The 138508-nt window shown below is 54.1% G+C and overlaps 6 protein-coding genes and 1 long non-coding RNA gene across 7 annotated transcripts in view; 3 read left to right on the top strand and 4 right to left on the bottom strand.

Annotated features, from left to right (window-relative positions):
• Nucleotides 1-4994, top strand: part of NAT16 (N-acetyltransferase 16 (putative)) — a 6571-nt gene extending 1577 nt beyond the window's left edge. Inside the window, 5 exon segments of the mRNA XM_060172298.1 lie at nucleotides 1372-1591; nucleotides 1593-1667; nucleotides 2139-2370; nucleotides 3267-3669; nucleotides 3672-4994. Of these exon segments, the coding sequence (XP_060028281.1) occupies nucleotides 1372-1591; nucleotides 1593-1667; nucleotides 2139-2370; nucleotides 3267-3669; nucleotides 3672-3838 (1097 nt within the window). The 3' untranslated portion in view covers nucleotides 3839-4994.
• A 4636-nt stretch (nucleotides 4995-9630) lies between these two features.
• Nucleotides 9631-12321, top strand: VGF (VGF nerve growth factor inducible). Its single transcript, XM_007517981.3, has 2 exons — nucleotides 9631-9810; nucleotides 10306-12321. Exon 2 carries the CDS (start codon nucleotides 10328-10330, stop codon nucleotides 12137-12139), a length of 1812 nt encoding a protein of 603 aa, XP_007518043.2. The 5' UTR covers nucleotides 9631-9810; nucleotides 10306-10327; the 3' UTR covers nucleotides 12140-12321.
• Nucleotides 12322-13741: 1420 nt separating this feature from the next.
• AP1S1 (adaptor related protein complex 1 subunit sigma 1) lies at nucleotides 13742-22227 on the bottom strand. Its single transcript, XM_007517926.3, has 5 exons — nucleotides 22137-22227; nucleotides 19750-19928; nucleotides 19177-19285; nucleotides 15275-15412; nucleotides 13742-14423 (listed from the first exon to the last, which is right to left on the bottom strand). The coding sequence occupies exons 1-5, from the start codon at nucleotides 22137-22139 to the stop codon at nucleotides 14376-14378; spliced, it is 477 nt and encodes a 158-aa protein (XP_007517988.1). The 5' UTR covers nucleotides 22140-22227; the 3' UTR covers nucleotides 13742-14375.
• Nucleotides 22228-39608: 17381 nt separating this feature from the next.
• SERPINE1 (serpin family E member 1) lies at nucleotides 39609-48956 on the bottom strand. The gene is made up of 9 exons (XM_007517925.3): nucleotides 48814-48956; nucleotides 47958-48226; nucleotides 46452-46685; nucleotides 44848-45042; nucleotides 43559-43757; nucleotides 41457-41557; nucleotides 41288-41374; nucleotides 40882-40965; nucleotides 39609-40189 (listed from the first exon to the last, which is right to left on the bottom strand). Exons 2-9 carry the CDS (start codon nucleotides 48223-48225, stop codon nucleotides 40152-40154), a joined length of 1206 nt encoding a protein of 401 aa, XP_007517987.1. The 5' UTR covers nucleotide 48226; nucleotides 48814-48956; the 3' UTR covers nucleotides 39609-40151.
• Nucleotides 40182-40870, top strand: LOC132533141 (uncharacterized). Its single transcript, XR_009545027.1, has 3 exons — nucleotides 40182-40243; nucleotides 40670-40732; nucleotides 40766-40870. It is a non-coding gene; the product is annotated as an uncharacterized LOC132533141 (long non-coding RNA).
• A 28516-nt stretch (nucleotides 48957-77472) lies between the features above and the next one.
• TRIM56 (tripartite motif containing 56) lies at nucleotides 77473-86381 on the bottom strand. The gene is made up of 3 exons (XM_016185944.2): nucleotides 86241-86381; nucleotides 84619-84741; nucleotides 77473-84532 (listed from the first exon to the last, which is right to left on the bottom strand). Exons 2-3 carry the CDS (start codon nucleotides 84717-84719, stop codon nucleotides 82288-82290), a joined length of 2346 nt encoding a protein of 781 aa, XP_016041430.2. The 5' UTR covers nucleotides 84720-84741; nucleotides 86241-86381; the 3' UTR covers nucleotides 77473-82287.
• A 10614-nt stretch (nucleotides 86382-96995) lies between these two features.
• Nucleotides 96996-113909, bottom strand: LOC103108977 (mucin-17; the record flags this gene model as incomplete). The annotated part of the gene is made up of 13 exons (XM_060172322.1): nucleotides 96996-97471; nucleotides 98160-98239; nucleotides 99398-99495; nucleotides 99581-99742; nucleotides 100795-100960; nucleotides 101044-101115; nucleotides 102918-103060; nucleotides 103770-103828; nucleotides 104357-104487; nucleotides 105363-105557; nucleotides 107780-107995; nucleotides 110681-110896; nucleotides 113390-113909. Coding segments are annotated over 13 exons (2103 nt in total), but the record flags the coding sequence as incomplete, so codon positions are not given.
• Between the last annotated feature and the right edge of the window lie 24599 nt (nucleotides 113910-138508).

The raw sequence follows: 138508 nt of genomic DNA, 5'->3' as shown, positions 1-138508 counted from the left end.
CGACTTCCCATTTAAAAAAAATATTTATTTATTTATTTTCCCTTTTGTTGCCCTTGTTTTTTATTGTTGTAGTTATTATTATTGTTGTTGGATAAGACAGAGAGAAATGGAGAGGGGAGGGGAAGACAGAGTGGGGGAGAGAAAGACAGACACCTGCAGACCTGCTTCACCACCTGTGAAGCGACTCCCCTGCAGGTGGGGAGCCAGGGGCTCAAACTGGGATACTTATGCCGGTCCTTGTGCTTAGCGCCATGTGCGCTTAACCCACTGTGCCACTGCCCAGCTCCCCCATTTTTTAAAAAGACCTTTTAAAAATATTTATTTATTCATTTTCCCTTTTTGTTGCCCTTGTTTTTTTTATTGTTGTAATTATTATTGTTGTTGTTATTGATGTCTTCGTTGTTGGATAGGACAGAGAGAAATGGAGAGAGGAGGGGAAGACAGAGAGAGATAGAGAAAGATAGACACCTGCAGACCTGCTTCACTGCTTGAGAAGCGACACCCCTGCAGGTGGGGAGCTGGGGGCTTGAACTGGGATGCTTACACCGGTCCTTGCGCTTTGCACCACCTGTGCGTACATTATTATTTTTTTTAACCAGAGCACTGTTCAGCTCTGGCTGATGGTGGTGCGGGGGATTGATCCTGGGACTTGATGAAGCCTCAGGCATGACAGTCTGTTTGCATAGACATTATGCTATCTACCCCCGCCCCAAAAAATATTTAACAAGACACACACACACACACACACACACACACACACACACACACGACTCAGTGGTTTGGGACGAGGTGCAGTGGATAAAGCCTTAACCTCTTAAGCATGAGGACCTGAGTTCAATCCCTGGCAGCACAGGTACCAGAGTGATGTCTGGTTCTTTTTCTCCTATCTTTCTTATTAGTAAATAAATAAAATCTTTAAAAAAACATTTTAGTGTATTTATTGGATAGAGACAGCCAGAAATTGAGAGGGAAAGGGAAGAAAGAGAGGAAGAGAGACAGAGAGACACCCACAACACTGTTTCACCACTTGTGAAGCTTTCCCCCTGTGGGTGGGCTCAAACCTGGGTCCTTGGGCATTGTGACATGTGTGCTCAAGCAGGTGCACCACCACCCAGACTCAATAAATAAAACCGGGAGAGAGAGAGAATCAGAGCATCATTCTGTAACATGCAATTCCAGGGACTGAACTCAGAACCTCACCTCACGCTTGTAAGTCCAATGCAGAAGCCACCGTGCTCCTCCCTAGAGGTGAGGGGCCTGGAGCCCTACTGTGCTGTGTGCGTGTGGGGGGTTCAGAAGTGGGGATGGGGGCGCTGACCTTGGTGCTGGCTCCTCTCCTCCGCAGGACAATGAATCTGGAGACCGCGATAGCGCCCCCGGAGCTTCCCAAGCCTGACCAGGAGGCCGAGCTGGACACGAAGCCCCGTGCTGAGAGCTGGGTTTAGGAGGCAGGCGCCGAGCCCTGGCCCGCGTTGTCGCTTGGGGCCAAGACCCAGCACCCCGGGGCCGCGTCCCTGGGGGCCGAGCCCGAGCTGGACTTCGTGGTAGCCACGGAGCAGGAGTTTGAGGAGGTGCTGGACATCTCTGGGGGTAAACTACCTGCCCAGCCGCTATCACATCTGGCTGCGGGACCCCGAGCGCATGGTGGTGCTGGCCAAACGCGGGGGGCGCGGTGGTGAGAGCCGGGCTCAGGGGTGCGGCTGCAGGGGGTAGGGTGTGGGCCCAAGGCGGGGAGAGGAAGCCAACCTCCTGAAGCCGAGGGAGAGAGAGAAAAAAAGTCCTCTTTGCACGCACCGAGCAGGGCGCAGAGGCAGCGGCCTAGCCCCCACCTGGGTGAAAGAGGCGAGGCTGGAGAGAGGGACCCCCTCCTCCACACCCGAATAGCTGCAGCTCTCGCCCCAGCAGGACCAGGATGCACAGCGCGCTGCAGGTCCAGCTCGGGGAGGAGACGTGCCCAGCGTCTGGGAGCGTGGCCAAGGGAAGGGGCGTGGCGTGCACTTAGGGGGACCCCCCCCCACTCTTCCCCTGCTGGAGTTTAGCTAAAGGCAGGAGGGGGAGCCCCGTGCGCGCTCCGGGCCCGAGTGCTGAGCGGACAGTTCCTGGGGGTGCAGGAGGCGGGGCGCCCCCTAACGGCCGAGTCCGCAGGTGGCGCTGGAGTCGGTGCGAGTGATTGACTCCGGCGAGACGGCGCTGGTGGAGGGGCTGAGGGTGGCGCCCTGGGAGCGCGGCAAGGGCGTGACGGGCCGGCTGCAGCGCTTCTGCTCCCGGCTGGCGCGGCGGCAGCACCCGGGGCTCAGGGTAGTCCCCCTGCTCCGAGACGACCGGCTGGGCCCCCGGGAGCTGGAGAAATACCGCCTCATCACCACGCAGGTGAGAAGCGCTAGTTCCACCGAGTGGAGGCGCCCCTGAGCCCAGCCCCCGGGATTCCCAGGTCCCGCAGCCCCCGCACAGTGAGTGTGTGTGTGTGGCGCCCATTGGGGAGGGGGTGCGGCCGCCCTGCTCCAGGCTTCCTGCCCCTCCTAGACAACCCCCCCCCCTGACCCTGGGCCCACCTTCATTGCTTTGGGGTGCTGTTTTGATCTCTACCCGCTGGGGGAGCCCGTGGAGGTCAGGCGCTTTCCCCCAGACTCAGGGGCCATCCCCCCCGACCCAGGACCCACTACTGTTGCCCTGGTGTATCGCTGTGACCCCCTCCGCTGGGAGAGCCAGTGGGGGGCCCGGGGGGCCCTCTACCCCAGACTCAGGACCCATCCCTGCTTCTTTGGGGTATCGCTGTGACCCTCATTTCTGCTGAGGGAGCATGTGGGGTTCGAGACCCCAACCCCAGACCTAAGTTCCACCCCTGCTGCCTTCGGGTGCGGATGTGACTGCGCCCGCATTAGGGGATCCCTTGGGGGGCCCGACAGCCCCTCAACCCCCAGAGACCCAGGTCCCACCCCTGCTGTCTTGGGGTGCCGTTGTGACCCCTGATTCTGCTGGGGGAGCCGTGGGGTCCAGGACTTCCACCCCAGACTCAGGGCCCGCCCTTGCTGCCTTGGGGTGCTGTTGTGACTGCCCCCCACTTAGGAGAGCCCGTGGAGGCCTGGGACCCCTTCGCACCCCCTCCAGAGACCCAGGTCCCACCCTGCTGCTTTGGGGTGCCGCTTTGACCCCCCCACGTGTGCTGGGGAGCCCCACCCCAGACTCAGGACCCACCCCCGCTGCCTTGGGGTGCCTATGTGGGGCCCGGCACCCCCAAGCCCCGCGCTCACCCATGCCCCCCGCAGGGCATCCTCTCGCTCCGCTTGGACGCGTCAAGGCTGCTGGAGGGGCTGGGCGCGCGGCTGGGGGCGCTGCGGGCCTCCGGCACTTTCTCGCAGCTACCCACTGAGGCCTTGTTGGAGGCGGCGGGCGAGGTGGCGCGCCTGCTGCTGTCGCCGTCGGTGCAGCGCAACGTGCTGTAGGACAGGATCATCATCCAGGACTGACACCCTTACCAACCGAGCGAGAGCAACCTGCAGCTGCTGGCGGCGCGGGGCCTGGAGTGGCGCGTGGACAGCCGCGAGCGCCCCCGGGTGCTGTCGGTGTGCACGCGCCCCTTCCCCATCCCGCATGGCGGTGATGGCTCCTGGCGCTGCCTCTGCATCGACGCCTTCGGCCTTGACAGCGAGCAGGTGCTGAGCCAGCTGTGTGTCACCTGCAGCGCCAGGCCCCGGGCCTCGCCGGCCTCAACGTAGTGTGCCAGCTCTTCCTGGCGCCCAAGCTGTGGGCACAGCTGTCCAACTTCTGCCAGGCCGGCCTGGGGCTCGAGCTGGTCAAGGCGTACACTGAGCAGCTCCTTCTGGAGACCGACATCTGACATCTCTTCTGGGGGCGGGGGTGGAGCTTCATTTTAGACCTGCCCCCACCCCAGCTCCAGGAGCCCCGCCCACATACAAACCATGCCCCTTAACACTAAGCTGCAAGCTCCGCCCGAGGGCTCGGCCTCCTCTTCCCACCCTCACTGGTCTGCACCCCCTGCCTATAGCGCCCCCTGCATCGGAGCCCAGCTTTAGGGGCGCCCTCTTGCGCGCCTGCTGTTTGCTGCGCCCTATTCCTGGCAAAGAACAGGGTTCCCTTACTTCAGGGGCCCCAGGGCCCTCCCCTTCCCCCCCCAACCCAGGGCCGTGGCTCTGGCCTGGGGTGGGGGTGGGGGGGTGGCAGACTGTCCTTTTTTCTGCTTCTCGAAGCTGCCTGCTCGCAGGCAGACACGAGGTGCCCCAAACTGACCTTTTCCCTGCCCTGGACTGAGCTCACTTGTGCCTCTAGATCAATGTCCTTTCCTCTCTACCCCACCATCCTCCTGTTTCACGCCAACACCTAGGACTCTGCATAACCTCCCCACCCCCTGCGTGCAACAAGGAGAGAGTCTGTGATGCCTCCCACTGCCCCCCTCTATTGATGCCACCCCCTCCAACCAGACCACGGACCCTAGAGTCCGAGAAAGTTCCAGTAGAGAGTTGAGAAAAGTAGAGAGCTGCTCCCTCAGCCGGGTGTGAGGGTGACTTCTGGTTCTAAGTAGGGCGCCTTCGGGAGAGACTGGAAGTCTGGGACCCCCTCCCCCAGATATTTCTGGACTGCCCTCCCCACAGTCGTTGGCCCCAGGCTTCTTGGAGTCTGGCCAGTCTTCTGCTTTGCTGCTATCAGATACCAGCTGCACCTGCCCGGTCCCCGCTCTGCCAGGCTGGGGGGACGCGCAGCCTTAGATAGGACTGAGTGGCTTCCAGGCCACTCTCTGTTGCAGGGACCCGGCAGCCGCCATAAGCCGGGTACCGGGAACCCATGGTTTTCCTAGGAAAGGACCTCGCGGTGACCATGGCAACCTGGACTGGCTGGGCCTCGTGGACTGTCAGTGGGGGTTGGCCTGGGTGGGAGAGGTGGGCAGAGGAGGGCGCCAGGAGCTGGGAGAAGGTGGGCGGAACACACCCTTGCCCCCTCCCCCAGCCCCTCCTGCTGCTGCTGTGCTGTCTTAGTGTCCCGCCCCCCAGTTGCTGGGCCCCAATAAAAAGGTCCCCCCCACCCTGAATGTGTGTGTGTCACTTCTCAGTGGGGAGGGAGAGCTGAATGTCCCCCCCCACACCTCTAGCAGCCAGTATTCGGGGGATCTCCAAGTCTGGTGGCGGTGGGTTAGTGACTTCCTGGGGGTGGGGGGCGACTGGGGAGGGGCAGTGGCTCCGAGTCCAGGCGGCTGCTGCGCTGCGCCCTGGCTGGTCTCCGGGAGGAGGCCGCCACTCCCAGTTCTCCAGATTCCCTAGACTCTTTGCCCAAGTTCCCCTCCCGCCCGGCGCTGGCTCTCGGGCTTCTTGGGTGGGCACCTCGCGGAGCCAGGGGGCTGGGGGAGCCCCGGCACCGCCCCCTTCCATACCCCTCGGGGGCCACAGAGCTCAGGAGCGCCGGGGGCTGCGATCCCAGAACGCGCCGCGCGGGGGCGCCAAGACGAGCCCGGTGCAAGGTGGTTTCCAGCCGGTGTGAGTGCGCCCATGGGCGTCTTTGTGTGTCTGCTTTTTTGTCCGGGTGCGCGCCAGTGGGGGCTGGGGTGTGTGTGTGTGCCCGGAGAGGGGGATGCATTGCGGACAGACTGCCTGGGGCACCCCCAGAAGCAGGCCCTCCGATGACTTACTGATTGATTGGTGCTCCAGGTGTTACTCTGGGGATGGGTGGGGAGGCGCCCCCCCAGGACGCGCTAGTCACGTGTTTCGGGCGCAGCCCCCGAGTCCCCTTCCCGGGAAGTCTGACCCCCGCCCCCTCCCCAGGGAGCGACCCCCTTGCCTGTCGCCACTGTCCTGGCCACATCTGCAGCGCTGCCAGGGGAGTGGGTGGTCCCGCCAAGCTAGGGGGAACCCTGTGCGCCCCACCCCCGGGCGTGTCGCGGCGGATCGGTGGGACCCAGCTCCGTGCGACAGGTGGGTGCTGGGGGGAAGGCTCAGGAAGATGGAAGGACCCCTTCCCCCCAGGTTTCTTCCCCAGTGACTTCCGTGGGTGCCACCTCCCTGGAGCGTGGGCGTCTGTCCCTGTCTTTCCATCAGCTGTCTCTGTGTCTCTCCTCATCTCTGTCTCTTTCTTTCTCTCTCTTTCTAGGTGACTCATCTCTGCGGCTTTGCCCTCCCCCGACACGCTGGGTCTCCCCTCCTCCACTCCGGAGTGGGTGGGTGGGGGTATGAGGGAATAGGATCCCTGGGGCTGAAAATCAGAGTGAGCCCCCTACCCCACCTTTCACCACCCTCAGACTCATCAGTACTCGCCCACCCACTCCCAGTCCCCTTCCTAAGACTTGCCACCCTCCTGAGCTCGGGAGGGCAGTAATGGGGCAGTGGTGCCCTCTAATGGGTTGTTTCCAGGAGAACCAGTCCCCTTCTTTCAGCCCCACATGGAGACCCCCCGCCCTTCTCATTGAGTGCCCCCCTCCTGCCCATCCCCCCACCGCTGACGCAGCGAAGGGCTGCAGAGGTGAGTCACCAGGGTGTGTGTATGTGGGGGGAGTCTGAGGAGGATGGGGAGCTGCAGGGCCCCCAAGCCCCTGCTCCCGTTTCCTCTCCTGAACCTCCTGGGAAGAAGACCCCATTGCCATACCCTCCACCCACATATCTAAATCTTCAGCTTGGACTCCCCTCAACTGGACCCCCAACCCCATTTCCCTCATCTTTCCCTCCTGGACAGTAAGGAAACAAAGGCAGAGAGGCGGGTGGGTGTGTGCAGAGGGTTCAGAGCCAATACCAGCCCCCCCCCAGGCTCTGAAGCCTCCCCTCCCAGCTTAACCTTTTCCTTCTGGGCCTTTCCCCTTCTCCTCAGGACCCTGCCGCTGTCCCCCAGCCCAGCTCTTTGCCAGAAGCACCTAGAAGGAACTGGGTAGGAAGCACGTAGCCCATGTCTAAGAGGCTGAGTGTGGGGGACCTGGCAGGACAGAGGCCGAAAGGGACCCCAAGATCAACAGAGTGGGCCTCTCTACCCACCAGCCACCCCATCTTCCATGCCAGGTGGCAGGGACCCTGGGGACATGCGCTTCTGTGAAGCTCCCTCAGGCTTGAACTGAGGAAGGAAGGGGGCAGGGAGTTGGGGGGATGCTCAGAAAACAGGGGAGTTGGGGGGGTCAGGCTTGGAGGCTGAGGCTTGGCTTCACTGGAAGGGGTGGGGGGAGGGGTAGGCAAGCTCAGAGCCGCAGTGGAGACCACCAGCCCACCCACGTCCATCCCCAGCACAGAGGGCACCCAGGGAGTGCACAGGCTTACAGAGGACACACACACCTCCTAATGACACCCCAAGCCAGCACGCTTCTCAGTCACAAGCAGGTGCCCGGGTCCCAGGCAGGCAGAGACTTCCGGTCACACAGGTGTACGTGCGACCTTCCAGAGGACCACAAGACAGACAGACAGACAGCAGTTACACTACGTGCCCACCTGCCAGCCCAATTAAAGACACAGGAGCTCCCCCCCACTTTCCTTTGCTTTCTCCATCAGCCTCAGTCACACACACACACACACACACACACACACACACACACACACACACACACCTGTGTGCACACGGGGAACACAGCCTCCTGGCTCTGCTCACATTCGGTCCCTTACCCCTCCTGCCCCCTCCCTCTCCTCGCTCTGGTGGTGTCCCCTCCCCCCTCCAGATGTCTGAGCCATCTCTCTCTCTGATTCATCTTCCAGAAGGTAACGTGACCCCCTCCCTATTCTTTCAGTAATGGGGTGGAGGGAGGCTTGGGGAAAAGAGGAATGAGGGGAGAATGCAAGGTTGGTGGGTGGTCCCGGGCACTGGGGGGGGGGGTGAAAGCCCCTAGGGGTCTCCTCCCGTCGCTTGGTCCTCTCCCCCCCCCCCCCGTCGCTTTGGCACTGGCACCTCTGGGGAACCTGTATCCTCTTGTACTTTCTACCTGTTCTAGCTTCATTTTTCCCCTTCTACCATCCCTCTCCTGCCCCCATCTCTTCTTCCTCTCCCTTTCTCTCTCATCTTCGTCTCTCTTCTCTCTCTCTTTCTCCCCACCTCTTTCCCTGCAGAGCTGATGGGTTTTCTTCTGGGAAAGTCAAGCCATTGATGAAACAGAGAAGTCATTGCTGGGGAGAGAGAAAGAACGTGAGTGTGTGTGTGTGTGTGGGGCACTGGAGCTGAGTGGACATGAGGAGGGGGCTGAGGACTGGCTCTGAAAGGGTATCGGAACACCCCCCCCCCCGTGTCCCTGATGGAGGTGCTCGGGACCTAGTGGTGTGGGTGCCCTGCGTGTGTCCGCAGTTCTTGTGTGTCTGGCGTGTGTCATTGTCGCCCCCCTTCCCTGGCCTCCGCCCCCGCACGGCTCTCTGCCCGCACTGCAGCCCCCTTCGTCGGCCGCCCTCCCCTTCATTCCTGCAGTGGCTGCTCCCCTCAACCCGGCCCCCCGCCCCATTTCCGTCCCCCCCCCCCCCCCCGCCCACGGCTGGTCTCTCTTCACTGGACGCGCGAGCTGATGGGTTCTCTCTGCGCAATTTGTGCGTCACCGTCCCCCCTCCCGGAACCGAGCCCCCAGCCTCAGCCCCTCTGGCAGGAGACACGGAAGAGGGGTCTGGTGGCAAAGAGGGGGCGCTCTCTGACGTGGCCTGCCCCCCCCGCCAGGTTCAACCCTTTCCTTTCAGCAAGGGGGGGCGGTGTTGAGTCACCCCCACCTGCGCACCCCCTCCCCACCTGGTCTGCTGTCGCCCTCCAAACGTCCTTTGGAGGGAAGCAGTGGAGGGGCAGGACAAGGGGGGCGGGGAGAGGTGGGCAGAAGAGGGGGAGCCCCCGCCGGCGGCCCGACAGGACTAACACACCCAATCACACACACACACACACACACACACACACACACACACACACACACACACACACACACTTCTTTCTGCAGATACACACCCTCAATCTCTCTCTTCCCCCTTGGCTCTTCCGGCTCGGACCCTTGCCAGCGGGTTCACCCCAATCTCAGGCTCCCCTTCAGCCCCGGCCTGGGAGCCGCACCCTGCGCCGCAGACCCGCAGAAAGCTCCCTGCTCTCGGGTTCACGCCGTCCTTGGGCGTCTTCCCCCAGGACCTCGCGGTCTGGGCTCTGGGAGCCGGCCGTCCCCCTCCTGGGAAGGGTAGATGCCCCCACGCCCCCGTCACGCCCCCCAACCCCGTCGCGACCCCAGTATGGATCTGGCCTCTGACCCCCGTGGCCGCTGGGAGTGGCCCACCCATCCTCTCGGCGCCCTCCGCGGGCTTAGCGCTGCAAAGGCTGGGGCGCCCACCCCGCCGCATCCCCGCCTCCACCCTCCCCATTCATTCACGCATCCTCCCATTCATTCATTCATCCTTTTCTGCTCGTCCCTCCTTCATGCATTCATAGCCCCCTTCCCCGCCCGCCCCGACATTTCATTCATTCATTCGTTCATTCATTCATTCATTCATTCATCTATCTCCCCGCTGCTCCGCCAGCACACGCCTCTCCAGCCCGGGCCCCCAGCGCGCAGGCGCGGGCCGGGAGCGTCGTGGTTCAGCCAATCACGGCGCGTTTTCCCGCCTCGCGGCGCCTGCCCGCTTCCCCATGAATGAACACTGACGTCAATGGGGCGGGGCCATCCCACGTGACCTCGCGCGCTCCCTTTTATAAGGCGGCCTCGGGGCGGGCGCTGCCCAGCGTGCTGAAGCCGGAGTGAGCGAGCAGTCCCAAGCCGCAGACTCAGCGGAGCCCAGCCCTCTGAACTCCGGACCGCTACCGCCGCTCGGAGCCCCAGGCGGGCGCGTCCAGAGCTCCCGACCCGCCCCGCTCCTCTCTCTGCCTCTCGCGTCGTGACACCAGCCGGTAACTACTCCGCATCCCTGTCCGCAAACCCTCGCCAGCTGGGGCGAGCGTGCGGAGGGTGCTCGCTCCCCTCCAGGACTGGACTAGGGTGCGGGAAGCCCAGCGGGGAGCCCCCTGGCGAGGGTCCCTGGAAAATGGGGGTGTCGCCGCTTTGCTCTAGCTGTTGAGGTCGCCCACGCACCATCTGGGGAGTCCTGCGCGGGGGCAGCCGAGAATCCCCCTCATCTTGGCCGTTCAGGACGTGGGCGCTGGCAAGGCGCAGGGAAAGAAGGGGGGGAGGGCTGCGTGCGGGCGTTCTCCCCTCTACACGACCCCGGGAGATTGGCTCAGCACCGTCCTCCCTTGCTCCCAAGCGCCCCACTTTGGGTAATGTTAGCGGGGGAGGGAAGCCCCTGTTCTCTTGTTGCAAGATGGGGGGTGGTGGTGCGGGCCCAGAGACCCAGAGAGCGGAAAATCCTCAGACACCCTCTTTCCTTGACCCCTTCTCTTTTGCAGTGTCCGGCAGCCCTCTCCAGTCATGAGCTCGCCCAGCCTGCGGGCTTCTGCCCTCTTCTGCTTCCTTCTGCTGATGGAGGGCCTGGGGGCAGTTCCCCCGGGGTACCCCGAGACGCAGCAGCCCCTCCTCGGCTCTGAGCATAAAGAGCCGGCGGCCGGGGACTCCGAGCCCGGGCCCGGGCCCAAAGATGCCCTGGAGGTCCGAGCCGCTCGCAACTCGGAGCAGCCGGGCGAGGGCGAGCTGTTCCAGGGCGTGGACCCGCGGGCGCTGGCCGCGGTGCTGCTGCAGGCGCTCGACCGGCCAGCCTCGCCCCCCGCGCCTGGAGCCCCCCAGCAGGGCCCCGGGGAGGAAGCGGCTGAGGCCCTGCTGACCGAGACAGTGCGCAGCCAGACACACAGCCTTCCGGCGCCGGAGAGCCAGGCGCCCGCGCTGCAGACCCCGGAGGGCGACCCTGCGGAAGAGCTGGAGACGCTGGCCGCCTTGCTCCAACAGCTGCGCGACTTCAGCCCGAGCAGCGCCAAGCGCCAGCAGGAGACCGCGGCTGCTGAAACAGAGACCCGCACCCACACGCTGACCCGCGTCAACCTGGAGAGCCCGGGCCCCGAGCGCGTGTGGCGCGCCTCCTGGGGCGAGTTCCAGGCGCGCGTCCCGGAGCGCGCGCCCCTGCCTGCCCCAGCGGGCCCCCAGTTCCCGGCACCCGGCCCCGGGGCCCGCCCGCTCGGAGAAGGCGAGTCGGTGCCGCCCGCGCCGCTGGGCGGGGCGCTGGCCCCCCTGACTCCCCTGGCCCCGGGATACGCGGGCCTGGGCGCCGCCTTCCCCCAGGGCGCGCTGTTGGGCGGCTCGGAGGCGGGGAGACGCGTGCTGCAGCAGGGCCTGGCGCAGGTGGAGGCCGGGCGGCGGCAGGCCGAGGCCACCCGGCAGGCGGCAGCGCAGGAGGAGCGACTAGCCGATCTGGCCTCCGACCTGCTGCTGCAGTACCTGCTGCACGGCGGGGCCGGGCTGCGCGGCCTGGGGGGCCGGGGGCTGCAGGGCGGAGAGGCTGGGCAGGAGCGGCGCGGAGGGGCGGGGCGGGCGGAGGCGGCCGAGGAGGAGCGAGAGCGGGAGCAGGCGGAGCAGGAGGAGGACGAGGAGGCGGCTGAGGCCGAGGCGCAGGCGGAGGAGGCGGAGCGGGCGCGGCAGACCTCGCTGCTGTTCGCTGAGGATGAGGATGGCGAGGCGGGAGCAGAGGACAAGCGCTCCCAGGAGGAGGCGCCCGGGCACCGGCGCAAAGCGGCCGAGGGGGCAGCGGAGGGCGGGGAGGAGCAGGACGCCGCCGCTGCCACCGACGACGACGACGACGAGATGGACCCGCAGGCCATCGATAGCCTGATCGAACTGTCCACGCGGCTGCACCTGCCGGCCGACGACGTGGTCAGCATCATCGAGGAGGTGGAGGAGAAGCGGAAGCGGAAGAAGAACGCGCCCCCCGAGCCCGTGGCGCCCCCGCGGGCCGCCCCCCGCGTGCGCTCCCCGCCGCCCCCCGTGCCCGTCCCCGCCGAGCTTCCCGACTGGAACGACGTGCTCCCGCCCTGGGACCGGGAGGAGGGCGACGCGTTCCCCGCGGGCCCCTACCACCCCCTGCCCAACTACATCCGGCCGCGGACACTGCCGGGCCCCGCCACCGCGCGCCGCCGCCACCTGCACCGCGCGCTGGCGCCCCCGCCCGGCCACCGGCCAGACCCCGAGGCTCCCGCGCGGCGCGCGCAGGCGGCGGCGGAGGCGGAGGAGCGCCGGCTGCAGGAGCAGGAGGAGCTGGGCAACTACATCGAGCACGTGCTGCTGCACCGCCCGTGACCGCGCCCCCCTCCGTGCCCCGCCCCCACCCCGCATGCGCCCGCCCCCGCCGTGAGTCCTGTGAAGCGTGCCCGCCTCCGGCCCCCCCCACCCCCCAGCACCGTCTCTCGCGCCCTGTCTCTTGTAAATACCCCTCACGGAGGAAATAGTTTTGCTAAGAAATAAAAGTGACTATTTTATTAGGACTTTGCTCACGGTTATTCACCCGGCCTCTTGGGCCCTGCGAGGGCTTTGCCAAGGGGCGGTGAGAGAAGCGGCGGCTGGGACCCCTCCTCCCGAACCGAGGGCCACACTTTCTTAAAAAGTACGGTGGCTGGGAAGAGACTGCGTCTTTATGCAAAAGGTCTTCGTGCCTGAGGCTCTGAGGTCCCACGTTTAGCCCACAGCACCGCCACAAGCCAAAGCTGATGAGGACTCTGGGGTGGGTGGCACTAAATACATGTAGGAGCCCGCATCTGTTAAGAAACCCTAAAGTCCTGGATTTGAGTGGTGGCAAGGCTCCCGTTAAGAAGATAAAAAACTCGAATCTGGGGGTCGGGCGGTAGCGCAGTGGGTTAAGCGCACCTGGCATCAAGCGCAAGGACCAGAGTAAGGATCCAGGTTCGAGCCTCCAGCTCCGCACTTGCAGGGGAGTCGCTTCACAAGCGGTGAGGCAGATCTGCAGGTGTCTTTCTCTCCCCCTCTCCTGTCTCCCCTTCCTCTCTCCATTTCTCTCTGTCCTATCCAACAACGATGACATCAATAACAACATCAACAATAACTACAGCAATAAAATAAGGGCAACCAAACGGAAAAAAAGTAAAAAACAAACAAAAAACTCGAATCCCCAGGACTTGGGGGACACTGGGTATATCAAAATGTTGGCTCTGGGCCATTTGAGCAGGGCGGGCCCCCGCTGCTTCTCTTTGTGATCGGCTTCCCCAAGTCCCCTGGTCCTCCCAGGGGTGGGGAGAGCTGGCTGATGCTGCAGTCCTGCCCGCAGCAGGGCAGGTGGGTCAGAACCTTGTACTGCCTTCAGGCTCCATGTACATGGAGTCTCCCATCAAGTAAACCAAAGGCAGGACTCACTCTTCCCTGGCTGAAGGCAGCACCTGGAGGCACCCCAGAAGACACAGGACCCAGGGGTTGGCTCACCCAGCAGAGCCTGAGCAAGCACGGGGTTTAAGCCCTCAGCAAGGGGTGTGTGTGTGGGGGGCAGGGTTCACAAATGATGAAGCCTTGCTGCAAGTCTCGCCTCCTCCTCTCTCTCCCTATATATTCTATACATTAAAAAAAAAAAAGCCACTGGGAACAGTGCATTTTTACAGCTTCAGGGATTAATGCTAGTGGCAAAAGAAAAAAAAATCAATGCATGAAATAAACACAGGACCTCCAGTTCAAACTGTATTTCAGATAAATGATGGCTGTCTTTGTATAGGACATTTTTAATAAAAGAAAAAAAGGTTCAAATTGAACTCAGGTTATCTTTTACCCCCTCCCACCCCCTCTGCCCCAGGCAGCCCTGGTCCCTGCAGAGGGGGCTGAGGGCATCAATCCCTAATCTCTCCTGGTCGTCCCCCCAGCCGCCCCCCCCCCCCCGAACCCAAGCAGCCAGAGTCCAGAAATGCTTTTCCTTTTATTTCAGAAGAAAGGAAATCAAGTCCCACCCCCACCCCCAGCCTCACCCAGAAAATGGGGTGCAGGAGGCACAGGGCCAATCCCCGTCCCTCCCCAGACCTGCTCTGTCTATACTGCGTGAAGTGGCAAGGTTAGAAAAAGATAGGTTCTGGCTCCTCCTGGCACTGGGGCTCCCCTGGCAGGCCACAGAGGCGCCCCCCTCCCTGAGGCAGAGTCGGGGGGGGGGTTTGAAGGGTGGAAGTAGGTCGAGGGGCAGGGGAAGAGTTGCCCTGGAAACCGGTTCCCTTAAACCTGACATATTTATATATTTACAGTTAGATGGGAGGGGAGGACACGAGGGTCATGTGAGCTCCTCAAAGGCAGGGGTGGGGGGTTAAGCCAAACAGCTCCCCGCCTTGGTCACTGTTACCCCTCCTATAAGCTTAGGTGTGGGTCGAGCTATGAGGGAACAGGAGGAGGTGGGTGGGTGGGGACATGTGAGGGTCCTGGGCCCCCGGCTGACTCCAAAAGAAGGTGAAGCAGTGGAGGAGTGGGGGGGGGGAGCCCACTGGGGGGGGGGCAGCCCAATCCTGCAGGGCCTCTCCATAGCTCTCCACTTCTCTGCCAGGCCAGGCGGGGGCTAGGCCAAGCCCATCTCCTCCAGCACACTGCGTGGCGACTCATCCTCCTGTGGGGATGGATGGGGACCAGGTGATACGGTGCCACCAGGGGAAGGGGGGGGCGTGGGGTGCAGGGAGGATAGAGGGAAGCTGCCATGAGTCCAAGGTTGGGACACCTGGGAACCACCCCTCTGGGTCACCCTGGGGCAGTGGAGGGGCTCCTGGCAGCACCTCCAGATCCTGCTGCTCAGGTGGAGACCCTACCATCCAGAGACCCTAATGAATATTGGGGTTCAGTCTGGGTACCCGGGGTGGGGGCAGGAGACCGGGGCTGGCAGGAGCTGGACTTTCTCGGGGGGGGGGGGCTGCAGAGGCTGGCACCAGACCCCCGCGAGGTGAGCCAGCCTGCAGGGATGAGTCACTCGGGTCGGGAGCCTGGCACTCAGAATATGGGTGGGCGTGCGCGAGCATGCGTGTGCGCATGCGCATGATGAGGAGGGGCCGGGTAAGGGGCGGGGGGTCAGTCCCCAGCTTCTCTGCAGCCCTGCACCCCCTCACTCCCCCCACCCCCAGGGTGCTGCCGGCTGTCACTGCAGATTCCGGTGACTCATCCCCCTGCGCCAGGCTCAGCGTGGCTCAGCAGAGGGGGGGTGGCTATACCCGGAGGCTGGCAGCCAGGGCCCTCCAGCCCCCCATCCCCCCAGCGCCCTGGCTGCTCAGAACCAGAGGTTGAAACCTGTCAAAAAAAAAAGGGTGGTGGTGGTGGTGGAGATTCCAGGGAAGAAGGAAAGAATCCTGCATGTTCTCCTGCGTCCTGAATGAAGGGAACACGCAGGGGAGAAGGGGGAGGGGCTGCCCCCCCAGGGCTTGAGGGTGTGGCTGTGCAGGCTGGGGCGTCCTGGGGTCTCCCAGCCCCTACCTCCTGCAGCAGGTCGGCCTGCTCAATGGCCTTGAGCACGCTCTTTTTGGAAGTGTCCTGCACGTCGCCCCCCATCAGGAACTCGTCCAGGATGAAGTAGGCCTTCTCGAAGTTGAAGATGATGTCCAACTCACATACCTGGGGGCGGGGGACACGGCAGAGTCGGGGTTCACTCAACCACTCACCCCACGTCTTACTCTCTCTTTTTCAGTAAAGGACAGGGAGAAAGATCACAGCAGCAAAGCTTCCCCCAGTGTGGCGAGGGCTGGGATTGAACCCGGAATCCGAGTCACATACACGGCAAAGCAGCTGCCCTACCCGGCGAACAATCTCCCCATCATCTCTCCAACTGGCCATCCACATGGGGTTCTTGCCCCGGACCTTGGTATTTGGCTTTTGACCTTTCCTACCTTCTATCACCTCTTTCTCTCTCACCATGAATTTATCTGCTGCGTTAACCTGGCTTCTGTTGCCTCAACTAGACCAGTGAGTGAAAGATTTGAGCTCTAGGCAGGGCTCTGCCTTGAGCCAGATTTTCTTGAGTCTCAGGTGTTTTTTTTTTCTTTTTTCTTTTCCCTTTTGTTGCCCTTGTTTTTATATTGTTGTTGTATTTTTTCTTTTTTTTAAAAAAATATTTTATTTCCTTTTGTTGCCCTTGTTTTATTGTTGTAGTTATTGTTATCTTTGTTGTATAGGACAGAGAGAAATGGAGAGAGGAGGGAAAGACAGAGATGGAGAGAGAAAGACAGACACCTGCAAACCTGCTTCACAAGCGGTGAAGCGACTCCCCTGCAGGTGGGGAGCCGGGGGCTCAAACAGGGATCCTAACAGCAGTCCTAACAGCTTTGCACCACCTGTGCTTAACCCGCTGTGCTACCGCCCAACTCCCTTTTTTTTTTTTTGAGTCTCAGCTTGTTTTCTTTCTTCTTTTATCTCTCTCTTAGATTTTATTTATTCATTCATGAAGAAGACAGGAGAGAAAGAAAGAAAAAGACATCATTCTGATACATGTGCTGCCGGGGATCGAACTCAGAACCCCATGCTCGAGAGTCGAAGGCTTTATCCACTGTACTATCTCCTGGACCTCTCTTTCTTCTTTTCTTTATTGACGTGATGAATAGTTAAGCCTTTATGTCTTTATCTTTAAAAATATTATTGATTATTAGATAGAGACAGATATTGAGATGGGAGGAGAAGACAGTGAGGGAGAGACGCCTGCAGCCCTCGTGGAGCCCCCCCGCGATCCCTCAGGGGCTCGAGCCTGGGTCTTTTCGCACTGTAATGTGAGTGCTTAACTAGGTACACCACTGCCTGGCCCCTCTCTCTCCCTGTCTCCCCTGCCCCCCTTTCAGTTTCTCTCTGTCTCTATCCAAGAATAAATTACAAAAGAAACCAATAAATAAAATAGGGGAGAAAGGCACCTGTAATACTTATTTCACCCCTTGTGAGGCTTCCCCACTGCAGATGGGGAGCAATGGCTCAAACCTGGGTCCTAGTGCATGGTAATGAGTGTGCTTAACCAAGTGCACCACCGTAGGGCCCCAGCCTCAGTCTTAGAGACACTTGACAGGACACCTGCTCAAGGTCGCGCTGAGGGGCAGACAAGGGACCCCAGATCCCTCTGTGCATACAGATGATGCACCTGGCCCCACCCTCACCGTGAGCTGACTGACTAGCCAGTGCTCGGGCTCTGTACCAGGCCCTGCATTACAGAGGGAGGTGACGCAGTGGATAAAGCCTTGGATTCTCAAGCACAAGTTCCCGAGTTCAACCCCCTGGAAACACAAGTGTCAGTGTGATGGTCTGGTCTCTCTCCTATCTTTTTAAATAATAAATCAATTGTTTTCTTTTTTAATTTTAATCTTCCAGAGCCCTGCTCAGCTCTGGCCGATAGTGGTGCTGGGGTTGGAAGCTGGGATCTTAGAGCCTCCGGCAGGAAAGTCTTCTGCAGAGCCACTGAACTCTCTCTACGGCACGACCTGGTTAATAAACGTGCCAGGAACCTGTGTGCCAACTTTGTGGAGGTGCCATGCTGATCTTCTCTCCCAATGCTGGTCTCTGCGCTGCCAAAGCCGACACTGCTAACTAAAAACCTTAGGAAGACCTCCCTGCAGGGGAGTCGCTTCCCAGACGGTGAAGCAGGTCTGCAGGTGTCTGTCTTTCTCTCGCCCTCTCTGTCTTCCCCTCCTCTCTCCATTTCGCTCTGTCCTATCAAAGACGACATCAATAACAACAATAACTACAACAACAATAAAAAACAAGGACAACAAAAGGGAATACATATATATATATATATATATATATATATATATATATATATAGCACAAAATCTTAAGAAGAATTGTGCTGCATTATTTGGAACAGAAAGAAAAGCTCTCCAGAAGTTTCCAGAGCTGGAGAGATAGCTCACAGGGTAGGACCCAGGTCTTCAGCCCAGGTTGGAACCCCAGCACCACATGGGAGCACCATACCACCAGGGGAAACTCCGGAGCTGTAGTGTCTCTCCCTTTCTTGATCTAAATGATGAAGAGGTCTGGGAAGAGTGAGCCTGTGGGAGCAGTGAAACTGTGCTAGTGCCAGGCCCCAGCTCTGCCCCTCACCCCTCACCCCTCAAAAAAAGTTTCAATATAAAATCAAGGTTAGCAACTCCCTATAAAAGCTCCACTTGGCCTCAGCCTTTTTTGTTTAAGATTATTTCTTGGGTGGGGGTAGATAGCATCATGGTTCTGCAAAGAGACTCTCATGCCTGAGGCTCCAAAGTCCCAGGTTCAATGCCCCCACACCACCATAAGCTAGAGATAAGCAGTGCTCTGGTAAAAAAAAAAAAATTATTTGTTTACTGACACATCAGAAAGAGAGAACCAGAGTATCACTCTAACATTCAAGGGTGGTGATTGAACCTGGAACCTCAAGCAGTTAAGTCTGATCCCTTATCTGCAGTGAACTTCCTGGGCCTTCTTTCCTTCTTTCCCTCAATCCCTCTTTGATTGCCACAAGAGTGCTGCAAAAAAAAAAATCCACCAATCCTGGCTCCATTCTTCTTCTCTCTTCTTTTCTTTTATAGAGATAGAAATTGAGAGCTGGGAGCCGGGCAGTAGCACACCTGGTTAAGTGCACATAGTACTAAGCACAAGGACTCGTGCAAAGATCTGGGTTCAAGCTCCAGCTCCCCAACTGTAGGAGGGACACTTCATGAGTGGAGAAGCAGGTGTGCAGGTGTCTCTCTTTCTCTCTCCCTCCTTTTTCAATTTCCCTCTGTCCCATCGAATAAAATGGGAAAAAAATGGCCACCAGGAACAGTGGATTCATAGCGCAGGACCGAGCCCCAGTGATAATCCTGGGGGGAAAAAAAAAAGAAATTGAAAGGCAAAGGGGAGATAGAGACACATGTGCCACATTGTTTCACCACTTGTGAAGCTTCCCTCATGGTAGGGAGAGGGGACTTGAACATGGTGTGTGCTCAACTGAGTGTGTCACTGCACGACGCCAGCTGCTTCCTTTTTAAAGATTTACTTATATATTATAAAATGGAGGGGGGGCAGAGGAGGGAAAGATCAGAGTAGTGTTCACTTCTGGCACAAGGTGAGATAGGGTTTGAACCCACAGCCTCTGGGGCCTCAGGGGTGCAAGCCTGTGCTCTCCCAGTTCTGGCCTCAGCTGAGCTGGGAAGCCAAGCTGGGCTGACCCAGAGGCAGAGCCTGGTCCCTGTAGCCCTCCCCATGGGCTGATTAAGGCACATGGCTAAGAGGCTTAAGGCCTTAAATGGAGATTAATTACCATTCTCCCTGCTCCGACTTCACCTCTGCCCCCTGGCCTTGCAGGGCAGCGCCTGGCAGGGGCCCCAGAGCTGGGAGGAGGAGAGGATGGCTGGGGGTGGTAGCCCAGGTGGGCAGGGGACTCACGCTGCCGAAGTATTTGTCCAGGAGCTCCACGTAGCGGTGGATCAGCTCCAGCGTGATGAGCTCATTGTCCTGGCCCTCGATGGCGCAGCAGAAGTACAGGCTGGCGTATCTGGGGGCAGAGGTGCAGGTGGGAGAGCTCAACCCTACAGCCCTAATACCCCCACTGTCAGGGTCTGTGTCCCTCTAGAACCCAGGTGGTGTGGCCCCTGGAGTCTGCAAACAGCAGCTGACACCCGCAGGCACAGGCAGAGTCGAGGCCCCTTTCTCTCCTGCCCTCTAGCCCGGGAACCTGAGCCAACCAGTTCCCCTGTGGGAGAAGAAGACGGAGGAGGGCATGTGCCCAAGTGGTGCAGGAGCCAGGCCTGCAGAAGGCCAGCAGCGGCGACACGGGGAAGGACAAGGGGCAAGACGAGCCTTCGGGCCAGAGAGACCAGCAGGAAGCAGTGAGGGGCTTGGGCCAGATCACATGGGACAGAGGGGCAAGGATTCCTCCCCTGGCTGGGCTGGGGAAATCCAGGAAACCAGGAAACGGGGTTCCCACAGCTGTTCCCGAGGGGCAGGGGGAGGAGTCACCTCTTATAGACCACTTTGAGGTCTCTCCACTCCAGGAAGCTGCACATCTTGGGCTTGCGTGCCAGCACCACCTGCATCAACTCACGGACCATCTTCTTCCGCTCCTTGTCAGAGGTGGCCAAGTACCATTTCTGCAGCCTCAGTTTCCCCTGCCGGCTGAACAGCAGCATGAATCGCATCTGTGTGGGGCGGAGGGGAGAGAAGAGAGGAGGAGGCTGAGCTGAGGTTCAGAGTTCTGGTTCTAGAAGCTTCTTCCATCTGCCAGTGCAGCTCCCCCAGCTCAGGTCACTGAGCATGTGACTCGTTGTTGTTGCCCCCCCCCCCCCGCCTGTTGTCAACTATGGGTGGGTGCCCCCTTTCCACTGACTGACCCCTCCAGGATTCCATCAGAGCCCTGGAGTCACTCATTGGGTTCAGACCCTGTCTCCACCCGTGGAGTACCTCCAGGATTTAGATCTGCTGGATTATAAATTAAAGACACCTTTTTCTTTCTCTTTATTTCTTTCCCTTTTTTTCTTTTCTTTCTTGCTTCTTATTCTTCTTTTTAAATTTTGATAGTGCAGAGAGAAATTGAAAGGTGGGGGACAGGCGGTGACAAACCTGGTTAGGCACACACATTAGTGTACAAAGATCCAGGTTCAAGCCCTTGGTCCCACCTGCAAGGGAAAGCTTCACAAGTGGTGAAGCAGGGCTGCAGGTGTCTCTCTGTCTCTTTCCCTCTCTACCTCCTCCTCCCCTCTCAGTTTCTCTCCGTCTCTATCCAATAATAAATCAGAAATAATAAAAAATGCACATAAAGAAATAAAGAAAAGAAACTGAGAGGCGAGTGGGGAAAGAGGGAGAAAGACAGAGACACCTGCAACCCTGCTTCACCACTCGTGAAGCCTTTCCCCTGAAGGTGTGTGTGGGGGTTCCTTTCTTTATGACTGAGGGCACAAGACAAGAAAAATGGAGAGTGACAGAAACAGACACCTGCAGCTCATGAAGCTTTCCTCCTGCTGGTGGGGACCGGGCCCTTGTTCATGGATGTGGCGTAAGTGCTCTACCTGGGGCTGTGTTGTGTGGCCCTGAGCAAGGCCACTTTTGAGAGTAGGGATTAAGGAGGTGGGAAGCATTGCGACACACCATCATGCCCTGACCTCCTCTTCCAAAGGGTGTGACAAGTGGCATGTGTGCAGTGACAAGCAGCAGGGAGCGGGTGGCAAAGACACACCTGCCTCCTTCCGGCACTGCCAGCTGCAGAGACCTGGCATTTTGTCCCTGGGGGAGAGACTCCATTCCACCCCCTCCCTCCTCCCTAGTTCTGGGCTCCTGAGCTCAACCCTACCACCCTCGGCTACAGCCTTCCTGCCTCCTTTTCTCCCTTTTGGGGCGCCCACTTGTCCCCAGATCTGCTGCCAGTTCCCATTCGATGGTGCTAAGAGCAGGGCGGCTCCCCTAGGGAGTGTTTGTGGAACAAAGTGCAAGCTTGGAGTGGGGGTTGTGGGGTGCAGAGAGCTCACTGGGCGTGGGGCCCAGCTTTCCAGTTTTTTTGGGGAGGCCCAGTCCCTTCCTGGAGCCACCTCCTGCACCCCACTGGACCCTCCTGTCCGGACAAGGGCAGAGCCGGGAGCTCTGCACATTGGAGCTCCTAGTTGAGCAGGCAGAAAATTCGAATTCCAGAGAAACTGGGTTTGGGGGGTCCCGTGTGGAAGGCTGCAGAGAAGCACCTCTGGGCTATGCTGGGGGCGGGGTGAGGGGGCGGGGAAGGAGGAAGACGGAAGAGTTGGGTTCCGGAAAGAGAATGGGGCGGGTTGGGGAGTCAGGGACCCCCAAAACCTGGGTCCCGAGAGCAAAACCTCGAGTCCACCCGCTCTCCCAGTCTCCAGGCGGGCAGGGGGGTAAACTGAGGCAGGACCTGCCCCCCCCCTGCCCCGGGAACTGTCTCCTCCCACACACCGCCTCCACGAGGTCCGACGCTCGTTCCTGGGGTGACCCCGGACTGAGGGTGTGGGTGGGCTGGAGGCCCCGCGCCCCCAGATCCCTCTAGCTGGGGACCCCACCCCCCAGCGCTCCGATTCCTGGGGCGACCTCCCGGCGGCAGCGGCCCGGACCCCCGAGAGCTGACCCACGTGCCCCGTCTGGTTCGGGGCCCCCCTCCCTGTCCAGCCCCACCCCGCCGCCAGGTCAGCCCCCCAAGGCCCTCCCTGGAACCTCCTCCCCAGCCCTGCACCCCCAAGCCGCTGCCAGCTGTGCTCCCCCAGGCCGGCCCGCCCGGCCCGAGGAGCCGGGATTCCGGGGACCCGGGGCCGCCCGAGCGGCCAGAGCGGAGCGCAGCCCCCGAGGACCCCCGCAGGTGCAGCTCACGCCCCTCGGTTCCCCCTCCCCTCGCTCTTCTCACAGCCTACCATCCTGCAGCCTCCGGCTCGGCGTGTCCCTCTTCGGCCACCGTAGGCGCCAGCCCGCTCCCTTCTCCTCCCTCCCTCCCTCCCTCCCTTCCTCGGACCTCTAAGCCCCGCCCCACCCCGGTTCGGCCGGTCGCGGGCTCCACTGCGCAGGCGCGGAAAACCCAGGCAGCGCGGGAGGGGCTGGAGGCGGAGAAGCGGGAGCCATGGCAACCAGGTCCTTGACTTTGGCTTCCAGGAGCCCGTCGCCATGGCAACCAGGCTGCCTGGTGGGCTGCTGGGAGGATGGGCGAGGGGGACAGTGAGGGCCTCGCGCTTCAGAACCTTGGAAAGAAAAAGGCGGGAAAAAGGGTGGGAGGAGGCCGGGCCCGCGCTGGGGTCTGGGAGGACAGAGGGAAGGAGAGGACAGATGGGGAGGGATGAAAGGAGGGAGAATAGTCCAGGCTGACAAAGGGGGGGGGGGCGCAGGGAAGAGCGTGTGGCAAGCTCAAAATAGATATTTACTGAGAGATGCTGGATACTTCAGCTTTAGAGTAAGAGAAATATGGAGGTAATGAGGAAATAGGAAGTGAGAGCAATGAGGAGGGATGAGAGAGAGAGAGATAAGGAAAAGAGAAGGATGAGTTAAAATCTAAGAAGGAAGAAAGAGAACCTTCAAAGGCAGTGTGGGTCCAAATGAAAAAGGGCCAAAGGAACAGGAATCCAGTCCTTTGGTTATGCAAAGGACTTTTTAAAAATTAACTTTTATTTTATTTATTTATTGGATGGAGACAGAAATTGATAGAAAGGGGAAATAGAGAGAGAGAGAAAGAGAGCCACTTGCAACACTCATAAAGCTCCCCCTTGCAGATTAGGATTGGGGTTTGAACCCAGGTCCTTGCTTATTGTATCCTGTGCATTTTACCAGGTGCACAATTGCCAGTCCCTACAAAGGACTGTCAGGCCTGATGCTCTGAGGTCCTAGGTTCAGTCTCAGCATCACCATCAGCCAGAGCTGAGGTCTGGCGCTCTCTCTCTCTCTCTCTCTCTGTGTGTGTGTGTCTCTGTATCTATCTCTCTTAAACTAAAATAAATTATTTTTTAAAAAAAGCATCAGATATAACCCTCACTTGTGTAAATACCAGTGAGGACGTGTGACTCACACCATGAGTTTTTTGCCTGAGGGTGTGTGATGTATGTGTGTCCACGTGAAAGAGACTTGCATGTAAGAATGAGAGAATGTTTGAAATTGCTCTGAAGACTTCGTGGCTATTTCTAGGTAATTGTTGATAATTAACACATAGCGTTATTATTTTTGAGTAGCTCTGGAAGCAATTGTTGGCAAGGTTTCTGTGCTCCTGTATATGTACATGTTGTTACTCTTTTTTTAAACATTTATTTATTCATTCCCTTTTGTTGCCTTTGTTTTATTGTTGTAGTTATTGTTGTTGTTGTTATTGATGTCGTTGTTGGATAGGACAGAAAGAAATCTGAGAGAGGAGCAGAAGACAGAGAAGAGGAGAGAAAGATAGACACCTGCAGACCTGCTTCACCTCTTGTGAATCCACTCCCCTGCAGGTGGGGAGCCGGGGCTCGTGTTGGGATTCTTCGTGTTGGTTTGGCCCCCTCCCCCCTACCTCTGAGAGAAATGGTTTGGCCCTTGCGAGTTTCCTGCCCCTCTATCTCCCCTGCTAAGGACGTGCAGAGTCCCAGCAGCACTGGTGGAAGGAGAAACACGAGGAAGCGCATGGTGTGGTGATCTGCCCGCTCGTGAATAAAGATACACAGCTTCTCAGCCCAGCCGTGTGTCCCCGAGTCTGTCTCTGTCTACCACCACGAAGCTAGCCCGGCCAGCTGGCGCCCCCGAAACATTAACAACAAGCTCACACTGGGATCCTTGCACCAGTCGTTGCACTTTGTGCCATGTGCTACCTACCGCCCAACTTCCATATTTTTACTTTTTAAAAAAATTATTATTTTTTTTCTCTTTTTTTTAAATTGAGGAATTAATGTTTTACATTCAACAGCAAGTACAATAGTTTATACATGCATAACATTCCTCAATCCTTCTTGGACCTGTATTCTCCCCACCAACCCACCCCAGAGTCTTTTACTTTGGTGAGATACGCCAATTCCATTTCAGGTTCTACTTGTGTTTTCTTTTCTGATCTTGTTTTTCAACTTTGGCCTGAGAGTGAGATCATCCCATATTCATCCTTCTGTTTCTGACTTATTTCACTCAACATGATTTTTTCAAGGTCCATCCAAGATCGGCTGAAAACAGTGAAGTCACAATTTTTAATAGCTGAGTAGTAGTCCATTGTGTATATATATCACAACTTGCTCAGCCACTCATCTGTTGTTGGACACCTGGGTTGCTTCCAGGTTTTGGCTATTACAAATTGTGCTGCCAAGAACATATATGTACAAAGATCTTTTTGGATGGATATGTTGGGTTCCTTAGGCTATATCCCCAGGAGGGGAATTGCAGGGTCATAGGGTAGGTCCATTTCTAGCCTTCTGAGAGTTCTCCAGACTGTTCTCCACAGAGGTTGGACCAATTGACATTCCCACCAGCAGTGTAGGAGGGTTCCTTTGACCCCACACCCTCTCCAGCATTTGCTGCTGCTACCTTTTCTGATGTATGACATTCTCACAGGAGTGAAGTGGTATCTCCTTGTTGTCTTTATTTGCATTTCTCTGACAATCAGAGACTTGGAGCATTTTCTCATGTGTTTCTCAGCCTTTTGGATGTCTTCTGTGGTGAATATTCTGTCCATGTCCTCCCCCCATTTTTGGATGGGGTTATTTGTTGTCTTGTTGTTGAGTTTGGCAAGCTCTTTACATATGTTGGTTATTAAACTCTTGTCTGATGTATGGCATGTAAAGATCTCCCATTCTGTGAGGGGTCTCTTGGTTTGGGTAGTGGTTTCTTTTGCTGTGAAGAAGCTTTTTAATTTGATGTAGTCCCATAGGTTTATACTTGCCTTATTCTTCTTTGTAATTGGATTCGTTTCATTGAAGATGTCTTTAAAATGTATGCGGAAAAGAGTTCTGCCAATATTTTCTTCTAAGTATCTGGTAGTTTGTGGTCTAACATCCAAGTCCTTGATCCACTTGGAATTTACTTTTGTATTTGGTGAAATACAGTGGTTCAGTTTCATTCTTCTGCTTGTTTCAACCCATTGTTTCCAACACCAAAAATTATTTTTCAATAAAGGTAAAGAGTCATAGTGAAAGCGATCAGGGAAGACTTTTTCAATATTTATTTATTTTCCCTTTTATTGCCCTTGTTGTATTTTATTGTTGTTGTAATTTATGTTGTTGTTAGATAGGACAGAGAAAAATGGAGAGAGGAGGGGAAGACAAAGAGGGAGAGAGAAAGATAGACACCTGCAGACCTGCTTCACCACCTGTGAAGCGACTCCAGGGAAGACTTTTAAAAATAATATTAAAATTTATTTATTTATTTATTTATTTATTTATTTATTTATATATTATTGGATAGAAATAGAAGTTAAGAGGGGAGGAGGAAGTAGACAGGGAAAGAAACAGAGAGACACCTGCAGCCCTACTTCACCACTTATGAAGCTTTCTTCTTCGCAGGTGTGGATCAAGGGCTTGAACCTGGGTCCTTGTGTACTGTAATATGTGTGCCTAATGAGGTGTGCCCCTGCCTGGCCCTGTGGGGGCCAGACTTGAACCTGGATTGAACAATGGCGATGCAGTGCACTATCCAAACGAGCTATTTACTTTTCCAGCTCCTGACTCTGTGTTTTTTGGAAGTCATGTGCTCTAGTGGGATCTGGTCTCAGCTTTACTTGATATAAAGCTCCGGGAGTGGGGGAAGGGTAACGAGCCCTCCACTTTCTCAGTTTTTTCCCCCACTTCTTTATTAAACAAAACAAACCAACCTCCTGCGCTTAACCTGCCTGATTCTCAATAAAATATTTTTTTAAAAGGGGAAGACAAAGAGGGGAAGAGAAAGATAGACACCTGCAGACCTGCTTCACCGCCTGTGAAGCGACTCCCTGAAGGTGGGGAGCCGGGGGCTCAAACTGGGATTCTTATGCCAGTCCTTGCTCTTTGCGCCACCTGCACTTAACCTGCCTGATTCCCAATAAAATGTATATATTTTTTAATATTTATTTAATTTATTTATTCCCTTTTGTTGCCCTTGTTGTTTTATTGTTGTAGTTATTATTGTTGTTGTTGGATAGGACAGAGAGAAATGGAGAGAGGAGGGGAAGACAGAGAGGAGGATAGAAAGATAGACACCTGCAGATCTGCTTCACCGCCTATGAAGTGACTCCCCTGCAGGTGGGGAGCCGGGGTTCGAACCGGGATCCTTATGCCAGTCCTTGCGCTTTGCGCCACCTGCGCTTAACCTGTTGCGCTACAGCCCAACTCCCGATAAAATATTTTTAAAAAAGTCTCTGGTCCACAGTAAAGGATCCTGGGGGTGGTGGTGGTGACAGTGTTCAGGTCCTGGAACATGATGGTGGAAGAAGACCTAGGCGGGGGAGGATGGGGGTTAAAGTGTTAAGTGGAAAACTGAGCAATGCTACATATGTACAACTACTGTAATCCCCAATAAAGAAAAAAGAAGTCTTGGGGCCAGGTAGTGGCATACCTGGTGGAGCATACACATATTATAGTGCACACGACCGGGGTTCAATCCCCTGTCCCCCACAGGAAGGGAGAAGAAACTTCATGATTGGTGAAGGAGGGCAAGAGTGTCTGTTTCTCTCTCTAGCTCCTCCTTTCCTCTCAACTCTCTCTGTTGCTATAAAAAAGTAGATCTTTAAAAGAATAAATAAATTGGGAGTCGGGTGGCAGCACAGCGGGTTAAGTGCACATGGCACAAAGCACAAGGACCAGCGTAAGGATCCCAGTTTGAGCCCCTGGTTCCCCACCTGCAGGGGAGTTGCTTCATAGGCGGTCTGCAGGTCTGCAGGTCTTTCTCTCCCCCTCTCTGTCTTCCCCTCCTCTCTCCATTTCTCTCTGTCCTATCCAACAACGACAACATCAACAACAACAACAATAACTACAACAGTAGGGAGTTGGGTGGTATGGCAGCGGGTTAAGCACACCTGGCAGAAAGCGAAAAGACCAGCATAAGGATCTCGGTTGGAGCCCCCGGCTCCCCACCTGCAGGGGAGTCACTTCACAGGCGGTGAAGCAGGTCTGCAGGTGTCTGTCTTTCTCTCCCCGTCTCTGTCTTCCCCTCCTCTCTCCTTTCTCCTTTCTCTCTGTCCTATCTAACAATGACATCAGTTACAACAACAATAAAAAAGTAACTACAGGGGAGTCGGGCTGTAGTGCAGTGGGTTAAGCGCAGGTGGCGCAAAGCACAAGGACCGGCATAAGGATCCCGGTTTGAACCCCGGCTCCCCACCTGCAGGGGAGTCGCTTCACAGGCGGTGAAGCAGGTCTGCAGGTGTCTATCTTTCTCTCCTCCTCTCTGTCTTCTCCTCCTCTCTCCATTTCTCTCTGTCCTATCTGACAACGACAACAACAATAATAACTACAACAATAAAACAACAAGGGCAACAAAAGGGAATAAAAAATAAATATTAAAAAAAAAAAAACAAAAAACAAACAAACAAACAAAAAAGTAACTACAACAATAAAACAAGGGCAACAAAAGGGAATAAATAAATAAATAAATATTAAAAAAGAACAAATAAATTAGGGTAAGGGAGACAGCATCATGGTTCTGTAAAAAAGATTCTCCTGGGGTCAGGTGGTGGTGCACCTGATTGAGTGTACCTGTTACGTTGCGCAAGGACCCGGGTTCGAGCCCCTGGTTCCCACTTGCAGGGGTAAAGCTTCAGGAGCAGTGAAGCAGGGCTGTAGGTGTCTGTCTGTCTGTCTCTCTCTCTCCCTCCCTCTCTCCCCCTTCCCTTTCCATTTCTGGCTGTCTCTATCCAATAAAGATAATAAATAAATAAATCTCTCCTGCCTGAGGCTCTGAGGTCCAGGGTTCAATCCCTAGCACCACCATCGGCCAGAGCTGAGGAGGGCTCTGTTTTCTCTCTGTCTCTGTCTCTCTCTATGCATTTCTCACTAAGATAAAAGAAATAGTTCATTTCCCAGATCCCAGCTCAGCTCCGGCTTACGGTGGTGCTGGGGACTGAACCTGGGATCTGGGAGGCTCAGGCAGGAGAGTCTTTTGCACTCCCACTGTGCTGTCTCCCTCTCTTTTTTTCCAGCTGCCCCCAGAGCCCTGATGACTGGAATGTCTCAGGACACGGCTGTGCTCTTCTTGTTCCCCTCTCAGGCTGTAGCCCCCCTCCCAGGAGCTTGGGGATCCCCCGCCATGTGTCTAGATGGAGACAGAACCTGCCTGTGTAGTGAGGGTGGAAATTTCCAGGTTCTAGCCGCCTTCCCCAGGAAACAGCTGTGAGTAAGCTAATCTCCTGGTAATGAGCAGCAAGGTTAGTTAGACAGCTGGGCGGGCAGGAGGCTGGGAATCATCATAGGGGAGGTGTCTTCTGGGGATCAGGGTCCCTGGGCCAGCCCTAGGGGTGCCACCTGTGGCCATGCCCGGTGTCCAGTAAGGGTGGTCGCGAGACCGGGACACAGATGCTGGGGCCCTGGGGTGGGAGCTGACTCCCTTCTTGTCTCTGATGTGTTTCGGCTGGGCTGGCAGGAGCTGGGTCTGCTCCCAGGTGAGCTGAGAGTTTCCTGTGGGCCAAGTGTGCTGTGGGTCAGGAGCTTCTCTCAGGGTGGGTCTTGTTCACCCATTTTTTAAAAAGTATTTATTCATGAGAGAGATAGGAGGAGAGAGAGAACCAGACATCATTCTGGTACATGTGCTGCTGGGGATCAAACTCGGGACCTCATGGTTGAGAGTCCAATGCTTTATCCACTGCGCCACCTCCCAGACCACTCCATTTTTTTTCTTTTTTCAGTTGTGATCTGGGAGTGTGGTTCTCAGAGGCACCAACTGAAACCTATTTATTTTGCTGGAAATGGGGGCTTTGTGTCAGTCTGTTCAACTCCACCACTCTACACACCTTTCCCCCCCCCGTTCAGTAAAAGAGGGGGGTGACTGGGGAGATGCCACAGCACCAGAGCTTCCTCTATCGCCAGCTGCACCTCCCATTTGGTGCCAGGGCTCAGATCTGGGCTGTGTGTGCGGCAAGGCAGCGCCCAGCCCAGTGAGCTGGCCCAACACTTCTATTTAAATCTTCAAACAATTATTTAAATTTATTCATTTAGTCAATTCAATTAATTTTGGATAGAGATAGAACAGCTGAGAGAGAAAGGGGGAGAGAGATAGAAAGAGAGAGAGAGAGAGAGAGATAGCTGCAGACTTGCTTCACTGCTTGTGAAGCAGCTGGGAACTGGGGACTTGAACCTGGGTCCTTGTGCACTGTAACCTGTGCGCTCTGCTGGGTGTGCCATTGCCCTGCTCCTCTAGTTAAATCTTCTTAGCCAGGGCCTGGGAGGTGATCCAGAGGGTGGAGTGCCCCCTTGCCATGTGTGAAGCCCTGGCAGCACATTGAACACCATGGATAGCCCCAGGGGAGGTGCTCCGTGTGGGTGGTGTAGCGGTGTCTCTGTCTCTCTCATCTCTGTCCCTCTCTTTCTTCCTACCGTAAAACATGAGACCGTTTCGATGTGAGCAGCCGTGCCACTCGTTATAAAGGAAGCATGAGGCCCCGAGTTCATTCCCTGGTCACACGTGAAACAGATAAGCTCTCTCAGCTGCGTGGGAGGTGGTGCCATGGGAAGGGCTCCGGACTTGCAACGGTGAGGGCCCAGGTTTGGTCTCTAACATCGAACATGCTCTGGTCTCTCTCTCTTTTTCTCTCCCTCTCTCTCTCTCTTTCTCTCCCTCTCTCTCTCTCTCATCAGTCAATCAGTCAATCAATCTTTAAAACTATTCACACTGGAAGAAAATTCTACAGTGATAAACTCAGCAATTGGGAGCTGGTGTTTGCACTTCATACATCCGACTAGAGATAGGTATCAAACAGCTATAAAAGAACCATACAACTTAACAGCAGATAACCCAATTAAAAAGACTGCAAGGGACTTGAAGGGTTCCTGTCTAACGGAGATACACAGATAGCCCTCAGGTGCATGGAGAAACACTTCACTCCTCTATCCAGGACAGAGATGCTAGTTAAAACCACAGTGGGATAGCACCTCTTACCTGTGACAGTGGCCCACATCAACAAGACAGGAAACGACAGGTGTTGGCCAGGTTGTGGAGAAAAAGAAAGCTCTCTCAAGGGCCAGGCAGTGGTGCACCTGGTTAAGTGCTCACATTACAGTGTGCAAGGACCCAGGTTCAAGCTCCTGGACCCCACCTGCAGGGGGGGAGCTTCATGAGTGGTGAAACAGGACTGCAATGTCTCTCCCTTTCTATCTCCCCCTCTCCTCTCAATTTCCCTCTGTCTCTATCCAATAATAAACAAATAAAATGAAATAAATGAAAAAGGGAACTCTGTTACACTGCTGGTGGGAATGCAAACCGGTTCAGCCCTTTTGGAAGACTGTGTGGAGAATCCTTAAGCAAATAAAAATGGAATTACTTTGTAATTCAGCAATACCACTCCTAGACACATATCCAAAGGACAACAAAACACTGATTCAAAGGGTCATGTGCATGTCTATGTTTACAATAGCCAAGGAGTCAAAGCCTAAATGCCCACCAGCAGATGGCTGGATAAAGAAGTTATGGGTTACCACTCATAAGGCCCCAGGTTCAAGCCCCTGGTCCCCACCTGCAGAGGAAGCTTCACAAGCAGTAAAGCAGGTCAGCAGGTATTTTTTTTTCTCTCTCTCCTTTATCTCCTCTCTCATATCAATTTCTCTCTATCCTATAAGATAAAGTAGAATGAAAAGAAAAAAAATGGCTGCAGGGAGCTGTGGATTCATCAAACCCCAGTGATAACCCTGGTGGAAAAAAGCTATGGGATGTATACTTCATGGAATACTACTCTACAATAAAAAGATGATATTGTGTCCTCTGGGACAAAATGGATGGAACTGGAGGTGATGATGCTTAGCGAAATAAATGAAATAAAGACAACTACTAGATAGTTTTGCTCATGTGGGGAATCTAGAGAATTGAAACCTATGACCTAGCAAACAAAACAACAACAACAAAAGAGCGACCATACTTACTCTTTTTATCTTTATCTTATTAGATAGAAACAGCCAGAAATCAAGAGGGATGGGGAGAAAGAGAAGGAAAGAGAGGGGGTTGAGCAGTAGTGCAGTGGGTTGACTGCACATGGCGTGAAATTGGAGGACCTGTGTAAAGATCCTGGTTTGAGCCCCTGGCTCCCCACCTGCAGGGGAGTCGCTTCACAGGTGGTGAAGCAGGTCTTCAGGTGTCTATCTTTCTCTTCCCCTCTCTGTCTTACCTTCCTCTCTCCATTTCTTGCTGTCCTACCCAACAACAATGACATCAATAACAATAATAACAATAACCACAACAATGATAAAACAATAATGGCAACAAAAGGGGGAAAATGGCCTCCAGGAGCAGTGGATTTGTGGTGCAGGCATCGAGCCCCAGTAATAACCCTGTAAGCAAAAAGAGAGAGAGAGAGACACCTGCAGCCCTGCTTCACCACTTAAAAAGCTTCCCCCCCTTACAGGTGAGGACGGGGGAATTGAACCCTGGTCCTTGAACATTATGACATGTGTGCCACTGCCCGGCTCCATGAACAAAATTTCTCTAAGACTTTGTTTTAACTGTGGTGGCTATTGTTGGGTGGGTGCATAACTTTGGTGGTGGGTGTGGTGTGGAGCTATATATTGTAATATATATATATATATATATATATATATATATATATATATATATATATATATATATATATATACTTTTTTGTGGGGGGAGAGATAGACCCATATCTGGGTGTCTGGTCACACTGGGCGTAAGAGGGAGAGGCTGCTGACTGGCGTTTCCGTGAAACAAGCCTTGCTGTCACCCCTCCTTTTGCCTTCACCCACACTCTGTGCTTTATTTTTTTCCTGGCTGCCAGCAGCCCCCGGCCCTTGGCCCCCCTCATCCATGCTGTAACATGCGTCACCTAACAACAGGACAGCCCTGCTCTGAGCGGTGCGTCACCAGGCCTAGCGTCACCAGGCTGTATGGAGGGGCCTGGTGACATGTGACTGTGACCATTGCCTGGACAAGCCCTCTCCTTCCAGTCCCAACCCCCTGGCCCCCTTCCTGCCACCTCGCCGGTGACTGCTCTCCTGGGGCCAAACTTGGGGAGCAAGACTTGCTTCTTGCAGCTCAGAAAGTTAAAAGACTTTGAAGATTTTAGTTTTCTTTAGGGAGAGATCATGCGACTGGAGCACAAGCGACACCTGGTGGCCAGAGAGGAGAATATCAGCCGTCAGTGGGTTCAGGCTGGAGAGACAAGAGACCGCTCCCCCATTCTCGCCGCCCCCGCCCCATTTCATCTGAGATGCCGCTGAAGGGGTCAGGAGGCAGCCGACCCAGTTGAGTGCAATTACCCGGGTTCAAGCCCCTGCTCCCACCTGCTGGGGGGAAACTTCATGAGCAGTGGAGCAGGGCTGCCTGTAAACAGTCAGTCTCTTTGTCTCTCATCCTCTAAAATTTTTTTTTTAATTTATTTATTGGAGGATTAATGGTTTACAGTCAACAGTAAAATACAGTAGCTTGTACATGCGTAACATTTCTCAGTTTTCCACATAACAATTCAACCCCCACTAGGTCCTCCTCCGCCATCATGTTCCAGGATCTGAACCCTCCCTCCCACTTCAGAGTCTTTGACTTTGGTGCAATACAATATCTAAAAAAAAAATTTTTTTAAGGCAGCTGAGGGAAATGGCCCAACTGGTAGAGAGTCAGACTCCCATGTCTGCGGTTCCCTGTTCCATCTCTGGCATTGCAGAGACCAGAATGGTCCTCTGGTCAGCCTCTCTCTCTGCTTCATGTGAAAAATCTCCCTTATGGGGGTCGGGTGGTGGCACAGTGGGTTGGGTGCATGTGGAGCAAAGCGCAGGGACCGCCGTGGGGGTCCCGGTTCGAGCCCCCTGGCTCCCCACCTGCAGGGTAGTCGCTTCACAGGCGGTGGAGCAGGTCTGTAGGTGTCTTTCTCTCCCCTTCTCTGTCTTCCCCTCCTCTCTCCATTTCTCTCTGTCCTGTCCAACAACGAACGACATCAACAATGGCAATGATGATAACCACAATGAGGCTACAACAACAAGGGCAACAAAAGGGGAAAAAAAAAAGGCCTCCAGGAGCGGTGGATTCATGGTGCAGGCACCGAGCCCAGCAATAACCCTGGAGGGGAAAAAAAAAAAGAAAAATCTCCCTTATATGTGATCAATACAGATAAATCTAAAGCCTTTTTATTTTTAAAGCCAGCCACGGAGTTCCTGTGGCAACCTTGGTGACAAAAACAAACCTAAAAAAAAATAGCCTCTATAAAATAAGAATGAATAGGGGCTGGGCAATGGAGCACCTGATTGAGGGCACCTGTCACCATGCCCAAGGGCATGGGTTTGAGCCCCCTGTCTCCAGCTGTGCTGTGTGTGGGGAGCTTCATGAGCGCTGAAGCAGCATGAGCGCTGAAGCAGAACTGTATCTCTCTTTTTCTTTCCCTCTCTATTTCCTCTTCCCCTTCACAATTTTTCCCTGTCTTATCAAAGAAAATTAAAAGCAAACAGCATAATAATAATAATGATAATAAACAACATTTTCTTTTAACTTCCTCATCCTCACATAAGAGTCTGATACTGTGAGCACACAGACCTGCTCATGGAAGCCCCTAAAAACAGCTGGGAAAGCATCTGGCATCTGCCCGAACAAGTCTCACCCCAAAGGACTATTTATATCCCCACAGCAGGCTTGCAGAATCCATCCCCAACAGAGAGGTGAATAAAGCTCTGTGTGAGGTCCGCACAAGCGGCCTTCATAATGGCTGAGGGCAGGACTGGCTGGAGGCTCATGTTGAAGGAGGCTGGGGGGCGGGAGAAAGACAGGAACGGATGGGCGAGGAGGGGCCAGGGTGAGCCTGCGGGCAACTCACTGGGGGTTCGTGTCCTGAAAAATATCTGATCAGAGCTGAGGGCATGATAAATGGGGCACGTCCTGGGGCCACCCCCTGTGGGTACCTCCTTTCTTCTGAGTCTTGCCAGCATGGGTGGAGGGGTTCTGAAAGGCAGATGGTGTGTGTGTGTGTGTGTGTGTGTGTGTGTGTGTGTGTGTGTGTGTGTGTGTGCCTTTTGTGGACAAAGGAGGCCCCTTTTGATTTTGGAGGAGCTGTTTGTGATTTTTAGAGTGTAAGGAGGGTGAGGGGTGGGTCCTGGTGACCTCGAATCTGGGACTATTGCATCCCTGATTTTGCCTGCCCTGTGACAAGTCCCAGTAGAGTTACCCCACCCCATTGTTTCTATTGATTTGCCTTCTTCTCCTCCTTCTTCTTAATTTTTAATTTATTTTACTTTATTTTATTTTTAAAATTATATATATATATTTCCTTTTTTGCCCTTTTTTATTGTTGTTGTAGCTATTGTTGTGGTTATTGATGTTGTCATTGTTAGATAGGACAGAGAGAAATGGAGAGAGGAGGGGAAGACAGAGAGGGGGAGAGAAAGCTAGACACCTGCAGACCTGCTTCACTGGCTGTGAGGGGACTCCCCTGCAGGTGGGGAGCCGGGGACTCGAACTGGCATCCTTACGCCAATCCTTGTGCTTTGCGTCACATGCGCTTAACCCGCTGCACTACTGCCTAATTCCCTTTATTTTAATTTTTAAAAATCATTTTTATTTATTTATTGGCTGGAGACAGCCAGAAATTAGAGAGGGAGGAGGAGATAAGGAGGGAGAAAGATAGACAGATACCAGCAACCCTACCTCACCACTCATAAAGCTTTCCCTCTGCAGGTGGGGACTGGGAGGGCTCAAACCAGGGTCCTTATGCATTGTAACATGTGTGCTAGCTAAACCAGGCGTGCTACCACCTGGCTCCCCTCTCTCTTTTTTTAAACAATGTTTTTAACAAATTATTTGCTAGGACAGAGAGAAATTGAGATGGGGTGGGGGAGACAGAGAGGGAAAGAGAGGGAGACACCTGCAGTCCTGCTTCACCTCTTGTGAAATTTTCCCCCTGCAGGTGGGAACAAGAGCCTTGAACCCAGGTCCTTGTGCTTGGTAATGTGTGTACTTAACCAGGTGTGCTACTTGTGGCCTTTCTTTTCCGGTTCTGTGGCTAGAACCACGTCTCTGTCCTGCCAAGCTTGCCAGCTATACTCGAGAACAGGAGAAGGAAGCTCTTTGAGGGTAAGAAGGAGGGGAGGGGTGTCTAGAGTGTAGAACTTTTATGCCTGAGACCCTGGGCTCCATCCCTGGGGCCAGATTTTCCAGAACTGTGTGGCTCTCTTGTGAAATAAAACTTTCAGAAATAAAACCTAGGTCTTCACCTGTAGGGGGGAAGCTTCTCAAGCAGTGAAGTGGGGCTGCAGGTGTCTGTCTGTCTATCTATCTATCTATCTATCTATCTATCTATCTATCTATCTATCATCTATCTATCTAATCTATCTATCTTCTCTTCCCCTTCTCTGACCTATGGAATTAAAGAAAGAAAGAAAGAAAGAAAGAAAGAAAGAAAGAAAGAAAGAAAGAAAGAAAGCAAGCAAGCCTAGGAGCTGGGTGGTGGTGCAACTGGCTGAGTGCACATGTTACTACATACGTTACAGTGTGCAAGGACCCTGGTTCAAGCCCCCAGTCCTCACCTGCAGGGGGGAAGCTTCACGAGTGGTGAAGCAGGGCTGCAGGCATCTCTCTGTCTCTCTCTCTCTATCTCCCCCTCCCTCTCTCAATCTATCCTATCAAATAAAAAATTAAATATTAAAAATTAAAGCAAAGAACACTCCCTTAAACCAGTGATCTTTTCATTTCTGCTTTCATTTTTCCAAACTGTTTGAATGTCTAATATCTTAGAATGAATATGTAGTTTTTTTTTGTTTTTGTTTTTTTTGCCATCAGAGCCCTGCTTTCAGCTCTGGCTGATCATGTTGCTGGGGTTTGAACTCAGGACCTCAGAACCTCAACAGGAAAACCCTTTTGTGTGTGTGTTTTTAAAAAATATTTATTTATTTATTCCCTTTTGTAGCCCTTGTTGTTTTATTGTTGTAGTTATTATTGTTATTATTGATGTCATCATTGTGGAATAGGACAGAGAAATGGAGAGAGGAACTTAAGACAGAGAGGGGGAGAGAAAGATAGACACCTGCCGACCTGCTTCACTGCCTGTGAAGTGACCCCCCCCCTGCAGGTGGGGAGCTGGGGACTCGAACCGGGATCCTTATGCTGATCCTTGTGCTTTGTGCCACCTGCGCTCTTAACCCGCTGCGCTACTGCACGATTCCCAGCCCTTTTGTTTTTGTCCTCACTGGGGCTTCACCAGTCTAGGATGACTTTTTCAGATAGAGACAGATACTAGGGGGCTGGGCGGTAGTGCAGTGGGTTAAGTGCAGGTGGTGTGAAGCACAAGGACCAGCGTGAGGATCCTGGTTCAAGCCCCCAGCTCTCCACCTGCGGGGGGATCACTTCACAGGCGGTGAAGCAGGTCTGCAGGTGTCTTTCTCTCCCCCTCTGTCTTCCCCTCCTCTCTCCACTTCTCTCTGTCCTATCCAACAACAGCAGCAATAACAACAACAACAAGGACAACAAAATGGAAAAATGGCCTCCAGGAGCAATGGATTCGTAGTGTAGTCACTGAGCCCCAGCAATAATCCTGGAGGCAAAAGAGACAGAGAGAGGGAGAGAGAGAGAGAGAGAGGCAGAGAGTGAGAGAGACCACAGCCCTGAAGCTTCCTTCAATGCAGTGGGGGACTGGGCTCAAACCTGGGTTTCATCCATGGCAAAGCAGTGCGCTATCTAGGGGAGCTATTTCACTAGCTCCAGATCATGTCTTCACCAAAACCCCCGCACCCCCATGATGCCCTCCCAAGACAAGACATGGTAGTGGTGGGGGGTGGTGGCACACCTGGTTAAGCGCTCATAGTACAGTGTGCAAGGACTTAGGTTCAGTTCCTGCTCCCTACCTGCATGGAGAAAGATTCCCAGGAGTGGTGAAGCAATGTTATAGTTCCCTCTCTCTCTGTCTCCCTTGCCCCTCTCAAGTTCTCTCTGCCCTATTAAAAAAGGCAAAAGATTTATTAATTTTTAAATATTTAAAAAATTTTTTTAAATATTTATTTTATTTATTCCCTTTTGTTGCCCTTGTTGTTTTATTGTTGTAGTTATTATTGTTGTTGTCGTTGTTGGATAGGACAGAGAGAAATGGAGAGAGGAGGGGAAGACAGAGAGGAGGAGAGAAAGATAGACACCTGCAGACCTGCTTCACCACCTGTGAAGCGACTCCCCTGCAGGTGGGGAGCCGGGGTTCGAACCGGGATCCTTATGCCGGTCCTTGTTCTTTGCGCCACCTGCGCTTAGCCCGCTGCACTACAGCCCGACTCCCTAATTTTTAAATATTTATTTACTCCCTTTTGTTGCTTTTATTGTTGTAGTTATTATTGCTGCTGTTATTGATGTCGTTGTTGTTGGATAGGACAGAGAGAAATGGAGAGAGGAGGGGAAGACAGAGAGGGGGAGAGAAAGATAGACACCTGCAGACCCGCTTCACCATTTGTGAAGTGACTCCCCTGCAGGTGGGGAGCCGGGGGCTTGAACCTGGATCCTTATGCTGGTCATTGTGCTTTGTGCCACCTGCGCTTAACCCACTGCGCCACCACTGGACTCCCCACAAAAGATTTACTAAAAAAAAAAAAGACATGGATGATAGGGGGCTGGGCCAGTTCCCTTGGGAGGAGGGTGTCTGAGCTTCTGTGGTGTGGCAGGTCCTGCTAAAATTATATATTTTATTATCTTTACTTATAGGATAGAGACAGTCAGAAATCAAGAGCAAAAGGGGAGATAGAAAAAGAGAGAGACAGAGAGACACCTGCAGCTCTGCTTTACCACTTGCAAACCTTTTCCCCTGCAGGTGGGGACGGGGGGCTCAAACCTGAGTCCTTCTGTGCGCTCAACCAGGTGCGCCGCCCCCCGGCCCCAGGTCCTCTGTTTCTTTCCCCTCTTGAGAGTGTGAGGGTGTGTGTCCAGCAAGAGCCTTCAGGTGCTGGAGGGACAGAAAAAAAGGGCTTTCCAGGGGCACCGTCTTTGGGAGGGCTTGAAGGTTCTGTGCAAGGTTCTATTCCAAGGCACCTTCCACAGACAGACAGACAGAGGCTAGGGAGGTAGGGCTGCAGGTGCCTCTGTCCTACCAGGAAGTCACAGCAACTGATGACCGTGTGTGCATGTGTGTGTGTGTGTGTGTGTGTGCGCGCGCGCATTGGTTCAGATTTGTGGGGAACACCAGGTGAAGGAGACTGCCTCGGGCTGGGCTTGCAGAAATAGGGTGCGGGCTGTATGGGGAGGGAATGTCACAGATGTGGGGTGAACATTTCCCACCCCCAGTCACAGCCAAGGGATAGAAAATCTTTGAGGTCCTTTTTTAATTTTAATTTTTTTAATTTTTCTTTATTTATTGGATAGAGACAGCCAGAAATTAAGAGGGTGATAGAGAGAGAGAGAGAGATACCTGCAGCACTGCTTCACCATTCGTAAAGCTTTCTCCCTGCAGATGGGAACCAGGGGCTTGAACCTGGGTCCCTGCGCATTGTAATACGTGAACTCAACCAGGTGTGCCACCACCCGGCCCCTGGGGGTCTTTCTTTTTTTGAGATTGACTCAGGTTTCAACAGATACCCTACAGGCCTCGCGGCCAGTCCTGAGTGTGTATATGTGTGTGTGTGGTGTGACTCAGTGACAGGGTCCCTGCCCGGACATTTCATAACCTCCTCACCTCCCCCAGGGGTGTCTGAAACAACAGGATTTGGCAAAGCCAAGCCAGGGACGACCTCCTTTTTGTATTCATTCATTCATTTATTATTATTATTTTAAAGAACAAAAGTATCAAAAGTAAAAAGGCATTGGTAAGTCAACAGGGCTTCAAGAGTTGAGGTGGGGACACCCCCACATTGGGGGCCCCCTGGGGTTAGGGGGTGCATGGCTGTCCCTATGCAGTGCAGGTCAGAACAGAGGAACGAAGGTCGTCCCCCCTGAGGGGCTCAGTGGGTGGTCAGGATTAAGGTTACATTCTTAAGGGTGGGGGGTTGTGGGGGGAATGTCAGGTTATCTGACTGAGCCTGAATTGCTGTGTCTCTCATTCTCTCTCTCTCTCTCTCTCACATACACACGCACACACACATCCTCGGCACTCACCCAGCAGCCGGAAATGACACATCGGTGACTCACGGGGCTGTGAGTCACGGCGCATTCAGGGATTTGTGCCCCGTTCCCCCGCAGCCCGTGCCCCCTGCCCTGAGTGCCACTGGAAAATTTTGAAGCTGCTCCTGCCTCGCTCCTGGCCCCCACGTTTCCTGTCGGAACCCAGGAGTGGGGACGGAGCTGAGGAGCCTGGTGGTGATGGGGTCCAGTTCCTGGGACCCCCGGGGGTGAGGCCAGGCTGGGCACTGCAGCCACCAGGTGGCAGCGTGGGGCCCAAGACGTGCCCCCCCTCGTTGGGGGTCTGGAGGCCCTGTGAGCCCCCACCCTGGAGATGCAAGCTTAAATAACACCCTCCCCCCACACAGAGATCCCATCTCTCTGCAAACACACAATACCCAGATAAATAGTCACACATAACCACCGCTTTGCAGTTGTGGAGAGCAAAACTGCTTCCCTGAGTAAACAAATTCCTGCTCAGCATCTTCCCCGATCCCCAGGGGCCGGCTGACGGGACTGGGGGTGGGGACCCCATCAACTGGGAGCCCTCATCACCAGTGTGTGTGGGGTCCTCCAGGGTGGTGCTCCTGGGGGGGGGTCCCCTAACTCCCCAGGCCTGCGGGCAGCAGGCAGAGTGACTGTGATGCAGCATGGGCCTGTCCTTCTGGGACCAAGAGCAAGCAGACGGTGGTGCTCCCCACAGTCCTCCTCTGCCCACCTCGCTTCAGCTCTGTCCCAGGTGGGGGCAGCCGGTCCTCCACTCAAGGCTCCATCACCTGGCCCACAAAGAGCACGGCTTCTGAGGGTGAGAGAATTGGAAGGTGAGGAGGGTGAGGCTGGTGGAATCAGGGAGGTGAGAAGGGGTGAGGCTGGGGGGAATCAGGGAGGTGAGAAGGGGTGAGGCTGGGGGGAATCAGGTGAGAAGGAGTGAGGCTGGGGGAATTAGGGAGGTGTGGAGGGGTGAGGCTGGGGGAATCAGGGAGGTGAGAAGGGGTGAGGCTGGGGGGAATCAGGGAGGTGAGAAGGGGTGAGGCTGGGGGGAATCAGGTGAGAAGGGGTGAGGCTGGGGGAATTAGGGAGGTGTGGAGGGGTGAGGCTGGGGGGAATCAGGGAGGTGAGAAGGGGTGAGGCTGGGGGGAATCAGGGAGGTGAGAAGGGGTGAGGCTGGGGGGAATCAGGTGAGAAGGGGTGAGGCTGGGGGAATTAGGGAGGTGTGGAGGGGTGAGGCTGGGGGGAATCAGGGAGGTGAGAAGGGGTGAGGCTGGGGGGAATCAGGGAGGTGAGAAGGGGTGAGGCTGGGGGGAATCAGGTGAGAAGGGGTGAGGCTGGGGGAATTAGGGAGGTGTGGAGGGGTGAGGCTGGGGGAATCAGGGAGGTGTGTTGCCCTGCAGCTCCCCAGCAGATGGGCTGTGTGCAGGAAGTGGGTTTCTGGGGGTCCCTGGGGCCTTCTGGCTGGGTGGGGCAGTGGGGAGGGGACGGCTGGAGGCTGACCTGTGGGTTTGTGCTGCACCACGAAGAGGAAGGGCCTGTCCACCACCATCTCCTGGGGGGCCATGCGGGCGGTGAAGATGACCCCTGGGGGAGAAGGACAGAAGACGTGGGCCCGGCCCCCCAACAGCGACTCCAGGCACTGGGCGCCCCAGAGCACATGGCGCCGGGCGAGCCCCATGCAGGCAAGACCAGCGCTCTTCCTTGCTGAACTGTCTCCCCAGCTGCTCTTCACTGACACTTTGTGCTCATCTCTTTCTTTATGAACACAGAGCCTGGAACATGCGGCCTCCCGGGCCCCAGGTTTTCATGTGGAAAGAGATGAGAGACACCACAGCACCACTCCACCATGCAAAGAGCTCCCCCTGGTGCTGTCTAAGGCGGTCCTCCCATGGGGTGCCCGGCTCACCTGTGGCAGAGGAGGCCACTGTGCCGCTCTCATTCACCTGCACCTTCACCTTCTGCAGTGCCTGTGACACGGACAGCTGCTCTTGAACTGCAAGGGAGGTGAGAGCAGAGGTGAGGCAGGACTTGGGGGAGGGGGGTCCCCAGACCTGGAGGGTGGGGCCGGCTCTCACCTGAGAGTCTGCTGAAGTCTGCCCGGCTGGGCCTGAACATGTTGGTCACCCCCAGGCGCTCCAGTGGCTGCCGCAGGTCAGCATGGCTCTCCAGGGAAAACCTGTGGACAGGACTCCTGAGCGTCCCCTGCTGGGACCCCCACCCCTGCACCTGGAGGGGCCCTGGGGGCCTTTCCCTCCCCCTTCCCTTCTCCATTCTTGTCTTCCTTCTTTTTCTATTTTTACTTGCTATTGTATATACTTTTAAAATAGTAAAAAGACAGAGTTCCTAATTTTTGTATTATTTTAATGAGACAGAGAATGAGTCAGACCAGAGGCCAAGTGGTGGTGCATCTGGTTGAGCACGCATATTATAGTGTCCAAGGACCTGGGTTCAAGTCCCCGGTCCCCACCTGCAGGGGGAAAGCTTCACAGTGGTGAAGCAGGGCTGCAGATGTCTCTCTGTCTCTCTCCCTCTCTCTCTCATTTTCTGGCTCTCTTTATCTAATAAGTAAATACAGGTTAATATTTTTTCTTTTTTTTTTAATGAAAAGCGAGAAAGAGAGACACAAGAGCCCTGCTCAGCTCTGGCTGATGATGGTACTGAGGATTGAACCTGGGACCTCAGAGCCTCAGACATGAGACTCTCTTTGCTGTCTCCCCAGCCCTTTTATTATTTTTTACTTTTAAAAAATGTTATTTATTTATTTATTTATTTATTATTGGATAGAGACAGAGAAATTGAGAGGAGGAGATAGAGAGGTAGAGAGACAGAGAGACACCTGCAGCCCTGTTCCACCACACATAAAGCTTTCACCCTGCAGGTGGGGACCAGGGGCTTGAACCTAGGTCCTTGTGCACTGTAATGTGTACACTTAGCCAGGTGCAGCACTGCCTAGCCCCTCCCCAGCCCTTTTTGACCTTCCCTTCCCTTCCCTTCTCTTTTCTTGTCTGTCTGCGAGGTCTCCCTCCTCCCTGGAGGAGGTTTTAATCCTAAGAGTAACCCCCCCACACTGTGACTAATTTCTGTCCTCAGTTAAGCGTCCTTTCTGTGCACTGTGAGTCAGCCTGGTGTCTGTGGCCCATTATCCTCCCGGGCTATTTGCAGGCAAATCTAGTCTCTGAGAGCTGAGCCCACAGCCCACTAGGGGGAGCTGTGGGTAAAGTGCTGGACTCTGAGGCCTGAGGTCCCCAGTTCAATCCCCAGCCTCACGTGTGCCAGAGTGACGCTCTGGTCCTCTCCCCCCATCTTCCTCTCCCTCTTCTCTCATATAAATGACCAAGTAAATCAATAAATAGCCCTCTCAGTGCCCATCTTTTCAGAGTTTGATAAAAATTGACCCAGGAAGGGCCCCTGGAGGTGAAGCACTGGACCTTCAAGCACGAGGTCCTGAGTTTGATCCCCGGCATCAGAGTCACGCTCCGGTTTTCCCTTTTCCTTTCTCCATTCCTTCTCATGAATAAATACACAAATATCTATTTTTTTTTTAATTGAGCTGTGGGCAGGGGTAGATAGCATAGTGGTTCTGCAAAGAGATTCTCCTGCCTGAGGCTCCAAAGTCCCAGGTTCAATCCCATGCACCACCGTAAGCCAGAGCTGAGCAGGGCTCTGATTGAAAACAAACAAACAAAAAAACAAAAACTGAGCTGCTGGAGGGGGAGACACTCAGTGGATAAAGTGGGCTCTCAAGCACGAGGTCCTGAGTTTGAGCCCTGGCAATGCACGTGCCAGAAGGAGGCTGTCTGGCTCTCTCCTCCTCCTCTCTCATTAGCAAATAAATAAAATATTTAAAAACATTTTTAAACAAATCTTCACAAACAAAGTTATGTTTGGCTGCTCTGCCTCACAGAAGTCATTGCTTGAGTCCCTGGTGTGTGTGTGTGTGGGGGTGTTTACAGACAGAGAGGAGGGAGCAGGAGAAGCAGGGGCCTCCCCCGACCATTCTTGTCCCTGGGTTGTGAGTGGGGGTGGGAGTCCATCCCCTGTGGGAAAGTCTTCCCTGGCAGAAGCAGGGGAGGGAGGAGAAGACTCCTCTGGCAGACAGTGGCCTCCACACCCATCAGCTTTGGGAAATGCCGTGTGTGGGTGGGGGGGGGGGCGCTGGGGGCATCAAGTGACTTACTTGGGCAGAACCAGGAGGCGGGGGACACGGGCCATGTTGCCCTTCCAGTGGCGAAGGAGCTGGGTGTCCAGGAGGCGGGTGAGGGTGGACAGCGGGACTTCCTTCTCCAAGGGTGCCGCCACGAACATGCTGATGGTGTCCCCATGGTAGGGGAGCTCCACGATGTCATAGTAGTGGCCATCAGGGGTGACAAACTCAGCTGGGGAGACACACGGTGACACCTCCATGGGGGTTCTGGCACTGGCCCTGCCTCTGCTGGAACTCTCCAGCCTGGTTCCAGGTTCTCTCTGCCCCCCCAGTCCCCTCCCAGTTCATGTCTTTCAAAAGATATATTTATTTGAGTTATTTTAACATTTATTATATATACATATTTTTATTGGCCACCAGGGTTATCACTGGGGCTCAGTGATTGTACCATGAATCCACTGCTCCTGGGGGCTATTTTCTTCCATTTTTTTTGCTGTTGGATAGGACAGAGAGAAATGGAGAGAGGAGGGGAAGACAGAGAGGGGGAGAGAAAGATAGACACCTGCAGACCTGCTTCACCACAGGTGAAGTGACCCCCCCCCCCGGCAGGTGGGGAGCCGGGGGCTCGAACCGGGATCCTTGTGCCATTTACTCTTTCTTTCTTCCTTCCTTCCTTTCTTTTTTTTTTGTTATTTGATAGGACAGAGAGACATTGAAAGGGGAGGGGAGAGACAAAGAGACACCTGCTTCACCACTCTTAAAGCTTTCTCCTGCAGGCAGTGAGTGGGGCTTGAACCCAGGTCCTGGAGCACAGTAAGTTGTATGTTCAACCTGGCATGCTTCAGCTCAGCCCCCTATTGTTATTATTTTTACCAGGCCCTTGCCCAACTCTGGTGGTACTGGAGAGTGAACCTGGAATTTTAAAGTCTTGGGCATAAGAGTCTTTTTTTTTTAATACGTATTTATTTATTTTCCCTTTTGTTGCCCTTGTTTTTCATTGTTGTTGTAGTTATTGATGTCGTTGTTGTTGGATAGGACAGAGAGAAACTGACTGGGAAGGGGAAGAGAGAGGGGGGAGAGAGACTCTTGTAGCCCTCCTCACTGCTTATGAAGCTTCCCCCCTGCAGATGGGGGCTGGGGGCTCGAACAAGGTCCTTGTAACATGTGCATTCCACCAGGTGCATCACCACCCAGCCTCTAGGAGAGGGGGAGGGGGTGAGGTAGGAGGTAGGGGAGGCATCTCACTCCCCCTGGGTTTCCTGGGGCGTTCTAGGCCCTTCTTGGCTCTGGGCTTTCCCCACACCCCCGGATGTCACACTCACTGTAGTTGAAGAAGTTGGTCTGGGCCATCATGGTGGCGTCCACAGTGCTGCCATCTGGCTTGTAGAAGAGGCGGTGGTGGGTGCCCCTCTGGGGGAAGGGCAGCTTCCACTGGCCCTTGAAGTAGAGAGCGTTCACCAGCACCAAGCGCGTCAGCTGGTTCAGGGCGCCTTCACCCAGGAGCTCTGTGATCATGCCTGCGGGAAGCGGGGGCAGGGGAAGCTCCAGTATTGGCTATGGCTGGTGCTGGGGTTCCTCCCACATGTATGCCTTCTGTGCTATGGCAGTGTCATCTCTTCAGCTAGGCCTTTCTTTCTTTCTTTTTTTGCCTTCAGGCTTATTGCTGGGGCTTAGTGCCTACACTACGAATCCACTGCTCCTGGAGGCCATTTTCCCCATTTTTTTGTTGCCCTTGTTGTTGCTATTATTATTGTTGCTATTGTTGGATAGAACAGAGAGAAATGGAGAGGAGGGGAAGATAGAGAGGGGGAGAGAAAGACAGACACCTGCAGACCTGCTTCACTGCTTGTGAAGTGACTCCCCTGCAGGTGGGGAGCCGGGGGCTCGAACCGGGATCCTTATGTCAGTCCTTGTGCCTTGCACCACATGAGCTTAACCTGCTGCGCTACCTCCCGGCCTCTCAGCTAGGCCTTCCTTCCTTCCTTCCTTCCTTCCTTCCTTCCTTCCTTCCTTCCTTCCTTCCTTCCTTCCTTTCTCTTTCTCTGTTATTTTATTTTATTTATTATTTGATAGAGTCAGTGAGAAATTGAAGAGAGGGGGGAGACAGAGAGGGAGAGAGACAGAGAGACACTTGCAGTCCTGCTTCACTACTCACGAAGCTTTCCCCCTTCAGGTGGGGACTAGGGGCTTGAACCTGGGTCTTTGTGCACTGTAATGTGACAGCTTAATCAGATGTGCCACAGCCTGGCCTTTCTTTCTTTCTTTTTAATATTTTCATTGTATTTTTTATTAGATAGAGACAGAGAGAAATTGAGAGGGAGAGAGAAAGAGAGAGACCTGCAGACCTACTCTGTCACTTCCCTATTCCCTCAGCCCCCTGCCCACTGCCCTCAGCAGGTGGGGACCAGGGACTCTACCGAGTACACCACCACCTGGCCTCTCTTTATTATTTTTAATGAAAAAGAGCTACAGAGAGAAAGATACAGACAGGGAAAACAGAATTCTGCTCAGCTCTGACTGACTGCAGTGCTGGGGACTGAACTTGGGACCTCAGGGCTTCAGGAATCTTTTTGCATTACTGCTGTGCTGCCTCCTTGTCCCTCCTTGCATTTCTTTTACATTTGGATGGGTGGGGACAGACGCTTCAGCACCAGATTCTCCCCTGGTGCCTTGGTGCTCTGGTGTGGGGCCAGGGCAGGACCCCAGGCCCTGCTGGGTGAGCTATCTGCCAGCCCCAGGGGTGGCATCTTCCCCGACTCTGCTCCCTCAGCCCAGGTCAGAGGGCTTCTGCTGGCTCCCCACCTGGCTATTTCTATTCTTGGAAAGAGCTACAGGCTTTTCATGCAAAGGGCTGATTGTGCGAACTGGGTCGCTCTGATCCTGGCAGCGCCAGCCTCGTCTCACCGCAGGGCTCCCCACCCCTCACCTTTGGTGTGCTTCTGCACCCAGTCGTTGATGATGAACCGGGCCCTCTCCACCTCTGAGAAGTCCACCTGCTTGACGGCCGTCCGGAAGAACTGGTAGAAGCGCGGCATGAAGCCGGGCACCAGTTCCAGGTCCCGCTGCACGAAGATGGCGTCTGCTGTGCTCACCTCATCCTTGTTCCAGGCGCCCAGGAGCGCGGCCCGGAGCTGGTGGAGGGCGGGGGCCAGGCCTGGCTCTGGGGGGTCAGGGAGGCACTGAGTGAGTGAGGGGGGCAGCCTGTGGGGGTCTGCAGCCCCGGCTCCCTCTTAACCTTTTCTTTGTGCTAGATTATTATTTCTGCTTATTTTATTATTTATTTTAATCTAAGAGAAAGATAGAAGAGCCCTGCTCAGCTCTAGCTGATGGTGGTCTTGGGGATTGAACCTGGCACCTCAGAGCCTGAGGCAGGGGAGTCTTGCCTCACCACTGTGCTATCTCCTCAGCCCTTTCCCCACCCCTACCCACCCCCACTTTTATAAACGTTCCCGTCTTCCTTCCTCCCTCCCTCCCTTCCTTCGTTCCTTTCCCTTTCTTTTTCTTTCTTTCTCTCTTTCTTTTAAAAAAATATTTATTTATTTACTTACTCCCTTTTGTTGCCCTTGTTTTATTGTTGTAGCTATTATTGTTGTCGTTGTTGTTGGATAGGACAGAGAGAAATGGAGAGAGGAGGGAAAGACAGAGAGGGGGAGAGAAAGATAGACACCTGCAGACCTGCTTCACCGCCTGTGAAGCGACTCCCCTGCAGGTGGGGAGCCGGGGTTCGAACCGGGATCCTTACGCCGGTCCTTGCGCTTTGCGCCACCTGCGCTTAACCCGACTCCTTCTTCCTTCCTTCCTTCCTTCCTTCCTTCCTTCCTTCCACCCTTTCTTTCTTTCTTTCTCTGCCTTTCTTTATTCTCTACTTTCTTCCTCTTTCCTTTTTTCAAAATTAATTTAATTTTTTTTTTTCCAGAGCCCTGCTCAGCTCTGGCTGATAGTGGTGCTACGGATTGAACCTGGGACCTCAGAGTCTCAGGTATGAGAGTCTGCATAACCACTATGCCATCACTCCAGCTCTCTCTCTCTCTCTTAATAAGACTTTTATTTATTGCTTATGAGAGAGTGAGCGAGCACAAGAGAGGCCTGAGCACTATGTTAGTCTCTGCATTGTTTAGGAATCAAACCGGGACCCTCAGGCATAATAACCCAAAGCTCTTCCCCTGGCCACATCCTCCCTCCCTCCCTCCTTCTTTCTACCTGTGAGAGAGAGGGTGAGAGGGAGGGGGCAGCACATAAGGTTGCCCAGTGTCCACAGGACTGGAACCCGGGGCCCCAGGCCTGCAAGTCCTGTGCTCCGTCACTGAGCTTCTCCTTCCCCAGCTCCCAAGTGACAGCGAGGCCACTGTTGGGGAGTCAGGGTCCTTGCAGACGGGGCCAGGCTTTCACCTGCCTAGGGGCTGCCCCCCCGCCTCTGGTTCCCAACTCTCACCATCAGTCCGGAAGCCCATGGCCTCCTGGATCTGGCGCTGGGTGTCCCCGGCTGCGGTCAGCTGCAGCATGGCCAGCACGGAGGCCACCCCGTATGGGGAGAAGGCCACATTGCTGTCCCCGGCAGCCTCGGCCACCTTCTGGAACACTTTCACCCCGAAGTCCGTGGTCAGCTGGGCTACCCTGCCTGGGCTGTGTGTTGAGGGGCTCCTGCCGGACACGAGGGCCAGGCCCAGGACCAGAGCGGCGAGGACCAGCGATGGCCGCATTCTGTAGGGAACAGTCTGTGAGCTTGCGGGGGGGGCAGCCATAGTGACCCCAGGACTAGGCACACCAGCTCTGACAGCGGCAGGAATGAACTAGGGGCAGATTCAGCCCCAAACCACATGGATTTGGAGCCTGAAACCTCTCCCCTGGGTCTGGGGGAGCCTGAATTCTCACCCCGAAGACTGGGGGGGCCTGAGTCTTTCCCTCTAGGACAAGAGGAGCCTGAGTTTTGGGGTGACTTCTTCCTGGACACCAGACCCTGCCCCCTTGCTCTCTCCAACATGCTCCATGCTTTTAACGGTCCTGTTAAAATATTCTCTCATTCCCATTAGCTTTCTCAGACAACCCCTCCTCCCCTAAGTGGGCAAAGGGGTGTGTCTGTTGCCCCCCGTTTCTGGATAATGGGGTTCACCCCAGCTTCCCTGCAGATTCCAGGCGGGGTCACCTCCAGGCTGCCAACAGGACAGAGCCAGAAGATAAGTGAGCCCACCCCCACCCCCAACACTTGAAGGAAGGGAGTCCCAGTATGGGGTGGCCATGCCTTGCACTGACCTGGGCAGGAGGTGCCAAGAGCTGGCTTTCTCTCTTACCTGATGCTCTTGAGGTGCCTGGTGTTGGGGACCTGTCCTGCTGTCTATCCTTGCAGAGCTGATGGCAGGTAGGGAAGAATCTGAGGCTATGTCCCAGGGCTGCCAGCTGCCTCCTTTTATAGCCGCCCTGCAGGAAGCAGATGAACTCATGCCTGGGCCCCACCCCCTTTCCTGGACCGCCGGGAGGGGGCTCCCCGGCACCGCCCCCTTCCCCTGGGGACTTGTCACAGCGAGTGTGTGGACGTGCGCTGAGTGCTGAGCAAACCTCCCCCCCACCCCACCCCCTGCGTCTGAGCTGGGCGCCACCGCCTGTCCTGTCGCCAGCCACGTGGAGGCCATGCCCGCTTGACCCCTGGCAGTGCCAGCTGGCCCTAGCTGCCTGGCGTTTGCTGGTGACCTTCCCCAGCACCCAGGAAAAACACACACACACACACACACACACACACACACACACACACACCAGCCTTCCACTTCTGCCTCAGAGGCACTGTGCCCACCCGCCCCGCGTGTGCCAGCCCAGGCACACCCTCTTCTCCCTGGCGGGCACAGCGGCTCCCCATGTCTCCCAGTTGTGATGATGCTGGGCTGAGTCCCCTGAGGCACCCCGGGGGCTTCCCCAGGTCTGGGGTGAGGTGTGCCAGGTAGGGTGGTACAGGCACAGAGGGTCCTAGGGTTCAGGGTGAAGCTCTGTCTGAGGGGGGGAAGAGAGGGAGAGAAAGAGGGAGAGAGACAGGGAGAAAAAGAGAGAGGGAGGGAGAAAGAGAGAGAGAGAGGGAGAGAAAGAGAGACCTCGCCTCCAGACCAGACACTCCGGTGGCTCTCGGCAGGGACATGACAGAGCAGTGGGATTGGAGGTTGGGGGCCGATTCCAGACTGGTTTTGGGGGGTGTGCCTTGTGGGCTCTGGAGTTGGGGTGTTGGGGGTTCCTCTGGAGGGTGGTGCCTGGCAAGAGGTGGGGGAGCTGTCTGGAGCTCTGTGTCTGGGGACTTGGAAGTGCCGCTCTTCACCCTGGGTGGGGGTCCCCCAGTCTATCCCACTTTGGGTGGGAGGTGGTGCTCAGCAGGGTGTCACCATGGCAATGGGGAATGGGGAGGGGAGTGGGTGGGAGGCCTCACTGTTTGTGTTTTGATAAACAGATGTCCAGGCAACCACATCTGGACAGCTGAGGGGTCGGACTTCTTTTTTTGGCCATGGGGTGGGCACTGGGAGTTGGGTGGGTGGCAGGGAGGGGAGCGGGAAAGAGGGGGTGTCCCGCCTTGGAAAGTTGGGCTCACAGGATGGGTGCTGGATGGGGACCCGCCCTCACGTTGGCGTCCTCAGCCTCCTCGCTGAGCTGTGGTCTGGCCTGTGGTCCCTGAGCTCGTGGTCTGGGAGGGAACAGTGACCTCTCCTGGGTGTGGGGGACAGAAGTTCAGCCCCCCAAAGCTCCTGCTGCCTCAGAAACGTCCCTGCACCTCGTCCTTCATCCCTGGGGGCCAGTGGGGGACTGGACCCGGGCAAGCCAGGAGCCAGGAGGCACTGGAAGCAGAGCCTCTGTTGTTCTCTCCTCCTGGGATCTGAGGGCCCTGACCCCTCTGTGGTTTCTTTTGGGGAGCCCAGGCCCTGCCGGGGAGCTCAGCAAGTGAATGGCATTCTAGAAACAGCCTTCCCTCCATCACAGGGGGCCTGGGAGACATGGTATGTGTGCCTCACTCTGTCTATTTAATAAGAAAGAGTGAGAGACAGTGAGTGGCTTGGGAGTGGCACAGTGGATAAAGTCATGGACTCTCAGGCATGAGTTCCTGAGTTTGTTCCCCAGCATCGCATGTGCCAGAGAGATGCTCTGGTTCTCTCTCTCCTTAATTCATTAATTAATCAATTAATTAATCAATTACCAGAGCCCTGCTCAGCTCTGGCTAATGGTGGTGCTGGGGATTGAAACTGGGCCTTTGGACCCTCAGGTGTAGAAGTCTGTTTGTATCATCACTGTGCTCTCTCCTTCTCTCTCTCTCGCCAACAACATGCATAAATAGAATCTTAATGACATAATCTAAGATCGAGAGATTTCCACATGAGACACAGGGCAAGAGAGAGAGAAGCCCTTCTGGAATATGTGACACTAGGATTTGAACTTGTGGCCTCAGGCATGAGAGTCCTGCACTCCACCAGCTGAGCTGCTTCCAAAGACACTATGTTTTGGTTTACTGAGAAGAATGGCTTCCTCAGATGTCTCTTCCCAAACCGCTGTGTGTCAGGCTAGCCCGGCAGCTGTGTACATGTGCGTGTGCGTGTGTGTGTGTGTGTGTGTGTGTGCACAAGGACACAACTTTGTAGTCCTCTGAAGGATAACGTGATTCCAGTTCCAAGCTGGCATTTAAAAACATGTATCTAGGGAGTCGGGCTGTAGCGCAGCGGGTTAAGCGCAGGTGGCGCAAAGCACAAGGACCGGCATAAGGATCCCGGTTCGAACCCCGGCTCCCCACCTGCAGGGGAGTCGCTTCACAGGCGGTGAAGCAGGTCTGCAGGTGTCTATCTTTCTCTCCCCCTCTCTGTCTTCCCCTCCTCTCTCCGTTTCTCTCTGTCCTATCCAACAACGACGACAATAATAACTACAACAATTAAACAACAAGGGCAACAAAAGGGAATAAATAAATAAAATAAAATATTTTAAAAAATTAAAAAAACAAACAAACATGTATCTAGATCCTTGTTCAGATGCAGAGCCTCACTCTGGCACATGCGAAGTCGGGGATTGAACTAAGGACCTCTCGCCAATTCTGTTGTCCTGAGAATCAGGCCTCTCCCGGGAGGGACCCTGACCACCCTCCCCCATCCCCACTGGGCTGTCTGGTCCAGATCATGGAGACACAGAGAAAGTCCCTGCTGTTGAAATCTCTGTCCTCCAGCTTCCGGGAGGCACCAAGATAAGAGGGTGAGTTGCAGCCTGTCTGTTTCTGGGGAAAGTTCCTGCTGTAGACACTGGGAAGGGCGGCCCTGGCCCGGTCCCTGCGGCAGGTGGCTCATGACCTGGACAGACTCACTGTTTCCTGAACCTCTCACCACCCTACCCACATGCCCCCATGGCCCAGGTCAGCAGGGGTCAGTCCTGCGTCCCTTCTCCCCTCCCCTTCCCTCTCCTCTCTCCACCTAGTCACCCCCATTCCCTTCTCACTGGGGGGTCCCCCACTTGCTGCTCCACTGACTCAGCCCCCTGGCCCTCTCTTGCTCACATCCAGAATTCCTTTTACAGTCACACAGTCTGGCCCCCTGGGGGAGTGGGTTTTTGGGGGCCAGTGGTGCTGTCTCCTATCAGTTAGTTACACAGGCTGCTGGAATGTTGGCCCAAGGGCCCGATTCTGGGTGACCTCACTGGGAGAGCCGGGGGCGGCTGCCCTGGGTCTGGGTCCGCTAAGTCCTGGACTATTTTGGGCCTGGTCCTTCTCCAAGCAACACATGGCTGAAAATAGCCATCTGTTTGGGTGGAGGGGGGCTTGGCCTGTGGACTTTCTCACTCCTGAGTGTGATTCTGGGGAAGCCAGGCTGGATGCAGCCACTCTGCTGGTGGGGGGGATGGGGGTGGCCCCTTCAGGGCTCAGCCCTGCTCCCCCTCACCCCTCCTTACAAATGCAGAACCCTTGTTTTCACTCCTTCCTTCCTTCCTTTCTCTTTCTTTCTTTCTTTCTTTCTTTCTTTCTTTCTTTCTTTCTTCCCTTCCTTCCTTCCTTCCTTCCTTCCTTTCTTTCTTTCTTTTTCCCCTTCCTTTCTTCCTTTCTCTCCATTCACTCTTTCTTTCCTTCCTCTCTCCCTTTTTTTTTTTTTTCCTTTTTTTTTTTTTTCCTCCTCCAGGGTTATTGCTGGGCTCGCTCGGTGCCTGCACCATGAATCCACCGCTCCTGGAGGCCATTTTTTCCCCCTTTTGTTGCTCTTGTTGTAGCTTCGTTGTGGTTATTATTATTGCCCTTGTTGACGCAATTCGTTGTTGGATAGGACAGAGAGAAATGGAGAGAGGAGGGGAAGACAGAGAAGGGGAGAGAAAGACAGACACCTGCAGACCTGCTTCACCGCCTGTGAAGCGACTCCCCTGCAGGTGGGGAGCCGGGGGCTCGAACCGGGATCCTTACGCTGGTCCCTGCGCTTTGCGCCACATGCGCTTAACCCACTGCGCCACCGCCCGACCCCCTCTCTCTCCCTTTTTTAATTTAATTTTTTATTTATAAAAAGGAAACATTGACTAAACCATAGGGTAGGAGGGGTACAACTCCACACAATTCCCACCACCCAATCTCCATATCCCACCCCCTCCCCCGATAGCTTTCCCACTCTCTAGCCCTCTGGGAGCATGGACCCAGGGTCGTTGTGGGTTGCAGAAGGTGGAAGGTCTGGCTTCTGTAATTGCTTCCTCGCTGAACATGGGCGTTGACTGGTCGGTCCATACTCCCAGTCTGCCTCTCTCTTTCCCTAGTGGGGAAGGGCTCTGGGGAAGCGGAGCTCCAGGACACATTGGTGGGGTTGTCTGTCCAGGGAAGTCTGGCTAGCATCCTGCTAGCATCTGGAACCTGGTGGCTGAAAAGAGAGTTAACATACAAAGCCAAACAAATTGTTGACCTATCATGGACCTAAAGGTTGGAATAGTCCAGATGAATGAAGGGTTGGGGGGCCCTCCATTTTGTAGATAGTTAGCAGGCATATTTCAGTTATATTCCAAAGGGCCTGTGGCTATACTAGTGTTTTTTGTTTTTTTTTTTGCCTGAGCCTGACATCTCATATGCGGGTAGATCCTAATTATTGTCTGGGGAGGTGATGTCATGGCTGGAAAAAGGACCAGAAAGCTGGATCAGGAAGAGAGTAGCTTCCAAATATGGGAAAGGTGTATAAATATTGTTGACTGTAAACTCCATCGATTTGATGTGATCTGGGGCCCATATTTAGCTTAGGAGCCTGTGTGACCTTTGCATCCCTGTAGATCTGAGCTCACATTCTGTGGTCATGAGTAGGAACATTCCAAGCTGCCCCAACCCTAATCCATCTTCCTCAGGTGTAGCATAGAGTATGTTGTCCAATCTCCCTTCGGAGGATGGAACATTCTCTACCATTGTTGATCCAAGTTGAGGGCAAGGTCCTATGGGGGCCCACAGAGGGGTCTATTGTTATGTTCCTGATAGGAATGACTGATAATAATGGAGAGAGGGATTTATTCAAGGTCTAGGCCCATCATGTCTGTTTGGGAATCTCAGGACTCCCCTAATAGGGCCTCACCTTTCTTTCTTTCTTTCTTTCTTTCTTTCTTTCTTTCTTTCTTTTTTTCTTTCTTTCTTTCTTTCTTTCTTTCTTTCTTTCTTTCTTTCCCTCTTTCTCCAAGACCCCTGCTCAGTCTGGTTGATGGTGGTGCCAGGGATTGAACCTGGGACCTCAGAGCCTCAGGCACAGAAGTCTTTGTGCAGAACCGTGATGCTGTCTCCCCAGTCCCTCACATCACTTTCTGTCTCTGATTCTATCACATCACCTCCAGGCTGGTGGACACTGAGACCACTTGCCACACATGGGGTGGTGTGTGGGCAGCCTCGCCACCTGCCCCCTGTCCCCCATTCCTGCCAGCCTCCTGGGTGGGCAGAAGGGAATAAGTCAGGTCCCCAGGTCCATCTTTCCGGTGGTCTCTTCAGGAACCAATGAAAAGTCCAGAATGTTCTAGGTGGCCATTTTGGTTAGGGCCAAGCCAGGTGGGTATGGGGCCCATGTGTGGCCCCTGTCAACTCCGCCTTATGTAAGCTCTCCACCGTCCATGGAGCTTCCTCTGGTGCTGTGGGCCTGGGGTTTGAACCCCAGACATCCATTTGGTGCTGGTGAGCTGCATCCTGCTCCCAGAGTCAAACCCACAGGGGCCTTTACAGCACTTGTGACCTTCATTAGGGCGGCACCAAAGATCCTCCTCACAGCCTCAGGCAGGCAAGCTTACTTATTTATTTTTTAAAATTTATTTAATTTATTTTATGTGACTCACATATGCACACACTGCTGAGGCCAACGTTCTCTCTCTTTCTTCCTTCCTTCCTTCCTTCCTTCCTTCCTTCCTTCCTTCCTAAACAAAATCATTTTCCTTTAATCTTTCTCTGTGTATAAGTATACTTTTTAATATATTTATTTATTTATTTATCATTGGATAGAGACAGAATATGAGAGGGGAGCAGGAGATAGAGAGGGAGAGAGACAGAGACATCTGCAACCCTGCTTCTCTGATTGTGAAGCTTCCCCGCTGCAGGTGGGGACCAGGGGCTTGAACCTAGGTCCTTGTGCACTGTAATATGTGTGCTTAACCAGGCGTGTCATCACTTGCTCCCCCCGGGGGGGCAATTTCCTCATTTTTTGATTTGAGGGAGGAGAGAAACATCACAGCCCTACTCTGCCATCCCCAGTTCTTCCGGTTGGTGGCAGGGCTCGAACCCAGGGCCCTGAGCAGGATAAAGTTTGCTACCTAGCAGGTGAGCTACCTCCTTCTGTGGGGGGTCAGCTTGATTCTCATGTCTGGGCATGGGGTGTCCAGGTGCAGGGGCTCCTCAGAGCCTGGTGGCGTCACAGAGGGGTCACCCCCAGGCCACCCCACCCCACTTCTTTGCCACGTCCCGGATTGTCCAGCTCTGATTCACTTTCATCTTTACGAGAACTTGTTCCTCATTCTCTGCATTTCTGGGTCTCTCTTCACCACTTTCTCTGCTAGCTTCCGGTGTGACTGCACCCAGATGGTGTGTGAATCTCGCCTTCCCCAAAACACTGGGGAGGACGGCCTGAGACAGCTGGGCTGCAGGCTGGGAGGTGCACAGAGGGCTTCCTGGAGGAAGTGGGCTGGTGCTGGGTTAGGAGCAGAGTGCAGCGGGAGGGTAGGGGTATGTGTGTGAGTGTGGGGGAGACGCCCCCTTTCTTTTGCTCCAGGCTCTGCTTTTCTTGCACCCTCCTCCCTCCTCCTCCTCTTCCTTGTCCTCAAAACAGATGTTTTTCCCTTCACCCCATCATGGTGCTGTGAATGAGCTGGGCCAGGTGCCCAGAGGTTGCTGTGGGTGGCGGAGGTGCCAAGGCTTTGAGTGAGCCCAGATGGACAGACTCACTCAGGGCTTTGAGTGAGCCCAGATGGACGGGTGTGTGTGTGTGGGGGTGCAGATGCCCGAGTTACTGGGTGTCCCGTCTCCTTGGCCTGTGTCCTCCCCCTTCACCCCCAGTCTCTCAGGCAGCCTCTGGGGCTGAGTCACCCTGAGTGGAGAGGCAGCCGGGCTCTGACAGGCCTCAGTGGATCTGGGCCCAGAACCTTCCAGATCATTCTTCTGTGAAGCCTCATAGCTGGGATGTCCCGGGCAGCTGTGTGTGAGGGACAAAAGCCCTAGATGAGACAGGGGATGGTTCCTTCACCAGCTTTTCCAGGGCAGTTGTGAAATATATATATATATAAAATATTAGAAATTTAAAAAACATTATTTATTTATTTTACCAAAGCACTACTCTGCTCTGGCTTATGGTGGTGCAAGGGACTGAACCTGGGGCTTTGGAGCCTCAGACACGAGAATCTGTTTGCATACCATTATGCTAACTACCCCTGCCCTGCCCAGTTGTGGAATATTTATTATCAGGGGCTATTATTGATCATATTATTATTTATTATTGTTTGCACAGAGAGCTGATTAGCTCTGGCTGGTGGTGGTGCCAGGGCTTGAACCTGGGGCCTCAGAACCTCAGGCAGGAGAGTCTTTTGCAGAACCACTGTGCTATCTCCCCAGGCTTATATTATCTTATATTTATTTACACAATGAGAGAAGCAGACATCACTCTGACACATGTGATGCCAGGGACACAACTCAGGACCTTGTGCCTGATAGTCCAGTGCTCTAACCACTACACTACCTCCCAGGAAGCTATTATTATTATTATTATTTTGCCCAGGGTTTGGTGCTGGCACTGCAAATCCATTGCTCCTGGTGGCCATCTTTCCCATTTTATTGTATAGAACAGAGAGAAATTGAGAGAGGAGGGGGAAATAGAGAGACAGAGAGACACCTGCAGACCTGCTTCACTGCTTGTGAAGTGTCCCTGCCATGCAGGTGGGGAGCTAGGGGCTTGAACCCAGATCCTTGCATGGGTCCTCGCACTTTGTGCTATGGGTGCTCAAGCAGGTGCGCCACCACCCAGCCTCTGGAAACCTTTCTTATTCTTGTCATGTGACACGGGACAAACCTAGGGCCTCTGGCATGTACAGTGCCTTGACTGAGCAACTTCCCCGGGCCAACTGTTTTCATCATTTTGGAGAGAGAGAGAGAGATAGAGAGAGAAGCAGAGTTAAACAGAGAGGAGAGAGAGACAGCAAGAAAGGGGAGATAGCCCATTCGAGGAGCTTCCTCTGTGCTGGCCATGGTCCTGCCATGTGGTGCCAGGGCTTGAACCCAGGTGAGCTGTGTGCTGGGCTGGCTGACTCGTAACTGCCTGAGACAGGGCGATAGGAGTCATTCAGGTCCCTCCCCCAGGGCTGCAGGAAGCCCCCCTCCCAGCACCTCTTCCTGCTGGCACCCCCATTTCCTGGATTTCTGGGTTCACTTCTCCCCAGTGCTCCCTCCCCAGTCCTGTCCTCTCAGATCCTCATCGTGGGAGGGAGGGAGGCAGCCCGCGGGGCCCCACTCCAACGTGCCCCCTGACCCGCTCACTGAGCTGACTGCACTGCCCCTTCGGGACCGGGAAGACCGAGGGGTGCAGGGTTGGTCATAGTTTCCCAAAAAGCTGGGCAGCCCCTGCAGGGCTCTCGCAGAGGGAAGGAAGGGCAGGCTGGCCTGGGCACAAGCGTTTTCAAAACAGGGAGTGGGGTCTGCTCAGGGTGGCCGAGAGAAGGTGACCATGGGCTCAGGAGGACCAGCAGTGTCCTCACAGGCTGAGCTCCCATGTTACCAAGCATGGGGATCCAGGTTCAAGGCCCCAGCCATCACCTGCCGGGGGAACGCTTCACAAATGCTGAAGAAAGGACTGCAGGTGTCTCTCTGTCTCTACCTATCTCCCCTTCCACTCTCAATTTCTCTCTGTTCTATCAAATAAAATAGAAAGACAAAAAAAAAAAAAAGAGAGAGAGAGAAAAAATGGTTGCAGGAGTGGTGGATTTATGTTGTCGGCACAGAGCTCCAGTGACAACCAAAGCAAACAAACAAAAAAAGATATATTTATGGGAGTCGGGCAGTAGCACAGCGGGTTAAGCACAGGCCGCTCAAAGTGCAAGGACTGGCATAAGGATCCCGGTTCGAGCCCCCGGCTCCCCAGCTGCAGGTCTGTAGGTGTTGCTTCACTTCACAGGCGGTGAAGCAGGTCTGCAGGTGTCTGTCTTTCTCTCCTCCTCTCTGTCTTCCCCTCCTCTCTCCATTTCTCTCTGTCCTATCCAACAGCAACGACATCAATAACAACAATGACTATAGCAATAAAACAACAAGGGCAACAAAAGGAAGTAAATAAATAAAATAAATATTTAAAAATATATATTTATCTCATGTGAGGGAGAGACAGAGAGAGAGAGAAAGAGAGAGAGAGACAAGTATCACTCTGGTTCACAAGGTGCTAGGATGTGAACTCAGCATGCCAGCCCTGAGCTCTGCCTGCTGGGCTTCCTTCCAGGCTGCTCAGTAGACTTTATTTTTATTTATTACCAGAGGCTTGCTCAGCTCTGGCTGATGGTGGTGTTGGGGATTGAACCTGGGAGCTCAGAGCCTCAAGCAGGAGAGTCATTTTTGCAGAACTACTATGCTGTCCGCCAAAGCCCTAAAAATCTATTATTATTATTAGTAGTAGTAGTATTAGTAGTAGTAGTATGAGAAGTTGTTTGCAGGGGCTATTTCTTAATTTCTACTTATTTATTTTAGTGAGAGAGAGAGAAATTCAGAGAGAGAGACGAGAGCCCTGCTCAGCTCTGGCTGATGGTGGTGCTGAGGATTGATCCTTGGACCTCAGAGCCTCAGGTAGGAGAGTTTGCATCACCACTGTGCTGTCTCCTCACCCTCAGCTGACTTTAAAAGCTGCATTCTGGGAGTTGGGCGGCAGCGCAGCAGGTTAAGTGCACATGACGCAAAGCACAAGGACCAGCGTAAGGATCCCAGTTCGAGCCCCTGGCTCCCCACCTGCAGGGGAGTCTCTTCACAAGCATGAAGCAGGTCTGCAGGTGTCTGTCTTTCTCTCCCCCTCTCTGTCTTCCCCTCCTCTCTCCATTTCTCTCTGTCCTATCCAACAATGATGACATCAATAACAACTACAACAATAAACAACAAGGGCAACAAAAATAAATTTTTTTAAAAAGCTGCATTCTTGGCTGGGGAGGTGTCACCGATGTAGATCACAATGTTTGGGAGCTTGGGAGACCAGAACTGGATGTGCCGGAGAGATGTCCCCTTCCTCTCCCCACTCCCTCTCTCAAATAAGAATAAAACACTTTTTTTTTAAATGACTGGAAATGTATCTCAGTGTCAAAGCACAGGACTTGCAGGCCTAAGGCCCTAGAGGCCACAGGTTCAATCTTCAGCACCGCCTCTCACAGAGTGCTCTGGTCTCTCTTGTTCATAAAAATAAGTAATAGTTCTTTCTTTTTTAAAATTTTTAAAAATATTTATTTATTCCCTTTTGTTGCCTGTTGTTTTATTGTTGTAGTTATGATTGTTATTGATGTCATCATTGTTGGATAGGACAGAGAGAAATGGAGAGAGGAGGGGAAGACAGAGAGGGCGAGAGAAAGACCTGCTTCACTACTTGTGAAGAGACTCCCCTGCAGGTGGGGAGCCAGGGGCTCGAAGCTGGATCCCGGTTCTTGAGCTTTGCACCACCTATGCTTAACCCACTGCGCTACTGCCCGACTCCCTAGTTCTTTCCTTCTCCCTTCCTTCCTTCCTTCCTTCCTTCCTTCCTTCCTTCCTTCCTTTCTTCCTTCTTTTCTTTCTTTCTTTCTTTCTTTCTTTCTTTCTTTCTTTCTTTCTTTCCCTGAGCCTGACATCTAGTCGTGGGCCTTTTGGAATATAACTAAAATATGACTATTTTCTATAAAACTGAGACCTCCCAACTATTCATCTGAACTATTCCAGCCTTTAGGTTCATGATTAGTTAATAATTTGTTTGGCTTTATATGTTAACTCTTTTTTCAGATACCTGGTTCCTGATGCAAGCATGATGCCGACCAGACTTCCCTGGACAGGCAACCCCACCAATGTGTCCTGGAGCTCCGATTCCCCAGAGGCCCCACCCTACTAGGGAAAGAGAGAGGTAGGCTGGGAATATGGATCGACTTGTCAAAACCCATGTTCAGCGGGGAAGCAATTACAGAAGCCAGACCTTCCTTCCACCTTCTGCACCCCATAATGATCCTGGGTCCATACTCTCAGAGGGATAAAGAATAGGAAAGCTATCATGGGAAGGGATGGGATATGGAGTTCTGGTGGTGGGAGTTGTGTGGACTTGTACCCCTCTCATCCTATAGTTTTGTCAGTGTTTCCTTTTTATAAATAAAAATAAATAAATAAACACATGCCAAGTTAAAATACAATAAATAAATAAATAAATAAATAAGGGATCCAGCATAGTGCAGCGGGTTAAGCGCATGTGGTGCAAAGCACAAGGACCGGCGTTAAGAATCCTAGTTCAAGCCCCCAGCTCCCTACCTGCAGCGGGGAGCTGGGCAGTAGTGCACCCGGCTAAACGCACATAGTACAAAGCACAAGGACCAATGCAAGGATCCAGGTTCGAGCCCCCAGCTCCCTACCTGCAGGCAGAGAAGCAGGTCTGAAGGTGTCTATCTCTTTCTCCCCCTCTGTCTCTCCTCCTCTTTCTATTTCTCTCTGTCCTAACCAACAACAATATCAATGGCAACAATAACAACAACAAGAAGGGCAACAAAATGGGGAAAATGGCCTCCAGGAGCAGTGGATTCGTAGTGCAGGCACCAAACCCCAGCAATAACCCTGGAGGCAAAAAAATAAAAAAAAAATAAACAGATCATCTTAAAGGCCATGTTCTTGGGCCAGAGGTAGGCCCCGTGCCATGTGCTCAGCTCAGGCTCATACCCTACACCAGGTAGGAGGTGCCCTAGCACCAGAGGAAGCTCCAAGGCTGTGGTGTCTCTCCCTCTGCCCTCTGGTCTCTCTGTCTCTTCACCTGAATGAGAAAGCAGGAGATGGGGCAGGCTTGAGACCCCAGATCTCCATATACAAAAATGTGTTTTATTTATTTATTTATTTATTTATTTATTTATTTATTTATTATTTATTTTTGCCTCCAGAGTTATTACTGGGGCTTGGTGCCTGCACCACGAATCCACTGCTCCTGGAAGCCATTTTCCCCATTTTTTTTATTGGATAGGACAGAGAGCAATTGAGAGAGGAGAGGAAGACAGAGAGGGAGAAAGACAGACACCTGCAGACCTGCTTCACTGCTAATGAAGTGACCCCCCTGCAGGTGGGGAACTGGGGGCTCGAACCTGGATCCTTGCATTGGTCCTTGTGCTTTGTACTATGTGCGTTTAGCCCAGTGCGCTACTGCCCAGCCCCTATTTTATTTTATTTTATTTTTTGCAACCCTTCTCCCTTGGTTTCCTGGGGTTGTGACAAGGAGTCCTGTGCTGAGCAGGGTGTCAGGTGAGCAACCTGGGTGCTGGTGGTGGTGGAGAGGTTGGCTCCTGTCTAGCTGTGTGGGAAGGGTGGCTCCCTGTGAACCCCAACCTGGGCATTTCTGCCTCTTCAGGACTCTGATCCCAGCCCAGGTCTCCGCCTTGGGGGAGTGTCCTGTGGTCCTCCATCCCTCCACCTCCCCCCAGGAGCCAGGAGTCAGGAGTCAGGAGTCAGGAGCCAGGAGCCAGCCAGTGGTGAGTAAAGGCTGACGCAGGAAAAACAAGTGACTGCTATTCACACTACCCCCCTCCCCAGGCATGTGGGGAGAAGCAGCGGGCCAAGGAGACATGCGATTCAGATGCTTCTGCACGGAGGGGAGCGGGGTTGACCTGGCGGTCTCCACCATGCAGCTGGTGTGCGGAGTAGTGTCCTTGGTAGCCCGGGGGCACCCCCACAGGACATGCCAGGGTCCTGCCCAGGGACCACAGTGGAGACTGACCTTGAAATATTTTATTGAGGTGGTGAGGTTGTGGAAACAGCATCATGGTTCTGCAAAAGACTCTCCTGCCTGAGGCTGGGAGGTCCCAGGTTCAATCCTCAGCACCACCATCAGCCAGAGCTGAGCAGGGCTCTGGTCTCTCTCTGTCTCTCTCATGAAAATAAAATAGATGTAATTAAAGAAAAGGACATATTTTATTTATTCATTTGTTGGGTAGAGATAGAGAAATGAGAAATGAGGGGGAGATAGAGAAGGAAAGAAAGAAAGACATCTGCAGCCCTGCTTCACCACTTGTGAAGCTTCTCTACCCTGTAGGTGGGGAGCAGGGGCTTGAACCCAGGTCCTTGGGCATGGTAATGTGTGTGCTCAACTAGGTGCACCACTGCCTGTCCCAGAGACTGACCTTGGGCTTGGCATGGCTGCTAGACCCTCTGTCCCTGGTCCAGGGAGGGAGAACCCTTTGGGAGGGCTGTCCCCAACCCAGTGGGCCACCACCACAGTGTAGACTCCCCCCAGGAGGGTCCCCAGCCTCCATGTTACCAGCTCCTGTGTGTCCCCTCACCCCCAGGGAGGGCCCAGGCCTGATGAGTGGTCAGCACCATCTGGACAGGAAGAAACAGAGGCGTGAGGAATGGTGGTGGTGCAGGGCCGGGGAACACCAGGTCCTCTGAGCAGAAATTCCACCGGAAGGAGAACAATATGCCAGGCACAGACTCAGCCTGGGGCAGCCTGGTCGGGCAGGTAAACAAGGGCTAGGGAAGCCCCTCCAGCCAGGAGTCTGGACAGGAAGGTCGGAGGTCTGGCTTCCGGAAGCTCAGTCTGGAATGTTCTGGAACATCAAGGAGAACTGCATCTGGGCCCTTTCTGGCCTTCTAAGGCATTGTCCTCAGGGTGGACAGTCTGCCAGTCAAGGGCAGGCTAGCAGGTTGGGGTTGCTGTAGCCATGACCCTGGAAGCTTCTGGACACTTGGTGACCTGTTATGGGCACAGAAGGCACTGTGCCTGAGGCCCAGAAGCAGCCCAGGGGACCCCAGGCCTCGGGCTTACAGTGCCTTAGCTCCCAGACTCAAGGCTGTTCCCTCACAGAGCTGAGCCTGTTCTTTTCTTTTTAATATTGTATTTATTTATTTTAATGAGAGAGAGGGAAAGAGAGAGATAGACCAGAGCTTTGCTCAGTTCTGACTGATGGAGTGAGTGATGGGGATTGAACCTGGGACCTCAGAGCCTCAGGCAGGACAGTCTTGCAGAATCATGATGCTGTCTCCTCAGCCTAATTAATTTTATTATTAATTAATTTTGCCTCCAGGGTTACTGCTGGGGCTCAGTGCCTGCACCAGGAATCCACCGCTCCTGGAGGCTTTTTCTTTTTCCCCTTTTATTGCCCTTGTTTTATCGTTGTTGTGGTTATTATTGTTGTTATTGCTGTCATTGTTGTTGGATAGGACAGAGAGAAATGGAGAGAGGAGGGGAAGACAGAGAGGGGGAGAGAAGGATAGACACCTGCAGACCTATATGCGCCTAACTCGCTGTGCTACCGCCCGACTTCCTCGAACCGGGCTGACCCCCTATTTTATTTTACTTTACTTTATTTCATAGCGAGAGTCCACGGCACTGCTCTGTTATTACTGTAGTCCCAGGGATTGAACCCAGGACCTCAAGCATTAACAGCTTGTGCCCTACCATTAACTCCCTGCCTCCAAGCTTTCTCAGGGCCTCAGCTCTCTCCCAGCAAGCTTGTCCTCTGACCCCCGACCCTTGACCCCTGATGCCTGACCCAGAACAAGCCAGGCCCCTCCTTGCCCCTCCTCCCCCAGAACAACCCTGAAACAGGAGACAGACTCTAAGCCAGGCCTTGGCAACTGGCTTCCAACACCCCTGAGCCCCACTTAGAACTGTGATGGCTTCACTGCACATGATGCTCAGCAGGGCTCTGGTCTCTCTCGCCCCACCAGGGGATGGCTTGGACCCCCACCCCCTGCTCACTTGAGTCCTGCTCCAAATATGGGGTGGGTGCCATCCTGGGTTTTTTCATTCTTTTTTATTAGAAAGAGGGAGAGAGAGAAAGAGAATGTGTGTGTATGTGTGTGTAGGCACCACAGCACTGTGCCACAATCCTTGGAGCTCCCCCCAGTGCTGTGGTCTTCTCATGTGGAGCCAGGGTCCCAACCCTAGGCCTCACAATCTGTTAAGATGCTCTCTCTGCTGGATGAACTGTTTTCCAAGCTGCCCTTTGCCTTGCTGTCTCAGCTAGCAGGGGAGCGTCCTCCTTCTCCTGTCCCTGAGTGTCCGGGAGGTGAGAGACCCGGCCCAGGGCTGCCTCCACCCAAGGAAGGCGTCTCATCCTGCCTGGCAGGCAAGGCCAGCCATGACCTAAGAGACTTTCTGGAGAACTGTGCTCCCTGCCCTCCTCCCTCTGGGCACATGAGGGCCTGGCTGCAGGGAGGGTGTAAGCAGGTGACTGCAGATAAGGCCTTACTGGGAAGCGGCCACATACCTCTAGAGTGACACAGGTGACACAGGCCAGAGCCGCTGCTGGGAGGGGTGGTGGCTGGGGCAAGATGGGGGCTCAGGGGACAGAGGGCTCTGGGGATGGGGGCTCAAGGGACAGAGGACTCAGGAGACAGGGGGATCTTGGAATGGGGCTCAGGGTATATGGAGCTCTGGGGGCTCAGGGAACAGAGGACTTGGGGACAGGGTGCCTCTTGGGATGGGGGCTCAGGACGCAGAGGGCTCAGGGGACAGGGGCTCAGGTCACATGGGGATCTGGAGTCAGTGTACTCTGGGAACAGTGGTGCTCTGGGGACAGGATACTCAGGACAGGGAGCTCAGGGATGGGGGGGTCCTGTGGACAGCGGTCTCAGGATATTGGGGCTTTTGGCATATGGTTTTGGGGCCAGTGGGCTCTATGGACATGGTGCTCTTGGCTCAGGGGCTCAGTGGATAGAATGCTCTGGGGACTGGGGTTCTGGGTATGGGAGCTCTGGGGACAGAAGGATCTGTGGATGGGGGTTCTGGGGTCGGGGGGTTTTTAAGGCATAGGTCTGCTCTGGGGACAGGGTGTTCTGGTGGCGGGGGTCTCAATGGAGATGAGCAGCTCCGAGCAGCAGCCTGATGGCATCTGTCCCAGCAGCACCTGGGGCCCTACCTGCACTCTTACTCACCTCCCGCCAAGCCTCAGCCCTGCCGCTCCAGGGAGTGATGAGGGCCCCCTTATTCACAGCCAGACTGGGCTGGCTCCTCAGGGCACTGGCCTCCTTCCAGGCTGCACACACACACCCTCCGCCAGCTCACCTCCCGCCATTCTGGCCCCTGCCCAGCCTGCTTAAGCGCCCGGTCCCCAAGCTGTGTCCCACTGCCCCATCCTGGGGCCTCCACTGGGTCCTGGATCCCATGTTCTGGCTCCCTCTGCCCTGTGGACACACACCAGCTGGCCTGGTAGCTCACTGAACAGTGTACTCTTTCCTGTGTGCACGGCCCCTTTTGTACCATAGCCTCTCTCTTTACTTGTGTTTATTTATTTTAAAACATCTTTATTTATTTATTATTGGCTAGAGACAGAAATTGAGAGGAGAGGGAAGATAGGGAGGGAGAGAGACAGAGAGACACCTGCAGCCCTGCCCCACCACTTGTGAAGCTTTCCCCCTGCAGGTGGGGACCAGGGGCTTAAACCTGGGTCCTTGCACATTGTAGTGTGTAAGCTTAACCACTGCCTGGCCCCATTTCCTGCTCTTTCTCTCCTACCTCCTCCTGCACCTGTGTCTATCTAAAAGAAAAGTAATAGGGTGGGAGAGACAGCACATCAGTTTTGCAGAGAAGAGAGACTCTCCTGCCTGAGGCTCTGAGGTCCCAGACTCAGTCCCCAGCACTACCATCAGCCAGAGCTGAGTAGGGCTCTGGAAAAAAAGGAGAAGAAGAAGGGGAAGAAAATAATAATAAATTTTAAAAAGTAAGAAAAGAAAAATGGAAATACACATATACCAACAGAGGGCTCTTGGAGTCTAGAGCATGGGAAGCCCTTCTCACTCTGACCTGCTTTATTTATTTCCTTGGACATCGGTATTTATTTTTTCTTTACCAGGGCCTGGCTCACGCTTGGCTGATGGTGGTGCTGGGAATTGAACCTGGGACTTCAGAGCCTCAGGCAGGAGAGTCTGTTTGCAGAACCATGATGCTGTCTCCTCTGTCCAGAGCTTCCACTTTGCTTATTTATTCATAGTTATTACGATTATTCATTTTAATGTTTAATGTTTACTTTTATTTTTCTTATATTTGATAGGAGAGAAAGAAATTAAGAGGGGAGGGAGAGAGAGGGAGGGAGGGAGGGAGGGAGGGAGAGAAACACCCGCAGACCTGCTTCACTGCTCATGAAGCTTCTCCCCTGCAGGTAGCGACTGGGGGCTTGAACCCAGGTCCCTGCTCACTGTAACCCTGGAGTGTCTGCTTGGGATGAGCCCTGTGGGGACCATCCTGCTTGGGCAAATGGGGTGTTTGAACCCAGGGAGCAGGGCTCAGACACTTCGGGGTGTGGGCTTCCGCTTCCTCCGGGGAAGGGGAGCTCCCAGCAGCTCTGTGCCCAGACCACTGGGGAGGGGCTGGGGGGGCCAGTGTCCAGTGGTGGAAAGCCCCCACTCATTGTGGGAACTCCCAGGAGGGGTTCTGAGAAGTTCAGGGGACTGAGAGCTGGTGTCCCAAGGGCATAAGTGCAAGGGCAGAGCCAGAGCCCTGCAGCCCTGCAGCCCTGCAGCCCAGAGCCCCCTGTGTGTTCATTGCAACAATCCCCCACCCCCGTGTCTCCAATGCCAGTTTGGGGGAAGAACAAGAGGAACAGAGCCACAGCGCAAGAGGAACTGGGGGATCCGGCTCCCCAAGTCTGCCAGTCAGCTCAGGGATTCCTGGTCTCCTAGGCTCCCCCCCACCCCAGCTTCCACACCCTGCCTTTCATATGTAAACCAGCAGTTTGGGGAGCTTCCAGGCCACCTCCCCAGTTCCCCTTTCTCCAGAGCTACCCCAGGCTGGGCTATCCTTTGAACTAGAATAGTGTGGGGGTTTTTGGAGGGTTATTCATTCATTCATTTATTTTTTTCTGAGTGGGTGTTTCAAGCTGGGGCCTCTCCCATGAGTGACATGGCCACCGTGGCTCAGCGGTCTTCTGGGCCCCATTCTCAATGTCTTCATCTGTTGGATGTTGTTAAAATTTTTAGGCTCTTGCCGGGCTGGCTGCTTCATGGGCGGGTAACAGAGACGCGGAGACAACGGCTGGGCAGGGAAGCTGTATTTCTTTATTCAGGAACAACGATTCATAAACTAAGACAAACTAATCACCAAACAGAACTCCGCTGTCTCTTTGCGGCGGCGCAAACACTCTCTCTTTTACTCTGGAACTCAGGAACCCAGGAACTCTGTCTCTCTGGGACTCTCTCTTACTCCGTAACCCTGAAACTCTCAAACTCAGGAACTCTCGCACTCTCGAACTCAGGAACTCAGGAACTCTGTCACTCTGGAACTCTCGGACTCAGGAACCCTCTCTCGGGGTTCCTTGGGGTGGAGCCAAGCAGGCCCGCGAAATTAACAGGACTGATCCAATTCTCTTGGCGGGGTGGGGGGGAGGGCTAGGACAAACCAATGTAAAGCATACAACAGTTGGAGGCAGGAGAGACACCACAGCACTGCTCCACCATCCACAGAGATTCCCCAGTGCTGTCCACGGTCCTCTCATGTGGTGCTGGGGTCGGGAGAGTGCACCTGCTTTGCCCTGTGAGAGATGTAGGTTCAAACCCAGGCCCCACCACAGTGAAGGAAACATCTATGCTGGGGTCTTTTCCTTTTCTCTGCCTCTTTCTCTCTGAAAAAGTCAGCCTGGCATTTATCCAAAGGACACTCAAACACTCATTAGAAGGGACACATGCACCCCTGTGTTCCCCTGTGTCCATGCATTATGCACAACAGCCAAAGAGTGGAAGCAGCCTAAATACCCATCCACAGATGACTGGCTAGTTAGATATGGGATAGATATGGGAAGTTATGGGATAGATATTCCATGGAATGCTACTCTGTAATCAAAAAAGATGACAGTGGGTTCCCTGGGACAAAATGGATGGAACTGGAGAGGATAAAGCTTAGAGAAATAAGTAAAGAGATGAAAGGTGTCAGATGGTTTCACTCATATATGGAGCCTAGAGATCTGACTCACATGAACATGCCAAAAAAGAAAAAGAAAAGAAAATCCAAAGCAAAACAGAAGCAAGTAGGGGTTGGGTGGCGGCGCACCTGGTTGAGCGCTCACATTACAGCACACAAGGACCCAGGTTCAAGCCCCTGGTCCCCACCTGTAGGGGGAAGAAGCTTCATGGGGAGTGGAGCAGGGCTGCAGGTCTCTCTCTCTCTCTCTCCCTCTCTCCCCCTTTCCCCTCTCGATTTCTCTCTGTCTCTGTCTAATAATAAATAAATAAATATTTCTTTAATTCTTTTTATTTTCCCTCCAGGGTTATCACTGGGGCTTGGTGCCTGCACTACAAATCCACTGCTGCTGGAGGCTATTTTTTCCCTTTTGTTGCCATTGTTGTTATTATTGTTGTTGTTATTGATCCACTAACCTACCGCCCCGCCTCCATATATAAGTTTTTTTAAAAAGATTTTATTTATTTATTAATGAGAAAGATAGGAGAAAGAAAGAACCAGACATCACTCTGGTACATGTGCTGCCAGGGATTGAACTCAGGACCTTATGCTTGAGAGTCCAATGCTTTATCCAGACCACATAAGTAAGTATTTTTTAAATAGCAAGCAAACTAAGACTTGTGAGAACTCTGGAAGGTGGGAGAGGTGGGGACACAGATTTTTGGTGGTGGTTGTGGTGTGGAATTATACACTGTAATCTTATAATCCTGTGATATACTATTAATAAAATAATAATTTTTTAAAAATTTAATTAATTTTTTAGTGCCACCAGGGTTATCGCTGGGACTTGGTGAATCCACTGCTCTTGGCAGCCCTTTCTTTCTTTCTTTCTCTCTTTCTTTCTTTCTTCCTTCCTTCCTTCCTTTCTTTTTCTTTCTTCCTTTCTTTCTTCTCTCTTTTTTTTTCTTTCTACTTTCTTTTAACTTAGCAGGACATAGAGAAATTGAGAGGCAAGGGGAGACAGAGAGGGAGAGAGATAGACACTTGCAAACCTACTTTACTGCTTGTGAAATGTCCTCCCTGAAGATGGGAATGGGGTGGGCAAATCCTATTAATAAAATTATAATTAAAGGGGCCAGGTGGTGGCACACCTGGCTGAACACACATGTTACAATGTGCAAGGACCCAGGTTCAAGCCCCCAGTCCCCACCTGCAGGGGGGAAATTTCATAAATGCTGAAGCAGAGCTGCAGGTGTCTGTCTGTCTTTCTCCCTCTCTGACTCCCCCTTCCCTCTCAATCTCTGGCTGTCTCTATCCAATAATTAAACAAAGATAATACTATAAAAAATAAAATTAGCATTAAAATTATATAAAAGAAAGTCAGCCCAAAGCAGACAGTCTTTAATTAAAACAGCGTGTGCTTTGCTAGGTGAGCTATCTCACCGCTTCAGGACTTGAACTCCCTTCCCACCAGCAGTGTCAGGCTGACTCTGGTCATCTGTTGTCTTTTTAAGACAGAGCGGCTTTGAAGGCCAGAAGGGGGCGCTGCAGGTAGAGCGTCCGATTTGTGAGCAGGAGGTCCTGAGTTCATTCCCCAGCTTTGTGGCAGACTGATGCTCTGGTTCGTTAATAAATAAAATAAGGGCCAGGTGGTGGTGCACCTGGTTGAGCATACACGTTACCAGATGCAAGGACCCAGGTTCAAGACCCCGTTCCCCACCTGCAGGGGGGAAGCGTCATGAGTGGTGGAGCAGGGCTGTCTCTCTCCTTCTCTCTTTCCCCCTCCCCTCTCAATTTCTCTCTGTCCTATTAAATAAATGTATAAACCTTTATAAATAAACAAATAAGGTTCTTGTGCACCAGGAGGTGGTGCAGTGGATAAAGCACTGGACTCTCAAGCATCAAGTCCTGAGTTCAATCCCCAGCAGCACATGTACCTGAGTGGTCTGGTTCTTTCTCTCTCTCTCCTATCTTTCTCGTTAATAAATAAATAAACTTTATAATTTCCTTCAGTACTACACAGAATAAGGTTTAAGAAAAGAAAGGGCCAGGCAGTGGTGCACCTGGTGGAGTGAACACACGTTACCATGTGCAAGGACCCAGGTTCAAGCCCCTGGTCTCCATTTGCAGGGGAGGAAGATTCCCGAGTGGTGAGGCAGGGCTGCAGAAGTGTGTGTCCCCTCTCTATCTCACTCTTCCCTCTTGATGTCTCTCTGTCTCCTTCCAATCAATCAATCAATCAATATACATATATATAATTTAATATATAATCATATATATAACAAAGGCAGCAGACTAGCTGACAGCAGGACACCTTGCTGCTGGCGTGACTGTCTGAGAATTCAGTCAGGAGGAAGCTCCTCAGAGGAGCCGTCTGTCTGTCCCTTGGGTCCCAAATCCAATTACGGGCGGAGCAGATGGCAGCCAGCGTGTTTTTGCCAAGTCACGGGCTTCTGTCTCCTGCCTCGGGAACAGGGCCAGCAGGGGAGAGTGGGTGCTTTCTCTTTACAGATGCAGGTTCAGGTGGAGCAAGGGCTGGGGCTCAGACTCTGTGATGGGGGGGGGGGGCTTCCTGAAGCAAGGGTGACCAGGCCACTGTGCAGACGAGTCCCAAGGGCACAGAGGCCGCTGCTGTCACCCAGAGCATATCCTCACAAGTCCTGCCTTTGTTTGGACAGTGACTCCCTCCGGAGCCCGACTGTCACACTGGCAGTAACTCATGATGGAAGCTGGTCCCAGAGGCGCTGAGAATCACCCAACCACCAGAGCCCTGCTCAGCTTTTGGTTGATGGTGGTGCTGGGGATTGAACCTGGGCTTCAGAGCCTCAGGAGACTCTTCAGAGGCAGGAGAGTCTCTTTGTAGAACCACTGTGCGGTCTTCTCAGTCTTCTTCTTCTTCTTATTATTATTATTACTATTTTCCTAGAGTCCTGCTCAGCTCTGGCTGATGGTGGTACTGGGGTTTGAGCCAGGAGAGTCTTCTGTAGAATGGCTGTGCTGTCTCCCAGCCTTGAGAATGATGCTCTGGTTCTCTCTCACTGTCTTGTCAGTTAATGAAATTTCGGTTTGTTTCTGCCACCTGGATTTTGTTGGGACTGTGTGTTCCCACTGTCAGTGCATTCCCCGCCCCCTTTTTATTGCGGGAGTGATTAATGGTTTCCAGTAAGTAGTTGTTGACACATGGGCTCTTTTCTTTTCTTTCCTTTCCTTTTCTTTCTTTCTTTCTTTCTCTCTTTCTTTCTTTCTTTCTTTTTTTGTTTTGGATAGAAAGTGAGAGAGACACCACAACTCTTCCACAGCTCATGAATCTCCCCCTTCACACGGTGCTCCCTCATGGTCAATGAGGACTCGAACCTGGGGCCCCAAACACAGTAAAATGTGTACTCCCTCGAGTGAGTAATGTCCCTGCTCCCAATAAATGATTTAAAAAAAACAGAGACAGAAAGGCAGAGAGAGAGAGACAGAGAGAGACCACAGCACTGAAGCTTCTTCTATGTGGCGATGGGCCGGACTCAAACCTGGGACAAACACATGGCAAAGCAGTGAATGAATTTTGAAAAGACACAAGTGCTTCTGTCTGTCTGCACCTGGAAGCCCCTTCTTGGCGGGGAGCTAGGAAGGGGAACCCCAGGAGAGGGTAGTTGTGTCACCTCTGTTAGCAAGGGGCCCCCAGCTGCGGTGGGGATGTGGGCAGGACTCCGGGTGGCTTAGAGAGGGGTGGTCCTGAACACCCAGCTCCCTGCTGTGAGGGAGGGCAGCCCCAGCACCCAGCTCCACGCTGTCCCCCATAACCGCCTGCAGGGAACAGACTTGGCGGTAGAGCCTCTGAGCAGATTAAACAGTAGGAAGTGAGCTCTGGGGAAATTCCAGGGCTGGATTCTCTGATGAGGCTCAAGCTGTTGGCACCCTGCCCAGGAACACCCTGGCTGGGGGCACCCTCAGCCGCTCACTGAGACATCCACCAGCCTGTGCCTCCTTATCCTCTGAGCTCTCTCCGGCCTTGAATCAGGTCTCCCCCAGCTGGGATGTGTGCACCCTTGGGACCCCACTTTTTTCTCTAGAGATCACACAGGGCCTGAAGTGATACAGGGAAGCCCCCCCAACCCCATCTCTCTGGTTCTTTCCTCTTTCTTTCTTTCTTTCTTTCTTTCTTTCTTTCTTTCTTCCTTTCTATCTATCTTCCTCCTCCTCCTCCATTTTAGTTATCTTTTACCACAGTCCTGCTCAGCTCTGGCTGATGGTGGTATTGGGAATTGAACTTGGGACCTCAGAGCCTCAGGCAGGAGAGTCTTTGCATCACTGCTATCACTATGTTGTCTTCCCAGTAAAGGCCAGCACTATCTTTCCCTCCCTCTCTCCCTCCCTTTCTTTCTTTCTAAGATCAATTTTATTTATTCATTTTGTTGTTGTTTTGCCTCCGGGGTTATCGCTCCAGCTTGGTGCCTTCACTGTGAATCCACTGCTCCTGAAAGCTATTTTGCCCCATTTTATTGAATAGGATAGAGAGCAATCACCACTTGTGAAGTGACCCCCCTGCAGGTGGGGAGCCGGGGGCTCAAACTGGGATCCCTGCATGGGTCCTTGCGCTTCGTACTGTGTAGGCTTAGCTGGGTGTGCCACTGCCTGGCCTCAATTTTATTTCTTTCTTATGGTATTTGCAGAATGTCACATATGAGAGAGAGAGAGAGAGAGGATGTCAGAGTCCCATTTACGTACATGACACATGGGGGGTGTGAAGCCTTGAACCTCTGGCCTGCAAGTCCTGTGACCTCAGAGCTGCAGGCCCCCACCCCCAGCATCTTCCTCCATCTCAGTGACATCATCCCTCAGGACTTCCCAGCAGGGACTGAGCTCAGGGAGCCCTGGGGGCAGAGGGGGCTGGAGGTGGGTGCAGGGGACCTGGGGGACTTTGTGGGGTATCAGGGCAGGGGCACTGGGGAGTCCCTCCCTGCCCAGCACTTCAGGGTACAGGTATGTTCTGGGGGCAGGGGAGGTGGCTGGGGTCACGTAGGAAGCAGGTGGCAGTGACACCAAACAGGTGACCGTAGTGGCTTTTCTGGGAAGGCCTGGGTGTGAGGGCCAGGCGTGGTCCAGGGCCCGCCCTGGGCTGGACACAAGGACACTGACCTCCTCCTGGCCATGGGCCTGGCTCCCAGTGACCTTGCCTGTGTCATGTAGTCTTTCTAACCTCCCTGTCCTTACCTTCAGATCTGTGGTTTTTTTTTTTTTTTTTTACTCTCACGGATGGTGGGATCGAACCTGGGGGCCTCAGAACCTCAGGCGTGAAAGTCTTGCATAAACACTGTGCTGTCTCCCTGGCCCTGGCCTTCCTCGACTTTGAGTCAGGAAGATCTAGGAGCAGACTGGTTTCCCAGTAAGTACTCATCAGAGACAACTCATTCACTCATTCATTCATTCATTCATTCATTCATTCATTCATTTATTCACTCACTCTCTCAGTCACTGGGGCTCTGGCTTGGCAAAGATGAGTGACCCCCCTGAGCGATCCCTCCCTCCTGTGCTGGAGCCTGGGGACAGAATGAGAGCCAGGGACACTGAATGGCCTGCACAGGCCAGAGGAAGTGAGGGGCAGCCCGTTCACCATCCCCTCACCCGCACCACCCCCCTAGTTCTAGTTTGGCCACGGCCCCCAGTGAGGAAGGTTCGGTTCTCTCAGGACGGGGTCCCAGCACTGACCCTCTGGCCGGTCTCCACTCCAGGAGGCCGGGCTGGTGATCCTGGAGAGCCCTCCCCGCCCCCGTGCCTCAGCGCCCCCTGTCTTGGAGGCTGTGCCATGAAAGGGGAGCATGTGTGAGCCTCAGGATGTGCTATGGGGGTGTGGGGGTCGTATATGGGGGGTCCCGCTGGGCAGTGCTGCTTGACCACAGGGGCTCTATGCAGGTTGACTTACTTTGGCCTTTTTCTTCTTCCCTTTTTCTTTTTCATTCCCCCCTTTCTTCCTTCCTTTTTTTCCCCTTCAGGATTACTGAGGGGCTTATTGCCTGTACTATAAATCCACTACTCCTGGTAGCCAATTTCTTTTAATTAGATAGGAATTGAGAGAAGAAGGGAGACAGAGAGGGAAAGATAAGACACCTGCAGTTCTGCTTCACCACTTGTAAACATCCCTCCTGCAGGTGGGAAGCCAGGGGCTCAAGCCTGGGTCCTTGAGCTTGCTGATATGTGCACTTAGTGGGTGTCCCACCACACAGCCCTCATCTCTTTATGCTCCGTCTCTGTGTTTCTCTCTCTCTGTGTGAGCATCTCTGTCTCTGTGTGTGTTTGTGTCTCGATGTATCTCCCTTTCTTCCTTTCTTTCTTCTTTTTCTCCTTTCTTTTTTAAAAGATTTAAAAAAAAATAGTTATTTATTCCTTTTTGTTGCCCTTGTTGTTTTATTATTGTAGTTATTATTATTGTCATCGTTGTTGGATAGGACAGAGAGAAATGGAGAGAGGAGGGGAAGACAGAGAGGGGGAGAGAAAGACAGACACCTTCAGACCTGCTTCATCACTTGTAAAGAGATCCCCCCCTGCAGGTGGGGAGCCGGGGGCTCGAACTAGGATCCTCATGCCGGTCCTTGTGCTTTGTGCCATGTGTGCGTAACCCACCGCGCTACCACCAGACTCCCAGGATTTTTTTCAGAGAAAGAGGAGAAGGGAAGAGAAGCAGAGAAGCCAGAGGGAGAGACATAACAGCACTGTTCCACTGTCCTTTGGTGCCACCAGTGGTGCTGCCACATGGTGCTGGGGCTCAAACCCAGGGCCTTGCTTCAGCAGGAAGCAGCCTGCTCTACTGGCGGCTGGCTCTGGCTCTGCCCTGCTGGGTGCTGGACAAGCAGCCGCTGCACTTCTCCAGTCCCCCGTGGGGGGGCGCCATGGCTGGATGGGCAGCCGGGCGGGGCCTACCCAGTGTGTGGCCTTCCGGAGCCATGCCGGGGAGGCAGCCCCGCGGGGGAAGAGGCTGGCCTGGCCAAGGGAGGCCGACCCCGCGGCATGGGAGTTGGGACAGGCTGTTCCGGCAGTCATGCTGCTGAGTCATGCTCCCCTCTGGCTGCCGGCTGGGCTGAGTCACTGTGATGAACAGCTGGATTCTTCTGAGGCTGGCACCCGCCAGGCGTGTGTGTGTGTGTGTGTGTGTGTGTGTGTGTGTGTGTGTGTGTGTGTGTGTGTGTGTGTGTGTGTGTGTGTGTGTGTCTATATCTCTGTGTCTATGTCTGTGTGTCTATGTCTCTCTCTGTGCATCTCTGTCTCTATGTGTCTCTCTGTGTGCCTGGGTCTCTGTGTCTCTCTGTCTCTGTGTGTGTCTCTTTGTGTGTGTGTGCTGATTCCCACCCCTGCCTCTCCACCATGCTGCCCCCAGCTTTCTTCATCTTGGGGGGCTCTGGAGTGAGCAGTGGGGTGGCTGGGTGGGGACTTGAGCCTCCTTCCTGTGTCTGGGTTTCTGACGTGTGGGGAGCATAGGAGCTCAGCCTGTAGGTCAGTCAGACAGAACTAGAAACAAGGAGCCCTCCTTAGACCAGGAAAAAAAAAGATTTAAAAAAAGTATTTGGTTTTGCAGAGTCCAGGCCTTATACACAGGTATCTGTGTGCTTTAACTACTCCAGAGTTACTGTTTTGTTAAAAAAAAAAAAAAAAAGGAGGAGGAGGAGGAGGAGAAAAGGGAGCTTGGGGACAGGCAGTGATGCACACACAGTACCATGCGCAAGGACCTGGGTTTGAGCTCCCGCTCTCCACCTGGAGTGGGGAAGCTTCTTGAGCAGTGAAACAGGGCTGCAGGTGTGTGTCTCTCCCTCCCTTTCTAGCTCCTCTCCTCCCTCTCAATTCCTCTTGAATAAAATAGAAAGAAAGCAAAAAAGGAATAGTGGATTCATAGTGCTGGCACCGAGCCCTAGTGACAACAGTGGAGACTAAAAAAGAGAGAGAGAGTAGCGCAGAGGGCTAAGCGCAGGTGGCGCAAAGAGCAAGGACCGGCATAAGGATCCCGGTTTGAGCCCCCGGCTCCCCACCTACAGGGGAGTTACTTAATAAGTGGTGAAGCAACTGCAGGTGTCTATCTTTCTCTCCCCCTCTCTGTCTTCCCTTCCTCTCTCCATTTCTCTCTCTGTCCTATCCAACAATGACGACATCAATAATAACTACAACAACAATATAAAACAAGGGCAACAAAAGGGAAAATAAATAAATGAATATAAAAAATAAGAAAAAATAAAAAGAGAGAGTTTGAGGCATAATAAAGCTGGAGCTTCCTCTGTTGTTGTGGTACTGACATGCGGTGCTGGGGTTTGAACCTCAATTGTCTCTATGGCCAAGCCAGCACTCCCTGAAGCCAGTTTTCTGACCTAGGCTTTTATTTATTTATATTTTGTTGTTGCCGGGGGCTTCAGCTTCACAGTACTGGATTGACTTCTCATCTAGTGAGATACAGAGGGACAACACCAGGGCACGGAAGTTCCCTCCAGCACGGGGGTGGGTGGTGGGTGGGAGGGGTACAGTTGGGTTCGGACCCAGGTCATGCACCTGGCAAAGACACTGTCCGGTTGTGCAGTTCTGCGGGCCCTGGCTTCCCTTCTGTTGTTGAAGCCCTTTGTTGATTTTCCTTGAGCCACGTGGAGAGCCCCACCCCAGGGGCTGCCCCAGTACTGGTGGCATCAGGGGTCAAGCTGGGGGCCTTGGAGGTGCATGCCCTGTGCCTGCCAGTTGAGCTATCCCCCCTGCATGAACCCCACTTTTAGCTGAAGGTAGGAGGGTACCCCCAGGGGCTCTGGAGGCAGAGCTGGGGGGGAAGCTGCTTACAGTGGGGGGCAGGGGGCTAGGGCACAGATGCTCCTGTCAGCCCCGGGCCATGGGTAGTGGTCATGGTTTGGAGGAGGGGTTGGAGGATGCTTTGGCCTGTGGCCCCCAAACAAGAAAGTGGGGGCACATTCACCTCACCCCGGGCCCTGCCTGCAGCTACACAGGCACCCCACCAAGCATGTACCCCTCCCCCAGCGCACACCCTGCTGGGCCCTTCACTCCTGCCTGTTGTTAAAATTCGGAGGCTCTTGCTGGCCGGGCTAGCTTCACGGGCGGGTAACAGAGACGACCAGAGACATACGGCTGGGCAGGGAAGCTGTATTTCTTTATTCAAGAACAACGATTCATAAACTAAACCAAACTAATCACCAAACAGAACTCTGCCGCCTCTTTGCTCCCAGGCGGCGCCAGCACTCTCTCTAACTCTGCCACTCTGGAACTCTGGCCCTCTCTCGGGGTTCTTTGGGGCGGGGCCAAGCGGGCCCGCGAAATTAGCAGGACTGATCCAATTTTCTTGGCGGGGGAGATCTAGAACAACTCAATGTAAAGCATACAACACCTGCCCTCTCCCAGGGTCCACTTGGTGGGTGCACTTCTCCAGCCTGGGGTGACCTCACCATCTGGTTCCCTTCATGGGTCCCTAAACTCCCAAATCCACCCAAGAAAAGTGTCCAATTGCTTTCCTGTGTCTTTATTTATTGTTTAGTGGAATGTATGAAGAGGCAGAAAGGGTGGCCTGCACACAGCATGGTGGGGGGGCTTGCACAGACCCCACCCCCCCCAGCCCGGGCAGCAAATCTCCAATTGTTGAGTCACCACAGAGAGCCTAGGACACCCGGTCCCGTTTCTACACTGTCCCAGACCTCCAAGCAAGTGCTTAAACCATCTCCCCCAAAAATCCTCCCTGGACTCCCCCAGTGCCTCCCCCTCTATTTGGTCCCAGAGATTCCTGACCTGGGGTGTCGAGTGTGATGACATCCTGGTACTACTGTCCACCTCCCACTCCTGTGGCCACCAGAAGTCCCCTTCCATCCCCATGCAGCTAAGAACTCTCCCTCGCTGGACAAGGCTGGCCCTGCTCCCTGCCTGTCCGTGCCCCCCAAAATTTGACGCTGGCTGCCCTCCCTGAGGCCATCCCCAGAGTTCTCTAAGGCAGCAGACAGAAGGCCCATCCTTGCCTGGTGGGGCAGTTCTCCCCACCGGCTGGCCTTCCCCTGACACACTTTCCAAGACCTCACCCTGGACACCCCTCTCCTTTCCCCAGCCCTGTCCCCCCAATTCCTGACGAGACTCCCCTTCTCTCTGAACCCCTACAAAATGTCACCCTCAGATTATAATATCCGTACATATTCCCAACCACGGGATGCCCTGGGCATGTGGGGGTGCCATCCCCTGCGTCTGCATCACCTCCCACCAGCTCTCTGGCAGACCGGCCAGTGTCTCTTCCTCAGTCACTGTGTGTGGCTGGTGTTAGTGGCACCCAGAAAGCAGGGCAAGACCGTCCCCTCAAAAAAACAAGGGGGTTGGTGGACGACAAGTCTAGCTCCTGGACAGATGGACGGAACACCCCGTTCAAGCTGCGGTCACCCCCGAGCCCCTGCCCACGGCCGCCCCGTGGACCAACACAGCAGGACTCTGCCTCACCCAAGAGCACAGCATGGAAAGCCTCTCCCCCATCGGGCAGGAGAGGATGGCGCCACCCGCAAGCCACAGCTATTTCTTGCATAAGGCCACACGCCCAGCTCTCAGCCACCTTCCACAGAGGTGCCCAGGATAGAAGAGAGGCACCCTCTCCCCAGCTCTGTCTGCACAGCCTTGCGCTTCAACCTGGACAGATGCCTGCACAGCCTGGAACATTCTAAACCACATAGAATACAGCTAAACATCACAGCCCAGAGCAGAGGGACTTGCTCTGGGCTCTGACCAAACACAAACTCCTCAGCTCTACCAAGCCCCTCTCTGGGGTGCTGGGCATGAGTCCTCAGGGTCCCGGGTCCCAGGCCGGGCTCTGGGGCCTTGCCTCCAGTGGCTGCTTGTTGCTACACCACGCCCTCATGCCATAATTTGTGGGTACCCTGTGCCCCTCAGTGAACGACACCTTCAGTATCCCCGCGAACCTTCCACTAGGCCGTGGGGCCTCTCTTCTTGCATTGCCTTTCCCACTCCCACGTGAATCCCTTGACCGAAGCCCCCGCCCCATCTTCAGACCATCTTCTCTATTCTCAGCTCCTAGGCAGATCCGCTGAGTGACCTTTCCAGCCCCAAGACACATGATTCCCTAGAGCTCATGCACCCCCCAAAAAAAAACTCTATATCCACACAAGCGGGACCCCAACCCCATCTTCTGTGTGACTTGGAACCCAGCCTCTCTTGGGGTGCCTGTGAAGGGGGAGGCTGTGCCCACACTGCCCCCTGCTGGGCATGTCCCACACACCAGCAGGTGGACCCCTTGCTGGGTTCCCCAGGAAAGACACACTTCATCCCTCTCCCTCCCCCATAGACGGAGCTATAGAGAACCCCCAGAGCCATCCTTCTCAGGGCTTCTGTGGAACCTCCATCTGACCTCATGTGAACTCCACAAGACACCCCTTACAAGCATCTGGTCACCCCAGGACCTCCTGCCACCTCCTATCCACCGGCCCCACCAAGGCCCGACCTACCCCAGGGACCCTCCTCCTTGCCGGGGCATGAGGGGTGTCCTCCCCACTCCTGACCCTCCTCTCATGGGCGTGGGTCAGATCCAGAGGCTCTTCTTGAAGGCCATTATTGACAGAGGGGTGTGATTATTGTAGTATTGTAATTCCCACAGTCACCATCCAAGGGTAAGTTCTGCTTTGTGATGGACGGTGAGTACATAAGTCAGAATGTGTCCCAGTGAGTAAGAAGACCCCCTCCCGCCCCCCAATCTCTATAACATTCACCCTTCGTTTCTGCCCTGCGACTCACCCAGGCTTTCTAGCCTGTTGAACTGACCACCAGCTCATGATTCCAAAATAATAATAATAATAATAACTTTTTTTTTCTTTTGCCATCAGCTTCTGATGACCTCATGAACAGAACACACACCCCCAAATAGTTTTCAGGGCTGTCACGAGCAAAATATCTCCTGGCTTTTACAGACCAGGCCCCGGCCTGCCGACTGCCTCCAGCTACCAAATTCCAGCCCGGATCCTGATGTCCGTTCTCACTGCTTTCCCCCGTGAACCTTTTTTTTTTTTTGGACCCAGTTGAGGACTGCTGACTCTCTATACAGGAGGAGGCTTCATCTCACAGCAGCCTGTTTCCAAAGCCGAGCTGATCTGACCTCTGACCCCAGTGTCCCCCCTTCTGGACCTCAGCTCACGGCCATGTCTACCCCACCAACACTTCTCGGACCCTTCATCTCTGATCTCCGGAACTGAAGTGACCTCTCTGGGCGAGGGTGTCTTCCCTCACCCCCCAAATTTATAGAACCTTCCACCCTGACTTCTTCCAAGTCTTTGCTGGCCCTGGATGTCCATGCTGGACTCATTCTGGCCACTTTTTTCTTTTTTTTTGCAAAGTCTCTGGTCCCACGTGTCCACCTCAGCTACTTCTGGCTAAGACCACAGGGGGAGACCCCCAGTGGTCTCCCATCCCCCCCATTCCCTGTCCCATTACCGACATATTTGATTTTCTTGTTAGGCTTGCCCTCGAACCCCTCACCCCCCACCCCTGATCCCTAGGGCCAGGCCATTCCCTGGCGAGAGTGACCTATTTTCAGACTGACCGCTTCACCTGTTTCCGTCCAGCCAAGGCAAAATTTCTCAAGAGGAATTTTCTGGAAAACCAAGGAGGGAGGGGAAGCAAACACAAGGCTCCAGGGAACGGACAGCCCTCAGGGAAGACATGTTGCAGCAAAGCCCTCGTCGACCCCTCACAGGGCTTGTGTCCCAGACCGGCTAGGCCTAGAGCCCAGAAGGTAGGGGAGAAGGGGCACAGGGTCAGAGCACCCCCCACACCCTACTCTCAGGGCTCTAGCCCACTCTGGGCTGAGTTTTCTAGAAATGGATACTATTCCCAGCGAAGCAGCTTCTGCTGTCTGCCCTTGGTCCCCCAGGGAGCCCACTATGACAAAAGAGCTTGCACTTCTGGAAGAGAAGAGACCCACTGTCTCCAGACCCCAGGCCCTTCCGACCCAGTACGATCCTGCCCCGGAGTGGGGTGCGTCAGGGCTCCCAGTGAACACTCCCCATGTCTGCCCACTTCCCCATAGCTGCCCAAGGCTCTGAGGTTCTAGGTTCAATTCCTGTCACCATATCAGCCACAGCCGAGTGGCGTTCTGGTTAAAAAGAAATGAGGGGGCTAGGCGGTGATGCACCCTGTTAAACACATATATTACCAAGTACAAAGACCTGGGTTCAAGCCCTCACTTCCCATCTGCAGGGGGGATGCTTCATGAGTGGTGAAGCAAGGTTGCAGGTATCTTTCTCTCCTATTTATTTATTTAGTTATTTGATAAGGCAGAAAAATTGAGATGGGGAAGGGAGATACAGAGAGAGGGAGGCACTGGGTGGTGGCACAGCTGATTGAGCGCACACATTATAGTGCACAAGGACCCAGATTTGAGCCCCTAGTCCCCACCTGCAGGGGGAAAGCTTCACAGGTGGTGAAACAGGGCTGCAGGTGTCTCTCTGACTCTCCCTCTCTATCTCCCCCCTTATCTCAATTTCTGGCTATCTCTATCTAATAAATAAATAAAGATTAAAAAGAGAGAGAGAGAGAGAGAGAGAGAGAGACCTGCAGCCCTACCTTGTCATTCATGAAGCTTTCTTTCCGCAGGTAGAGACTGGAGGCTTGAACCCAGGACCTTGAGCATGGTAATGTGTGTACTCATCCAGGTGTACCACCACCTGGTCCCCTCTCTCCTTCTCTATCGCCCCTCCTCTCCACTCCTCTCCCCACCCCTCCCTTCTCCCATCTCAGTTTCTTTCTGACCAATCTGATTAAAAAACAATTAGAAACCTGAGAAAGTGCCCTCCGGGAGCAGTGGCTTCTCAGCAATTAACCCTGGACACACACACACACACACACACACACACACACACACACACCACAAACACAAAAAAAAAAAAAGAGAAAAAAAATTTAAAAGGAATGCTTCTGAAGAAGGGGAATGCCACATAAGGTATGAACCTCAAGACCTGAAGCACACACAATGGTGGCCGTAGCACCCACACATTCGAGGTGCATGGTGAACCCCCAACATCCACCACCCTCCTCTTCCTCGGCCTGTCACCCCCGTAGTTCCCTACCTGCCTGGCACGGCCACAGGGGGCCTGGCTGCTTGGCACATGCCAAGACCCCCAAAAGGCCCCGTCCTCTGGGGAAAGGTCCTGTCCACTCCATGCCCCCCAGCCCCCGGCCTTCAGCTGTTGGGGAAGCGGACCCTGCCCCCCACCCCGTGACCCCTGCCTTCAGCTGTCGGGGAAACAGACCCAGCCCTGGCCCCCCACCCTGGGACCCTCGCCTTCAGCTGTCAGGGAAACGGACCCGGAAGACGTGGATGGTCCCATTGCTGAGTGACACCACCAGGTAGCGCCCGTCCACCATGGTGGTGACACGGGGTTTCTCCAGGCCGTGGTATGCCGTGAGGAAATCGCCCAGCGGGGTGGCGCAGGGGTCCAGGACCATCACTTTGTTGAGCTCACGCAGTGTGAGGAAGATGTGGCCACGGCCGCCCACCGACACAGAGCCCGGCTGGCAGCCGTGCAGCCCTGGCCCGCGACACTCGCCCACCACCTGACCCAGTGCATCGCACACCACCAGGCTGTTCTGCTGCCAGTCGGAGCCCACGAAGTGGCCCTGGGGGCTGGCGCTGAGGAACACCAGTGCCCGCTGCCCACGGCTGGCCTTGCCACCCGGCACGAAGCGCGTGGCCAAGCTGCCCTCCATGGTGTATACCTCTACATGGCCCGACACGCTGACCGCCACCCGGTCCCCGCTGGGCATGGCCGTCACGGCGTGGCTTGCCTGAGCCAGGCTCAGTGCCCGGCGCCACAGCACCTCACCTGCCAGGCTGATGAGGTAAAGCCGGGCGCCCGCCGAGAAGGCCACGGCGCCATCCAGGGCGGCCACGCTGCAGGGTGAGCAGCCCTCGGGCACGGGCACTGCCCCCCGGTAGTCGCCATTGAGCGAGAAGCGTTTGAGTGCCCGGTTCTGCTCGTCAGCCACCAGGATCTCGCGGGGGCCGTAGGGACACAGCCCCGTGATGCGGGGGGCACGCTTGTCCCCTGGCATGCGGGTGGGGAAGCAGGAGAAGAACACGGGCCTGGGCAGGGGGCCCCCTGGGGTAGCTGGGCTGGGCTCCCGCGATACTGACCTAAACCTGTCCTTGAGCTGCTTTTTCCGGTGGGCCCGGCTGCCCGCGGGCATCTGGGGGGCCCGGTTCCGGTGTGGGGGGGTGGGGGCACCCACGGCCAGGGCAACTTCTGGGTGTGCCGGGGGGGCCAGGCCCGGGGCCTTCTTGGAGGGCTGCACCCCGCCCGGCTTGTCTGGCTCTGGCAGGCTCTGGGGGCTCTCGTCCTCCTGGGGTGTCTGCTGCCCCTCCTCCTCATGCTCCTTTTCCTCCTGCTCCTCTTCCTCCTGCTCTCCATCCTCCTCCTCCAGGAAGGACAAGCCCAGAAGGACGCAGCAGGGGTCCCGGAGTCCAGGGTGCAGCTCCAGCCTCGGCACTGGGTGGGCGGCTGGCCGGGGCGGGCAGGGGGCCTCCTGCAGCTGGCTCAGCCGCTGGGCGATGGTGCCCTCGAGCGACAGGATCTCGGCTTCGCGGCCCAGACCCAGCACCCGGCGGGCAAAGGAGGCTGCCCCCCTGGCCAGCTGCTCCCGGGAGTCCAGCTCTGCCAGCCGCTCCCGGGTGGCGTCCTCGGCCGCTTCCACGTGGGCGCGCAGCCGGCCCAGCGCCGCCTGCTTCTGGGCCAGCAGAGCCCGCAGCCCGGCCTCGGCCGCCCCCTCCACCTGGGAGCCCACTCGGGCTGCCCGCTGGCGCAGCCGGGCCAGGGTGTCCCTCTCCCGTGCCCGGGCAGCCCCCAGCCCGGCCAGACTGTGCTCCACACCGGCCAGGAGCCGCTCCAGGCCCGGTCGACGGGCCTGAACGGCCTCAGCCAGAGGCAGGCAGGGGTGGTCCAGGTGGGCGTCCAGCCGACATTCCCGGCACAGCAGCTGGCTGCAGGGCTGGCACAGGAAGCGCAGCGGCTCCCCCGGGTGCTGCGGGCAGCGGGATGCTTGGCGCTCCCGGGCCTCCTCATCATACCAGCCAGCCCGGTAGCCCGCCAGGTCCACCACGCGGTGGGCGTGTGTCTGGCGTGAGCAGCGGTGCCCATCGGCGCAGGCCTGGCACAGGTCGTCGGCACAGTCCAGGCAGCGTGCCGAGGCCGGGCCGCCCCCTGCACCACCCCGCAGAATGCACAGGGCGCAGGCTGGGGGACCCGCCCGCTGCCCGCCGCCCGCCCGTGCCCGCACCAGGTCCAGGAGCCCGTTGACGAAGAAGTTGGTCTTGAAGGCGGCCACGCCAGCGGCAGGCAGGGGCACTGGCTCGCGGCACTCGGGGCAGCGCAGGGGCCCGGCAGCCGCTAGCCGCTCCAGGCAGACCTGGCAGTACGTGTGCAGGCAGGGCAGCGTCTTGGGGGCCCGCAGCTGCTCCAGGCAGATCTTGCAGGCCAGGAAGTCGCCGCTCAGGGCCTCCAGCAGGGAGGGAGCCGGGCTGGTTGATGCCATACTGGGGGGGGGGGGCGTGGGGTCAGAGTGCACGTCCCCCACCCACCCCAGGCACCCCCTGCCCAGCCCCCACCCATGGAAGCTCACCTGGAATGCTCTTCTGGTGGTGTAGGAGGGGACTTCTCCTGGATATCGGGCCCTGGGGGTGGGGGGGAGTCACCCCCTCTTTTTCCTTCTCCTCCAGACATTCAGGATAAAGTGTCAGCACAGCTGGAGAGAAAAGACAGAAAGAGACAGAAAGACCCCCCCATACCTAGTCTTAGAGGTGAGGGTTCCCACCCACCCAGCTGGCCAGCGAGGTGGGGACTCACTGGGTAGAGTGCTCACCTTGCCAGGTTTCCCTCTGTCTGTCTGTCAGCACAGATTTGGGGGAGGAGGAGATAAAGGACTGGAGAGACTGCCTAACAGTTCTACCAAAGACTCTCCTGCCTGAGGCTCCCAGGTCCCAGGCTCAGTCCCAGCACTACCATCAGCCAGAGCTGAGCAGGACTCTCCCTGTCTCTCACTGTCGTAAAAATAAAATGAATGGGGTTGGTGGGGAGGTGGTATAAAGGTCACACATGTGGGGGATGGGTAGTGGTTCACCCGGTGAAGCTCACATAGAACTAAGCGCAAGGACCTGCACAAGGACCTGGTTTGAGCCCCCAGCTCCCCACCTGCAGGGGAGCACCTCATAATTGGTGAAGCAGTGTGCCTCCCCCCCTTTCTCTCTCCCTCTCCCTCTCTATCTCCCCTCCCTTTCTCAATTTCTCTCTGCCCTATCCAATAAAATGGTTGACTGCCAGGAGCAGTGGATTTGTAGTCCCAGCGTTAACCCTGAAGGTGAAGGGGAAAAAGGGGGGGAATCTCCATTTTGAGGTTCTAAGGTTCATCCCCCAGCACCACTACCAGCCAGAGCTGAGGAGGGCTCTGGTGTCAGTCTTAAAATCATCATCATCTTCACCATCATCATCATCATCATCATCATCATGTCTTCCCTCCACCCCCCCAAAAAATCATGCTGCCTGGGTAGGTGGTGGGTGAGGCTAGTGTGGGTGTCTGGGGGAGTCCCACTGGACATGGGATAGGGTCTCGAAGCCTGACAGCTGGGGTCCAGCAAAAGAACCTGATTCTCACAGCCCCTCAATCTGTCTTCTGGACTCTGGAGGCAGCATTGGGGGGCCTGGGGGACCACAGCCCCTGTTCCCACTTTCTGAAATGGTTCTGAACAGGCAGAGGGCAGAGGTCACTGGATGTCGAGGTCACTGGACTTTGGGCCTCAAGATTTATTTGATTTATCACATGTGAGAGAGACAGATGCCCTGGTATGTAGGATGCTGGGAATCGAACTGGGGCCCTCAGGCCAGCAAGTCCACTGGGGACCCAACTGTGAGGTTCCTTTCCTCCCCCTTCCCCTGCTGCTGGAAGCTTCTGGATTTTCTAGAAATTTCAGAAGATTCCTCTGTGCACGCTCCCCACCCCAACCCTAGGCAGGGACCTGAAGAAACAGCTTGGGGGAATGCCTCCCCAAACTTCCGAAACAGGGGAGCTGGGAGGGGAGCTCAGAGGACAGGAGGGGGTCTTTCTGGAGAGACTCCACAGGGTGAGGTGGGTGGGGGTATGCTTACCCTCCGGGCCCTTCCCCTCCTCAGCTTCCGGGTCCGAGCCCCCTCCCTCTCTCCCTTCCCCCCACGCCCACAAGGGCAGTCCCTCTCTCGGCACCCCCTTACCTGGCCCAAGCTGACTCTGGGCCTCGGGGTGGGGAGCAGGGGTGGGGACCCGGGGCTTGGAGGCTGAAGTCACCCCGGGCCAGCCGCGGGAGAGAGAAACAAAACTGAAACTAAGCTACTTGTGCAACTTCCGTCCCCAGCCTGGGACACGGCGAGGCCCCGCCTTCCTCCCTGCCCTGGCCTCTTCCTCCAGGGGGCCCTCAGTCCCCAGCTACAGTGGAGGGCGGGGAAAATCTGGGGTGGGGTGGGTGGGCCTGCTCCGTCCCCAGTGGGGTCTCAGCTCTGGGAGGGGGTGGCGAGGGGTAACCTACACCTCAGAGTCTTCCAGATGGAGACACCTCTGGGAGCCAGGAGGGAGGCTGGAGGGCGCACAGGGAAGGGCTTTGGGGGAACTGGGAACAGCAGGTGTGTGAGGGAAGGAACCCGAGGCAGCGATGCAGGGCTGACAGGCAGGGCTGCACCCAGCCTCACAGTGGGCTGGTCACTGAGAGAACTGCGCTCCCCTCATGCCCATCCACCCCTGTTCACCCCTGTCCATGGTTTGTTGGGAGGGGGAGCCTGTGAGTGGTGATTCCAGAGGGGGCTGTGGTCAGAAACACAGAGGCTTTGTGTTTTAGTAAAAAAGGAGTCTTGACACTCTCAGGAGGTAGGTAGCTCACCGATAGAGCTCACACTTTGTCATGCTTGAGGACCCGGGTTCAAGCCCCCAGCTCCACGTGGGAGCCTCGAGCACAGGGAAGTGGTGGAGTAGGGCTGTGGTGTCTTTCCTTCTCTCTCCATCTCTTGCTCACCCTTTATCTGGATAAAAGAAAAAGAGGAGGGACCAGGCAGTGGCGCACCTGGTTAAGCGCACACACTACGGTACACAAGGACCTGGGTTCAAACCCATGGTCCCCAACTGCAGGGGCAAAGCTTCCTGAGTGGTGAAGCAGGGCTGCAGGTGTCTCTCTGTCTCTCTCCCTCTCTATGTCCTCCTCTCCTATCGATTTCTCTCTGTCTCTATCTAATAATAAAGAAATAAAATTTAAAAATTTTTAAAAAAAGAAAGAAAAAGCAAAAGGGGAAAGTTCACCAGGAGAGAAGAGAAATCATACACGGTGAACCCCAGTGAAGTCCTGGGGGGAATGAAAGAAAGAAAGAAAGAAAGAAAGAAAGAAAGAAAGAGAGGGAGAGGAAGGGAGGGAGGGGGAAGGAAGGGAAGGGAAAGAAGGAAGGGAGAAAGGGAAAGGAAGGAAGAAAAAGCGAGAGCAAAAAGGAAAGAAAGAGCAAGGAAATGAGTCTTAAGTTTTACCTAAACAAAGAAACCAGTGAAAGGATATTTCCCCCAACGTTTTTTCTTCTTTTTGTATCTTAATGGAGAGAGAGAGAGAGACCAGAGCCCTACTCAGCTCTGACTGATGGTGGTGCAGAGGATTGAACCTGGGGCCTCAGAACCTCAGGCATGACCACTATGCTGTCTCCCCAGCACCCGAACATTTTTCTTAATAAAGTCACATTTGGATTTTTTTTTTTTTACTCCTCCAGGGGCCCCAGCTCCCCCAACATCACAGGAAAGATGTGCAGCACGGAGAAGCTAGAGGAACCTGTCAAGAACACACCCACCCCTGAGACCTGGGGGAGAGGGGTCCTGCTGCTGACCAGTCACATGGCATCTGCTGGAGTCCCTCCCCAGCAGGCTGGACAGACAGATAAGCACAGGCAAAAGCAGACATAGAGCCATATTGGAATGTACCTCACGGAACATTTTCTCACGGAAACTTCTGTGACCTCAGCCCAAAGCGAAGCTCAGACCTGTTGGCTGTGTCTGTTATAAGCCCGCTCGTCCTGGCCCCAGGGACTCTGGGACTTCACATAGTGAGTCACTGAGGGACACAGGAGACAAGGCCACTGGAGAGAGTGAAAATAACCACCAGGGGGGCTGGGTGGGAGCGCAAACATCACTATGCACAAGGACCCGGGTTCGAGTCCCCAGATCCCATCTGCAGGGGGGAGGTTTCACGAGCGGTGAAGCAGGGCTGCAGGTGTCTCTCAGTGTCTCCCTCTCTCCCTCCTCTTCACCTCTCAATTTCTCTTCATCCTATGAAATAAAAATAAACACATAAAATAAAAGAGAAAAGAAAATAGGGGGCCAGGTGGTGGGACAACCGGTTAAGCGCACACATTATCGTGCACAAGGACCCGGGTTCAAGCCCCCGGTCCCCATCTGCAGGTGCAGTTTCTCCTTCATATCCTAACAGCCCACAGAGAGAGGTGGGATAACAACTGACAATTTTAGGTTTAAGGTTGGCGGTGGGGTGGGATCGGGAGGTAGACAGCATAATGATTCTGCAAAGAGATTCTCCTGCCTGAGGCTCTGAAGTCCCAGGTTTAGCCCCCAACCCCCCGCACCACCATCAGTTAGAGCTGAGCAGGGCTCTGGGAAACAAAATAAAATCAGGTTCTAGTATGTGCAGATCGTGAGAGAGGGGATGGGGTGGGTGTGTAACCCATGGGGTGGAGAGAGGGAACAAAAAGTTAGCTGGCTTCAAATCCTGAGGCGCTGCAAACACAAGCAAATGGAGAGGCATGAAGCCTGGAACTTATAGATGTCTTTCGGACCTGCCTGGTACAGATATCTGTGATTAGTTTTATGTGCTGCTTCAGGCCAGGGCTTTCCAGAAGGCAGTGTCTCAGCTTCTCCCAGCACTGAAGCTGGAAGAGCAAATCACAGCCCACAACTTTCCTTCCCCCCCCCCCCCCGCCCCTGCTTCCAGGGTTATCGCTGGGGCTCTGTGACTGCAGTAGGAATCCACTGCTGCTGGAGTGGTCATTTTCCCCTATTTTTGTTGCCCTTGTTGTTGTTGTTATTGTTGCTGCTACTGTCGTTGTTGGATAGCACAGTGAGAAATCTAGAAGGGGCCAGGTGGTGGCACACATGACAATGCGCAAGGTTGCAGGTTCAAGCCCCTGGTCCCCACCTGCAGGGGGAAAGCTTCATGAGCGGAGGAGCAGGGTTGCAGATGTCTCTCTGTCTCCCCCCTCCCCTCTCAATTCCTCTCTGATTCTATCCAATAATAAATAAATGAATAAACATTAAAAAACACCCTAGACTCTGGGGGGAGATAGAGGGGAGAGAAAGATAGACACCTTCAGACTTGCTTCACTGCTTGTGAAGTGACCCTCCTACAGGTGGGGAGCTGGGAGCTCGATCCTTCTGCTGGTCTTTGTTCTTCACTCCGAGTGTACTTCACCCGCTGTGCTGCCTACTGCTCAGCCCCAGGCCAGAACTTTCCACTCCAAAGTCCCTCAATTTGCAAAACGCACCCCCACCCCATACATACACACAGGACATCATTACACCTGTCCATTTACACCCCGGGCAGCCATGGAGCCTCAGCCGGCACGTGTCTGCCTGCCCTCTGCTCCTTCTCTAACCCTTTGGCCCCCTCTGCCTGCTCCCCCCACCCCAGTCTCAGAGTCCCCCTTCCCCAGCGCCAGTCCTCCCAGCTGTCATTTTCAGGCGAGGCCACCAGAGGGCGCTGCGCCACCACGGGTCTAACGTCTCTGTCCCTTGCCGGGGACGAGGAGGCCAAAGCGCTGACCTCGCTTCTGGGGTTGGGGCGCCACTCTGGCCAACCACCTGAGGCGGCTGACAGCCCTGTTGTACACTGCCCCCCACTCCCTCCCTCTTGGCCCAGATATCTGCAGAAGCGCTCCTACCCCTAGGGTTTTTGGGGGATTTGAAAGGACACCCCCAAATCCTCATCTGGCAGCCTGCCTGTCTGCACTTCATAAGAACTGACATGAGGGGGGCTTTGTGATTACCCTGTTGGGGGCACATATTAAGGTGGTGAGGACTCAGGTTCCAGCCCAGGGTCCCCACCTGCAGGGGGGAAGCTTCAGGAGCGGTGGAGCAGGGCTGCAGGTCTCTCTCTCTCTCTCTCTTTCTGCCCTCCTCTCCTCTCTGAATTTCTCTCTGTCCTAGCAATAGAAATACAAAAGGAAAGGGGCTGAGTGGTGGAGCACCTAGTTGAGCGCACACGCTACAAGGCACAAGGACCGGGGTTCGAACCCCCGGTCCCCACCTGCAGTAGGAAAGCTTCATGAACAGTGAAGCTGGGCTGCAGGTGTCTCTCTCCCTCTCTGCCTCCCTTCACTTTCTCATTTTTGGCTATCTCTATTTAATGATAAATAAAGAGAACAACAACTACAAAACCCAACAACAAACAAATAAAAAAAGAACAAAAAAGAAAAGGGAAAAATGGCCACCGGGAGCAGTGGGTTGGCCATCCAGGCACCAGCCCCAGCGATGACCCCGGTGGCAGAGAGACAAAACAGACACACACAAAAAACCCCACAACAATGAGAACAGGCACCCGCCCTGAACACGGCTGTGGAGACTCTTGGAGTTGGCACCGGCTTGGCCAGTTCTGGGCCCGAGTGCAGGTTCCCCTGTGACCTGCCAGCCCGAGGGGTCCCCCTTCCCCTCCTACCCGGGCTTCTCTCTCTGCATCCACCTGTCTTACCACCCCCGCCCCACATACACCCTCAGTTCTCCCCTCATGCCTTGCCCTGCCCAGGCCAACTGTCTTGGTTTTTCTTTCTCTGGACCTGAGTCCAAGTGGGGTTTTGTGCCCCCTCTCCCCCCCTGCCCCTGCTCCAGGCAGCTTCGGCGCAGCTGGTCAGTGACCTCCTCACATGTGATCGCTTCTGCGGGGGGCAGACGAGGCTACCCCCACCCCAGCCCTCCTTCTCTGCAAAGGGCCCCTCTTGGCCTCTGGGCTTCCCTGTCCCTGCTTCCCTCCTCCCTCCTTGCCAGACCCCCCATGCATATCCCTAGCCCCCTCCCTGCTCTGGACCCAAAACAGGTCTGTGTCCACACCTGTTGCCCCCTGCCCCCTACCTCACCTCATCCAACCTGAGACTCTTGGACCCATGTCACCATGTAACATCCTTGGTTCCCTATGCATGCCTGAGAGAGAGAGAGGGAGACGGGGAGGGAGAGGGAGGGAGGGAGGGAGAGAGAGAGAGAGAGAGAGAGAGGTGTCCTGCTATCTGAGTCATCTCCTGGCCCTTTGGAGTGTCTTTTTAAAGAATCCTTAAAACTTCATGTTTTACATTTTTATTTACTAGAGACAGAGGAAAAAATCAAAGGGGTCAGGGAATGGCACACCTGGTTAAGTGCACACATTACAGAGACAGAGAAAAATCAAAAAGGGGGTGGGGAAGTAGAGGGGAAGAGAGACAGAGAGACAGCTGCAGCCCTGCTTCACCACTCGTGAAGCTTCCCACCTGCAGGTGGGGACTGAGGGCTCACATACTGTAATGTGTGCGTTCAACCAGGAGCGCCACCGCCTGCCCCTCGGGATGTCTTTTGTTAGGTGAGCTTTGGAGGCACTGAAGTCTGGACAGGGTGTCCCGAGAGGGCTGGCCCCCGGGTCCCTGGGAGGGTGACCAGGCTGGGAGCTGAACCTTGCACGGGGGCCCTGTAATCTCACCATTGTCACCTGCATCATGGAGCCATATGGAGCAGGGCCAGCTGGGTGAAAGGGCAGTGTGGGGGTGCCACTTGGTCAGAGGCCCTCAGCCGGGCACCTGCCCACTGGTACCTCCCCAGTTCCCTCACCTACTCCCTTCTGGAATTCCTGACTCACGGCCAGCTGGCCAGCAGTTCAGGGAACACCTGGACTTGGGGTGGGGCGGTATCACTCCAGGCTGTCAGCTCTCTCCTCTGTCAGGTGGTGGGTGCCCGCCTGGCGGCTGGTGGAACCATCTCCATATCTCCTACTCACCTGACTCTGCTGAGAAGCTAGACCCACCTAGAGAGGGCCCCTCAACTCCCAAAAGGCTCCGAGCACCTGATACAGGAAACACGTCTCTTTTCACTGAGGCGAACATTTTTCTTTAAATTATTATTATTATTTAATTTTTAAAAAATTATTTATTTATTTCCTTTTGTTGCCCTTGTTGTATTGTTGTAGTTATTATTATTGTTATTGATATCATTGTTGGATAGGACAGAGAGAAATGGAGAGAGGAGGGGAAGACAGAGAGGGGGAGAGAAAGACAGACACCTGCAGACCTGCTTCTCTGCCTGTGAAGTGACCCCCCTGCAGTTGGGGAGCCGGGGCTCGAACTGGGATCCTTCCGCTGGTCCTTGCACTTTGCGCCACGTGCGCTTGACTCGCTGAGCTATGGCCCTCCTCCCCTAAAAATTTTTTTTGCCTCGGGAGTTTTCTGCCACCAGGGTTATTGCTGGGGCTCAGTGCTGGCACTGCGAATCCACTGCTTCTGGAGGCCATATCCCCCCCATTTTTGGTGCCCTTGAAGTTGTTATTGTTATTGTTGTCATTGTTGTTGGATAGGACAGAGACAAATGAAGAGAGGAGGGAAGACAGAGAGGTGGAGAGAAAGATAGACACCTGCAGACCTGCTTCACCACTTGTAAAGCGACCCCCCCCCCCCCCGCAGGTGGGGAGCCGGGGGCTTGAACCGGGATCCTTACGCCGGTCTTTGAGCTTTGGCCATTTGCGCTTAAGCCGCTGCACCTGAGTGATGGTGGTGCTGGGGACTGAACTTGGGACCTCAGAGCCTCAGGCAGGAGGCTCTCCTTGCATCACCATTATGCTGTCTCCTCAACCCTATTTTATTCCTATAAAAACTATTTTAGGGGCAGGTGTTGGCCCTCCTGGACAAGGGCACGGGTTCAAGCCCCTCCCCCCCAAGTTCCAACTGCAAGGGAGGAAGCCTCATGAGTGGTGAAGCAGAGCTGCAAGTCTCTCTCTCTCTTTATTTCCCCTCCCCCCTGATTTCTGTCTCTAGTCAATAATAAATAAATAAATAAATTTTTTAAAGGCTTAGTTAATTTGAGAGATAAGAGGAGAGAAAGAGAAGCAGACATCACTCTGGTCCATGTGCTGTGGGGGGCTGAACTCAGGACCTCATGCTTGAGAGTTCAGTGCTTTATCCACTGCGCCACCTCCTGGGCTACTTTATTTTTAGATTGATTTTCTTTAATGCCACGTGAAGAGGATTTTGAGAGGGAAGTCAGAGCAGTGCTCTGGCACTGGAAGGGCCTGAGAAGGGGCTGGGAGCCTCAGGCAGGCAAGTCTCCGTCGCCCCCCCCCCACACACACACTGAGAGACCCCCTGGTCACTTTGTTTATTTTGCCACCATGGTTATTGCTGGGGTTCAGTGCCACCAATCCTGGTGACTGTTTTTTATTTCCTTCCAGAGAGAGGGAAATAAACAGAGAGAGATAGAGAGGGAGAGAGACAGAGAGAGGAGAGACACTACAGCAATATCCCACCATTTGTGAAGCTTCCACCCCGCCCTCCCTGCCCCCCCCCACCCCCAGATGTTCCTGTGTAGCAGCCAGAGGCTTGAACCCAGGTCCTCATGCATGGTGAGGACTGCGCTCTACTGGGTACCCAGCTCCTAGTCACTCTCTTCCGACATTATTTTAGTTCTCAAAAAACAAGGACAGTGTTAGAAAGAAAAGGGAAGAGAGACCTGTCTTGCCAATTTCAAAGTCTTTTTACAAAACTGAGGTTAGGAAGCACTCCAGGGCTGGGGAGATAGACTGCTCGGTGATTCCACAATGACTCTCCTGCCTGAGGCTCTGAGGTCCTAGGTTCAAACCCCAGCACCACCATCAGCCAGAGCTCAGCCAAACCAAACCAAACAAACAAAGAAGACACCACCAGGGCAATGGGAGGGGAGGGATGAGGTGGGGGGCCTCAGATTCCCTCCTTGGGGGAGCAGCAGGCCTTGACTGCCATCTGTGGGTCTTGGGGTCCAAGGCTGGAAAAGCTGCCCCCAGACTCAGCTGACTGGAGAGAAAAGACTCCACCCTCCCCTCAATGAGGCAGAGAAACAACAGTGGGCATCTCCTCCTCTTCCTCCTCCTCCGTCCCTATCTCCTTCACCTCCATTTCCTTCTCTACCTCCTCCTCTTCCACCTCCTTCTCCCTCATTTTCTTCTTCCTCTCCCTCCTCCATTTATTTATTTATTTATTTATTTATTCTTATCAATACCAGGGTTATCTCTGGGGCTTGGTGCTGGCACTTTGAATCTACCTCTTCCGGCAGCCATTTTTTTCCTTTTTTCTTTCTTCTTTTTCTATTTTATTGGATAGAGATAGAGAGAAGTTGAGAGGGCAGGGGGAGGTAGAGAGAGGGAGACAGAGAGGGAGACAAAGAGACACCTGCAGACCTGCTTCACCGCTCATGAAGCTTCCCCTTACAGGTGGGGACTGAATTGGGGCTTGAACCCAGGTCCTTGAGCGTGGCCCCTTCTTGCCACAGTGACCTTTGGCAGAGCTGCTCAGAACCGCTCTGTAGATGCAACAGCGCTGGTTTGGTTTGTCCTGGGCTCCACTTCCCTTTTGCAGGAGTCTGAGCCTGTACCCTCCCTGCTGCAGTCTGAGCACCCCCCCACCCCCATGGCAGCTCCTGCAGCCCAGACGCCAGGGAGCCCCACTCCACCTGCACACACCCCAGCTTGGTGCTGGAGGCCAGGCACACCCCCACTTGGCTCCCCAGCCAGGAGCCTGGGAGCTAATCAGGCTGATTGCTGGGAGGGGGGGCAGCCAGTAAATTTCCTCAGCCAGCTCCCAGCCCAGAGGGTGGGGGAGGGGGGTGTTCCCACAACACGGGGCCTCCCAGGCCAACTGGCTTGTGTCTCCAGTTCAAGGCCCTTACTGGGCCCAGCTCTCCTACCCCCATTACCCCAACCCACCTCTGGGCTGAAGGAGGAAGGGAGGAGAAGGAGGGGAGAGGAAGAGGAAGAGGAGAGGGAAGAGGAGGGGGAGGAGGGGAGGGGGAAAGGGAGGGAGAGGAGGAAGGGGAAGAGTTGGGGAGGAGGGAAGGAGGAGGGCTGAGAGAGGATGGGGAGGAAGGGTGAGGAGGGAGAGAAAGAAAAAGCCAGGAGAGAGGAGAGACCCCTCAGCACCCCTCCACCCATGGAGCTCCCCCAGTGCTGCCCACGGTGCTGCTGGGACTTAGGCCCTGGCGGCATCTACAGCAGGGCATGTGCCCTACCAGGTGGGCAATCTCCAGGCCCCTAAGTGAATAAATCTTTAAGTAAATTAAACTCTACAGAGAGGTACTTCAATTGGATTAACTGCGAGAAGCCTTAGTACTGGCACCCTGCACTGAGGCAGACACAGTGGAGAGGAACAGAGACGCCCCCCAGCTTGTGTGTATGTGTGTGTGTGGGGGGGGATAAGGAGTTGGGCGTGAGAACAGGTACAGTGGCTCCATATCAGCACCTGGGAGTGCTGTGGACTGAGCCTACCCCCACCCCAGGTCACAGTGGGACAGCCTCAGGAGGGGTGATTAGGTCACAAGGGTGGGCCCCTCTCTAATGGGATTAGTGCCCTCATCAGAGGCCCCCAGAAAAATAATATGGAACGCCCTCAAACACATAAAAAATGGAAATAACTTATGACCCAGCAATTCCACTAGTGGCATTTATCTCCCAAGTCAGAGGCCATCTGGACCTCCCCTCACCACTGCCCCCGCCCCCAGCCCTTAGTGACGGGTGGTTGGGGAAGGAATCCACGTACATGCCCATCGGAAGGGCTGGTGGGGTCCTGATGCTGGCACACCACTCACCATTTACAAAAGAGATGACAGTGTATTGTCAGGGCAAAATGGACGGAAGTGGAAATGATTATGCTAAGTGAATTAAGCCAAGAGGTGAAGGCCAGATACCAGATGGTTTCACTCATATGTGGAATGCAGAAAACCAAAGCAAACAGACTTGGAGTGAGAGAGAGAGAGAGAGAGAGGGGGGGGGGGGAGGGAGATAAAGAAAGACATAGAGGAGAGAAAGAGAAACAGAGAGAGAGAGGGGCAAACCAAACTGTGAATCCCAGGTTCAATCCCCAGCACCACCATCAGCCAGAGCTGAGCAGGGCTCTGGTAATAAATGAATTAAAAAAAAATGATTTAGGACAAAAGGCCCAAGAGGCAGTGTGAGAAGCTGGTTCACTCAGACCTAGGCTGTGGACTCTGGCAGCCAGAGCTGTGAAAACGAGTCATTAGAACCTTCCCAGGTCTCTGCTGTTGGGTGACAGTTTCCCAAAGGGGCCAAGGCAGAAGGTTCTAGAAGCCACAGCCAGGGGAGGCACTGACTCCGTGCAGGACGGCGCCTGCATGTGCTCTAAAGTGTCCACGAGGGGGCAGCAGATCCCCAAGAGCTCTCTCAGGAGAAGGTGGGATCCGGGGACACTGAGCGAGAGGCCTCCAGCCTGAGCAAAATGAACGCTGGGCCAGGTAGCAGGACCCAGGACATCTGGGGTGGGGGTGGGGGATCACCCTGGCGGCGACGTGGGAGGGGGCCTCAGCTCAGCCCAGTCCTGACTCGGCAGAAGGCAGGGCCGAGCCTCAAGGGTCAAACACAGCTGTACCCCCTCCCCCAAACGGTCGCAGCTGTATTCCTCCCCCGTCGCAGCTGTATCGCCCCCCAGAGTCGCAGCTGTCTCCGCCCTTCCCTCCCCGGGGGTCATAGCTGTCTCCGCCTTCTCTCCTCCCCCGGGGTTGTAGCTGTATCTGCCCTTCCCAGCCCTGGTCGCAGTCTCCCCGCCCCCCCCGCCCCCCAGCCCTGCAGGGGAACTCAGGCCTGTTTCCTCAAGGACAAACTACTTGTCTCCCAGAAGGAGGGGAACCCCTACCCTCTGCCCCCTAGGAAGTCCCCTCGCCCGCACCCCCCATTCCGGTTCTCTGGAGCCTGCCAGTTCCCTGTAAGAGCATCCTTCCTGGGCTGGGGATCATGAAAAACGTACAAAACTGCTTTTATTTCTGAGCTAATTAGCAACCAACAACAATAACAGCAACAAACCAGAACCTGTGGATGCAGATAAGGCTGTGAAATAATCAGCCTTCCGCACACACAAGAAAGGCCACGTGTGTGAGGCTTTGGGAAGCTGTCCCGAGTGCTGAACCACCGCAGGGGAGGAAGAACCTTCCAGAAGAGCCACGCCCTGAGGGCCTGTCCAGCGGCTGCGGCTGCGGCTGCGGCAGGTCTGGGAGTCTCTCTTCCTTCTCCGTGACTGGTGACTGCCACCCACACGCACTGTTTCTCTTCAGAACCCAGAGGAATGTTCTAGCGGGGGAAGCTTCCGCCAAGCTCAGTTGGGCTCGGGGCTTCTCTTCCACCACCACCACCCCCCACGGGGGTGACCATCTGCCCCTTACAGGGTCACGTCTGCGGCTGAGACTTCAGTTGGGGCCTCCGGATCTTGATCTGGACAGAGAGACAGAAGGTGGTGATGGCTGGGCCCCTGGGGAGGCTGGGACTTGGGGGCACAACTGGGAGCCTGGGACGTGCATGCTTAGCTCACTCCAGGAAGCCAGCGCCAAGCTACTGTGCCCCCCCCCCCCAGCCCCACTCTTTCTCCAGGGGGGCTGCAGTCTCCTGGCAAGGGAGCCCTCTCAGACACCCAGGCTCTCCCCGGGGTTCTCGGCAAAGGCTCTGAAGGGCCGGGTGTTGGCGCACCTGGCTGAGCTCACACATGCTCTCTGGCCTTTCTCAGTCTCTCAAAATCAAATGATACAATCAAATTCATTAAAATAAGGTTGACCACGTGCCAGCCATGGCTTTCACGACTGACTTCAGGATGGTTCAGCAGAACTTTTTTTGTGGTTCAGCGGAACATGATGAGTGCATGTGTCATGATAATGATAAGTATATTCACCCCTAATGTCTCTCTAGAAAAACACGGTGATGTGGTAGACAGGACATGCGTGCTTGAGGGGAGGTGTGTACTGCTGCATTGCTGTTTGGCTTTTAGAGGAGTGAGTACAGATTCTGCCTGCTAGCCTGTGCCTCCCCACCCCGTTTTGTTGGTCCCCCGGGATGGGGATGGAAGCACAGGAAGTGGGGAGCAGGGAGTGGGGGAGCCCACCCAGGCATTGTGGTCCTTGTTCCTTACCAGAGAGGTGGAGCTGATGTTGCCCAGGGAGGGCTGAAAGGTACTGTAGATGGAGTCCATGGGGATGTAGTTCTCCTGGTCTGCAGGGAGGGAGGGCCACAAGGCGGGGGTCAGGGAGGCTCCCCCCCACTCCCTGACAGTGGAGACAAGGGGCACCTGGCCCCCTGGCAGTCAGAAAACTGCTGTGTCCATGGTCAGAGACCCCCACCAGCAGACCCTGGAAAGTGGGTCTTGGGGGGACACAGAGTCACGTCTGTGCAGCCAGGGGGTGGGGATGGGGTGGTGCAGTGGGTAAAGCCCTGGACTCTTGGGCGCGAGGTTCCCCACTCTGACCTCCAGCATCACAAGGGCCACAGTGAGGCTCTGCTTCTCTCTCTTTCTCTATCATAAATGAAGAAATACATCTTAAAAGAAAAAAAATCACATTTGAAAATGAGACAGAGGCAAAGCGGGGGAAGGAGCCTACTTCTCCCCTTTTCTTCTGTTTCCCTCTCGTCTCTTTGGGAGCTGATGTGTTTCCCTCCTGTGAAGTTTCTCGGTTTTAGTAGCTGTTTGTCTCTCTGGACAGAGACAGGGAGAGGCTGAGAGGAGGAGGTGAGGGAGAAAGTGAGACATCTGCAGCACCGCTTCACAGCTCATGAAGTTTCCCCTGCCAGTGGGGACTCAATGGAGAACTTTTCTTTCTCTCTTATTTTTTTTAAATGTTAGTTATTTTATTTTAATGAGAGAGCTACAGAGAAAGAGATCAAAGCACCGGTGAGTTCTAGCTTACAGTGGTGCTGGGGACTGACCCTCCCTGTTTTGGAATTCAAAAGACCCAATTTCTATTGGGTTGTGGAGAAAGTCATGACACTTTTTTTTTTTTTTGGCAAAACACAGAAAAATACATCATGACTTTTTTGACAACCAAATCCATTCCTTTTTTCCACCCCCCATACAATTGTAAGACCCACTTTCTGGAAGCAATAACAGGGACTCCTGGCCTGGCAGCAGCCACAGCCTCTGCCTCTGATGACACCCCCCCCCCATGAGCACTGTGGGTTCTCAGAGACTCACACCCACCAGCTGGGCAGCCCCAGCCAGGCCCAGGGTCTGGGAGACCATTCACAGTTCCTGCCCCTCACACGTGCGCTGGTGGGAGGGGCCCACGGACTTGGAACTCAGAGACAGAAATGCCTCCCCCTTCGCTCCCACAAGCCCTGGGGTCTCCCGCCCACCCCCCCGGAGGATGCCTATACCTTCAGAGGCATCAAAGCCAGCATTCTGGAAAGACCCAGTGGCCGACCTGCCCTCCTCCTCCTGCCACTGGTTCATCCGGCTCTCCCGGGCCGCCTGCCTGTGGGCATAGAGTGGGTGAGCCCTGAGGGGCTGGGGACAGCTGAGGGAGAGGCCTGGGGCTGTGTGTGGGGGGGAGGGCTCACCTCTGTACTCTTCTCCTGGACAGCAGTGCGAAGGTGCCCAGGGCCACCAGCAGGACCAGCACGGCCACACCTGCCGCCCCTACCAGGCCATACACCAGGCTCTTCTGCGTGCCGTGCTCACACATTGCCCCGCTGTACCAGTGTGTGTCCGTGGTCAGGCAGCTGGGGGGCCGAGAAGGGGGGGAGGGAGGAGAAGGCACCCCCAGGTCAGGGCCGGCTGATGCCCCCAGACCCACAGCCCCAGGACCTTCCCTGCCTGTGGAACAACCCCAGGGCAAACCTCACCCCATCCATAGCACACACAGCACTGTTTCTCGCTCTCTGTCTCTTTAAAGTTCTTTTTTTTTACATTATATTTATTTATTTATTGGATAGAGACAGTTAGAAATTGAGAGGGAGTGGGTGAGATAGAGAGGAAGAGAGACAGAGAGACACCTGCAGCAAAGCTTTCCCCCTGCAGGTGGAGACCAGGAGCTCGAACCCTGGTCCTTGCACATCATTGTAATGTGCGCTCAACCAGGTGTGCCACCACCCAGCTACTGTTTTCTCTTTTTTTCCCTTTCTGTCCCCTTCCTTCCTTCCTTTCTCTTTTCCCCTCCCTCCCACGCTCTTTCTTTCTTTCTTTCTCTCTCTCTTTCTTTCTTTGCCACCAGGGTTACCACTGGGGCTTAGCGCTGGCACAAGCAAATCCACAGCTCCCGGCAGCCACTCTTTCTTTCTTTCCTCCCTTCCTTTTTTGATTTTCTTTCTATTTTGCTTGACGGGACAGAGAGAAATTGAGAGGGGAGGCAGAAATAGAGAGGGAGACAGAGAGACACCTGCAGCCCTGCTATACCAGTCATAGAGTATCCCCTCCCCTGCAGCTGGGGAGCGGAGGCTTGAACCCGAGTCCTTGGGCACAGTAACATGTGTGCTCACCTTCGGTGCACCACTGCCTGCCCCCACTCCACCCTGTCTAAGCCCTTATCCTCTCCTCCTCTTCCAGGGAGCCAGCCACTCGGGCCTCTGCACTGGGGGGAGGCCCTGGCCCAGGGTGCGAGCACAGCGACTGGTCCCTGTCCTCCCTCTACCCCCTCCTCCTCTCCACTCACCTCCACCCGGCTTTCCTGTGTAGCTGGGCCACCTCGTACCCCAGTCTCCCCAGCAGGGACGGCCGAGTGCTCCCTTGGAGGGGGTCCCAAGAGCAGGGGCAGGGGCGGGGCAGGGTGACTCACTAGCATCGGGGGCCGAGGGCCAGGTCCAGTTGGCATTTGCCGTAGTTACAGTTCAAAGAGCTGCTGAACCCGGATGAACACCTGCTGATGCAGTAGGGCCGGCTGGCCTGGTACTCCACGAAGAAGAACCTGGCCAGCTGCTCCCCTGCCTTCTGCTCGCACTCCCCTGCGGGATGGGGGGCATGGTGAGGGGTGTCTGGGTGTGTGTCCCCTGCCGCCCTGGCCCCGGCCCTCCCTCGGGTCACCTACTTTCAGGGTCGTAGGTCAGTGTGATGTTCTTCTCCACCGTGGTGGCGTTCGGCCTGAAGCACAGTCTCCCTCCTGAAGACACAGAGAGCCCGTCAGCACCTGTGCGTCCGTGTGCCTGTGTGTCTGTGTGTGTGTGTGTGTGTGTGTGTCCCTGCTGCCATCAAGTCATTAAGACCACTGCAGGGGGCTGTGCATGCACAAGGACCAGAGTTCAAGCTCTGGGCACCACCTACAGGGCTACAGGGGTGGGGGGAGCTTCTCAAATGGTGAAGCAGGGCTGCAGGTGTCTCTCTGTCTCTCTAGCTCCCCCTCTTCTCTCAAGTTCTCTCTGTCTCTGGCCAAAAAACTAAAGGGAAAAAAAGAGGTGTGTTGGAAGGGGGAATATAGGCCTTGGAAGAAGTGGATTCACTGTGCAGACACTGAGCCCCAGCGATAATCTTGGTGGCAACAAGCAAGAAAAAATGACCTCTGGGGGGGTACCTGGCTAAGCACACATATTATAGTGTGCAGAGACCCAGGTTCAAGGTGGCACTCTGGCACAATGGATAGCGCATTGGACTTCTAGTGACAAAGACCTAGGTTCAAGCCCCTGGTCCCCACCAGCAGGAAGGAAGCTTCACAAGTGGTGAAGCAGGGCTGCAGGTGTCTCTCTCCCTCCCTCTCTCCCCTCCCCTCTCAATTCCTCTCTGTCTCTATCCAGTAGTAAATAAAATAATAAAATGAAATAAAATAAAACAGGAAATTAAATGTTCCAGGAGGTGGCACAATGGATAAAGCACTGGACTCTCAAGCATGAGGTCCTGAGTTCAGTCCCTAGCAGCACATGTACCAGAGTGATGTCTGGTTCTTTCTCTCTCTCTTATCTTTCTCAGAAATAAATAAAATATTTAAGGGAGTTGGGCAGTAGCACAGCAGGTTAAGCGCACGTGGCACGAAGCGCAAGGACCAGCGTAAGGATCCCAGTTTGAGCCCCCAGCTCCCCAACTAAAGGGAGTTACTTCACAGGCGGTGAAGCAGGTCTGCAGGTGTCTATCTTTCTCTCCCTCTCTCTGTCTTCCCCATCTCTCTCGATTTCTCTCTGTCCTAACAATGACAACATCAATAACAATAATAACTACAAACAATAAAAAAACAAGGGCAACAAAAGGAAAATATATATATATATATATATATATATATATATATATATATCCAAAACAAGAGAGTCGGGCAGTAGTGCAGCAGTTTAAGCGCACATGGTGTGAAGCCCAAGGACCGCTGAAAGGATCCCAGTTTGAGCCCCTGGCTTCCCACCTGCAGGGGTGGGGTCATTTCACAAACGGTGAAGAAGGTCTGCAGGTGTTTATCTTTCTCTCCCCCTCTCTATCTTCCCCTCCTCTCTCCATTTCTCTCTGTACTATCTAACAATGACGACATCAATAACAACAAAAATAATAATTACAACAACAATAAAAAACAAGGGCAACAAAAGAGAAAATAAATAAAAATAAATCCCAAACAAAACAATAAATATTTAAAATAAAAAAAAATTTATAAAAAGAAAGAGAGAAAATCAGAAGAGGAAAAACCATTTGCTGGGAGAGGTGGGGTTGTGCCAGCCCTAAACCAGAATGAACTAACATGGAACTTTCTAGAAGGGAGGAAGTGCCGTGTGGCCTGGGCCCTGTCCTGGTGAGCTCGCTTTTCTTTTCCACACAGCTGTCCCCATGTCATCGGGTGCCAAGCTGGGCCCCCACCTTCCTGCTACCCACACCCTTACTAGGGTCCCCACACCGCCCCCCGGGCCCCCGGGGCTTCGCTACTGCTCTGCCTCCACGCCCCACCCAGGGGTGGCCAGGCTTTGGGTGGGGTGGGGGCTGCGGGCGGGGGCTCACCTGTGCAGCTCCCATTTCCTTCGTTGGTCTCATTCAAGATCTTTTGTGTCACCTCCTGCGTGACGTTCTGCAGGACGTCCTTGTAGTTGGTCGTGAAGCTGGTCTCCAGGATGATCTCGTGCTCCACCACCACGCTGCCCTGGCTGAGGAGACAGGGGACACCCTCTGCTCAGACACCCCCCGCCCTGGGGTGGGCAGAGCCTACAGCCTCCCAGCCCAGGTTGTAGCTGGCATCTGTCTGCCAGGCTGGGGCTTCACTCCACTCTGCTCCAGGGACATGCGTCTTCTGTTGTTTTTGTTTTCTACGATTTTATTTATTTATTCATGAAGAAGGATATCGGAGAGAGAGAGAAAGAGCCAGGCATCATTCTGGTACATGTGTTGCCGGGGATTGAACTCAGGACCTCATGCTTGAGAGTCCAGTGCTTTATCCACTGAACCGCTTCCTGGACTACCATATTCATTTACTTTTTTTTTCCTGGTTTATTTTACTTATTAATGAGCAGCAGGGAGCCAGAGAGAAAGGGAGAACCAGAGCCTCACTCGGGGACATGTGATGGTGGGGATAGAACTAGAACTCAGGCCTCCTACCGAGAGCCCAGCATCTAACCCACTGCACCACCCTATGGGGCTCTAAATTTGGCGACGAGCCTGGCCAGACAGAGCACTCAGCGGCAGAGCTCAGACCCCGAACTCCTGACCTCCAGAGCATGAGAAGAGCATTATGTGGTGGAAGCCGCCCGTCTGGGGTCTTCTCAGGACAGATGCAGGTGACCCAGCCAGGATCACCCACCAGATGGCCATGGACACTCCCTTCCCAGAGACCCCTTCCCAGAGACCCCGGCTACTCACGTCAGACTTAGGATTTTTACTCCCTTGTACTCTTTGATGCCCTTGTAAAGTTGGTCCATCTGAAAGAAAAGACCAGAGTGAGTGGGGTGTTATGTGATTTGGGGGGTCCCGACCAGAAGGCTGTACCCCCTGTGCCAGGGCCCAGCTGGCTGTCATCCAAGGTCCCTTCTCAAAGGCCAAGTTCATCCTGGGCTTCCCAGCGGCCTCTGGTGTGTGTGTGGGGGGACCTGACTTGCACTGTTCCTTCCTCTCTGGAAATGCCTTCTTTCCTTCCTTTCTTTGGGGTGTGTGTGAGTGTGTGTGTGTGTGTGTGTGTGTGTGTGTAAGGGAGAGAGAGAGAGGAAGAGAGAGAATAAGAGAGAAAAAGAGAGAGAGAGAGGAAGAGAGAGAAGAGAAAGGAAGAGAGTGAAGAGAGAGGAAGAGAGAAAGACAGACAGAGAGACAGAGACAGAGAGAAAGAGGAGAGTTTCTCTTTGGTACAGGTGATACCTGGGATCAAACTCAGGACCTCAGGTTTGAGAGTCCAGCACCCTATCCCCTGTGCCCCCTCCCGAGCCGCGTGGGAACCTGCTCTCTCCCTGGCTCACCTGATCCGTGAATTTCTTCTGGAATTCCTTGAATGCCTGAGAAGAATGGTTTCTGAGGTCATCGGAGAACTGCTTGTTCTGCACCGTCACACTCACCTCCACACTGGCACTGATCGTTTCTGGTGGGTGTTCTGGGGGAGGGGCAGTGGCTGTTACTGAGGACAACCCCACCTCCTGCAACCCCACTAGGAGTGGAGGGTGGGACTGGGATGTGTCTTCCTCTTGGCTTTGAAGTGGACTCCATGACACCCAGGGTCTTAGCTCCTTCTAGAAAGTTCTATACACCTTGTTAATGCCTACTTGTCCACCCACCTAATACCAGTGCATTTCTCTTTCCTTTTTTCTTCCGGGATCCTCCTCCTCCTCCTCCTCCTCCTCTACTTCTTCTTCCACCCTCCTCCCCTTTATCAGAGCCCTGCTCAGCTCTGGCTGATGGTGGTGCTGGGGATTGAACCTGGGATCCCAGAGCCTCAGACAAGAGGAGAGAACCACTGTGTTGTCTCCTAAGTCCCATTTTGTCATATATATATATATATATATCCAGAGTTCAAACCCAGGACCTCGCTTGTGCAAGTCTTATGCTCTGTCTCTCTCCAGCCCCATGTTGAAACTATTTCCTGCCTACTTTCTCTCTCTATATATAATTATCTTTATTTTACTTATCAGATAGAAACAGCCAGAAATTGAGAGGGAAAGGGGAGTTGAAGAGAGGCAGAGAGACACCAGCAGACCTGCTTTACCACTTGAAAAGTTTTCCCCCTGCAGGTGGGGACCAGGGGCTCAAACCCAAGTCCTTGCACCTTATAACATGTGTGCTTAACCAGGTGTGCCACCACCCGGCCCCCATCCTGCTAACTTTTCTGCCCGTGTCCCACACTGAATTCTAGGGCTGCACTAGCCTTTGTCCCCAGCCTCCATTTCTGCTCCATCCAGCTGTTTTTGTCACCAGAGGGGGTAGGCGGTGTGGTGTGATGGGGGGAATGGGGGGGCAAGATGGGGTGCTCACCCAGCTCGATGTTCTGGACCACCTCCTCGCACCATCGCCCGAAGAAGTGGCTGGTGCACACACACTTGATCCCGTCCCAGGAGCCTCCATTCTGGCAGGATGGCCCTGCCACCAGGTACTGGCACCGGTCCCCTTTGTAGCCCTGGGGGCACTGGCAGGTGTTTCCCTCCAGCTGGCCTCCATTGAGACAGACGACTAAAAGGAAGCAGACCCACTTGGGTACGGGACACAGCTGGCAACTCCTCTTCACCTACTTATCTACTTCTGGCCATGCTGGGGGTGGTACCCGCGGCCCTGCTCATGGATGGGATGCCACCTAGTAGCCTCCTGCCCCCACCCCCAGTGGAACTTCCTATCCTTCCTTCTTTCCTTCCTTCCTTCCTTTCTTTTTTCTTTGAGAGACGTCAAAGCACCATGTGACCATGCATAGACCTTCTCGGGTGCCAGCCATGGTCCTGCCATGTGGTGCCAGGGCTTGAACCCAGAACCCAGGGCTTCATGTGCAGCATCAGATGCCTCTAATGTCCCAGGTGAACTATCTCCCTGCCCCTAATCTGGCACCCTCAGGAGACCGGGGGTCAGGTAGGGTGGGACAGACACCTGTCCCAGAATCTGTGTGGAGGTTGGGCTGGACCCCACAGGAGGAGAGGGAAAGCCGCTGTTGGAGAGAAGGTGTGTATGGGAGGCAGATAGTCAGGGCTGGGGGAGAGGAAGTGGAGATGGACACAGAGACAGAGACAGAGGGAACCCAGAGAGACCCTGACCTGGGGAGGAACACCCCCCATACCCTCATAGCCAGCCCTGGGAGGCCTCGGGAGAGCTGTGAGCTGAACCTGTCCCAGCTCCTACTTCACCTGGGGGGTGAGGGAGGAGAGCGGATGCAGGCAGGAAGCGGCTCCTGGCAGCCCCAGGGCAGTGATGCCAACCCACCTGGGCCGCCCAAGGCTCAGCTCTCTGATTTGTGATAAACAGAGAGGCACCGGTGGCAAGCCTGCGAAGTGTGTTTGTACTCGTTTTATTGAATTTTTATGTATTTTGAAAATAATTTAATTAATTTCTTACTGGATAGAGACAGAGAGAAATTGAGAAGGGAGACGGTGATAGAGAGAGAGAGAGAGAGAGAGAGAGAGAGACCTGCAGCCCTGCTTCACCACTAATGAAGTTTTCTCCCTGCAGGTAGGGACCAGAGGCTTGACCTGGGTCGCTGTGCACTGTAATGTATGTGCTTAATCAGGTGCACCACAGCCTGGCCCCTGTATCTTTTTTTTTTTTTTCTTAAAGACTTACTTATTAAGGAAAGAGAGAGAAGAAAAAAAGGAGGAGGAGGCATGCAAGGTGCAAGGGCTCAAACTCAGGACCTCATGCCCACAAGGCTTGTGCTTCACCGGCTGTGCCATCTCCAGGGCCCCTGAGGGGTCTGTCTGTACCATCTGAGGAGTAGGCCCACCTCAGCCTCCTCCTGGTCTATCCCACCAGGCTGGGAGGTGTGGGGAGGTAGCAAGCGGCCAGGGTTCAAATCATCCAGGAAGAAAGGAAGAAATAGCTTGAGGGTCCTGGGCACATGGGAACCCCCCAAGTCCTAACTCAGCCTCCCACCCCTCACTACTGAAGGTGTTCAGACCAAGGGCCAAAGCCAGTTGGGGGGCCCAGCAGTCACTAGTCCTTCCTGAAGAGACAAGCCCAGCCTACCCATGCACAGCTGCTCAGGGTGCAGGGGAGAGATAGCAGGGAGCAGAGCCCCCAGAGGAGGGATCCCTGAGGAGACAGGCCAGGCCTCAGAGTCTCTGAGGTTCACTGAGCTGAACAGGAATTTCAGGCACACAAGTAGCCCTCCTCAACCAGAGCTAGAAGTGACCCGCCTGTCATGGGACAGACACTGTCAGTGATGTGATGCCATATTGTCACTGAGTGGTGGAGATTGGGGAAGGCTTCCTCTGAGAGAAGCAATCTGGAGGGGGTACACCTTCAGAGACAGAGGCCAGGCGGAGGAAGGAGAGATATGGAGGACAATCCCAGAGCTGAGGAGGGAGCCAGAGGGCCTATGTGGGGGTGACAGGGGGCAGCAAAGGAGAAAGAGGCTCCAAGGAGATGTGAGGCTGCAAGAGAGGACCCCCAGTTCTGTGATGGTCCACACTGCAGAGACCAGGAGAATCACAAGAGAGATGAGAAAGCCAGAGAGGAGAGTTCACAGAACACAAGGAATTGGACAGATTGAAAGGCAGAAAAAAAGAAGGAAAAAGACAGACACTAAGGAGGGAACCACACACTACCTGTAGGAAAAAGGTTTCTACAGTGAGAAAAGTATCAGAAAATAAAAAAATAAATATAAATGAAAAAATAAATAACAGAGGGAGACATGTAGAAATTATGGAGAAAGGAAAGAGAAAAGTAAATTCAAAAAAGCAAGATTTCCTTACTTGGTGTAGTGGTCACAGGAGAAGCAGTTGTAGAGGTGGGACTGGAGGGACTCTCAGTGGAGGCAGTGGAGATTGCGGTGGAAGGACTCTTAGTGGAGGCTGTAGAGACTGTGGTGGAGGGATTCTCAGTGGAGGCTGTGGAGACTGTAGTGGAAGGACTCACAGTAGAGGCAGTAGAGACTGTGGTGGAGGGATTCTCAGTGGAGGCTGTGGAGACTGTAGTGGAAGGACTCTCAGTAGAGGCTGCTGAGACTGTGGTGGAGGGATTCTCAGTGGAGACTGTGGAGACTGCAGTGGAAGGACTCTCAGAAGAGGCTGTAGAGACTGTGGAGGAGGGACCCTCAGTGGAGGCTGTGGAGACTGTAGTGGAAAAACTCTCAGTAGAGGTTGTAGAGACTGTGGTGGAGGGATTCTCAGTAGAGGCTGTGGAGACTGCAGTGGAAGGGCTTGCAGAAGAAGCTGTAGAGACTGTGGTGGAGGGACTCTCAGTGGAGGCTGTGGAGACTGTAGTGGAAGAACTCTCAGTAGAGGCTGTAGAGACTTTGGTGGAGGGATTCTCAGTGGAGGCTGTGGACACTGCAGTGGAAGGACTCTCAGAAGAGGCTGTAGAGGCTGTGGTGGAGGGATTCTCAGTGGAGGCTGTAGATACTGTGGTGGAGGGACTCTGAGTAGAGGCTGTAGACACTGTGGTGGAGGGATTCTCAGTAGAGGCTGTAGAGACTGTGGTGGAAGAACTCTCAGTGGAGGCTGTGGAGACTAGACTGGAAGGACTCTCAGTAGAGCCTGTAGAGACTGTGGTGGAGGGATTCTCAGTGGAGGCTGTGGAGACTGTAGTGGAAGGACTCTCAGTAGATGCTGCAGAGACTGTGGTGGAGGGACTCCCAGTGGAAATTGTGGAGACTATAGTGGAAGGACTCTCAGTAGAGGCTGTAGAGATTGTGGTGGAGGGACTCTCAGTAGAGGCTGTAGAGACTGTGGTGGAGGGATTCTCAGTAGAGGCTGTAGAGACTGTGGTGGAGGGACTCCCAGCAGAAATCGTGGAGACTGTAGTGGAAGGACTCTCAGTAGAGGCTGTAGACACAGTGGTGGAGGGACTTTCAGTGGAGACTGTGGAGACTGTAGTGAAAAAACTCTCAGTAGAGGCTATAGAGACTGTAGTGAAAGGACTCTCAGTGGAGGCTGTGGAGACTGTAGTGGAAGGACTCTCAGTAGAGGCTGTAGACACTGTGGTGGAGGGATTCTCAGTGGAGGCTGTGGAGACTGCAGTGGAAGGGCTTTCAGAAGAGGCAATAGAGACTGTAGTGGAGGGACTCTCAGTGGAGGCTGTGGAGACTGCAGTGGAAGAACTCTCAGGAGAGGCTGTAGAGACTGCAGTGGAGGGACTCTCAGTGGAGGGTGTGGAGACTGTAGTGGAAGAACTCTCAGTAAAGACTGTAGAGACTATGGTGGAGGGACTCTCAGTGGAGGCTGTGGAGACTGCAGTGGGAGGACTCTCAGAAGAGGCTGTAGAGGCTGTGGTGGAGGGATTCTCAGTGGAGGCTGTAGAGACTGTGGTGGAGGGATTCTCAGTGGAGGCTGTGGAGACTGTAGTGGAAGGACTCTCAGAAGAGGCTGTAGAGACAGGGGTGGAGGGACTCTCAGTGGACACTGTGGAGACTGCAGTGGAAGGACTCTCAGTAGAGGCTGTAGAGACTGTGGTGGAGGGACTCTCAGTGGAGGCTGTGGAGATTGTAGTGGAAGGACTCTCAGTAGAGGCTGTAGGGACTGTGGTGGAAGGACTCTCAGTGGAGGCTGTGGAGACTGTGGTGGAGGTACTCTCAGTGGAGGCTATGGAGACTGTAGTGGAAGAACTCTCAGTAGAGGCTGTGGAGACTGTAGTGGAAGGACTCTCAGTAGAGGCTGTAGAGATTGTGGTGGAGGGATTCTCAGTGGAGGCTGTGGAGACTGTAGTGGAAAGATTCTCAGTAGAGGCTGTAGAGATTGTGGTGGAGGGATTCTCAGTGGAGGTTGTGGAGACTGTAGTGGAAGGACTCTCAGTAGAGACTGTGGTGGAGGGATTCTCAGTGGAGGCTGCTGTGGAGACTGTAGTGGAAGGACTCTCAGTAGAGGCTGTAGACACTGTGGTGGAGGGACTCTCAGTGGAGGCTGTGGAGATTATAGTGGAAGTACTCTCAGTAGAGGCTGTAGAGACTGTGGTGGAAGGACTCTCAGAAGAGGCTATAGAGACTGTGGTGGAGGGACTCTCAGTGGAGGCTGTGGAGACTGTAGTGGAAGAACTCTCAGTAGAGGCTGTAGAGACTGTGGTGGAGGGATTCTCAGTGGAGGCTGTGGACACTGCAGTGGAAGGACTCTCAGAAGCGGCTGTAGAGGCTGTGGTGGAGGGATTCTCAGTGGAGGCTGTAGATACTGTGGTGGAGGGACTCTGAGTGGAGGCTGTAGACATTGTAGTGGAGGGATTCTCAGTAGAGGCTGTAGAGACTGTGGTGGAAGAACTCTCAGTGGAGGCTGTGGAGACTGTAGTGGAAGAACTCTCAGTAGAGGCTGTAGAGACTGTGGTGGAGGGATTCTCAGTGGAGGCTGTAGAGATTGTAGTGGAAGGACTCTCAGTAGAGGCTGTAGAGAATGTGGTAAAGGGACTCTCAGTGGAGGCTGTGGAGACTGTAGTGGAAGAACTCTGAGTAGAGGCTGTAGAGATTGTGGTGGAGGGACTCTCAGTGGAGGCTGTGGAGACTGTAGTGTAAGGACTCTCAGTAGAGGCTGTAGAGACTGTGGTGGAGGGACTTTCAGTGGAGACTGTGGAAACTGTAGTGAAAGAACTCTCAGTAGAGGCTATAGAGACTGTAGTGGAAGGACTCTCAGTGGAGGCTGTGGAGACTAGACTGGAAGGACTCTCAGTAGAGCCTGTAGAGACTGTGGTGGAGGGATTCTCAGTGGAGGCTGTGGAGACTGTAGTGGAAGGAATCTCAGTAGAAGATGTAGAGACTGTGGTGGAGGGATTCTCAGTGGAGGCTGTGGAGACTGTAGTGGAAGAACTCTCAGTAGAGGCTGTAGAGATTGTGGTGGAGGGACTCTCAGTGGAGGCTGTGGAGATTGTAGTGGAAGGACTCTCAGTAGAGGCTGTAGAGATTGTGGTGGAGGGACTCTCAGTGGAGACTGTGGAGACTGCAGTGGAAGAACTCTCAGTAGAGGCTGTAGAGACAGTGGTGGAGGGATTCTCAATAGAGGCTGTAGAGACTGTGGTGGAGGGACTCCCAGTGGGAATTGTGGAGACTGTAGTGGAAGGACTCTGAGTAGAGGCTGTAGAGATAGGGGTGGAGGGACTTTCAGTGGAGACTGTGGAGACTGTAGTGAAAGAACTCTCAGTAGAGGCTATAGAGACTGTAGTGGAAGGACGCTCAGTGGAGGCTGTGGAGACTGCAGTGGAAGGACTCTCAGTAGAGGCTGTAGAGACTGTGGTGGAGGGATTCTCAGTGGAGGCTGTGGAGACTGTAGTGGAAGGACTCTCAGTAGAGGCTGTAGAGATTGTGGTGGAGGGACTCTCAGTGGAGGCTGTGGAGACTGCAGTGGAAGAACTCTCAGTAGAGACTGTAGAGACAGTGGTGGAGGGATTCTCAGTAGAGGCTGTAGAGACTGTGGTGGAGGGACTCCCAGTGGGAATTGTGGAGACTGTAGTGGAAGGACTCTGAGTAGAGGCTGTAGAGATAGGGGTGGAGGGACTTTCAGTGGAGACTGTGGAGACTGTAGTGAAAGAACTCTCAGTAGAGGCTATAGAGACTGTAGTAGAAGGACTCTCAGTGGAGGCTGTGGAGACTGCAGTGGAAGGACTCTCAGTAGAGGCTGTAGAGACTGTGGTGGAAGGATTCTCAGTGGAGGCTGTGGAGACTGTAGTGGAAGGACTCTCAGTAGATGCTGCAGAGACTGTGGTGGAGGGACTCCCAGTGGAAATTGTGGAGACTGTAGTGGAAGGACTCTCAGTAGAGGCTGTAGAGACTGTGGTGGAGGGATTCTCAGTGGAGGCTGTGGAGACTGTAGTGGAAGGAATCTCAGTAGAAGATGTAGAGACTGTGGTGGAGGGATTCTCAGTGGAGGCTGTGGAGACTGTAGTGGAAGAACTCTCAGTAGAGGCTGTAGAGATTGTGGTGGAGGGACTCTCAGTGGAGGCTGTGGAGATTGTAGTGGAAGGACTCTCAGTAGAGGCTGTAGAGATTGTGGTGGAGGGACTCTCAGTGGAGGCTGTGGAGACTGCAGTGGAAGAACTCTCAGTAGAGGCTGTAGAGACAGTGGTGGAGGGATTCTCAGTAGAGACTGTGGTGGAGGGACTCCCAGTGGGAATTGTGGAGACTGTAGTGGAAGGACTCTGAGTAGAGGCTGTAGAGATAGGGGTGGAGGGACTTTCAGTGGAGACTGTGGAGACTGTAGTGAAAGAACTCTCAGTAGAGGCTATAGAGACTGTAGTGGAAGGACTCTCAGTGGAGGCTGTGGAGACTGCAGTGGAAGGACTCTCAGTAGAGGCTGTAGAGACTGTGGTGGAGGGATATTCAGTGGAGGCTGTGGAGACTGTAGTGGAAAGACTCTCAGTAGAGGCTGTAGAGATTGTGGTGGAGGGATTCTCAGTGGAGGTTGTGGAGACTGTAGTGGAAGGACTCTCAGTAGAGACTGTGGTGGAGGGATTCTCAGTGGAGGCTGCTGTGGAGACTGTAGTGGAAGGACTCTCAGTAGAGGCTGTAGAGACTGTGGTGGAGAGATTCTCAGTGGAGGCTGTGGAGACTGTAGTAGAAGGACTCTCAGTAGATGCTGCAGAGACTGTGGTGGAGGGACTCTCAGTGGAGGCTGTGGAGACTGCAGTTGAAGGACTCTCAGTTAAGGCTGTAGAGACTGTGGTGGAGGGATTCTCAGTGGAGGCTGTGGAGACTGCAGTGGAAGGGCTCTCAGAAGAGGCTGTAGAGACAGTGGTGGAGGGACTCTCAGTGGAGGCTGTGGAGACAACAGTGGAAGAACACTCAGTAGAGGCTGTAGAGACTGTGGTGGAGGGACTCTCAGTAGAGGCTGTAGAGACTGTGGTGGAGGGACTTTCAGTGGAGACTGTGGAGACTGTAGTGGAAGAACTCTCAGTGGAGGCTATAGAGACTGTGGTGGAGGGACTCTCAGTGGAGGCTGTGGAGACTGTAGTGGAAGGACTCTCAGTAGAGGCTGTAGAGACTGTGGTGGAGGGATTCTCAGTGGAAGCTGTGGAGACTGCAGTGGAAGGGCTCTCAGAAGTGGCCGTAGAGATTGTAGTGGAGGGACTCTCAGTGGAGGCTGTGGAGACTGTAGTAGAGGAACTCTCAGTAAAAGCTGTAGAGACTGTGGTGGAGGGATTCTCAGTGAAGGCTGTGGAGACTGTAGTGGAAGTGCTCTCAGAAGAGGCTGTAGAGACAGTGGTGGAGGGACTCTCAGTGGAGGCTGTGGAGACTGTTGTGGAAGAACTCTCAGTAGAGGCTGTAGAGACTGTACTGGAGGGACTCTCAGTGGAGGCTGTGGAGACTGCAGTGGAAGAACTCTCAGTAGAGGCTGTAGAGACTGTGGTGGAGGGACTCTCAGTGGAGGCTGTGGAGACTGCAGTGGAAGTACTCTCTGAAGAGGCTGTAGAGGCTGTGTTGGAGGGATTCTCAGTGGAGGCTATAGAGACTGTGGTGGAGGGAATCTCAGTTGAGGCTGTGGAGACTGTAGTGGGACGACTCACTGTAGAGGCTGTAGAGACAGTGGTGGAGTGATTCTCAGTGGAGGCTGTGGAAACTGCCGTGGAAGAACTCTCAGTAGAGGATGTAGAGACTGTGGTGGAGGGACTCTCAGTGGAGGCTGTGGAGACTGTAGTGGACGAACTCTCAGTAGAGGCTGTAGAGACTGTGGTGGAGGGATTCTCAGTGGAGGCTGTGGAGACTGCAGTGGAAGAACTCTCAGTAGAGGCTGTAGAGACTGTGGTGGAAGGACTCTCAGAAGAGGCTGTAGAGACTGTAGTGGAGGGATTCTCAGTGGAGGCTGTGGAGATTGTAGTGGAAGGACTCTCAGTAGAGGCTGTAGGGACTGTGGTGGAAGGACTCTCAGTGGAGGCTGTGGAGACTGTGGTGGAGGGACTCTCAGTGGTGGCTATGGAGACTGTAGTAAAAGAACTCTCAGTAGAGGCTGTAGAGACTGTGGTGGATGGACTCTCAGTAGAGGCTATAGAGACTGTGGTGGAGGGATTCTCAGTGGAGGCTGTGGAGATTATAGTGGAAGGACTCTCAGTAGAGGCTGTAGAGACTGTGGTGGAAGGACTCTCAGAAGAGGCTGTAGAGACTGTGGTGGAGGGACTCTCAGTGGAGGCTGTGGAGATTGTAGTGGAAGGACTCTCAGTAGAGGCTGTAGGGACTGTGGTGGAAGGACTCTCAGTGGAGGTTGTGGAGACTGTAGTGGAAGGACTCTCAGTAGAGACTGTGGTGGAGGGATTCTCAGTGGAGGCTGCTGTGGAGACTGTAGTGGAAGGATTCTCAGTAGAGGCGGTAGAGACTGTGGTGGAGAGATTCTCAGTGGAGGCTGTGGAGACTGCAGTGGAAGGACTCTCAGTTGAGGCTGTAGAGACTGTGGTGGAGGGATTCTCAGTGGAGGCTGTGGAGACTGCAGTGGAAGGGCTCTCAGAAGAGGCTGTAGAGACTGTGGTGGAGGGACTCTCAGTGGAGGCTGTGGAGACTGCAGTGGAAGAACTCTCAGTAGAGGCTGTAGAGACTGTGGTGGAGGGAATCTCAGTGGAGGCTGTGGAGACTGCAGTTGAAGTACTCTCTGAAGAGGCTGTAGAGGCTGTGTTGGAGGGGTTCTCAGTGGAGGCTATAGAGACTGTGGTGGAGGGAATCTCAGTTGAGGCTGTGGAGACTGTAGTGGAACGACTCACAGTAGAGGCTGTAGAGACAGTGGTGGAGGGATTCTCAGTGGAGGCTGTGGAAACTGCTGTGGAAGAACTCTCAGTAGAGGCTGTAGTGACTGTAGTGGAGGGACTCTCAGTGGAGGCTGTGGAGACTGCAGTGGAAGTACTCTCTGAAGAGGCTGTAGAGGCTGTGGTGGAGGGATTCTCAGTGGAGGCTATAGAGATTGTGGTGGAGGGAATTTCAGTTGAGGCTGTGGAGACTGTAGTGGAACGACTCACAGTAGAGGCTGTAGAGACAGTGGTTGAGGGATTCTCAGTGGAGGCTCTGGAAACTGCTGTGGAAGAACTCTCAGTAGAGGCTGTAGAGACTGTAGTGGAGGGACTCTCAGTGGAGGCTGTGGAGACTGTAGTGGACGAACTCTCAGTAGAGGCTGTAGAGACTCTGGTGGAGGGATTCTCAGTGGAGGCTGTGGAGACTGCAGTGGAAGAACTCTCAGTAGAGGCTGTAGAGACTGTGGTGGAAGGACTCTCAGAAGAGGCTGTAGAGACTGTGGTGGAGGGATTCTCAGTGGAGGCTGTGGAGATTGTAGTGGAAGGATTCTCAGTAGAGGCTGTAGGAACTGTGGTGGAAGGACTCTCAGTGGAGGCTGTGGAGACTGTGGTGGAGGGACTCTCAGTGGAGGCTATGGAGACTGTAGTGGAAGAACTCTCAGTAGAGGCTGTAGAGACTGTGGTGGAAGGACTCTCAGTGGAGGCTGTGGAGACTGTGGTGGAGGGACTCTCAGTGGAGGCTATGGAGACTGTAGTGAAAGAACTCTCAGTAGAGGCTGTAGAGACTGTGGTGGATGGACTCTCAGTAGAGGCTATAGAGACTGTGGTGTAGGGACTCTCAGTGGAGGCTGTGGAGACAGTAGTGGAAGGACTCTCAGTAGAGGCTGTAGAGACTGTGGTGGAGGGATTCTCAGTAGAGGCTGTAGAGACTCTAGTGGATGGACTCCTAGTGGCAATTGTGGAGACCGCAGTCGAAGGACTTTGAGTAGAGGCTGTAGAGACTGTGGTGGAGGGACTCTCAGTGGAGTCTGTGAAGACTGTAGTGGAAGGATTATCAGTAGAGGCTGTAGGAACTGTGGTGGAAGGACTCTCAGTGGAGGCTGTGGAGACTGTGGTGGAGGGACTCTCAGTGGAGGCTATGGAGACTGTAGTGGAAGAACTCTCAGTAGAGGCTGTAGAGACTGTGGTGGAAGGACTCTCAGTGGAGGCTGTGGAGACTGTGGTGGAGGGACTCTCAGTGGAGGCTATGGAGACTGTAGTGAAAGAACTCTCAGTAGAGGCTGTAGAGACTGTGGTGGATGGACTCTCAGTAGAGGCTATAGAGACTGTGGTGTAGGGACTCTCAGTGGAGGCTGTGGAGACAGTAGTGGAAGGACTCTCAGTAGAGGCTGTAGAGACTGTGGTGGAGGGATTCTCAGTAGAGGCTGTAGAGACTCTAGTGGATGGACTCCTAGTGGCAATTGTGGAGACCGCAGTCGAAGGACTTTGAGTAGAGGCTGTAGAGACTGTGGTGGAGGGACTCTCAGTGGAGTCTGTGAAGACTGTAGTGGAAGGATTATCAGTAGAGACTGTGGTGGAGGGATTCTCAGTGGAGGCTGTGGAGACTGCAGTGGAAGAACTCTCAGTAGATGCTGTAGAGACTGTGGTGGAGAGATTCTCAGTGGAGGCTGTGGAGACTGTAGTAGAAGGACTCTCAGTAGATGCTTTAGAGACTGTGGTGGAGGGACTCTCAGTGGAGGCTGTGGAGACTGCAGTGGAAGGACTCTCAGAAGAGGCTGTAGAGACTGTAGTGGAAGAACTCTCAGTGGAGGCTGTGGAGACTGCAGTGGAAGAACTCTCAGTAGAGGCTGTAGAGACTGTGGTGGAGGGACTCTCAGTAGAGGATGTAGAGACTGTGGTGGAGGGACTTTCAGTGGAGACTCTGGAGACTGTAGTGGAAGAACTCTCAGTGGAGGCTATAGAGACTGTAGTGGAAGGATTCTCAGTGGAGGCTCTGGAGACTGTAGTGGAAGGACTCTCAGTAGAGGCTGTAGAGACTCTCGTGGAGGGATTCTCAGTGGAGGCTGTGGAGACTGCAGTGGAAGGGCTCTCAGAAGAGGCCATAGAGACTGTAGTGGAGGGACTCTCAGTGGAGGCTGTGGAGACTGTAGTAGAAGAACTCTCAGTAGAAGTTGTAGAGATTGTGGTGGAGGGATTCTCAGTGAAGGCTGTGGAGACTCTAGTGGATGTTCTCTCAGAAGAGGCCATAGAGACTGTAGTGGAGGGACTCTCAGTGGAGGCTGTGGAGACTGTAGTAGAAGAACTCTCAGTAGAAGCTGTAGAGACTGTGGTGGAGGGATTCTCAGTGAAGGCTGTGGAGACTGCAGTGGAAGTGCTCTCAGAAGAGGCTGTAGAGACAGTGGTGGAGGGACTCTCAGTGAAGGCTGTGGAGACTGTAGTGGAAGAACTCTCAGTAGAGGCTGCAGAGACTGTAGTGGAGGGATTCTCAGTGGAGGCTGTGGAGACTGCAGTGGAAGAACTCTCAGCAGAGGCTGTAGAGACTGTGGTGGAGGGACTCTCAGTGGAGGCTGTGGAGACTTTAGTGGAAGTACTCTCTGAAGAGGCTGTAGAGGCTGTGGTGGAGGGATTCTCAGTGGAGGCTATAGAGACTGTGGTGGGGGGATTCTCAGTGTAGGCTGTGGAGACTGTAGTGGAAGGACTCACAGTAGAGGCTTTAGAGAGAGTGGTGGAGGGATTCTCAGTGTAGGCTGTGGAGACTGTAGTGGAAGAACTCTCAGTAGAGGCTGTAGAGACTGTAGTGGAGGGACTTTCATTGGAGGCTGTGGAGACTGCAGTGGAAGAACTCTCAGTAGAGGCTCTGGAGACTGCAGTGGAAGAACTCTCAGTAGAGGCTGTAGAGACTGTGGTGGAAGGACTCTCAGTGGAGGCTGTGGAGACTGCAGTGGAAGGACTCTCAGAAGAGGCTATAGAGGCTGTGGTGGAGTGATTCTCAGTAGAGGCTGTAGAGACTATGGTGGAGGGATTCTCAGTGGAGGCTGTGGAGACTCCAGTGGAAAGATTCTCAGAAGATGCTGTAGAGGCTGTGGTGGAGGGATTCTCAGTGGAGGCTGTAGAGACTGTAGTGGAGGGACTCTGAGTGGAGGCTGTAGAGACTGTGGTGGAGGGAATCTCAGTAGAGGCTGTAGAGACTGTGGTGGAGGAACTCTTAGTGGAGGCTATGGATACTGTAGTGGAAGAACTCTCAGAAGATGCTGTAGAGACTGTGGTGGAGGGACTCTCAGTAGACGCTGTAGAGACTGTGGTGGAGGGACTCTCAGTTGAGGCTGTGGTGACTGTAGTGGAAGAACTCTCAGTAGAGGCTGTAGAGACTGTTGTGGAAGGACTCTCAGTGGAGGCTGTGAAGACGGTGGAGGGACTGTCAGTGGAGGCTGTGGAGACTGTAGTGGAAGGACTCTCAGTAGAGGCTATAGAGACTGTAGTGGAAGGACTCTCAGTGGAGGCTGTGGAGACTAGACTGGAAGGACTCTCAGTAGAGGCTGTAGAGACTGTGTTGGAGGGACTCTCAGTGGAGGCTGTGGAGACTGCAGTGGAAGGACTCTCAGTAGAGGCTGTAGAGACTGTGGTGGAGGGATTCTCAGTGGAGGCTGTGGAGACTGCAGTGGAAGGAATCTCAGTAGAGGCTGTAGAGACTGTGGTGGAGGGACTCTCAGTGCAGGCTGTGGAGACTGTAGTGGAAGGACTCTCAGTAGAGGCTGCGGAGACTGTGGTGGAGGGACTCTCAGTGGAGGCTGTGGAGACTGTGGTGGAGGGACTCTCAGTAGAGGCTGTAGAGACTGTGGTGGAGGGATTCTCAGTAGAGGCTGTAGAGACTGTGGTGGAGGGACTCCCAGTGGAAATTGTGGAGACTGTAGTGGAAGGACTCTCAGTAGAGGCTGTAGAGACAGTGGTGGAGTGATTTTCAGTGGAGACTGTGGAGACTGTAGTGGAAGGACTCTCAGTAGAGGCTGTAGAGACTGTAGTGGAGGGACTCTCGGTGGAGGCTGTGGAGACTGCAGTGGAAGGACTCTCAGTTGAGGCTGTAGAGACTGTGGTGGAGGGACTCTCAGTGGAGGCTGTGGAGACTGCAGTGGAAGGACTCTCCGTAGAGGCTGTAGGGACTGTGGTGGAAGGACTCTCAGTGGAGGCTGTGGAGACTGTGGTGGAGGTACTCTCAGAGGAGGCTATGGAGACTGTAGTGGAAGAACTCTCAGTAGAGGCTGTGGAGGCTGTAGTGGAAGGATTATCAATAGAGGCTGTAGAGACTGTGGTGGAGGGATTCTCAGTGTAGGCTGTAGAGACAGTAGTAGAAGGACTCTCAGTAGAGGCTGTAGAGACAGTTGTGGAGGGACTCTTAGTGTAGGCTGTAGATGCAGCAGAAGCTGTGCTGGAGTGATCCACTGCAGATGCTGTAGAGACTGTTGTGAAGGGACCCTCAGTGGAGGATATAGAGACTGTGGTAGATGGACTCTCAGTGGAGGCTGTAGGGACTATGGTTGAGGGATTCTCATTGGAGGCAGTAGATGCAGTAGAAGCTGTGCTGGAGGTACCCTCAGTGGAGGCTGTAGAGACTGTGGTAGAAGTACTCTCAGTGATGGCTTTAGAGACTGTGTTAGAGGGACTCTCAGTGGAGGCTGTAGAGATTGTGGTGGAGAGACTCTCAGTGGAAGCAGTAGAGACAGTTGTAGAAGGACTCTCAGTGGAGGCTATAGAGACTCTGGTTGTGGGACTCTCAGATGAGGCAGTAGAGACTGTGGTGGAGGCACCCTCAGTGGAAGTAGTGGCTGTAGTGGAGGGATCTTTAGTGGTGGCTGTAGAGACTTTGGTATAAGGACTCTCAGTAGAGGCGGTAGTGACTGTGTATGTAGAGAGCTTGTTTCTGGAAACTTTGCCGAACCTTGTGGTAGAGGCTCCCTTTGACTGGGAAATTGCTTTGACGCCCTGCATTTTGGCTGTCATGACTTTGTCGGTTCCACCAGTCACAGTATTTGCGCCCGACCCTGGTGCTATGCCATCACTGTCTCTCATGGTGAGAGATGTTGTTTGCAATTCCGTCTCGTTAGTGGGTTGTGCAGATGCCCTGCGTTCTGCAGTGAATCACAAGGGCCCATTAGTAACAGTTCTGAGGCTCAGCGACCCCTAAGCAGAGTTTCCATCCCTGTGGTCACACTCCTGCTTCATTGGCACTGCTGACTGCCATTTTCTATTATTTCGCTGGTCCTTGCCCTCCCTTCCCTTCTCTGATTTAGTCTGAATCCTTGCTACTTTCTGAGCCCTGCTTCCCTCCACCACCAAATGGAATGAAGCAAGCTGTCATTGTCCCACCCCAAGGCTGTTCCAGCCCATCCGTTGAGCCCCCCCCCATCTAAGCCTCACCTCTGTGACTGCCCCTCACTTTGGGTTGGCAGATCTGGTCCTCAAGGTTGTCATGGGGTCCACATCCTGCTCCATCCCAAGAACCTCTGTCTTCTCTGTGGTCTGAAAGCAAGAGGAAGTTAGATGGAGCACGAGGAAGTTTGATGGCTGGAGCCATGCCAACCCCCCAGCCCCTCCCCCCACAAACCTTTGTCTCTGTGCTTCCCAACCCTGCTTTGGCCTCAACTGCCTTGCTCACAGAACTCTCTGGAAAGCAGGCCTCTGGACTTGGGCCCCATGGAGGTGGCACATGAGGACTGGGCGGGCCTCTTTGGGGTGGCTGAGTCTTACCCAGTTGTGCAAGAACCCCTGCCCATGTCACCAGCTGGATTTCAGAGAGACACATATGATGGTATTGTGTGCGCTCTGCCCAGGGAGCTGACTCTGGCCCCTTTTATGTTAAAGCCTTGCTGAGAGTGTCACCTGCATTGGACTGCTTAGAACTTAATGACTGGTTATATATGACTATCTAATAAGTACACCAGAACCGATCTCACAGAATATGATACCACACAATTTTTTGTAAAGATTTTATTTACTTATTTACTAATGAGAAACATAGGAGGAGACAGAAAGAGCCAGACATCACTCTGGTACATTTGCTGCCAGGGATTGAACTCAGGACCTCATGCTTGAGAGTCTGATGCTTTACCCACTGCTCCACCTCCCGGACCACAATACTGCACTATTATATATAATAATATACAGGGTGTTTGATGTAGGCAAAGCATATATCATATGCCACTTTTCTTTTCTTTTCTCTTCTTTCTTTCTTTCTTTCTTTCTTTCTTTCTTTCTTTCTTTCTTTCTTTCTTTCTTTTTTCCACTCCAGAGTTATCACTGGGGCTCAATGCTTGCACTGTGAATACACTGCTCCTGGAGGCATTTTTTCCTTTTTTTTTTTTTTTTTTGTTGTTGTTGTTGGATAGGACATAGAGAAATTAAGAGGAGGGGAAGACAGAGAGGGGGGAGAGAAAGACAGACACCTGCACCTGCAGACCTGCTTCACCACTTGAAGTGACCCTTCCTGCAAGTGTGGAGCTGGAGGCTTGAACCGGGATCCTTATGCCAGTCCTTGCGCTTTGTGCCATGTGTGCTTAACCTGCTGCATTACCACTTGACTGCCCCACATTTTTCTTTCTTTCTTCCTTTCTCTCTCTCTTCCTTCTTCTTCTTCTCCTCCTCCTCCTTCTCCTTCTCCTCCTCCTCCTCCTCCTCCTCCTCCTCCTCCTTCTTCTTCTTCTTCCTTTTCTTCTTCTTCTCCTCCTCCTCCTCCTCCTCCTCCTCCTTCTTCTTCTTTTTTAACTAGAGCCCTGCTCAGCTCTGGCTTATGATGGTGTGGGGAATTGAACCTGGGACTTTGGAACCTTAGACATGAGTTTCTCTGTATCACCACTATGCTATATTACATAATACCATCTCATATTACATAATACTGTATTTAAGAAACACTACAGAGTTTATATGCAGAAGACTATGTGTATGTATGTGTACAAAACTAGGTTTGTAGAATTACTTAAGCTTGTGGGAAGTTTTTTTTTTTTTCTTCTAAGATTGATTTTTTTTTTTTTATTGAGTAGAGAAAGGGGTTCCATGTGATGCGAGGATTGAACTCAGGACTTCAAGTTTAAAAATCCCACACTTGTGCCAACAACAACAGCTATGACAACAATAACAACAAGTACAACAAAATGGAAAAAAATGGCCTCCAGGAGCAGTGGATTCATGGTGCAGGCACCGAGCCCCGGCAATAACCCTGGAGACAAAAAAAAAAAAAAAGCCTGAGAGGGGGTCGGGTGGTAGTGCACTGGGTTAAGCTCTTGCACATGGCACAAAGCACAAGGACTGGTGTTAAGACCCTGGTTTGAGCCCCTGGCTCCCCACCTTCAGAGGAGTCGCTTCACAAGTGTTGAAGCAGGTCTGCAGATGTCTATCTTCTCTCTCCCTCTCTGTCTTCCCCTCCTCTGTCCCATTTCTCTCTGTCCTATCCAACAACCATGACATCTACAACAACAACAATAATAACCACAACAACGCTAAAACAACAAGGGCAACAAAAAGGGGGAAAATTTTAAAAAATTAAAAACAGTTTTTTAAAAAAGCCTAAGAGACACAGCTCTGTTACACACAAGGCCTGGGTTCAAGCCCAGCCCCCACTGCACCGGAGGCAAGTCTGGTGGCTGTGGAAACTCTCCCTCTTTCCCTCTGCCTCTCTATCTCTGTTGAAAAAGTCATCCCAGAGTGGTAAAGCCCTAGTGATGAAAAAAAGAAAAGGATGAGGAGATGGAGGAAGAGGAGGAAAAGAAGGGGAAGAAGAGGATGAGGAGAGGGAGGGGGATAGAGGAAGGAAGAGGAGGAAGAAGGAGAAGAGGGCAGAGGGGAGGGAGAAGCTGGAGCCATGCCAGGTGACAACCTCCCTGAACCACGAAACTGGGAGCTATTTGACAGGTGTTGCCTGAAGCCTCCTATCTGTGGTACTTTGACCCCAGAGCTCAAAAACATCAATGCAGAAGGCCCCTGGCGAGGGACAGGGGTGTTATTGTTGCAGGGAGGGTGTGGGACTCTGCCGGGACATTCCTGGCATGGAGCTGGGCACAGCGGCTGCTCTGATACCCCCCAGACAGCATGCCTGCTTAGCTTCCTGGTTTCCGCCACTGTTACAAGGTTGTGTCTTGAGCTCTCAAAAAAAGGGGGGGCAGGGGGAGCTGGGAAGACATCTCAGCAGGAGAGCACAGGACTTGCCTCCGGAAATCCCAGAGGCCTCAGGTTTGATCCCCTTGGCACCGCCTTAGGCCAGAGCTGCACAGTGCTTCGGCCTCTTTTGTTCTCTTTCACAACAACCAATCTTTTCAAAAAGCTGTCCTGGGACCCAGGCTTCCATCCCAAGGTTCTGGGGTCCCAGGCTCAGTCCCCAGCACCACCGTGAGCCAGAGCTGAGCAGTGCACTGATCTAAAAAAAGATTTTTGATGAACACATATTAAATCACTACGCCTGGACATGGGGCTCAAGCCCCTGACCATCACATGGCAGAGCAGTAAAAACAAAAACAAAAACCCTCTAATAGGGGGAAACGGAGAAGCAGGAGTGCCAGGAACACAGGACTTGTACAGATACAGAGCCCCAGTGATCACCGCGGTGGAAAAAATAAAATAAAATAAAATAAAATAAAATAAAATAAAATAAAAATTATTGAGGGGGTTGGGTGGTAGCACAGAAAGTTGAACACACATAGTACAAAGCCCGAGGACCTCCACAAGGATCCCGGTTCAAGCCCCGGGCTCCCCACCTGCAAGGAGTCACTTCACAAGTGGTGAAGCAGGTCTGCAGGTGTCTGTCTTTCTCTCCCCCTCTCTGTCTTGCCCTCCTCTTTCCATTTCTATCTGTCCTATCCAACAATGACAGCAGCAGCTACAACAACAATGGAAAAAAAAAAGGCCTCCAAGAGCAGTGGATTCACAGTGCAGGCACTGAGCCCCAGAGGTAACCTTGAAGGAAAACAAAAAACAAACAACTATTGAGACCTTCACCTCACGTAAACATGAGGTGATTGGTGTCTTTATAAAAATAATAATAATAAAAAGGACAGGGAGAGAAGCTTAAGGGTTGGGAGATAGCTCAGCAGGCAGAGCACACACCTTACCAAGTATAAGGATGAAGGTTCCAGCCCCCAGCCACCACAGCTGAGCCCTGTGCACGGCAGTGATGTCTCTCTGTCTCTCTCAATCTCTGCCTCTCTTTCTCTCTTTGTCTTGTTTCAAAAAGAAAGAGTTCCTGGGAGGAGTGGAGGTGTGCGGTCATGAAGCCCCTGAGCCAGAAGCCCTCAGAATCAGTGTGTGTGCGTGTGTGTGTGTGTGGGGGGAGGTGCTGTGCACACGGGAGCCCAGGGAGACGCCGGGTGAATACAGAAGCAGAGAGGGTGAGGCCTCTCAGAGCTGAGGGACCTGAGATTCCCTGGGGCCTCTGGCAGCCCAGGGCGAGACAGGGGCAGCCCCCACCCTCCGTTAGAGAGCACTGGGCCACCGGTGGCTGCCAAGGTGGGTCTGGCGGCTGAGATGCTAGCAGGAACACCCAGGAAGGTTCACTGGAGGAGGTGAGGAAGGGTGGGCATGGGAGTGCATGGTAACTTAGACTCTAGGTCAGTGGGCAAGAGCAGGACTGTGAGGACTGTGGTGGACACAAGGTGGGGGTGGGAGCTGAAGACAGGAGGGTGGGGAGTGGGACAGAAGGTCACTCTGGGTGGGGGCCTTGGGCCTTGGCCGCTGGGTGTGGGAGAGGCTGGCCGGGCCGGGCTGGCCCTTGGGAACACAGTGTGTGATTTACACAGCATGAGGAGGGGCTGGATGTGGTGGCTGTGGGTCTCCAGAGAGGGGACCCTCCCAAAGCCAGCCAGCTGGCACCAGGGGGCAGGAGAGGGCACCAACTCCATGTGACGAAGGGGAAACTGAGGCCAGAGATGCACTGAGCCAAGGTATGCAGAGGGGTGGGACGGGGGGGAGACACAGGAGTGCAGGGGAGAGGGGGTCACAGAGACCCTTGTTGTCTAAGGCCTGAGTGTTCAGCAAGGGGTGCCCCTTCTAATGTCCACTAAGCCAGAAGCTCTGGGGCTCCCATGAGAATCTGTGCCCCATGTTGGATCCGGGGTCCAGCTCTGGGAAGCAGCTCTGTTGGGCTCCCTGTCTGTCGCTGCACCCTGGCCTCTCCTCCCTCCAGACAAAGCCTTGACTCCTGCTGGGAGGTGTATGTGGGGGATGCTTGGGCCAAGGAGCCCCCTAGACCATGTGTGGGTATAGCAACCCCTCCTGTACCCCATGGTGTGACTCTGAGCCAGAAGATGGCTTGAACGATACCCACAGAAACCCCCCCAGCCCTGCCTCAAACCCTCCTGGAGTGACAGCTCTGAAGGGTGGGGGTCCCACAGAAGAAGGTCCCCCCCCTCACCCACCCACAGGTCCGGGAACAGCTGAGCTTGCAGGAACCCAGAGAAGGGACCCTTGTCCTGCAGATCAATAGCTGTGCTGGAAATAAGCACCCCCTTCCTGACACTCGCAGAAGCTGGGGCTCCCAGAGCCCCATCCCTCACCTGCTTCTGGGGTGCCTGACAGCCTCGTGACAATCTCGGGGTGCAGGGTGTGGTGGGGGAACCCTGACTGGAAGCCTTCAAGGGCCAGGGATGGGGTGTGGCAGGGGTGTGTGCAGCCCCTGACACTGACTGGGGACCCCTGTCTGGCCCTCCCGCTTTGACAAGTCAGGGGTCTGGGACTGCCTCCCTTCTGGGCTTCAAGTCTCAGCTCCCCTACCCCCACCACCCAGAAGGCAAGGAGAAATCATGGGTTCGAGGCTGTGCTCTGGGAAGAGGGTACTCAGCCCTCTGGGGTGGGAGGTAATGTGGGTGGGCAGGAGGTACTCACCCTGAGCAGTGGCTATTTGGGGGGGCAGGAGCAGCAAGGCCAGCAGACAGAGGGTCAAGGCTGGCAGCCTTGGTGACATGGGGGCTCCCGGCGGTCAGCTGGCTTGGCGAGGGGAGAAGCCAAATGAGAGGCGGGAGGCGGCCTGGCCCAGAAATACCTGAGCCCAGAGCCCTTTGACCCCCGAGCCTCAAGATCTGGGGCCTGGCAGCATCTGAGTCAGTCTGAAAAGCTTCAGCTATGACGGGGCTGGGGTGGGGGTGGGGGCCTTCCAGGTCAAAGGGCGAAGATGGCTCCTCCCAGAAGGCAGCAAGTGCATAGGTATGGGGCGCAGTTCATGGCCACACTCAGGGCCAGTTCTGAAGTCTGCCTGCTGGGGCCCATACCATGCACTGGGGCCTAGGGTGCTCACTCCCTCCCCAGGAGCTGGTCCTCCACAGCTGCTGCAGAGATCTAAGGGAGTGGGTGGGAGTCTGACCCCCAATTCTGGAGACGAGCCCAGGCTCTTGAGGGGAGGCCCAGGCCCTTCAAGAGGTCCTGTCTTTGCTCTTTTGTTGGAGGAGAGAGTCCAGAGGAATCAGTTGGGGTTAACAAGGAGGTTGTGAGGGGTGTTTGGGCTCCCAGATAGAGGGGGACAGTAGGGGGGGACAGATGTGTGTGGGTGAGTGGGTAGATGATTAGGTGGAAGGAAGGAGTGACAGAGAGAGGATGAAAGGGACAGGTGGGTGAATGGATAGGAAGGGGGTAAGTGGACAGACAGATGGCACTTCGCAGGGGGTGTCACAGCAGGGCCTTTCACCTGCTTGGCTGCCCTGCTGCCTCCCAATCCTTCCATGAGCCTCAGTTTCCCTGAGATAGGGGGGCAAATTTCTAGGCAGGAAGTGCCCTTCCTTCTCAGCCTTCTCTGCTGGGTCAGTGTTTTATAAATGTGGAATCAGGGGACGAAGTCAAGGCCTAGTGCATGCATAACAGTGCTAAGGGGCCTCCTTGACCCAATTCTTGGCGTCTCAATTCTGGGATAGGTGGGAAGGAGAGACAGAGAGCAAAAGAGAGTCTCCACAGCCTTGCTTCACCATCCATGGAACTCCCTGGGTGCTGTCCATGGTGCAGAGAGAGGAGAGAACCCCCACTTGGGTCACTGGTCTACTGGGTGGGTAGGTGGGTGGATGGATGGATGGATATAAGGTTAGAAAGAGAGATGGATGGAGAGATGAATGAAAGATGGAAGGAATGATGGACAAATGGATAGATGGATAGGGAATGAAGGGATAGATGGAGATGACAGAGGTGACAGGTGGGCTCCCAGTGTCACTCACCAACTGGGAGCAGGACAGGCCTCAGACCCCAGTGCACATTTCTCTGTGACATCAGGGCTGTGCTGGGGTCCTGCTCTCTCTATCTCTTTATCTCTCTTTGCCTCTGTTCCGTCCCCCAGCTCTGGGTGAGCGTGCAAACTCCAGCCCCACTCATCGAGCACAGCCACATCCTGAGTCACCAAATGCAGACCCAGGGTAGGGGAGAAGAGGCGGCTGGGAACAGACCCACCCTGGGGCTGGATACCCCACCCTTCCGGGGGAATTGCATGAGGCAGGGACAGGAGTGGGGAGATGGGGCAGCTCCGAGCTGGGCATTGGCTCCTGAGTCACTCTGGTGTGTTGTCAAAGTCCTCTGGGGAGGGCCGGCCTTGGCTGGGTGTCCCCCTTCCGACTGGCACTTTAGAGAGTCTCACCCTGTCCCTCATCTACCCTCAAGTGTCTCCCCACCACTGTCTGGCGGGGTGGGTCTTGTCACACCTTGGGGCAAAAGTTGTGGTCACGGGGAGAGCAAAGTGCTTGAGGAGGATGGGGGCAGGGCCAGGCGGTGCCACACACGCTCCCTCATGGCAACCAGTAAACACTGGGCCAGTGCCAGAAACTTGTCGGTGGAGCTCTGAGGTGTGTGTGTGTGTGGGGGGCACCCACAATCTTCCTCTGCTACCCACCCTGGCTCCCCCATGGTCATTCCTTCTTTGTTCCCTCATCACTGCCCACAAAGACCCCTCACAACCTGGTTCTGTCAACCTAGCACTCCACTGGCCCCCTCATTCCCCCACCCCGCCTTTTTTTCAGCCTTGCTCCTTTCCTGGGATGCTTTTTCCCTTCTAGAGATCTTAGCCCTCACTGGGCTTTATACACATAGAAGCTTCCAGAAGTGGAAGTACATAACTACATCACTAGGACCTGCACTATCCCCACCCCAAGGTGTGAAAAGGGAAGGTATTTCTAGGCATGGAGCTCCCTTCCTTCTCAACCTTCTTTGGTGTTTTTTTTTTTTTTTTCCCCTAATGTGGCATCAGGGAAGGCACTCAGGATCTAGTACTACTGAGTGGTGTTATTACCTAATTCTTAAAATTATGTATACAGAGAGAGAGAGGTGAGAGGGAGAGACAGAAAGCAAAAAAGAGTCCCTACAGCCCTGCCCACCATCCATGGGGCTCCCTGAGTGCTGTCCATGGTGCTGAGAGAGGAGAGACCCCACAGCCCTGCCCACCATCCATGGGGCTCCCTGGGTGCTGTCCATGGTTCTGAGAGAGGAGAGACCCCACAGCCCTGCCCACCATCCATGGGGCTCCCTGGGTGCTGTCCATGGTGCTGAGAGAGGAGAGACCCCACAGCCCTGCCCACCATCCATGGGGCTCCCTGAGTGCTGTCCATGGTGCTGAGAGAGGAGAGACCCCACAGCCCTGCCCACCATCCATGGGGCTCCCTGGGTGCTGTCCATGGTGCTGAGAGAGGAGAGACCCCACAGCCCTGCCCACCATCCATGGGGCTCCCTGGGTGCTGTCCATGGTGCTGAGAGAGGAGAGACCCCACAGCCCTGCCCACCATCCATGGGGCTCCCTGAGTGCTGTCCATGGTGCTGAGAGAGGAGAGACCCCACAGCCCTGCCCACCATCCATGGAGCTCCCTGAGTGCTGTCCATGGTGCTGAGAGAGGAGAGACCCCACAGCCCTGCCCACCATCCATAGGGCTCCCTGAGTGTTGTCCATGGTTCTGAGAGAGGAGAGACCCCCACAGCCCTGCTCCACCATCCATGGGGCTCCCTGAGTGCTGTCCATGGTGCTGAGAGAGGAGAGAGACCCCACAGCCCTGCTCCACCATCCATGGGGCTCCCTGAGTGCTGTCCATGGTTCTGAGAGAGGAGAGACCCCACAGCCCTGCCCACCAGCCATGGAGCTCCCTGAGTGCTGTCCATGGTTCTGAGAGAGGAGAGACCCCACAGCCCTGCCCACCATCCATAGGGCTCCCTGAGTGCTGTCCATGGTTCTGAGAGAGGAGAGACCCCCACAGCCCTGCTCCACCATCCATAGGGCTCCCTGAGTGCTGTCCATGGTTCTGAGAGAGGAGAGAGACCCTCACAGCCCTGTTCCACCATCCATGGGACCCCTGGGTGCCATCCATGGTGCTCCCACACAGTGCCAGGTCCATCATGCATGGTGAGGCAGGCACTCTACCCACTGAGCCACCTCTAGAGCTCTCTCTGGTGGGCCTTGCCCACTTTCCAGACAGGAAAGCAGCACCCTGGCACCTGGCTTCTGGTGACCTGATGTGTGGAGGGCCCTGGGTCAGCCCAGGTGATAATGCACCAGGCCAGCCAGGGGCCTGAGTTTCTGTTTCCATTTCTCGGGCAGAAGGATGTCAGGGAGCACCAGCCCTGGGGTGTCAGGCCACAGGGAGGGCAGCCCCTTTGGGGCTTGGCCAACCTCCAGCTACTGAACCTGGAAGGACAGGGAGCCGGGGACACTAAGACTCAGGTCACTAGTCTACTGGGTCAGCAGCCTGGGCCATATCCTCCAGGATCATCAGTGCCCCCTCCACACTCCCCTGTACCTGGCTCTTTTCTCCCCTGTACCAGGGCATCTGGGGGTACACACAAATGCAGGTAAAGAAAAGCACCAGATACTGGGGTACAGACAGCAACAGAGCATGGAACTGGTCCCAAGGCCCCAGGTTCAGTTCCAGGCACCACTATATGCCAGAGCTGAATGGGGCCCTGGTGACTGACTCTGATTCTCTCTTTCTCCCCCTTCTCTATCACAGAAATATATATGCCCATTTTTTTTAGAGAGACAGAAAGAGAGTACAAGAGACCACAGCACTGAAGCTTCCAGTGATGGAGTCTGGGTTCGAGCCTGGGTTCTGCATGTGGCTAGCAACACACTACCCAGTGATCTATATTTTGCCAGCCCATAAATAAGTTGTTGATTTTGCTTCTGTATTTTAAATAATTAAATTGGGGCAGGGAGTTAACATGATGGTTCTTCAAAAAAGACTTTCATGCCTGAGGTTCTGAAGTTCCAGGTTCAATACCTGGTGCCAGAGCTGAGCAGTGCTCTATTCTCTCTCTCTCTCTCTATTCTTTAAAATAAAATAAATGAGGGAGTTGGGCGGTAGCGCAGCGGGTTAAGCGCATGTGTCGCAAAGCGCAAGGACCGGCGTAAGGATCCCGGTTTGAGTCCCTCGCTCCCCACCTGCAAGAGAGTCACTCCACAGGCAGTGAAGCAGGTCTGCAGGTGTCTATCTTTCTCTCCCCCTCTCTATCTTCCCCTCCTCTCTCCATTTCTCTCTGTCCTGTCCAACAACCAGCGACATCAATAACAACAATAGTAACTACAACAACATTAAAAAGACAACAAGGGCAACAAAAGGCAAAATAAATTAAATTAAAAAAAATTAAATTAAATAAATGAAATATTTAAATATATATCTCACATATTTGAAGCCTGAACACTTTGTGGCCCAGGAGGAAGCTGAGGTAGACCTGGGTTCAAAGCTGGGCACTGCCCAAGCTACCCCCCCCGACACACACACACACACACACACACACACACACACACACACACAGCTCTTTTGCTAATAAAATAAATCCTTTGGGAAAATCTCAAAGTACAGGGTACTAGCTCTGCCATAGAGTGGGCATTGGGGTTGCTCCTGACTCCCCAAGGAGCAGTAAGGGTTGGGACCCCAGGACTGTAGGTGGAATTCCCAGACAGTGGGGTGCCCCTGGGACACATGCTGTGTCCCGCCTGGCTTAAGGTGAAGGTGCTGTTATTTGCTCTGACTTTAATTTACAACTTCCTGGACTTGGTGCCCAGGTGTTTACTACTCGTGATGACAACAGTGCCATGTGGTGGTGACATAGGAGACACAGAGCTAGATGGGTGTTTAGATAAGGCTTGGGGACACTGTGTCCCAGGGTTTCTCAAAGCTCACCCACAAGGCATGTTTGGGTCATTGGGGTCTCTCATGTGGTGCCTGTGGCCTCGGTACCCAAGCAGGGCTGGGGTCATGGAGACAGGTTTCACCCACAGAGTGGATCAGGGGCAAAGAGTAGTCTAAGGGCATCCCTCCTGGGTGCCCCCAGTTCTCACCTGCAAGGGTGAAGCTTCACAAGTGGTGAAATGGTGCTGCTCTACCTTTCCAGCTCCCCCTTCCCTCTCATTTTCCCTTTATCTCTATCCATCAAGTAAATAAATAAGTAAAATATAAAAATAAAAGTCTTGGGAGTCGGGCAGTAGTGCAGCGGGTTAAGTGCACATGGTGCAAAGCGCAAGGACTGGCATAAGGATCTCGGTCCAAGCCCCCGGCTCCCCACCTGCAGGGGGTGTCTCTTCATAAGCGGTGAAGCAGGTCTGCAGGTGTCTAACTTTCTCTCCCCCTCTCTGTCTTCCCATCCTCTCTCCATTTCTCTCTGTCCTATCCAACAAAGACGACATCAATAACAACAACAATAATAACTACAATGATGAAACATCAAGGGCAACAAAAGAGAATAAATTTAAAAACTTAAAAAAAATAAAATAAAAATAAAAGTATGCTAGGTACAGGGGCAGAGGCAAGCAGAGAACCCCCCAGATCACTTTCCCCAGTTCCCCTCAGCCAGCCTGTGAAGCCTCTGTGCCTCTGGTCCTGGAACCTGCCCTCTCTTCTCTGTAGAGGCTCCCCACCATCTCGCCCTCCCTCCCCTCCACCCCAAGCAGCCCTCCTAGGAAAGGAGTCCTCTCTTTCTGGAAGTCTTTCTCCACCTCACAAGCTTGTATTTGGGACTTCTGCCATTGCTTCCAGTGTGCCTGATTCCCTGGCGGGAGCCCTGTATGTCCTGTGTTGTGGGATCCACAGGGCGGGCAGCCAAGTCCCCGTATCCATTCAGGTGGACATGCAATGGGGGGAGTGGCTGGGGGGCCCTCTGCCCAGCCAGGTGTGTCTGACCTGAGCCCTGGAGGTGGGAGGGAACATCCAGGCAAGGAAGGGAGAAGGAGCCCCCAAATCTGGACTCACAACAGCCCCCCCCACAGGCACATCTCTGCAAATCGGGGCCCAGAGACCCTTGAGGAGAGCCCGGCACCAGCCCCCTAGAAGGAAGGCAGAGCCAGAAGGCACGGGGGCACTCGCTCTGCCAGGTTAGGGGGATGGTGGTTAGGGGTCAAATGAGCAGGTCTCAGAGATCACCCACCCAAGAACATGGGGACTATGTTGGGGTGGGAGGCAGGACACACTGGTCTGCTCTTACCAGCCTCTAGAGTGAAAGTCCAGGAGAACCTGTGATCTGGGTCCTTGTCTGATATCCTCATCAGTCACCTCCTCTGTCATCTCCTATCATTCGTTGATTTTCCCCCAGGGTTTCCAGGGATGCTACATTATGCAGGGAGCCACAGCAGGTGGGCCAGGGCCATGCAGGTGGGCTGGAGCCATGGTGGGTGGGCTGGAGCCATGGTGGGTGGGCTGGAGTCATGGCAGGTGGGCCGGAGCTGTGGGTAGGTGGGGGGGGGGTGCTGAGGGCTGGATGCCTCAGCATTGGTTGTGTAGAAAGTGGATTGTGGAGGAAAATGGCGTTGCCTCTCCCTAGTGGCCAGAAGTCATCACGGATCCGCCGGGTTGCCATGTGGTCCCTTTTGTGGCTGTTGTGTCTGACTGTCTAGAGACCATAGTGGGGACTTCAAGGGAAGCCACACCTGCTCTGTCCATGCAGTTGGAAGGGTGTGGAAGAGGCAGTGTAGACACCTTGACATTGGTTGTGTAGACAGTGGACCCAGAAGAAAAGGTGTGGCCATGTGTCCAGGATCACTGTTGGGGGTTCGGGGTTCACCTGGCCTTGCTGGGTAGTGAAATTCAGGTCACTGCAGGCCTGGGCAGGTCAGGGTCCCCTGGGAGCGTTGAGGCTGCCTGTGCTGAGACCCCCACCAGCAGTCATCAGCTCCTGCACACACACTTCCAGAGGACACAGGCAGCTGGCGTCAGCTAAAGCATGGTGTTCAGAGTCCAGGAGACTTAAGAAAAGAGGAGGAGGAAGAGAAGGACTCATCACCTCTCACAGACGGTTCTCCAATGCCAGTGGAGAGCGTGATATCCTCAGGAGTGGGCATGGTGGGTAGTCCATCACCACCAGAAGTGGTCAGTGGTCAGAGCATGGTGATGCTCATCTCTGACAAGGCTGTCTGTGGGTAGCCCTGCAGCAGAGAAAAGTCACAGATGTTGTTGTGGCCTTTTTTTTCTGAAGATTGATTTATTTACCCAGTGATGAGAATGGGGGTGGGAGGTGGCACTGACGTGCCTGGTTGAGCACACACATTCCTGTACACAAGGACTCAAGTTCAAGCCCCTAGTCCCCCACTTGCAGGGGGTTAGCTTCAGGAGTGGTGAAGTAGGTCTACAGGTGTCTTTCTCTCTCCCTCTCTATCTTCCCCTACTCTCTCAATTTCTGGCTGTCTCTATCCAATAAATAAAGAAGGGAGGGAGGGAGGGAGGGAGGGACGGAGGGAGGGAGGGAGGGAGGGAGGGAGGGAGGGAGGGAGGGAGGGTGAGAATCAGAGCACTGCTGCGGCACATGTTTGGGACGTCAGGAATGCAGGTCCTGGCCTCTCCTACTGAGCGGCCTCTCCGTCCTCGGTTCCTCGGTCATGAGTTTCTCACATGAGTTTAGTTTGGTGATGGTCAGTCCCAAGGTTGGGAAGTTCTTATCAGGGGGAAAGGAAATGGCCAGAAGTGTCGGGAGATAATATGATGCATGTGATGCAAAAGCCTTTCATGCCCGAGGTGCTGAGGTCCTGAGGTTCTGAGGTCCTGAGGTTCAATTCCCAGCACCACCATCAGCCAGAGCTGAGCAATCTTCTGGCTGAAAACAAACAAACAAACAAACAAACAAACAAACAAATAGGAGTTCCAGGATGGCTTGTGAATCCAGACACTTAACCAGTGGAGATTCAGGCCTTTGTCTTACCCAGAGAATGTGACCATTAATCTAGAAGGCACCGGATGAGGGGCTGTGAATCCCATGCTTCTGGGTTCTGATAAATGCACCAGCACAATTCTATAGACAACACCTGGCAAAAACTCAAACGCTGCTACACAGTTGGAGGTCACGGCAGTGGCCTTCCTGTTGACCAGTGGTGAGGCACCATATTGGGTTCCATTCTCCTCAGTAGCAGATTCTGGGAAGGAAGCTTCTCCCACCCCTAGTCAACAGTAGGGTTAATTGGGCATAAACAATGGGAAAATAAACCTTCCCTTGACAGCCCACCCCTGAGATACCCCCAGAGCCAGCAAGAGCCACTAGACAAGGGCATTTGACTGCCTGCTCCCTCCCCTGCAAACCCACAGCATCAAGGGCTCAGTCTTCACCATTCCCAGAGCATACACGTCACCCGACATCAGAGCTGAGCCCTCTCTCAAGGCAATCAAGGGGCCCTGGTCCCCTGAGGCATGAGAGGAAGAAAACTTCATTAACATCAAAAAGAAGATAAGCAAAATCCTAACAGAAAACAGACGGGGGTGGGGAGGGGAGAGGGCAGCGGGCTGTGGTGTGCCGGTTGAGAGCACATGTTGCAGTGAGCAAGGACCCAGATTCAAGCCCCTGGTCCCCACCTGCAGGGGGAAACTTCACAAGCAGTGAAGCTGGGCTGCAGGTGTCTCTGTATCTCTCCCTCTCTGTCACCTCTCCTCTCTCATTTTCTCTCTGTCTTCTGTCTTATCAAGCAAAAGGAGAGGAAGGAGAAGGAAGAGGAGGAGGAGAAGAAGGAAAAGGAGGAGGAGGGGAGCTGGGCGGCCGCACAGCGGGTTAAGTGCACATGGCACAAAGCACAAGGACTGGCGTAAGGACTGGGGTTCCAGCCCCCAGCTCCCCACCTGCAGGGGGTCGCTTCACAATGAAGCAGGTCTGCAGGTGTCTCTCTGTCTCTCCCCCTCTCTGTCTTTCCCTCCTCTCTCCATTTCTCTCTGTCCTATCCAGCAACAACGACAACAACAACAACAATAATGATAAACAACAAGGGCAACAAAAAGGGAAAAAATAGCCTTTGAGAGCAGTGGATTCATAGTGCAGGCACCAAGCCCCAGCGATAACTCTGGAGGCAAAAAATAAATAAATGAAAAGTGAAAGAAGGAGGAGGAGGGAAGAAACAAAGAGAAAGAACAAAATACAAACAGAACTTTCAACTCAGACTAAGGAGCTGAAGCTTCCAGAGGGAGCTGGGAGGAACTGGCTCTGGTGGGGAGAGTGGTGTCATCACACACTTCAAAGAGGAGTGAAATTCTACTCCCCAAACAAATAGAATTTGTGACCAAGGTGATATAACAGAAGCAAATGCAATAAAATAGATTAAAAAAAAAAAAAGATCAGAAGGGACTGTCTGGAGTTGGGCATTGGAATTTTTCCTGGTACTTTTCAGGAAGCTGGCTCAGGGGCCTGCCTCTAAGTGAACCACAACACGCCGCTGTGGGGAAGGCACCAGTCCCCCTGGAACCCCAGCCTGTGAGAACTGTACCACAGACCCTTCCGGAAGGAGTGAAGAGTGGGGCACGGCCTCTGTGAGCGAGGACATTTGCTCTAAAGCATTTACTTATATGTTTATGGGAGATAGAGAGAAGAGGGGGAGAGAGAGAAAGAGAGAGGAGAGAGAGAGAGAGAGCAGGGCATCACTCTGACATACACAGAGGCAGGGATTGAACTCAGAACCTCACGTTTGAGAGTCCAACACTTTATCGACTGTGCCACCTCCCCAGCCACTGATGAGAACCCCTCTTCTTCTTCTTCTTCTTCTTCTTCTTCTTCTTCTTCTTCTTCTTCTTCTTCTTCTTCTTCTTCTCCCCCCCTCCTTCTCCCCCTCCCCCTCCCCCTTCTTTTTTTTTAATTTTTTTTACCAGAGCACTGCTCAGCTCTGGCTTATGGCAGTGTGGGAGATTGAACCTGGGACTTGTGAACCTCAGGCATTGAAAGTCTCTTTGCATAACCATTATGCTATATCCCTACCATTGATGAGAATACTTCTGCCCCACAAAGCACGAACCAACACTTGTTTTCTTTATAAACCAGAGCCTTGCTTAGCTCTGGCTCATGGTGGTGCTAGGGACTGAACCTGGCATCTCTAGTGCCTCAGGCATGAGAGTCTTTTTCCAGAACCATTATGTTATCTTCCCAGCCCCTCAAATATACTTTTTTTTTTGCCTCCAGGGATATTGTTGGGGTTTGGTTCTTGCACTATGAATCTACTGCTCTTGGTGGCCATTTTTTCCCCTTCTGTTTTATGTAATAGGACAGAGAGTGATTGAGAGGAGCAGGGGAGACAGACAAAGAGAGAGAGAGAGAGAGACCCGCAGACCTGCTTCACTGCTGGTGAAGTGTCCCCACTATAGGTGGGGAGTGCGGGCTTGAATGGTCTTTCTGCATAGTACTATGTGACTATGGGTGCTTAACTGGGTGCACCACTGTCTGGCCCCCTTTTGGTTCTCTTAAAATATATATTTTAAACACCTGCATGCCTCGGGCTCACTTGAAAGGGTTCAAGCCCAACCCCCACCCCACTGGGGGACCTTTGGTGTTGTGGGGTCTTTCTCGCTCTCCTTCCATCTCTATCTGAAAAAAGTCAACTCAGATTGCTGAAGTCCCAGAGATGACAATTTATATGAGCATCTATGTGCCTCAGTTTCCCCATGTTTAAAACAGCCATTGGCAGCAACCGTTTTCCCCAGGGTGGTTAGGAAATTAAGTCTGTGAATAACTCTCAGTTAGAATAGTGCCCAGCAGAGCCCCACTGAGCACCAGAACTTTCTTTTTTTCTGTTTTGTTATTTTTATTTATTATTGGATAGAGACAGAAATTGAGAGGGGAGAGAGAGACCCTGCTTCACCACTCATGAAGCTTTCTCCCCTACAGGTGGGAACCAGGGGCTTGAACCTGGGTCCTTGTACCGCTGTGAGTGCTTAACCAGGTGTGCCGCCACGTGACCCTGAACTTTCTATTCTATTTTTAATTAGAATTTTTTTTTTATTGCCTCCAGTGTTCTCTCTGGGGCTCAGTACCTGCAGAACAAATTCATTTCACTCTTGGTGGTGCTTTTATTTATATTTTTTTAAGTAGAGACAGAGAAATTGAGAGGGAATGAGAAGAGAGACATCTGCAGCCCTGCTTCACTACTCACCAAGTTTCCCTCCTGCAGCTGGGGGCCAGGGGCTTGAACCTGCGTCTTTGCATATGGTGGCAGGTGCACCCTACTGGGTGCGCCATCACCCTACCTGAACTTGCCATGATTAATACACTATCCAGACTGTAGGTCAAATTGGTCGGCTGTGCTCCTCTCATCATCCACAGTCCACTTCTCTCTGTGGCTTCCTGTGGCTTTGTGAGCTGTGGGCTTGTCTTCAGACCTTTGTCTTAACAGGGGACCTCTGTTGTCCCCTCTAACAAACTTCCCTCTGCCTCCCTCTTCAGAAGCAACCGCATCTGCTGGGGGAGAGCCAGGGTTCGAGTTTTCTGAATAAGTGAGTAGGTCTTATGATTCTGGGTATAAAAAGGCACTTCCTTCAAGCGTGCCAGGCTGGCACGACCTCAGGACTCCAGGAGGTTGGCCAACTGCTCCCTCCCATCCCCACTCCCCTTGCCTTTCTGCAAGTTGGATATATCCATTTCTGCCTTTGCCATCTGTCCTGGGCTACAGTGTCAAGACAGATGGCCCCCAGCCCTACCTGGTACACACTAGGTCTTGAGGGCTTGTTTGGTGTGTGGGGGTGTCCAGCAGGGGAGCACAGCTACTCACAGAGCCTCCCCACAGACCAGGTCTCTGCTCAAGGAAGGTCGTTCTCTTCCATCCAGACCTTGCCACGAGCCCTCCAGATCAGCTGGGCCAGCCAATCCGTGGGGTGACAGAGGTCACAGCTGCGTCACCCTCACTTCCATCCTGGAGTGCTTTGGAATGTCAAGAGCACAAAACAGGACACATGGCTGGCCCTGAGGTGGAGACTGTGGGACCTAGCTCCTGCCCTCTTTCTGCCAGCTGGCTGTGTCTCCCCAACTTTGCAACTGGGGGTGCAGAGGCCCCTGGGCAGGAGCAGAGCCTCTGGGGCATGCAGTCTCATCAGAGACTGGCTGGTGCTGAAGGAACTCTCAGAACTCCCACCCCCGGCCAGGGTAACCTCACCTCTGCTAGGACTCCTCCCCTTCCCCCCACCCCCCATGTGTTGCTGGTATAGGAGTGGGATTAGCTATGAAAGAAAGGAGAGAGATGCAGGTGTAGAGGTCCAAGCATGCCAACTTCCTGCCCACCAGCACCCCCTGCAGGCATTTAGCTCCACAGCACCCTCTCCCACACAGAGCCTAAGGAGGAAGGGGGTGGCCCTCACCTGCTGGGACCCTGGGGAGAACTCTGAAGTGTCACTCACCCTGTGGATGTGGCCATGGCAACTCCCCAGGGCCAGGGAGCTGGAGAGAGCATCTAGATCACAGAGGGTTTTCTTTTCTTTTCTTTCTTTCTTTCTTTTTTTTGGTGAGGGTGGTGGTGACCCAGCTGTAGGACCTTCTTTCAGAGGGACCCATAAGGAGGGGCACCTTTAAAAGGCCACAGGATTCCTAACAAAATCCCAAAACCTAGATATATACCAGGTCCTGTAAGATATAGCATATGTTCACATGTATCC

The sequence above is a fragment of the Erinaceus europaeus genome, chromosome 15, assembly GCF_950295315.1.
Source record: "Erinaceus europaeus chromosome 15, mEriEur2.1, whole genome shotgun sequence".
NCBI lineage: Eukaryota > Metazoa > Chordata > Mammalia > Eulipotyphla > Erinaceidae > Erinaceus > Erinaceus europaeus.
This window is presented reverse-complemented; position numbering and strand designations above follow the sequence as displayed.

Bases quoted from the DNA above. Each gene is read 5' to 3' on its own strand.
- VGF (XM_007517981.3), top strand. From the start codon at position 10,328: ATGAGCTCGCCCAGCCTGCGGGCTTCTGCCCTCTTCTGCTTCCTTCTG.
- AP1S1 (XM_007517926.3), bottom strand. The intron at 19,286-19,749 runs GTGACTCCTCCC...CTCTGCCCCCAG, and splicing joins CTCAAAGTGGTCTATAAGAG to ATACGCCAGCCTGTACTTCT. The intron at 14,424-15,274 runs GTAGGGGCTGGG...CCATCCCCACAG, and splicing joins AGGCCGACCTGCTGCAGGAG to GAGGATGAGTCGCCACGCAG.
- SERPINE1 (XM_007517925.3), bottom strand. From the start codon at position 48,225: ATGCGGCCATCGCTGGTCCTCGCCGCTCTGGTCCTGGGCCTGGCCCTC. The intron at 45,043-46,451 runs GTGAGGGGTGGG...CGCTTCCCGCAG, and splicing joins GGTGCAGAAGCACACCAAAG to GCATGATCACAGAGCTCCTG. The intron at 40,190-40,881 runs GTCAGCCTCCAG...TCTCACCCTCAG, and splicing joins GGTGCAGCACAAACCCACAG to AAGCCGTGCTCTTTGTGGGC.
- TRIM56 (XM_016185944.2), bottom strand. From the start codon at position 84,719: ATGTCTGGAGGAGAAGGAAAAAGAGGGGGTGACTCCCCCCCACCCCCA. The intron at 84,533-84,618 runs GTGAGCTTCCAT...CCCCCCCCCCAG, and splicing joins CCACCAGAAGAGCATTCCAG to TATGGCATCAACCAGCCCGG.